This window comes from Lissotriton vulgaris, chromosome 6 (assembly GCF_964263255.1).
Source record: "Lissotriton vulgaris chromosome 6, aLisVul1.2, whole genome shotgun sequence".
In the NCBI taxonomy this organism is placed as follows: Eukaryota; Metazoa; Chordata; class Amphibia; order Caudata; family Salamandridae; genus Lissotriton; species Lissotriton vulgaris.
Genome location: NC_141694.1, coordinates 1,049,984,409 through 1,050,128,587, shown reverse-complemented (window position 1 = coordinate 1,050,128,587; position 144,179 = coordinate 1,049,984,409). Strand labels below are relative to the sequence as shown.

Below are 144,179 nucleotides of genomic sequence, written 5' to 3'. Positions count from 1 at the left end.
CTCTCCTTTCTTCTCCCTCCCTCCCTCTTCCTCCCTCTCTCTTCCCTCCCTCTCCTTCCCTCACTCTCCTTCCCCCTATTCCCCCTCTCCCTCCCATTCCCTCACTCCCTCCCCTTTCCTCACTCCCTCCCGTCCCTTCCCTAAATCCCTCCCTCACTCTTTCCCGTCCCTTTCCTAAATCCCTTCCTCATTCCCCTTCCCTCACTCCCCTTCACTCCTCCCTCCCTCCCTCTGCTTACCTTTCCTCACTCCCTCACTTACTGCCCTTCCCTCACTCACTCCCCTTCTCACTCCCTCCCTCCCCTTCCCTCACCCCCTCCCTCCCTCCCTCACACCCTTCCCTCTCTCTTCCCTCCCTCTGTTGCCCTCCTCCCTGTCTTTCTCCCTTTCTCTGTCTCCATTTCTCGGTCTCCCTTTCCCTCCCTCTCTATCTGTCTCTGTCTTCCCTCCCTTTCCCGCCTTCCCTCTGTCTCTGTCCCTCTACCTCCCTCTGTCATCTCACCCTGCCTGTGTGCCACTGGACTGAGACAGCTTCCCCAGCGCGCACAGACACACAGCCCCCACCTGAGCACTTCACAGGTCTTTAAAAAGACCATTTGCACGTGAATGGGGCTTTGCTGTATTTCACCTCCTCTTAGCGCCCCTGCAGCTCCACTCTGGCCTCCTGGAATGAATCGCCCGGCCCCACAGAGCAGCAGTGTGTTTGCAGACACTCTTTGAAAACACGGGGATGTCTCATGGTCCGCGGGCCACCACGGAAGGCTTGCCGGGCCGCGGGCCGTACTACGAGTACCCGTGGTTTCGACAAATGAATGCTCTCCTGGGCCTGCTCTTGTGGAGGGCAGGGCATCCCAGGTAGCATCACAAGCCTGTTTTCTTTCTACATACTGTGGAGGCATTGTGACTGCTGATGTTCAATCCTATTATGCCGTCTCACACCTCCAGGTGCTGAATGATGGTATGGCTCCAGGGACGATCCCACATACACTTGGAGTATTGGATATTAATTAGGTGACCCTACTCTATACACCTACTTATATGATTCTCCAGATGTACGGGTCCTTCCCCCAGCCACGGGAGCAGTGATCTTAACATGGTGTTAATCTCTTAGTCGGATGGGGTAGTGGAAGTGCCTTATGCGTGAAACCCCGCTGTGGTACATTAGGCTTATCCTTGAGCCAACAGCTCTACTGGGTTTTAGGGGTTGGGACATGATCAGGATCTCTGTTCTCGGTGATGTAATTCTTGGCTGCACTCTTAAGTCGTTTCAAGACCTGCAGGAGGAATACTTCATAGCCCGCAGTCAATTCTACAAGTGCCTCTAGTTTCACCATGCATTGCTACCGCACATATCTGATTGCACTACCCTCCCGGACTTTAACCTACTGGAAGGCACAGTAATGATGGGCGAACCTGGAGCCCATAACATTTCCTAAATATACCAAACACTTATCACTCATAGTGCCTCCACACTGGAGGTCCTTAGGGAGACCTGGCTGCACGACATAGGTCCTCTCGAAAAGGACCATTGGGCAGAAGCCCTGGAATCTCCTAGAGGAGTTGAGATTTCGATGCACCTCCGTCTGATCCAATTTAAGTACCTGCATGGAGCATATTACACATACCAGACTGTGGAGGGCGGGGCCAGTGGCGTCTCCAATGTGGCTACGTTGTGGCGACGAGGAGGGCACCTTTCTACACACAGTATGACATGTACGGCCCTAGATAGGTCCTGGAGGGGGTTATTGGCTTGCCTTAACCAAGTCCTGGGGTGTGAGCTTCTTAGGTACACTAGACTGCCTTTACTGCACAACACAGAAGGGATTTGGGGGAAACCAGTACCAATGTCATCTCCTATTACTGGGTCTCACGCTTGCTAAATGAGACATCACCAGAGTATGGAAGGCAGAGATGCCATGCCGCCCCGGTTCGGTGTTTGAAAGAGGGGAATGGACTTTTGCAGGGGTCTGGAAATGCCAGTCTTTCCAGATAGAGAGTGCCCCCAGAAACATTTCAAAATATGGAAGCGCTGGGCAGGCCACCTAGTGCTCACTCTTTGCTTACTCAATCTTTAGACTAGGAGGTCCGAGCCTATGGTCAGGATACAAGATCAGAGCGGTGGAGTGAGTTGTGGGTGCAGGGCACAGCCGGGGTATGGAGCAAAATACTAATGATAAGTTCCATCGTAGTCTGTTCTTGTTTAGTCTGGTTTAAATCTTTAAGAATATGAAGCTACGCTGACGATTGCTACTACATACATTTGTAAATGCGGCCGTCTAGTTAATGTATTGGCATAAAAATCCATAAAATATGTTCTGGATAAAAAACTAGAGGGCCTGTCAGACTTAAGCAAGCGCTCCCAATGCATGCTCAATTATAAACTCCTATTCTTCCAACAAGCAAAACTACATTTCCTGCACATACCCTATATGGATTAGGGCAAGGCTCATGGCATTAGGACTGGGCGAGTAGAATCTTCATGCTCACTTTCTGGCCTCGTTCCGCTCAGTTCCCTATGACACAAGTTACCACTTATGCAGACAAGGAAAAGAATCCTTAATCCAATCAATTGCTGCAGCAAAGGAGAATTCATTTGGCTAGGAGTGCACACTAGCTGACAGGCAGTCATTGCCAGCCCGACTCCATCTAATCCATTACTAAATGTTAAAACTGTTAGATTTCTTTGGAGGATTGCGACGAAACTGGAATCTCAATTCCACCAGTACCGTGGTAACAAGTTCTTAAAGAACAAGTTACTTACCTTCGGTAACGATATATCTGTAAGAAACATTAGTTAGTATTAGATTCCTTACCATAGAATATCCCCAGGCGTCAGTCTGGATCCGGAAACTTTTGCGTAGCAGTACCCCTGCGCGTCGGGTAGGCGTCGTCTGAAGGCGTCCCCTGCGGCTCCGCGTCCGTCGTCGGCGTTGTGCGCCGTGATGACGTCGCTGGAGTATATAGACGCCGCCTCCGCGCGCTGACGTCAGTTCTTTGCACACAGCTTTTCCGCGCCAGAACACGCAGAGCCATGTGAGAACCAACACTGGTGCCATTTGAAACTAGGGCCCTGAAAGGGATGACCTTAACCCTAGGTATCAGTTCGCAGAACGGGGAGGATGGGTGGGTCGGTAAGGAATCTAATACTAACTAATGTTTCTTACAGATATATCGTTACCGAAGGTAAGTAACTTGTTCATCTGAAAGAAACACGTTAGTATTAGATTCCTTACCTTAGAATAGATACCCCAGCAATACCAACCCCGGTGGTGGGTCTGCGAACCAATACATTCCTACACCAGAAAGTCCTGGAGGACAGAACGGCCAAAGAAGCCATCCCTCCGGACTTGACTATCCAGGCAGTAGTGCCTCGCAAAAGTGTGCAGCGAGGCCCACGTAGCCGCCTGGCAAATGTCCTGCAAAGGGACTCCCCGGCCCAAGGCAGTAGTAGCCGCCGTGGCCCGAGTGGAATGGGCCCTCAGCCCAACCGGAGGCTCCTTCCGAGCCAAAGAGTAGCACGCTTTGATGCACAGAACGACCCACCGAGAGATGGTCCGTTTATGTACCGCCCGTCCCTTCTTCACACCCACGTAGCCAACAAACAGTTGGTCATCCACCCGGAACTGGCGTGTGCGATCCATATAAAATGAAAGCGCACGTTTTGGGTCCAGACGATGGAGCCGTTCTTCATCCTTTGAAGGATGCGGAGGCGGGAAGAAGGAAGGGAGGGTGATGGACTGCCCGATGTGAAAAGCAGAGACAACTTTGGGCAGGAAAGAAGGTCTAGTTCTCAGAACCACCTTATCGGGATGAATGGACATGAAAGGAGGCTTGACAGAAAGAGCCTGGAGCTCACTCACCCTCCTGGCAGAGGTGATGGCAACCAGGAAGGCCGTCTTCAAAGTCAGGAGACGGAGAGGACAAGAATGAAGTGGCTCAAAGGGAGCACACATCAAGAATGTTAGAACCAGGTTCAAGTCCCACTGAGGCATCACAAACGGAACAGGTGGATACATGTGTGTGATGCCCTTCAAGAATCTCGTTACAATGGGGGACTTGAACAAAGAAGGTTGATCAGGCAGCCTCAGAAAGGCCGAAAGGGCAAAAAGGTAGCCCTTGATAGTGCCCAGAGCAGAGCCTTGCTGGGCAAGAGAGAGAAGGAAGAGAAGAACCTCAGAAAGAGGGGCAGAGAGAGGATCCACAGCCTTTGCTGTGCACCATGCCACAAACTTGTTCCACCGACAGGCGTATACCGATTTCGTGGAGGAACGCCTGGCTGCCAGAATCACATCACAAACTTCAGGAGGCAAGTCAAATAGCCTCAACTGCCGCCGCTCAATCTCCACGCATGGAGGTGGAGGCTGGACAGGTTCGGGTGGAGGACCGTCCCCTGCTGCTGCGACAGAAGGTCCTCCTGAAGGGGCAGGCGGATCGGGGGACCGACTGACATGCTGAGTAGCTCGGGATACCAGTACCTTCGAGCCCAGTCCGGAGCCACAAGGATGACTTGGGCCCGGTCGCGCCTGATCTTCTTCAGCACTCTGGGCAGAAGTGGTATAGGCGGAAAGGCGTATAACAGACCGCAACTCCACTCGCGCCGAAAGGCGTCGCCGTGCGAGTGCCGTCTTGGAAACTCCAACGCGCAGAACTGATGACATTGCGCGTTCTCTTCTGTGGCGAATAGATCTAACCAAGGCTCTCCCCATTGCCGAAAGAGGCCTTGCGCCACGTCCGAGTTCAGACGCCATTCGTGATCCATCGAGCACCGACGGCTGAGTTCGTCCACCCTGGCGTTCAGAGAACCTGCCAGGTGTTGAACCGTCAGAGTCACGCCCTGACGTTCCAGCCATTGCCAGAGGCGCAGAGCCTCCTGGCAAAGGGTCCACGACCCCACCCCGCCCTGCTTGTTGCAGTACCACATGGCGGTGGTGTTGTCCGTGAACACCTGCACTACACTCCCTCTGATCTCTGCCTCTCCCAGGTAGCCTCCCCAGCCCTGGAGGGACGCGTCCGTCACAACAACGTGCTCCGGTTGGGGGAAGGGAGAGGGATCTACCTCTGACCCAATCGCGGTCCGTAAGCCACCACTGCAGTTGCCTTGCAGTGCCCTCTGAGATCTAGACATGGTCGGACAAGTTGCCCTGATGCTGGGCCCACTGAAACTTCAGGTCCCACTGCAGAGCCCGCATCCGCCACCGGACGTGATGCACCAGAAGGATGCAGGAAGCCATCAGCCCCAGCAGCCGCAGCGTCAACCTGACCGAAACCCGGGATAACGGCTGAAAGATGGGAATCAAAGCCTGTATATCCTGGACTCGCCGTTCCGGAGGATAGACCCGAAACTGCGCCGAGTCGAGAACCGCTCCGATGAAAAGGAGCTTTTGAGAGGGACACAGGTGTGATTTCGGCACATTGATGGAGAACCCCAGCTCGTGCAGGAGGTCTGCCGTCATCTGAAGGTGGTGGACGACTGTCTGGGGCGAGATCGCCTTCAACAACCAGTCGTCTAGATAGGGGAAGACTGAAACCCCTAATCTGCGCAGATGAGCTGCGACCACCGCCATCACCTTGGTGAACACCCGTGGGGCGCTGGTAAGGCCGAAGGGGAGCACGATAAACTGAAAGTGCTCGTGGCCTACCGTGAACCGCAGGTAACGCCGGTGGGCCGGCAGGACGGGGATGTGAAAATACGCATCCTGCAAGTCCAACGCTACCATCCAGTCTTGCGGGTCTAGAGCAGCCAAGACCTGAGCTAAAGTCAACATCTTGAACTTCTCCTTCCGGAGGAAGCCGTTGACGTTCCTTAGATCCAAGATAGGACGTAGACCCCCTTTGTCCTTCTTGGGTACCAGAAAGTAGTGGGAATAGCAACCACGTCCTACTTCTGGCCAAAGAACGCGCTCGATGGCCCCCTTGGCCAAGAGGGCCGTAACTTCCTCCCTCAGAAGTGCCAAGTGGTCCCCCGACACACGGTGGTTCTGCGGTGGCATGGCTGGAGGAGTGGTATCGAAGGGAAGGGAGTAGCCCCTTCGGACGAGCTACAGCACCCACCTGTCCGATGTTATTGTGCGCCAGTGGGAGAGGTGATGGCGAACCCTGCCTCCCACCGGTGTCACATGGGCCTGAAAGCTCGGACTAGGAGGATTTAGAGGCAGATGCTGCGGGGGGAAGTGTGGCCTGACCTCGCCGCTGTCCCCGACCGCCACCACGGCGGTTTCCACGGCCGCCACCCGTCAATAATTCTGTTGCGGCGCATGGCTGGCAGCACGTGTGGGACCGCCCCTTCCTTGGCCACGAAAGGAGCGAAACGAACCCGTTTGCTGGCGCTGGGTCGAGAGACCTAAGGACTTGGCCGTGACCGTGGAGTCCTTGAAGCGCTCCAGCGCGTGGTCCGCTTTGTCGCCAAACAGGCGACTGCCATCAAACGGCATGTCCATCAAAGCATTCTGGACATCAGCCGAGAAGTTGGCGGATCTCAGCCAGGCGTGGCGACGAATCGCCACCGTCGTGGACATCGCTCTGCCCAGCGAGTCGGTCGTATCAAGACCACACCTGATGGAATATCTTGCTGCGTCTCGGCCTTCAATCATAGCCTTGCCGAGCTTAGCCCGTATCTCCGCGGGGCATTCAGGCAGCAGGTCCGCGACCGTGTCCCACAGAGAGTGGGTGTAACAGCCCAAGAGGCACGCGTGTTGCAGGACCGCAGTCCCAGACTCAGGGACGAAAAGACCTTCTTGCAATACTGGTCATACCTCTTCGATTCCCTGTCGGGCGGGGCCGACGGGAATGCGGTCTGGGAGGTGGAGGCCTGGATCACCAGACTCTCAGGGGTGGGGTGGGTGGACAGAAACTTGGGGTCGTCCGCACACGGACGGTGGCGTCTGGCCACGTTCCTATCAACAGGCGAACTTGAAGCGGGCCTGGACCACGTGCCCAAAAGAACGTCAGTTAAGGCCTCGTTAAACGGCAGCAGTGGATCCTGTGGGCATGACTGCGGTTTGAGGACCTCGGTGAGGATGTTAGTCCTCACGGCCGCGACAAGGAGCTCAAGGTGTAAGGCCTTGGCAGCCCTCATCAACACCACTGAATAGGCAGCCCCCTCCTCCGTAGCCACGGTAGGAGGCGAGACAAAACCAGGGTTGGGGGGAGTCATCCAGACCACTGGCGTCACCCAAGTCACCTGTCCAGTCCATGTCATACTGACACTCGCGTGTCAGAGGGTCCTCGGACCCCTCCCACCCCTCTCCATATTCTACATCCTCACCATACTCGGAGTCAACAATGTAGACCGGCTCCTCGGGGTTCACCGGCCCCATCGGCGTCGATCGACGCCGGTCCGACTCCGCGTCCGGATTCGGAGAGGGAATGGGGACGGCGCCGCCCGGAGCCGGCGAACCGGCGCCGCGCGGGGGCGGCGCCAGGGGTTGCCCCGATGGAATCGGCGTCGGAGAGGCCGGTTGACCAGCCGGCGTCGACCCAGAGGGCCCCTGCAGCGCCGGGATCAGAGCCGTCAGCGGCGCCGGAGCACCCGACGGCGTCGAGGCAGGGTCACCCGAGCCGCTAGGGCCCCCAGACGGGTTCACAGGGCCCGAAGGCGCCGCGGAACCCGCCGGAGGAGAAAGAGCCCTCATGGCCACGAGGAACACCTCTATCTCCTCGGGGGACGCGCCTTGCCCAGGAACCGCAGGGTATGGAGCAGGCCGCATCGGCGACTCACGCGGAGCCGCGGGGGTGGAGCCTTGTGCGAGCGTCAGGGGGGATTTGGAGGTACGATGACGACGCCCCGACTTTTTGTGCTTCCTACCTGAGGAACCAGAAGAATGGTGACGACTCACGGAGCGCCCGTGACGGCTCCGCGACCGCTCCCTCGATCGCTCCCTCGACCTCCGGCCGGACCGGGACCGCTCTCGACGCGGGGCCGACACCCGGAGCTCCAGCAGCTTGCGGGACCGCTCCTGCCTAGCTTTATTAGTCAAGGCCCGGCAGTCGACGCAGGCGTCCACGTCGTGGTCGTGGCCCAGGCACCGGGGGCAGAGTCGGTGATGATCCGTGACCGACATCGTCCGGTCACAGTCGTCACAGTTCTTAAAACCGGGCATCCTACCGGCACCGTAGAAGATTCAGAGATCTAAAAAGATCAAAAAACTTGGTCAAAGACCGGAGTACTGCTCTTCAGATCTGCGCTAACTGGCGCGGAAAAAAGAAGAACTGACGTCAGCGCGCGGAGGCGGCGTCTATATACTCCAGCGACGTCATCACGGCGCACGACGCCGACAACGGACCCGCAGGGGACGCCTGCAGACGACGCCTACCGACGCGCAGGGGTACTGCTACGCAAAAGTTTCCGGATCCAGACTGACGCCTGGGGATATTCTAAGGTAAGGAATCTAATACTAACGTGTTTCTTTCAGATTGCTGTAATTCTTGTTCCATTGCGTCACCCATCACTGCATGCCCAATATCAGACCGGGCAGAGCCAGTTATAACAATGCTATGTCCTTCATACTATAGCTTAAGATAAATTATATAGTGGCTGGTTCAGCTACGTCATCAGTACATTTTGCACAATGCACTGTAGCGTCGATATTTGCTGCTCATAATAGTTTTAAAATGATAAAATCGGCGGCTTTACTCTCTGGGTTTGGGCAAAGCCCAGTGTTTTTACAATATTTCACGGACTATCACTATTCTTTGTATTGGTTTGCTCTAAACGTGCATTGCCTGGAATGTATTAGGTCAGCCTATGAGCAAGACAAGTTTGTGACCTGTTTTCGTTTAGTACTTTGCTTCATAATCTACGAGTAAAAATGTGATCTGTTACTTGCACTACCCTTAAAAAAAATACAAAAAATATGGTTCAGCTGAATCTTCCCTGCATGGATTCTGTTGATCTATCGTTTAACAACAGGTCTGGGTTCTGCGTATTTTGCACACTGTTTTAATTACATGCGCAAAGGTCCATTTTGTTATGTGCTCCGACTGTTTTCTTCCCAACTTCTACAAAAACGGTTCAGCTGACTCCTCTCTGCTTGTATTTAGCTACGCTGGTTTTCATCATATGGGTCCATCATTGTACGTTGTATATTTGTATCTCTTTTAAGACATGTATAAAGATTTTAATTAACCATACAATAAAATGGACTATCGCTATATATTTTTGCAATTTATCGACATGAATAAACGGCCAATGGAACAAGTCACGTACAATACTTTGAGGCAGTTCTGTTATTTAGCAAAAGGAACTAACTGTTCCTTATGGATCTTGAGGTTTTTCATAAGGAATGTGAAAATGCTGGCATGCAACCAAATACCCACGACAAAAATCCTCGCAGCTGCACAGATAACCAGAAACAACTAAAAGGGCCACAAATGACATAAGCAAATCACATCACGCTCCCTTAAAGCAGACAACCAAGCCACTCCTTAAGTGTAGATGATCCAGGGCGCACTTAATGAACGCCCCCGCACCTCATGCTTTTTTGCTAGTTGTATCACTGAGTTTGCCGCAGTGGCTACTACTCAAACACCGCTCATCGCTTTGTCATCCTTGGTGCCCAACATCCTCTACATTATGGATGCATACCACCTAGTGCAGGGCTGCCTGTAGGTCTGTTGGATTTTGTGAAAATAGGCATATATAGGTGTGTGGATTAGTATGCATGCAACATTCAAAGGTCAAATTATTTGTTTATAAACATTTCTTTTGCTTGAACACTACATTTTAAGTTTTAGTTTATTATGAAGTCCTAAAGGTTAAAACACGTGGTCTCACTAAAAAACGTTGGCCTTAGCATGATTGAAAGCTACTCACAACAAGTCACTGAAATATTTAGGTCTTTTATTTGTCTCTTGTGGAACACACGTTTAAAATATAAATTGGCTTGGTTTTGCCTTGAACATGTTTTTTTATATAGGGTATACTACATTTTGACGATTTTGAAATTCTACAATGGGTGTAGAAAGCAGTACTTAATTTGCCAGTAAATGGTAAAAGACCACTCAACAGCTGTACTAAACAGAAAATATAAATTTCACATTTAATATACTAGCACCAATAGAAGTTGGTATATTCTAAATTCAATGTTACCAAAGCCAGCCATATGTTCGTAGTAAGCGCCAGAGGTAAGCATTATACTTTAACTCTGATGCTGTGCTTTCTCACTCACCTCCAAAAACCGTCCCAACCCATCAAAACTTTTCGATTTATCTAAAATAAAGGTTTTGCTGTAGCCAACCTGCAACAAATAAGCATAGCGTGTCTATCACTTCGAATGTGAATATATCAATAATTCTGGTTGTCATACTGCAAATGACATACATATTAACACACTTTAAATCACTGTGGATATTTTTTATTTTAGTATCCAGATAGGACTAACAATATTAGAATGGCTGCATTGAAAACATTTGCATATTTTTAGAGAACTTGCCATTGCTTTAGACATATCTTGTGGGTGGTACAGAAGTTCTATTAAAAATAAAAGTAGTTTTTCAAAGCTAACATGTTTGTTTACCTTTGCTGAATCTTCTCAGGGACGCTCTACATCAATCATATATTTAGCTTCTTTGCTAGAATGCATTACTTAGTCTGTCCCCAAATTTGCAAACTGCCATCAAAAATTGGTAGTATTAGAGACAATAGGTAGGGAATTCATTCTGTAGCCACATTACACCAGTAAAAGGATTGCATTGTCGCATTGATGAAAAGTAAATGAAAATACTAACTTAAACTTTGCACTATTGCTGAACTAACAGCACCAACACCTGCTCTTCCGGATGACCTCCATTGACATTATCATTTTAAAGGTATAAGGCAGTTTGGAAAACAGTGACAACCTAGTTAAGAAAAGTTTCTAAAAGGATTAAAATATATCATTCAACAAAGGCACTATCAGTGAATTGCTTTCTGTGTAGTGCACTGCAATGTACATCACTAATAGGGGTGGAAGTCCAAAGAGAGTAGGGGCCATTTGCAGGTAAACCCCAAATACTGATTCCTAAATACCGATTTTTAACAAATTTTACCGAATCGGTAATTAGAAATCGGTGTTTGGGATGTAGGTAAAAATTCGGTAAAAATTACCGAATCGGTTAAATTCGGTAAAGAAATACCGAATACCCAACACCGATCGGTAATTTCCGAATCGGTAAATTCCGAACCGGAAATTCAAAAACAGAAACAATTAAGCAATCAGCCAATCCGGTGCAACCACCCCTCCTCCCAACCAAGAAGTGGCCGCACCCATGCAGGTGCACTCAATCTGAAACTGCTGGAGAGGCTGGGAGAGCAGAGCAGAGTCCTTGAGCCCCTGGGAAAGGTTTACTCCTGGAAAACTGCAAAATGGCAAGCAAAGATACTGATAGGGAAGGTGGAGAGAGAAAGAGGAAGCTCAAATTTAGCACCATGGAGCTGCAGGTCCTTGTGGAGGAGGAAAGTCAAGAACACCACAAGTTGTTTGGGAAGCAGTCCCTGCAGGTGGCAGAATCTGCCAAAAGGAAGATTTGGCTGGCAATACAGGCTAAGGTCAATGCAATTGGAGTGACCCCACGGGACATTGACGACCTGAAAAAGAGGTGGTATGACCTCCGGAGCGTGACTAAGAGAAAGATGGCTGTGCTCCACAAAGAAGTAAACCTGACAGGAGGAGGGAGGAACAGAGCACCTGCCCTGGCAGAGCTTGAGGAGCTGGTGGAGTCCACCATTGAACCAGACAGCGTCTGTGGGATTGGGGATGCAGACAGCTCGCTCAGCCCGAGCTGCAACCAGAAAAGGTAATAAGCATGCACAGCAATCACCCCGCCCCTTCCGCAATGGGGTAGTGTCAACCCCACTCCAGTACAGGTTTTAGTATATACGAACAATGCATTATGGGAGATGTAGTCATTGAAACACCTACCATGTCATACAGCACACCACACAACAAGGTATGCGACACACATCAGTGATGAGCAAGCTGAGGCAATAGCGACAGTGTTTCAGTGATGAGAATTTAATTGTATAAGCAGGGCTGCAGGAACACAGAGCTAATGTACGATTATCTGTCCACAGGCGAGACATCTCGCAAGCTTCCCAAGGAAGGGAGTGTACCACGGAGGGAAGACACACAGGAGGCGAGCACCAGAGCAGGGCAAACCACCCAGGAAACTGCTGCATCAACAGCACAGCCAGCCTCCCAAGACCTTCCTGCGTCACCACAGCTGCAGGCCTCCCAAGATCTTCCAGCATCACCACAGCTGCAGGCCTCCCCAGTGTTTTGGCTCACCACTACTCCTGTCCTCACCTAAACTGGTAGCGACACCAGCTGCAACAACAGCTGCAGTTCAAAAAGCCAAGAGGCATGTCGTAGCCACACTCCTGGAAATGGAGTCTTCTGCAGGAGACAGTGTGGGGGGGGGGGGGTGATAGTTCAACCATGGCAGTGGAGGACAGTACTGCCAATCAGCAGTCCACCTCCGAGGGGGCCCACAAAGGTGGCAGACGCCGCAGGGCCAGAGACAGCAGTCAATCCCGACATGGCAAGGGTACTGTTGACTTCTGCGGACTGGAGGCCAGTATGGTCAAAGTGCAACAGATGTAGGGGAAGGCCATCCAGTCTGTCCAACGACAGATGCGACACCTAAATGTAAATGTTGAAAACATAAATAAGGGCATCAGCTCAATGGCGGAGGGAATGAGGGAGATGGCTGCGGGCATGCGGGACATGTCCCAGTCTGTGCTGCTCTTGTGCAGTAAGTTGGACGAGGACAGGGCAACAAGGTGGAAGGAGAGGCAGAGGGCAGAACATCACACAAGGGCATGCAATCGCCTAGCCACTGCCACTTCCCTGCTTTGCAGGCGCTGCAGTAACATGCAGGAGGGACTGGAACACAGCAGCGGTGAAGTCTCCAGGGGCCTTGTGACTACTCAGTCAGCAAATACTGTTACTCTGGATGTGGGGGAGAGTGAGGAGAGCACCAGTAGGAGCAGCATAACCCCCCCTATTAATGACACCTGTAGGATCAGCAGGCTCCATGGGGCTGGCACTGCCCACACTGCCAGTGAGGACAGCCAGCCATTGGCGTCCAGGCGTGCCCGCAAACACGGAGGATGCCCAAACTCCCTGACCTGGAATGAGTGACTTAACCCAGGACTTCCATAATTGATGGCTACAATTGGACTGGCACAATTGGGCCTTTGTGTACTGGTGTAGTGCCAAAGAATTACACTACGTCGTGTACATACTACAACTGGCTGTGTCTTACTTAGAAATAGTTGTGTGTGATCTCTACCCGTCTCTGTCTCCCATCTGTTGCTTGCACCACTCCAGCTGTGTTGGGCTCAGGGTGTGCAAGTTCATCATCGTCATCCTCAATATCTGTCAATTCTACTGCTGTTCCTTTCTTAGTGGCAAGGTTGTGCAGCATTGCGCAAGTTGCAATGATTTTACAGCAGATGAGGGGAGAGTACTGACGTGCGCCTCCGCTTTTGTGGAGGCAGCGCAACCCGCTTTTTAACAGCCCAAAGGTGCGCTCAACAACATTGCGGGTAGATTTGTGTGCCACGTTGTATCGTCTCTCACTCGTGGTTAATGGGTTCAGGTAGGGTGTCAGGATGAGCGAGTGGACGGCAGATGCACTATCGCCTATGTGGAAAAGAGAGAGCCATTAGTCACATGCACAACAACACCTACATCTGCAGTATCTATCAGGGTGTGTGAGTTTTTTTTACCTAGCAGGTATCCTTCCCCAAATTCCCCCGCTGTCAGGCGTGTGTAGATCCCACTGTTCTGGAAGATGTAGAAGTCGTGGGTGCTTCCTGGGAATTTGGCCACAATGTCTGGGATTAGGTTGGCAGCATCACAGATTACCTGCACATTTATTGAGTGTGTGGACTTTGTTCCTGTAGATGTATTCTGTGACTGCAGGTGGGCAGATTGGGATGTGTGTGCCATAAATGCAGCCAATCACATGTGGGAACTGTGCCATTTGGTAAAAGTCCGTCTTTGTCTTCAGCAGTTCCGCATGTGTGTCAGGGAAGCTGATGTAATGATGCATTGCTTCTACCCGAACCATGCCCCATCGCGGTTAGTGAGATTGTTTGGTCTTTGCCCAGTCGCATGAGGATAAATGTCCGCGTTGGCACTTTGATCTTTTAGGCACTAGTTTTTACATAAAACTTTTAAAATTCAAGAATCCGGTTCTACTGTTGGATTTGTTGTTTTGATGTCAAATAATTTATTTAAATGGACTATTTTTCAAAATGTGTGTGTTTTTTTTTCTTGTGTTTGGTTTTCACTTTATTACCATTTATGTGGACATAAATAATTTACACATTGCCTCGAAGTTAAGCCTGACTGCTTTTTGTGCAAAGCTACCCAGGGATAAGCACAGGTTAATTTAGTGACTTTTTGTGGTTCACCCTGCAAGGGATTGCAGCTGTGGCTTGACCAGGGGTCACACCCCCAGTCAACTAACAAACCAATTTCTCACCAGGCAATATGGCACATAAAGGTCTTTCCTCAGAACCCTTTAGGCAGTATGTTAAAACAAAAAAAGTATACTTTTTTGAGGTGCTGGCCATGCCCGTTTTCAATGATGATTCAGAAAGGGGGTGGTGATGAACAGAGTGTCTGAATTAAGCAGACCACTCTTACCCAGTCAAGAGATCAGGGCTTGATCCATCACCGTTATTTAGCTCACTGCATCACCCCAGTTCCGAACCTGGCTATATGCAAATTAGCCTGACCCAGTGCCTCATGGGAACAGGGCAGACCAAACTACCAAGCCAATTCTTCACCGGAAAGGAGACAAGCTTCCGGGGACCGGTTTCTGGCATTACAGCCGTCGTCGGCCCGGCTTGCTTGAATCCTGGTGGTGCAGTGAGCAAGGGACTCATGTCTGAGTATACCCCGCCACACCTGTAGTGGCCAGAAACGATTCAGAAAGGGGGTGGTGATGAACAGAGTGTCTGAATTAAGCAGACCACTCTTACCCAGTCAAGAGATCAGGGCTTGATCCATCACCGTTATTTAGCTCACTGCATCACCCCAGTTCAGAACCTGGCTATATGCAAATTAGTCTGACCCAGTGCCTCATGGGAACAGGGCAGACCAAACTAACAAGCCAATTCTTCACCGGAAAGGAGACAAGCTTCCGGGGACAGACTAATTTGCATGTAGCCAGGTTCTGAGCTGGGATGGTGCAGTGAGCTAAAAAACGGTGATGGATCAAGCCCTGATCTTTGGACTGGGTAGGAGTGTTCTGCTTAATTCAGATACTCTGTCCATCACCACCCCCTTTTCTGAATCGTTTTGTCCACCATAAGCGTGGAAGGGTATACTCAGATGTGAGTCCCTTGCTCACTGCACCATCAGGATTCAAGCAAGCCGGGCCGAAGACGGCTGAAATGCCAGAAACCGGTCCCCGGAAGCTTGTTTCCTTCCCAGTATAAGAATTGGCTTGGTAGTTTGGTCTGCCCTGTTCCCATGATGCACTGGGCCAGGGACAGACTAATTTGCATGTAGCCAGGTTCTGAGCTGGGATGGTGCAGTGAGCTCAAAAAACGGTGATGGATCAAGCCCTGATCTTTGGACTGGGTAGGAGTGTTCTGCTTAATTCAGATACTCTGTCCATCACCACCCCCTTTTCTGAATCGTTTTGTCCACCATAAGCGTGGAAGGGTATACTCAGATGTGAGTCCCTTGCTCACTGCACCATCAGGATTCAAGCAAGCCGGGCCGAAGACGGCTGAAATGCCAGAAACCGGTCCCCGGAAGCTTGTTTCCTTCCCAGTATAAGAATTGGCTTGGTAGTTTGGTCTGCCCTGTTCCCATGATGCACTGGGCCAGGGACAGACTAATTTGCACGTAGCCAGGTTCTGAGCTGGGATGGTGCAGTGAGCTAAAAAACGGTGATGGATCAAGCCCTGATCTTTGGACTGGGTAGGAGTGTTCTGCTTAATTGAGATACTCTGTCCATCACCACCCCCTTTTCTGAATCGTTTTCAATGATGCGCAGCAAAATCTCTAATCAGCATAGGTGGCTCCAACCACTCCATGCTTCTTTCTAAAGCGAATAAAATGCAATTCTAAATCATTCGCTTACAAGGAGGGTCTTGCATCGGTCTTTCCGTACTGAAGACAGCCATTGTAGTTTTGCTTCCCAAAACACTTCACAAGAACACAGGTTTGTCTTTTAGAAGACCCAGTTAATTTATTTCATGAAATGACCATTTTTGTCCAAGGGTGGAGTGAGGACTAATGATTAAACAATCATATGTGGTAGAATTAGGAGTGGGTTTAGTATGCAATTCATTCTGGATATTTTGTTATAACAAAATGAAGTGTACAAATTGTGAATGTTATGCATGTGAAATAGCTTTCAACTCCATGGGAATACAAAGGTTTACATATATTTGCAAAAGACCTATTGAGCAGTCAGGAACATTTGATATTTTGAGAGATTTTGTTAGTTATGAATATAGACCTAATATATGATCTGGCTGCAAGGGATCAATCCATTCCTAAGTAGCAGGGCTGGTACTTCTTCCCACCACTCAGAAGCACTGAAAGCAGGGTGCCTCTTTTGAAGTGTGCTCCAAGAGTGTCCACGTATACTACAGGCTTCACTGCAAAAGTAGTTTCTGGCTCTGTAACAGGCCACATCCCAAGAATAGGCGAAGAGGGTAGACCAGACAGCAGGAGTATTCTATAGCAAACTGTTTGCTATGGAACGTGAACTAACCAGTAGAAATTGTGGTCATTCAGAAAGATAGAGTGCAAGTAATGTCGTAATTCTGCTCCTTTTTAAATGCAGTCTATATGTAAATCTCTGTCAACTACAAACCTAGAACGTTCTCCACTGTGACCAGTAAATCTGCCATTTTTAGCATATGGCAGTCAATGAGGAAGAGTTAAAAGGGGCAAGGGGAGAGGTTTGTGAATAAGAAAAAAAAAAAGTAGACAAAACAGTCTCCTAAAAATGTGGACAGTGTTGGCTTCTCGGTGTTCCTACTCTATTGAGGTCAGGAGTGACAAATGACAGATTTAACATTATGCGTGAAAAGTTGCTTGAAACCAAAATTATTAGCCCAAAAGTGGAGAAATATAGCAAATACTGCCATAGTTATAAATAACTCATGTTAAAACTAATTTTCTCTGCATTCTAGGCCAGTACAATATAACAAGCTCCCTCACCCCCATTCTCCCCTCAGAAATACTTTTTGATCCAGTCTCTGCCTTACCCACAAAACTTTCCAGCAGTGCTATAATCAGAAAAATGTAATGGTGCTAAAGCACATGCAGCTATTTACATTAAAAAAATGTGATGTACATGGTTTAGACATTTTCTGTAACACTTGCTATGACAAGCAAAACAAAAAAAAATGTAGGTTTCATAATGAAAAATTTCCTACCAATCGTAACCGAAATGTTCAATTCTATTAAGGACTCGGAGGCAAGGATTATGCAGTTTTCAAACACCCCGGCCCCAGTGCACCCCCTCCCCGCTCCTGCAGATGAGTGCCGGAGGGACACTGATTATGCGGGCCCCTCCCGACTCTTGCTTCCCTCTTCTCAGCCCCCGGCTAACCCACCCCACTACTGACAACCAAGGGCTCTGATCAGATATGTTAGACCCGGATGAGACCCTTTACCGGAGGTCTTCCGAAAGGGCTCCGTCAGAGAAGGTTGCACAGTATGTGGCAGGCTACATTCGGAAGTCCCTGGAGACTCCTAGAACTGCCTTAGGGCTGAATGTACCTGCCTCTCTCTGGAAGGCAAAGTGACGCGGACGCCCGACAGACACCCAGATGGCTACCTTTCTGCAAAAATTAATTCAGGACCCTAAAAGAGGGATAGACCGGTCCTGGCGGGCTTGCTAGGGCAAGCTTCTAGATACCCTGGGCCTATTGATCAAAATCCTGGACAAAGCAGAGGAGGCCAAGATATCGGCTCCTTGATTTTCCCCAATAACCTCTCTGCCTGGGCACAGCGTGCCAATGTATTCTTGGGGAACGTGAACTGCGCGTTGTCTACCGAGAGAAGTCTGTCTCTGCTGATTAAGGTGGACCCCGGACTCAGGGACTTGGCTGACTCAGAGGCAGGCTCCATCGCACAGGGGGGAACTCTTTGGGGACCCCTTAATAAAGGAATTGGGGAGGTTTGCCAATACCTTCACCTCCCTGGATAAAGGGCAGTCCTCCATTAAAAAGGTCTTCCATTCCCAAGTTTTACAGGGGACCGGTCGAGGCAGGGGCTGCTCAGCCGGCCGACCCAATAACCAGCTCAACCCCAGAGGGCAAGGCTAAAACCAAGACCAGGCCAGGATGTTAAATTCTACTCCACCAAAGGGCAACAGGGCAGAGGAGCCAGAGGCACAGGTGCCTCCACCAATGCTATTGAGTGTTTTTCCTTATTCCCTCGTAAAAGTAGGGGGCCAGCTGGTGAATTTTTTCCTGGCCTGGACTTCCATCAAGGGGTAAGCATGGGTTCTTCAGACAATCCAAGGCTTCCATATAGAGTTTTATGGTACTCCCACTTAGGCCGAGCTCCCCCGAGCCATCCAGTTTTAAGTGGCTCTAGTGGATGAGGAGGTTAAGTCCCTCCTGGCCAAAAGCGCTGTCTCGCCATCTATTCTGCACCCCCGGGGGTTTATCAGCAATCTCTTCCTTGTGGAAAAAGCGGGTGGAGGTCAGCACCCGGTCATCAACGAGTGGCTAGTCTATCGCCACTTCAAAATGGAAGGGATCCACTTGCTACAGGATATCCTTAAATCGCAGGACTGGATAGTGTGTCTGGACCTCAAGGATGCCTACCTCTCGATTCTAATCTCAACAGCCCCCTTCCCCTCAGGAGGTTCCTACAATGGCGGGGGATGAGGCTTACAAGTTCGCCACCCTACCCTTTGGCCCATCCTCAGCACCCTGGTGCTGTACGATGATCCTCAGGCCGGTTGTGAAACATCTGCGTCACAGGGGATGAGGCTCATCTGCTACCTCAATGACATCCTGATAATGGCTCAGTTCCCCAACAAGCAGACGCTGTAACTCTGGTTGGCAGTCGACCTCCTGCAGAACCTGGGATTCATAATCAAGAAGTCCAAATCCCTGCTAGTTCCCTCTCCGAAGGGGATTCTTCTAGGTTTTGGCAATTTTGCCACTGGAGGTTTGTGGTCTTTTCTCGAACAACCTTTACACATCAACTGTTTGGAGCTCCTCACAGGCTCCTTTGCGGTCCAATGTTGGACCAAAGATACGATCCAATCTTGTGTTCTCCTCAAGATAGACAATGTGTCGACAGTCCATTACATCCACTATCTAGGGGGCACTCACTCAAATGCCCTTTCCGACCTAGTCTTCAACTTCTGACAATATTGCCTAGATCGCCAGAGCTCGGTTTCAGTGGAATACCTTTCTGGTCAGGACAACCAGGCAGCAGACTTTCAGTCCCACAACTTCCAGGATGTGAGCCTAAGGAACTTTCATGCAGGGGAATTCTTGGACCTCCAGAACACATGGGGTAATTTTTTGAAGGATCTTTTTGTCTCACGCCTGGACCATCAACTGCCTAGGTTCTTCAGCTGGAGACTGGATTCCCCTGGTGGTGGCCTCGGATGAGTTTCTCCAGGATTGAAGGGAGAAGGGTTATGCCTTTCCCCTTTTCCCCCCCATGATCAAGAGGGTCTCAGCTCAGGTCTGGTGACAATCATCTGAGGTGGTGCTGATTACACCGATTTGGAGGTCGCAAGTCTGGTTTCTAATCCTGCTGGAACTTTCTTGGGATTATCCAATCCCTCTCCCCCCGTTTCCAGCACTGCTTCTCAGCATATAAAAACCACCCGCTCATCTTGCAGGGGTCACTGGCACTCATGGCATGGCGGATTACCAGGAGGATGGTCAGGGCTTTTAGACACGGGTAAGACGTTCATGTCTAAGGCCTACTCAGAAGCAGGAACATTAGCAGAGACTAAGAGAACGCAACCTGGGCAAAACTCCTATATGACACAAATTGCAACAACAGTGCCCGCTTCTGGAAAACCCTGAATGGGATAATCCACCCTCATCATGAAGGCATTGAGTTACACTTCTCGGAAGCTAACTGGGTAAAATTCCTTAACACTCACTTTAACAACCATACGGGAAGCGCCAGAGCACAAACTCTTAACTGTTGGACAACAGAAAAACAAGCTGGAGTATGTACCACTGAGACGAGAGGGCAGAAGCTCCCAGCAACAGGAAACATATCACCATGCGCAGCTAGCAGCCCCTTGTCACTCCTAATTAAAAAGCAGATTGCCAAAGGGAGGAAAGAAGGGGCTCCAGTACCAAACGGCATTCCGTCTGCAATGTTCAAAGCAAAGTCAGAGTATTGGGCTGATATCCTGCAACCTCTCTTTTTGGAAGTCAGGCAGTTAAACAGAACACCGGAATCTTGGAAGGGCTAGACAATTGTGCCAAGCTATGAAAAAAGAGATCCGGCCGAGCCTAATAACTACCACCTAGTAGCTCTGATAGATAATGAAGCGAAATACTTTGCAGGCATCATTCTAGAGGAGTTCACATCCTGGGCTGAGGCGAATCAGATAATACCACTGAACAAGACAGGTTTTCGCAAAATTGTCAGTACATCAACAAACATCCTCCATATACTTTACTTGACGCAGCAAAAACCTCAAAAGTACCTTTACACCTATGTTACATTGACTTCAGTGCTGCCTTCGACAATGTAGAGAGGGGCAGATTGTGGGTAAAACTGGCACGATGGGGCATACCACAGCCCAACTTAAAGACGGCTGGACAGCTCCTTGTGCCTGCCCTACTGCAAGTATGGGGTTATAAGGAGAGGTGGGATCCAAGCAGCTAAATATAAAATGAACTCACACATAATTATGTACATTCTACATAAGCGCTGAATCAGTTAAAACGGAGGCTGTGAGGAGGGTAAAGGGTGAAAGACAAGCGGTGGGGCACGGTGGCTGTCGACAGAGGCTGCATACTGACCGCCGATTGCTTAATCACAACATATCACAATACATTACTGAATAATTTGCCTGTCTGAATGGAACTTTGGGCTATTTGGAGTTTTTAAGTGATATGCGAGAGGCTAGCTGAATAACCTCTGCTTCAGGTGCAAACTGTCTGAAGGGTAAAGGCCCATGCGATAAGTCTGCAGGGAAGGAAAAACAACAGCGGTGACAACTGACTATCACAATCAAGAGACTGTTTAGCCAGTGAGCAGGCTTAGGACAGGGCTCTCTGCCCATCAAATCAAAACCAGCTTAAACACAGGTCCAAGCACAGGATGCGATCAGGGAAGCGAAGGAATGTACTCCCTCACAACAAAAAGAAACAGAGGAAAGACCGAGACACCCAGTCCTGCTATCAAATTCTCGACCTGTCACCAAGTGCATTTGGGGACGCGACAGCTAGTTCATCCGATCTACATTCACAGGAAGCTAGTTCTGTCGGACACAAATTAACCGGTTTTCAACCAAAAATAACGACAACATTTTCCTTTTTGAAAGACGCAGGGTCAGCGGTCTTCTCAAACAACATGGAAATTAAGGGGTTACCTGTTCCTCTGAGTCCCATCGTTACCCTGTTCCTCTGAGTCCCATCGCTACCATCTGCAAAGACAGCTTAGGTGAGACTACAGTGTCAAGGATGTCACTCATACACCAAGCAACTGCCATCGGCAAGCTGGATGAGGCGGAACCACAACAGGGGGGAGTAGATCCTAACACAACCACGCCAAGCAGACTAGGGGTCTCATCTTTAGTCCCAGTTGTAGCAACGCTACCAACGTCCATGCAAATTTTCAGAAACCAACGAGCAACTTGGCAGCCAAAAACACATCCGCTCCCCATGTCAGTTCAGGCTTCAAGCCAGATGACGTCACACCACTTACAAAGGGCAGTACAACCGACGAGATGGAACAAGGAGAGGACTGTCATGCAACCACATTGCTGTCACCACAAGAAATGTCACTACTTTGGGGGGGGAGGGCAACATCAATCCAGCCCAGCACTCAAACCTGGGGCTGAGCCGGTCTTTGCCGCCAACAGGTGAGGTAGAGGCTCATGCCGTAGAGAGAGAACTCTCCTTTCTTGAATCAAAAGAATGGGACCATATGCTCACATCATACGGCAGAGACGCTCCTGATCACCCCGGCCAGCATCAGTCCCAAATGAGACAAAAAAAAAAAAAAAAAATGAGTATCTCAAAGAGGAGTCGGCATGGGCCACCGCCTTGGACATTTTACAAAGGTCAGCTGACGCTATGACCTACCAAGCCAATAAAATGGACATACAAATCAGTCTATTAAATACATTGGTGGAATACATCGCTAACATAGACGACAAAATCACAAATTTAAATAACTTGATCAGACGGGTTCATGCGGACGCCGCCCCCCCGTGACAAGGCTGCGATTGCTCACCAATGAGAGAAATTAAGCACGCTGCCAGAGACGATGAGAAAACTGTTGGAGGACATAAAAGAAATCACAAAAGCAAAGTCCCTCCCCTTAACCAAAAGACAAGATGATACTTGCCTCGTAAAAGTGGCCATGGCAGTTGCAAAACTAGGGACAAGAGGGGCAGCTATCAAGGCATCAACACCATCTCTAGAAATGCCGTCCACTGGAAGTAAAATGGCCGACCACCAAAAACTCCTACTCGTAGGCAAAGAAGATACTACCCTACCATCTCATTTAGATCAAGACTCAGATAATCTTAACAGAAAGGGGAAAAGACAAAAGAAGCGGAAAGGCCGTAATAAGAATTGTCGGCCCAGGCAAGAGCGGAACCTCTACCCACTGCTCATCACTCACAAACGAGCAGACTCAATCAGGCAAAACGGCCTAACAAGAACAGACAAAAACAAAAGGAACAGAAACCCTAAAAATCCCACCAAGCAGTATCAGATGGGCTCTCCACCCCCTGAAATGAAAAAAGAAACAGCAGAGGGGACCAGATCCACTCAAGCAAAAGGGGGGGGGGGGGCGGGCGCCTGAGCCTAGTACCACAAATGAAGGCCCATTATTGGACCCTATGCCCTCGACAAGAGATGGGGGTCATAGGCGTAACAGGCCTATAGAGTCGCCAGGCAGCACTAAAGCACATAATCAGGCTCAAGTCAGCAGCCAGCACAAAGTTCATCAGAACAATTCTTCATCATCGGCACTGGACAAAGGAGACAAGGTGCTAGACGGCTGTGACACAATTCAAAAGAGCCCTAGAGCATTGAAAAGGTCCTCTCCCACATCCGATCAGAAAACAATGAAAGGGGGAATACTTGGACCCTGGACAGGATCAGTCCCAACTCACTGTGTGACAAGACCAGAGCCATCAACCGGGGTGGGCAGGGCCCCTTCTCACGGAGCTACAACCGGCACACTCCTATACCCAGAGTATATGTCTAAAGGCAGCTGCGACATACTAAACCGCGGGAACATCATTAAACTGATAGAAGCCATTGGTCTGTCCAACGCAGTCACCGCACATGATATCATCTCAATAGAATTTATAGCACCAGGACAGGGGCAAACAAATGAAACAACGAATGTCACCTGGCGCTCGAGTGAGGTAACGAATAGGATTTTAACCCACACAGAAACCTTCAATCAGTGGGGAATCACAAAACTTCCCAGCAGGGATCCAGGATACCCGTATGTCCTACAGAAAACCCGTGCCATCGAGCCTCCACGAGCTGAACAGAGAAAGGTCTATTCGGTCCTGAGGAGCGCCCGGGACAAGACCCCCATTCCTGACTCGGAAGATCAAAAGGCAAGAGATGACCAGCACAAATCAAAAGGGGGAACAGAACAGACCTGTACATCGTCATGGTTGGCGGGTTCACTAAATTCAACCCGGCTGCTACGCTGACAAATCAGCAGCAGAAAAGAACAAGAAGTCTGCCCTCTAAGGGTCTGTTCGTGGAATATTAAATGGATTATCAAACAAACTGAGAGAAGAATCCATGATCTCTTACCTACGGTCATTCGAGATCATTTTATTACAAGAGACATGGCTGGTAGAGCCGCAGCACTTGGAAGGGTTTAAAACACACCACACACCTGCTACCAAAGAGAAATCATCTGGACCAGGCAGCGGAGGTCTAGCTATTCTCATATCAATAAACAATGCAATCACATCATGGGATCTCGCAAGCCCTTCCCACTCTTTCCAGTCTGTGGGAATCTCCTTTAATACACCCCAAGGCCAGCCGAGGACCATAATCTTATTGAACGTGTACATTCGTCAAAATCCTACGTCCAGGCGAAAACTCAGAAGAGCTGACAGCGACCGTTCTAAGAATGAGATCAGAGCTCCCGAATGCCGATATCGTTCTTCCTGGAGATTTTAATATGTGGCTATTGTCGGACCTCCAACAAAACGAGGTAATTCAATCGCAGGAAAGTGCTTGGGCTATACCACCACAGGATCGGCCTGGATGATGCAAGGAAGACCATAAAGGACGCACCTTACAAGGAAATCTAGAACATCTGGGCCTCAGAGCGCTCAATGGGCGCTTCAAACCAGACAAGCCACCTGGCCTCTCATTCTTATCAAACACCGGGGCATCACTAATAGACTACACCTTTGTTAATCTTTCTCTCCTGGATCAAGTAATTGCCTTCGGGTTTGGCGACAGACCTGAAAGTGATCACAGTCCGCAAGAAATATTGTTTAGAACCAGAATGGAGCAACATGTCGAGGCGGGAGCACTAGCTTTTGAAAGCTTTAAGATCAACTTAAAACGAATAAAGTGTTCAGTCAACAACCTACAGCTAGTATCAAAGGATGCAAAGCACATGCGAGAGATCATCGGGGAGGCAACTGAAGATCAAATTGCCAATTGGATCAGCTTTACAAGTAAGCGGTCAGCCAGATATGCAAAGCCGATACAGCATGGAAAAGCGACGGGGTCCCAACTGCTGATATCATGGGATCCAGTGATACGATCGGCGAAAAAAAGCATGAACCAGCTATGGCGGGAATTAAAAACAAAACCAATGGACATATTAATTATAACCAAATTGAGGGGAGCTCGTAGAGATCTGAAGGCAACAAAAAGAGAATATCGAAGGACACTGGAATGCCTTCTGGGCCAAACTACATCAAGACTTAAGGTCAAACAACTCTGCGAGATTCTGGCGTACTGTAAATAGCCTTGGGGGTCGTGTCCCAAAAGCTGCCTCATCAAACATACTGGAGTCCGAATGGTACTTCTTTCTGCAAAGACATTTCAACGACAGACAAGATCATACCCTGAATCAGGTCACCGGCATAAAGGGCAGCAACACTCCGGCAGAGCCGAATTTAATTTTAAACTGCTTTCAAATAAGGTCAGCAATGGTTGAGCTTTCCCATAAAAGTACAACCACCTAAGAGGGAACAGCGAGACAAACCCAGGATAACTGCACTGAGCTCAGCACAGTTTCGAAGGACCAAATTGAAAGGCAGATAAAAAAGGGTCGGAAGGATGGGGCCCCAGGACCGGGCGGAATTCCCTCGGTTTTGTTCAAGGAGGACCCAGCCTTCTGGGAGTCCAAACTAGCTCCACTCTTCACTTCCGTTATAGCAAAGAACAACATTCCACCCACTTGGCGAGGATCGATCCTTGTTCCAATCTTTAAAGGAGGGGATAAAAAAAACCTTAGCAATTATCGGTTAGTTGCTCTCATTGGTAATGAAGCCAAGTACTTTGCAGGGATCTTGCTGAATTCATTACGGGACTGGGCCGATAAATAAACACTCAATTATCCCTCTAAACCAAACTGGCTTTACAAGCGGAACGGGTACTATGGTCAATCTCATGGCTCTCTTGTGTCTGATAGATCAGGAGGAGTGTAGCTCCAGATCGTTTTACATGGGATTTATAGATTTTAGTTCAGCGTTCGACAAAATCAATAGAGAAAAGTTGTGGCAGAAGCTCTTTGCTCTAAACATCCCAGATGACCTACTAAGAGCTTTACAGCTACTGCATCAGGACACATGGGTCAGGATTAAGATTGGTGACGGCTCCAGACTGTCAAAACCGATTTTCACATCGAAAGGACTGAAACAAGGATGTGTCTTGGCCCCCACATTTTTCAATCTATTTCTACCAGATCTCCCGGCAGCCCTGAACACAGTAAATTCACATGCTCCTAAATTAGTCAGCTTACAGCTGTCAAACCTTTTATATGCAGATGACGTGGTTCTCCTAAGCAGCACAAAGGTGGGCTTACAAAGACTTATGGATGCAACTGCCGCATACTTATGCAAGAACGAGCTTGAGATAAATAACAAGAAAACAAAAATCCTGGCTGTTTGCCCAGGAAGGCCAAAAAAACGGTCATGGGTTTTAAACTCTCAAAGAATTACGGAATCTAAATGTCACAAGTATCTAGGAGTGTTCAACAATAACGGAAGATACAAAAACCACATGGGTGAACAAAAAAAGAAAGGTACAGCGCTAGCATTTGCTCTCAGCTCCATTTATAAGGAATTACTTGGCCCAACATTTGCTCCAACACTACAGGTGGCATAGGCACAAATCATCCCAACCCTAACTTACGGAAGTGAGGCGCTTAAGGGATTGGACAGCGGTCAATTAGATATAATCATAGAAAACATTTTTAGAACAGTATTTCGGTTACCATCCTTCACGTCACCGGCACAAATTAGGCTGGAATTAGGCATCTGCAAGCAAACATTGGGCAGAATGATGAATTTCCTAACATGCTGCCACAAGCGTTATCAAAAGAGGGCAGTTTAGCAGAACACCTATGGTCCAATCTGAATACAAAACGATGGCAAGTTGGGCATCGATACATGTCAGGTGGGTTAAAAACCCTAGGCCTGAGTGACGTATGGGACCTGCACGTCAGCCAAAACGAGTTTAAAAGGCTAGCAAAAATAAGTGCAAAAAAGCTTTCCTCAATGGAAGACAAGGCTAGCCTTGCAAGAAGAAGCCATGGCTGGATGACCCTCACTTCATACGATCAGTTGTCACCTCAGCGTTATTTAGCCTGTACCTTCAATGCACGCACTAAACTCGTTTTTTTAAAATTAAGATTGGGGGCGATTAACTTGTCTTGCCACTTTCCCAAATGGAAAAGAGTACAAGCCCTGGAGACATGTCGATTCTGCGGGAACCATAGGGAAGACATAATTCACGGTGTGTGCCTGTGCCCAAGCCTCTTGAAAGAAAGAAGGATCCTCCTACGGAGGGCCTGGAACAACAAGGAAGTTAGATCATGTAGATCTGCAGTACTGGCCCGCTTCGACCCACGGAACACACATCTAAATTGTGCATTGGTGAGGTTTATGGACTGCGAGGCAAAATAACTAGGGAAAGCAGACGCCGATCGCGACCTCAGTCAGAGGCATAGATCCATGGACCAACATAATAATGAAAATTCTTGCTCTACGGGCACCCTGACATACGAAATCCCGTCGGAATTGCAAAAGTATATTGAACACAAACAAAGGACGGCGTGCACAGGCTGGACACTTAGTCTGCAACAAATAGTTTTGGTCACAATTATCTTGAAGGGATTGTTTTCAAAGGTACCTGTGCAGCAGGGCACAAACAAGAGAACTTGAGCAAGTGGAGGGCTGGGCACTCTTTTATCATTGTTACCAGGGGCTTATTTTTTTATTAATTACAATAAGTCTTACGTTTCTATTTATACTTTTATCAATTTAATAAGTATCAAAACATTTTTTCTTTTGTTCCCTGCAAAGGTTTTTTAAATCATGCAATAACGTTTTTTCTGATTTTCGGACTATGTCGCTTCTACATGGGGATACCTGGGTGCAGGTGAAACAAGGTGGCGGCACACGCCTCTCCTCGAAAGTTCCCACAACAAAAGTACTGAAACAGGGCGTTGCGCTTGCATCAACCCTGTTCAATCTATTCATGGCCGACCTTCCGAAGGCGCTCAATGCCTATAACTCCCATTCACCCAAGATAGGAGGAAAAACATTGACCAATCTTATGTATGTGGAAGACGTAGTTCTGCTTAGTCACACTTACGTTGGCCTTCAACATCTATTGACGGAAATGCAGAATTACACTACAGAAAACAACTTAATAAATCTGAGTAAGACTCAGACAGTGTCAATAAACAACAACAACTGGTTCCTGGTCAGCACTAAACTTGACCCAGCTCAAGAGTACAAGTATCTAGGAATCACAATCAACAAGGAAGGGTCGCTTAAGCGCCAGAAAGAGGAAACAAGAAGGAAAGGACTGCTGATAGCTCTATCGAGGAAAAACCTTGCGAATAAATTGATGGCGCCGACTTTGACCCAGCTGCTGAAGGTAGTCCAGGCTAAACTTCTCCCCTCGATAGCCTATGGCAGCGAGGCAATGCGGGTAATAGATGCTAAGGATTTGGACAACACACAGGTCAAAGCATACAGAACCATGTTCTGCCTTCCGCCATATACATCACCTACTCAAATAAGGTTGGAGTTCGGTCTTCTACAACAAGCCTTAGCCAGGTATGGCTTTTTTTAATCATTTGCTGGCATAAGATCAGAAGCGCCCCTATAAACACTCTAAATTACTTGTTGTGGCAGGACATACACATAGGGAGCACTCCCAAGCTAGAAGCTACCTTCACATTGCCTTGGAATCTACCAAACTCATGGGACTTTGGGACGCGTGACTCTGCAATTTAACCTTTTAAAAACTAGTCTGGAAGTAAATAAAACTAATTTCCTTTGGTGGGGGACAAGGCTAGCTTCTTCAAGAGATCTCATGCCTGGATGACCTTGAATTCCTACAAATCACTTGCCTCACAAACATTCAACCAGGGATATCCTAAAGCCATAAAAATGAACTTTTTGAGGCATAGAATGTGGATTTTTCCGTGTGCACAGCATCTTCCACCATGGCTGGGGACAATAGCACAAAGCACATGTAGGCTGTGTAACATCAAGCAAGGATATATTTTACATCTAATCTGCTCATGCAAGGAACTGCACCAAGAATGGCAACAGCTCCTAAAAGAACATCTCAAGCAGAAAGGCACCCACACCAGGAGACAGGCAGTGCTGGCCTGTTTAAATCTGGAAAACATACAATTGAATTGTAGATTTGTAAAATTCCATACTGTCAGAACAAAAAATACCCAAAACACCAAAACCTTGAAAATCGAGCACAACGCTCTGTAGCCGCAGGTCGTCATTAAGACTTGAAGAGGCCGTTGCCTGACCACACCAAGGACAAACCACCTGCACTAGAATGGAAACCTTGCAAGAAGCCCAGATAATCTGAATATATATAACACAATCTTGATAAATGGGCACGCACGGCTGGAGCAAAAAAAATCTGTGACTGTATCCTATAGTACCCAGGGAACGAAGGACATTCATTAATACCACTATTAATAATTCCGATTTTAACTTGTAATGAACCTTCCCTACCTCTAGGTTTTAACTGATTTTACTTGAAGATTTTCCTTTTATAATTAGAGCGCTTAAAAAGGTAGCAAAGGTGGATTAAATTATATTGAATGTTTGGCTAACTTTGTATTCTTTTAATTTATTTTATGTATTTATTTGACTTAAAGCGCACTATCACCTTGCAGGCATCCTGGCGCTGGTGGCTCAAAGGGGCGGGAGAGTGTAAGACAGGACAGGGTGGAATGCACAGGTTACAGTTGTTTGGGAAACAGCCAAGTTTTGATCTTTTTCCTAAAGGGGAGAAGCTCCCTGGTTTGCCTGATCTCGCATGGGAGCAGATTCCACAGTTTGGCCACGGCCACCTCGAAGGATCTGCCCCCTGATCTGATCTTTTTAAATCTAGGCACCCTCACCAGCCTAGCCGTTGAGGAACGAAGCAACCTGGTTGGCGTGTACCAAGCAAATTTCGATTGTAAGGGAAGAGGGCCTATTCCATGGAGGGCCTTGAAAACGAGACAGAGGGCCTTTTGTACCCTCTGTCTCAAAGGGAGCCAATGCAGTTTTGCCAAAGCAGCCAACCCATGTGCTCTCCTAGGAAGCCCCAAAACCAACCTAGCGGCCGCTGATTGCATTCTTTGGAGTCTATCCAACAAAAAGCCAGGGGACTCCAGCAGTAGGGTGTTACAGTATTCCAACCTACTGAGGATCGTACACCTTGCCACTTGCGCACGTGCCTGGAATGGTAAAAGTGGGAGAATCTTCTGCAAGGACCGCAGAATAGAAAAGCAACAGGTCGTTTTCTTTACATGCGTCTCCATGCTAAGCTTCTGATCAAGCATAACCCCCTAGGTTACGAACTGATTCCACTGGCTGCACTTTAGTCGCTGTCTCAGGAGGCCAGAAATTCTCAGGAAACGAACGGGAGATCTTATTTCCGGCGTTAAAGAGCACCTCAGTCTTCCCCGCGTTAAACTGGAGCGAGTTATTTTTTAGCCAGCGTGACGTATCCCGCAGACAATTGTGGAATACCTCCACAGGTGTTGATTCATCTCCCTCAAAAGAGAGGATCATCTGCGTATCGTCAGCTTAGTTTATTATCTTGATTTTATAGGCTTTAATGAGCGATACCAAAGGTCTTAAGTATAGGTTAAAAAGGATGGGGCTGATAGCTGAACCCTGTGGCACCCCATGTGGGACATGAAAGAACACGGATTGAAAAGGGGGCAAGGACACCACCTGTTGTCTGTCCCGCAAGAATGACCGAAACCACGTCAGAGCACAGCCTCTCACGCCAGCATCACTTAAACGGCCCAATAGGATCTCATGGTTGACCATATCAAAGGCGGCAGACATGTCAAGCAGAATCAAAAACGCTGCCTGTCCCCTGTCTGCACGCCTTTGAAGCTCATCCACGGCGGTGACCAAGGCCGTTTCGGTCCCATGAGCCTGGCGAAAGCCGAATTGATCGTCCTCTAATAAGTGATGCTGTTCCAAATGTTTGGAGAGGGTTGCTCTGACCAAACGCTCGACAATCTTAGCTGGGAAGGGCAGCAGGGAAATGGGTCTGTAGTTCTTGGAACATTCTGGGTCCAAGGAAGGCTTTTTCAGCAGGGGCGATATCACAGCCTGCTTCCACTGGGCAGGAACAGTACCCGTGGCAAGGGATTGGTTACAGATCAGGCGGAGTGGGAAACAATTCCTCCCCATACTCCTTCCAGATCTTATGTGGCCCGGGGTCCAAAGGAGAACTGGAAGAAATCCCCCCTGCCAACCCACTAAAGGCTACTTCCGTGAGAAGTGGGAACTCTAACAAAAGTTCACTCAGCGACCAGGCTGGATCGTTAGTCCCATCCAGCGGAGACCCGTGTTTGGTGGCTGGGGGATAGCCGGTGTCCGGGGAGTCCTCCAAATCCTCAATAATTATCTCAATTTGTTCCTTGAAGAATTTGGCAAGACTCTCGCAAAGTTCCTGGGACGGGACAATGGCGTTCTTAGAGCACTCGGGGCTAGTAAGACTGTTTAGTATATTAAAAATACTTCTAGAACTATAAGTAGCAGTACAGATCAAGGAAGAATAATAATCCGCCTTAGATTTCCTAATCAGGCTCTTATATTCAAAGATTTTTCGCTTCCACTGCACCCTACTAGCTTCCTCGTATTCCCGCCTCCAACTTCTCTCCGCTTGTTTACAACCCCGCTTCAAATTTTTCAGTATATCATTAAACCACGGGGCAGAGTTTCTCTTGCAACTGCGGATTTTAAGGGGGGCATGAGAGTCCAGCACAGTCGTAATCCCTGTGCAAAGTGAGGCATAGTTCTCCTCAACTTGCTTATCCAAAGCAAAACACTCTCCCACCTTAAACACCAAATTGGAGGTCTTTAGTCGTGCCAGAGCCTTCCAATCTCTGCACAAAAACTCCTTGGTGGCCTGTAGATCCTTTGTTTGAGAACCCTTAATATTGACAAAGAATTTGACGAGGAAGTGGTCTGTCCAGTCCATAGGCAGGATTTCCCCCATAACCAACAGGTCAGGAGCAGTGAACACCAGATCGAGGAGGTGCCCCGCCTTACGAGTAGCTTCTGTGACTAGCTGATAAAGACCGAAGCTTTCACAAGAATGAAGCAAATTTAATAAGCCCAAGTCCAGTGAACCATTAAGCCAAAGGTTAAAATCCCCTAGAATTATACGTTTATGTGGGAGGCTGCCATTTTGGCCAGGGTAGCTAATAGCGATTGTTGCTGTTGGATGCTAAAAGCCCCTGGAGGTCTATAACACAGAACACCAGTGAAAGTAGTCCCGGAACAGCTCTGAATAGACAGACCCAACAGCTCCGTCCCATCAGCCGAGTCCATGTCAATGGTACCAATCTTACAAGTTGCTTTATAGATGACCTCAAGCCCCCACCCCTCCAGTTAGACCTAGGGAGATGTAAAAATTTGAACCCAGACGGGTATGCCCAGCCGGGGTCAACTAAGCAATCAAGACGAGTCCATGTTTCCGTCATAAACAGGACCTCAAGCTCATGTGTCTCAATCATCAGCTGGATTTCTGCACTATGCCTTGGTAAAGACCCCACATTCAAAAGCCCGCATTTTACAAGATTATCAGCAAGGAAGTCTGCGCGTGGGTAGGCTGAGTGCAACAGCTTAAATGTACCCTTGTCAGCATGAAACTTACCGATATGTAAGAGCGTCTCTCTAGAATATGGAGGGCCGGATAATTGTGGATGATCCTCCATGTGGCCACAACTGGCAGCGTAACTGGCACTGGGCTGCGCGTTCGCTCCAGTGTTGTTTTTAATGGAGCCCAGAGCGTGCAGCCCCGACCACTAGAGCGTGGCCCAACTACCCACAAGATAGCAGGTCCGCTCGCACGGACTGACCCGACCAGGGGAAGACACCCAGGAGCCTCAGGAGACCACTCCGGTCCACCACAAGGTGAGTCAGTGCAAACAAGCAAATTTAGCAGCAGATAGCAATATTAGCAGCACAAGTAATTTTAAAACACGGCCAACTCAATTTTAAAATCACGATTATTAAAAACAGCAGCAGCTTCTAAAACGCACTACCGTGCTGACAGAGCCCTGCCAAACACGTCTGCCGCCTTAAAAGCCAGGTTAAGTGTTAATCTTGCAAGGGTTTTAGTTAACTATGCAAAAATAAAGAAACAAACTACTCAGAAGCAGTCAAGCGTTATAAGTCTACCTGGGGTAAATGGTCCAGTTGGAGTCTGCGGCGAGGCCTCGATCCCACGGCAGCGGATTCAACCAATGTCTTGAATTGTCTGCCATTTTTGGCGAGGAGGGTTTGGCCTACAGATCCAATAATACCTTCCGATCCGCTATGTCAGTGGGACATGCAGTGATTGATGGGTCCCCAATGGGGGAAAAAAACCTTTGTTTGTAGTCTCTTGCAGGGGATCAGATTGTCCCTTTCCCCAGAGCCTAGGTAGTTGGCGCTCTGGGATGTGAATCAGGTGCTGAACTTTTTTCTCTTGGCAGCTGAATAGATTTCTGTCCAGAAAGGAGCTTTCGGCAAAGCCGACCATGCTACTCTGCCTGATCCCGTGCAGGCGGGTGTCAGACGCCCGAGCTCTGGATATCACCGACTGGATTTTTCCCCTTTGGGGGTAACTTTCACAATCCGCAGAAAAACCAAATGTGGGACCACGTCAATCTCATTCCCAGCCTTTTCGGAGTCTCCAAAGCTGTACGTGGTATCTTGACTTAAGGCCTATGATGAGATGTCAGGATGTTCGCCCCCCCCCCCCCGGTGAACAGCAGCTTCTCCTTGCCCTACGGAAACCACACAGAGCGATATCCTCTCCCGCAATCGCCCATTGGGTGAGGTTGGTGATGCAAGGAGCGGGTATTAACCTGCGGTTGCTCTGGGCTCATTCCACATGTGGGGCAATGGCCTCAAAGGAATTTGCGTTAGGGGCTCGATTGGAAAATATACTTAATGCTGCAGATTGGAATTCGGACTCTACGTTCAAACGGTTTTACTTCAAACCAGTATTGCAGATGCCCGACTTGGTGGTAAGTAAGCTTTAAACTAGCATAATCCTCACCTCCGGTTTTACTTCAAACCAGTACTGCAGATGCCTGACTTGGTGGTAAGTAAGCTTTAAACTAGCATAATCCTCACCTCCGATCCAGACATAGAATGAAAAATGTTCTAGCTATCATAACGGAAAGTTTCAATTCTATTAAGGACTCAAAGGAAAACCTTGTTGAAACCCTCCCTATGCTTAGTTAGTAACAAGATTTTCTGAGGTTACTCGCTGTTAGAACTGGCTATTTCTGGTTGGCTAAGGCTGACGCCAGAGCTAGGCAGAACTCACCATTCTAAGCAAGGGGGTTACCTCTGATTAGACCTATATTACTTTTTCACAGAGATTTATCACAGATATTATAGGAAAGGATGCTATAAGTAAGAGAAAGTCCTGTAATTTCTTCAAAACATTTTATTTTTTTTGTTTTTGTTTTGCAATTTATCTGTTTATACATAAATACAAATTATTTTGTGACACGCAAACATGATCTTAAATAACAAGTTGTCTAAATGAAATATAAACTTCATAAAGTGCAATTGAAGCAAAACACCCCTAACAATTCATCTTATCCTATTATCATTCATTCTATCATACATACCTCTACATTCACTACCCATTCTAAAAAGACAAATATAAACATTATAACAAAACCTCACATCAGACTAACACAAGATGTTCTAAGTAGACCTCTGTAGATGTAAAGGAGAGAAGTCCTACCACTTAGTCATTTACTAATCTATACATTATTTTCAAATTTATAATACATGTCTGGGTCTTTAGTGCGTACGGCCTACGTACGTTCCGGTGACGATTGATATTTAAATCACCTTCAGGGCAAAAACATAAAGAGAACAAATAGGACAAAACAAATACACCAATTAAAAAACGGGGAGTTCTTCAATTTCTGAAAATTAAGAAAAGCATCTGTAAAAATTTAGCATTGCTTGATACAGTCAGAAATATTCCAAGACAATTTTATAATAGTGCATCCTTTTGTCAAGATCGTCTAACTAGATCAATCTGTGTACGTATACAATTAGTATGGCATGCTATAGTATGAGGTCTCAAAGGAAACCTCCCTGAGACAGATTCTGCAAAGTAAAAGGTGACATAGAGCAGGGGCTCAAAGTGTTGAGCAGGAGAGACACCCAGTGTTATATAATTCAGATTAGACTCCGTATGTGTGCCAAGTAAAAAATATAGTGATATTATCAACAGAGAGAGAGTTTAGATAAACAGAATTTTTAGATAAAGACGGTTGATTGCAGTCATTGCATAGTGCATGCAGGCGTTTAGTGCAGGTGTAGGATGTTACCTATTTATAATAACAGGAAAAGTCTGTGGTCTTCTACTTTGTGGACTTTGATAAGGGCCCAGTTTACCCTAGGTGCGACTACATCTGCAAAGGGTATCAACGTTGTTAGAGTTCTGTTTTAAATTTTGCAGAAAGATAAACTTTAGAGTGAGAATTCTCGGAGGATTAGCAGATAAATGATATCACCTGTTTTTGTCTTAAATGCCAGGAGTTAAAGGAAGGCCAAGTTGTGCACAGTTTTTGTAGCAGAATGTTTTTCAGTTTAAAGTGCTTCTGATATTTCTGCATGAAAGATTTGTAATAGCCGATATTAGAGACCGCATATTTTATATAGGTGAGCATTCTAATTGAATGCATGCTGGTTCCTATATTTACCTGGTCGCAATTCTTGTCCTGTTAAGAGTGGCAGGTTTAGAACTCGCCATTCTAGTCAGGGCAAGGGAGTCACACGCCAAGACAACCCCCGCTCACCCCCTTGGTAGCTTGGCACGAGCAGACAGGCTTATCCCGGAGGCAATGTGTAAAGCATTTGCGCACGCACACAACAGCAACAACATCCTAGGCACACCACAAAAGGAACTCCACACAAGGTTATATAAAAATAACTTTTGTATTGTCAAAACACATCAGATAGTAATCACACAATATACATGGTGCCAACTGGCACGGGCAATATTCACAAGGGATTATTTACACAGGACAGGGCCACATGGGCGCCTGTCAGAATCAGCACTTAGTAGAAATAGCACTTCTAGAACATAGAATAATCAGAAGTTTCACACATGATGCATAGAACATTCAGAGGTGTAGGAAAGACACATGATGTATGAACATACATTCAGCAGTGTAAGGAACAAGACACATGACGCATCAAAACACATTCAGAGGTGCCAGAGAAACACATGATGCCTAAAACATTCAGAGGTGTAAGGGAAGGAAAACACATGATGCATGAAAACACATTCAGAGGTGTAAGGAAAGAAAACACATGATGCCTAAAACATTCAGAGGTGTAAGGAACAAGGCACATGACGCATAATCAACACATTCAGAGGTGCAGTATAGGAGAACACATGATGCATAAACTACACATTCAGAGGTATCACAGGCATAATGGCATAGCACATTACGCATAACTCACATTTGGGCCTAACCAGTAAAAATACAGTTGGCAATCTCCTCACTAGTCTAAACACATTAGACTCTGCCTCCGAAGAATAAATCACATTTAGGGGCGTTAAGCACAGAGGGAAATAAACTCTCACTACCATAAACCTACATAGGTCAAATAACCTCATAATCACATTGCGCAAACATCACCTTAGGCAATTACTATCAAAAACATAGTAAAACCACATTGCGCAGAAATCACATGCCAGCCCCCTGGCCAACTGGCCATCCAACAAGGGGACTCAAAAAGCCAGTGTCCAGAATGTCAGGGTGCGCTGCCAATGCAGCGCCAGTCAGGGGTGTGCCACCGGCGCAAACCTAAACGTTGCAGCTTCACACTACTTGCTGGGCAGCTGAGAACAGTCACAAGGCCTAACGTTGCAGCTGGCACTAAGTGCTGCGCAGCTGTAGAGCCTGGCCCCTCTGTCCCACACAGGGACTCTCTCCATTGCGCCTAAACGGTGCAGCTGCCCACTAATTGCTGGGCAACCAGGAGACAATAACTGCCACATGGGCCCTCTGGAACAGAAACTGCGTCCCAAGAACAGCCAAACGCTGGAGCTACACAGGCTCTGGAAATAAAACCTGCCACTAGGAGCACCCCAGCTCCTAGACGTTTGTGCGCCCATAAAAAGACAGACAGAGCCCTGGCCCCCCAGACACTGGTGTCGCAAATAACTGTGCCCCCAGGGAGCCACTCCGGCTCTAAAACAAACATGCCCCCGGAGCCATCTAGGCTCTGCAAACAACTGCGGGGCCCTGGAGCCTATGCCTGGGCTCGAACTACTAATACGGGGAGCCTCGCAGGGCTCAACAAATATGCCCCAGGAGCATCGGGGCTCGAAACAGAATGCAGCCTTGTCGGAGCCTCTCAGGCTCTATACACCGTTGGAGCGGCCCGCTGCCATCTGGAGCCGCTCTAACTTCACTCTGAGCCTCCAACCCTCCCACACTCAGCGGCTGCTTCTTGACTCCTCCGGTGGCGGGGCTCACAGAGGCGGCGCCTTCCCTCAGCGCGGGTCTTCCCTTGACTCCGGGAGCCCCGCCCTGCCGTTGGCGGCCTCCATTTCAGATTCACCCGGGCCTCCTCCTGGGACCCGGGCTTTGGGCCATCACCGCGGGGCTCTCCCCTCGACATGGGAGCCCCCGCGAAAACTCACGTCACTACCTGCTTCCGGCTCCTCCCCCGATGACGCGGCGGGAGGCTTGGCCGGCTGGGCCAATCCCAGTGCGGCCTCCGGGTGATGCCGGCTGCTTCCTCGAGCACCAGCGGCGCTTCGAGCAAATGCCGGGTTGGCACCGGCTTGTTAAAAAATAAACAATAAATCGAGGTGGGCACTATCTGGTCTTTAAAGAAAAATAAATTGAGGTGGGCACTCGATAGGCTCTGCAATCTTGGGCAAAGGCCGGGTGGGCACCGGCTTGGCAACCACAGCGCTTGAAAGCGTAATAAGTCAAATAAAGCGCTCCCAAGCGGTAAAGGCAATTCACAGCGCTCCCCAGCGCTGAAGGTCCAGAAAAAGCACCCTCAAGCGCTAGAAGTAAAACAAAGCGCTCCCAAGCGCTAGAAGAGGAAAATAAAGCGCTCCCAGCGAAGTCTTCCACAAAGTCCTTCAGGGGTCCAGGGGCTGCAGTAGTCCAGGGGCTGGGCAGGGCACAAGGAGGCAAGCCTTCCCCCGGGCCCCAGCAGCAGCATGCCCCTGGTAAGATTCAAGTTGGGAACAAGAACATTTTGTAAGGGGACACAGCCCCTTTTTATACAGAGAAATCCTTTTTCTAGCAGGGTGCAGGCAGTGTGAGAACCAGCTACAACTGGTTATAGGGAACTCCTTTCACAGGCCAGGCTGCGGTGGAGCCAGCATTGTGTGGGGAAAGCCAGCCCTATTCAGGCCCAGGTGCACCCCTCCCCTCACATCAGCATGCTAAACACTCCATTCACCACCGGGGCAAACCCTCCCAGACTCTTGGAGCCAGGCTCACCAGCCAGCTTCAGCCAATCACACGCCAGACACAAATTACACAAATATGCCAACTTCTAAAAGTGGCACTTCTACACTAGATACAATCATGCCGCATATATCATTGCACAGCATTCAATCTCATGAGTTCGCACATACCAAACTCGACCCTGCACTCCCCACACATCAGGATCTACCATGGTCACACATATTCCCAATACATTCCTATGGGAGGGCAGGTCACTCACCACACATACACAGAGAGCTCACGCACTTTACACTGTACCACAGTGAAAAAGTGCGCAGAGGCCTAAGATCACCAACACCAGGTTCCAGAAACAAGCTAGGAAAAAGCAAAAAGTTTCGGGGTGAACCTGCCAAAAGGGCCGGGTCCAACACTCGCTATGCTAATATGCATTGTTGACTGTATTGCTTTGCCTGCAGAGCTGTGGCTTAACCCATTCATTTTCAGGCTTAGACCTTAGCCATGAACATGTTCTAAATAGGTCCTTTGATTGTAGGAATGGATGCGAATGAACAGGATTCGTAAGTGGATGGTGGTGGCTGATCTCGCGCAATGAAAGAGGAGTGGCCTGTGCTGGATTTTGAACTGAGTTGGAGACACCAGATCGGCTGGAAAGAGGGATGGTCATCCTGTTGACTACTGTTTTTTGTTAACATTCCCAAGGTCTAATGGAAATTGCAGTTGTTTAAGTTTGGTTTTAAAATGGCTGCTATTCAATAAAGTGGAGAAAGGATAGTCAAAAGGTTGTAAGGGACAGAATGACTAGTTCAGCAGCACCTGCATCAAACACAATATAATTCAGTGGTAATTGCATTTAAATAGTGCTTAGAACCCCCACGTTGAAGTCTTTAACTACAAGTCGGAACTGCTCAAGAACCCAAGGTTAGTAGTTCAACGGTTACCGGAATTAATCTTATGCTCTCAAGGAAATCATTCCATACATTTACTTGTTTCTTTGTGGTAGACTAAACTAACAGGAGTTAATTGTGATCATTAGTTATAGCTGAGTTTGTGAAAATGGTTGGTGGGATGAATAAATTGGTTAGAAGATATTAGTTATTGTTAGGTTTCTAGGGCATGGTTTCAAAGGAGGAGAGGTTTTCACTCTAGCACCCCAGTGCTTCACTGATAAAACAATAGTGTTCACTTAAAAATGGCAGATACCTTCCATCCCTGCAACTAGGAGGGATGCATTCTAATCAATCTTCAAATCCTCGGAGAGCAGTAAACAGCGAGGTGATCATCATGGGCAGACATAAATTACATGAGGTCAGAAGCAGGGAGCAGCCAGAGAATGGCAGGGATTCGGGAGAAGAGGGTAAGGTATACGTCCGCCAGTTCGTCCGCCCTCCCTCAAATATAAGTCGGCAACAGTCAATTCAAAGAGGAGATTCTCAGTTTTAATTATCTGAGGGCAACATCTGCAGAGGGTCTATGATCGGGGTCCTCAAATGGACTTAGATGGAGGCTTTCTAGCTAGAATTTCAACAGTGAAAGCGACAATAGACCAGATCTCTCAAAAGGCAACCACAAAGCAAACAAAAGGAATTAATTTATACCTTAGCTAAAGCATTATAGGCACAGAACCTTCTCAGAGGTGAGCATTATAGCCAAAAGTGAGATGAAAGAAGATGTGGATGCCTTTGGTTAAAGGACTGACTAGGTGTACATCATCATGAAAAATGTACCAGAAAGTCACCTGTACCCAGCCAAACATCTTGAACATTTAATAAAGTAGTCCTGCACTCCATAACCAAATATGAGGATTGGCAAATTGGACTCCAAAACAACAAAATCATTAAATTAAAAGGTCCCAGCTATGGCAAACATGAGACAACAAAATAACTTGAAAAACAAAAAAATCAAAAACAAAAAATCAGGTATTCACATTCTGGAAGGGACCGGTACATAATTAGTTTTTTTTATGGGTGAGGTCTCATCTTACTTGAGTTCCGAGCCCTCCTCAGGCCTTCTCTGATGCAGTCTCAGAATTTTAAGTTAACTAAATTAATCAGGGACACTGAGCCTAACACAATCTTAGTGTGCGCGTATGAACTAGCCCACAAGACGCCTCTTTAAATAAATTGAGAAAATCAGACTTCCTGTGACTACAAAAAAGTCAAAATCATCAGCTACATGAATCTAACTAGCGGGGTGCCGCTCGCAGCCTTAGGTCTTTGCGGGGGAAATTGCCTGTTGCTGGGTCACAAACTGCAACGACCAGGAGCCCCTGCAACATCCTCACCTGGGCTTCCTATGCTCCGCCTCCCTGCACGTCAAAGCGGTTCCCGCTTTGCGGGGGCCGCTCGCAGCCTTAGATCTTTGCGGGGGAAATTGCCTGTTGCTGGGTCACACACTGCAACGATCAGGAGCCCCTGCAACATCCTCACCTGGGCTTCCTTTGCTCCACCTCCCTGCACTTCAAAGCGGATCGCAGCCCCCGCTTCGCGGGAGCCGCTCGCGGCCTTAGATCTTTGCCGGGGAAATTGCCTGTTGCTGGGTCACAAACTGCAACGACCAGGAGCCCCTGCAACATCCTCACCTGGGCTCCCTTTGCTCCGCCTATCTGTACTTCAAAGCGGCTCGCAGCCCTCGCTTCGCGGGCGCGCGCCGGCGAAGCCCGGACCAAGGGTGGGCCCGTTTGAGCCCTTTCGAGGCTGGGCTGGGCCTACCTCCCAATGTTTGGCTCGAGACACTGGTGTATGATACTGTCTGGCAAGATTTGTTGACCTGGCCCAAGTTAGTCATTCGGGGGGCTTCATTTTTACGAGTTGTTCACCCAGTTGTGATGGCGAGTGGTACTGACAAGGAAATGATGGGCCTGAAAGGGGGGGCATGCTGGGAACACTGGACTACTTTTTCACGAAAGCGTCGAATGTGCTTGCACAAGAGATAGCCGTAACAGAACGAAGGCTTTCACTTGACCCAATTGTTTGCCAGCGTGTGGGAGAACCCAGCTCACTCTCCAGTCCAGGATGCCACCACCAGTAACGCTCATTTTTCTGGGATGGTCAATCTATTAACATCTTTACCGACAGCCATTCAGACAGAGAAAAGGGCACTAGACCAGCCAGCATGTGCCATAACAAGGTCAATGACTGCCCCTGTAATGAGAAGAAAGGAACCCATAGTGGCTACACAAGGAGCCAATAAAAATAAACGGGAGGGGAGCCTCTTGAAGAAAAGTTGTCCCAGTAAATCGAAGCTTAAAAGGTTGGGTGTGGATGAGCAGAAAAACCTGGGGCAGTACGAGGAGTCGGAGCCAGAGTCATCAATTGTAGCACTGACTGCTTCGGATACAGCAATGGTCCCTGTGTCTTCTATGAACAATGCTTTTTGGGACAAAGTGGGGGCTATAATTGCCGAACATTTACTACCTCTTAACAACAGATTGGCTGCTATTGAAGCTAACATACTATCTCTTACTAGTGCTTCCAACCAGTTTTCTGGGGCTATAACCAAACTAAGCAGTGATGTTGAGAAGCATTTACTTCCAGTTCCACCTGAAGTAAATCCCCTGGGTTCAGTCAAGTCAGTTGTAGCGGACTTGGGCGTACAGGGTGTGGGGAGAATGGAATTGGGCAGAACAGGGCGAGCAGCGAATGTTGCAAAGGGTGGTCTTGAACAGACTCCACAAAATAAATTGACCCGAGACACGACCTCACTGTACCCATACAGAAACACTGTAATAAGAAATCACGGCCCTTACAAATTGATTTACCACCCGATTGTAGTCCATATGTAGTGGTCCCAGCTGGGGTACCAGAGTTGAAGAACGACAGCGAAGAATCACACACTACACTCAAGAATAAAGTCACTGATTGGCTTAATAAAAATAGACCACTCCCGGTAAATGTAATCAGTTAAATTTTGACTGTCCGTAGGGTGACTTAGGTTGGGCAAAGGACATATTGGGAGACTGTGTTTTGGTAAACTTCAGAGACCCATGGACAGTGGCTCACATCTGCGAGTGGAGCCAGGTCAACTCCGCGTCAGTCATTCAGTCCCTGCCCCGATTGTATTTCTATCCCCCTGGCCAACTACACACCAGGCCAGGTTCTGAACAACCCTGGAACTTGGTAGGGCGCCCAATTGCGGGTAATACTAGCCATGGTAGGCCCGGACAGTCCTCAGCACCCGTGGCTGTCCGTCTTCAATACCGATATAGTGGTCTGGAGATGGTGGATTGACTGTGGCCCACGCGGGGGTACCTCCGGGGTAGACAGGGAGAAAGACTGGATAGAGAGGGCAGATGCTGGAAGCAAAAAAGCAAGGAAAATGGACAGTCCCACACGGGCCAAGAATGCTAAAAGAAGTACGGTAAATATACCGACCCCAGTCACGTTAAGTAATAGCCCACTCCCCGTTGGCAGTAGCGAGGAACTACAGACAACTTATCGATCTCCCCACAAAGTAAAGCGCCCCCGACTGAGATGGGAAATTTGAAGTCACCTAAGGGCAGGGCAACAGGCCCAAGGATAGATTCACTTACAATACTATCCTGGAATTTAGCAGGCCTGCCCAATAAATTGAGCTGTCCTGAATGGGGATCCTTTGTAGATGAAGCGGATGTGTGCCTTTTCCAGGAGACGTGGGCTCGAACAGAGCATTATCGGTCAGGCTTTGCATAATTTTTTGTCCCGGCAGTATGGGGAGGGAGAGGTTGCCAGTCTGGTGGTCTCACTATCTGGGTTGGTTCCCATTTGTGCTGTACTGCCAAGTCAATAAATACACACTCCAAAGACATACAATGCGTAGTTCTGGTCTGGCCCAATGCTTTCAAACTCGCACTGGTTAATGTCTATTCACGCCCAGTAAGCATAACTAGCGAGTCCAGGACCATTGAGGACCTGTCCCTTTTTATTTTAACAATCCCTAGTGATACTCACCTTTTGGTGGGGGGCGACCTGAACTGCCATTTTTAACCTCTAGAAGGCTTAAATGATGAAGTCCAACTGGCAGAGGACGACTTTTGGTCCATTCCCTCGACTCAGGCTCCATCTCCAAGGGCTTGGTCGCCGTTAGCAATACAGATTACGGCATTCACTTTAAAGCACTCCCTACGTGCATGCAATTGCCGCACCCTTTCCGACATCCCTGCCAAATGTACTTTTAATAAACCAGGACAAATGTCTCGTCTCGACTACATTTTGTAGTAAACAAGGATATGGCCAATAGTCATTGATTTTATGGTTGTTGCAAGAATGGATAGTGATCATAACGCCCTATTGTTAGAAATGGGCCTGCCGCACATCAGTGCGAGTGGTGCTTTAGCGACTGGGGGCACGGTTGGCGATCTTGCCCTGTCTAATGACAGGCGGAGTGTAAGATGGCATAAACTACGGGAACACCCGGAACTACTAAGAAAATTATACTGTTCGATAATCCCCTTGTTTGTGGAGGTTCCAAAGCTAACTGACCAACCGCAACCCCCTGATTATTTAACTAAGCTGGAGGCTCTCCATGAGGGCCTAGTATCTACTCTGGCAGATTTGCTTAATCCCCGGGTGTCGAAGAAGGTAAAAAGGGTGTCCCAACCCTCGTGGTATAATTCAGCGTGCAGGAAGGCCAAAACAGAGCTAGTGCAGGCCTTAAAAGATAGTGATAGATTAGCAATTAAGGTAAAGAGGGCACAATATAAATCGCTGACCAAGTGTACAAAGGAAGAATGGGACCATGATAAGTGGTCTAGCTTAGCACTGGCCCTTGCTACTAAAGACTCCCGGAAATTTTGGTCTATAATTAACAATGGCTGCAGTGAGCCGAAAGCAGCCATTGAATCTAACATAGCGGCGGAAGTCTGTGAAGGCCAATACCGGGCTCTGTATTCTACAGAGGGCTTCCCTGATGACCCCGAAAACTTAACCAACCAGTTTGCACCTATTCCGCACTCGGAGGTGATTAAGTTTACAGTGCCAGAAGTTTGTAACGCTATTTCTAAACTCGCCACTAACAAAGTGCCCGGCTTGGGCAAACTTCCGGGTGATCTTCCGGGTGATCTTTTTAAGCAAGAGACGAAAATCTGGGGCCCATATTTTCAGATTCTGTTTAATGCGGCCCTGAGACGCATGAAGGTTCCCTGTACTTGGCTGGGTGCGGAGATAGTCCCCATTTTTAAAAAGGGTTCTCCTCTGCTCCCATCCAACTATAGACCCATAAGCCTTATTGATGTCCCCCAGAGGATCTTTGCGAGACTCATCCTGGACCGGTTACAGGACTGGATAGATGAGCATGCAATCCTCAGCCCCTACCAGGCCGGGTTTAGGAAGAATACCTCCACCGGGGACCACATTTTTCGTTTACAACTGTTATATTGGAAAACGGTGAGAATAGAGGGTGGCAGCCTCTATATGGTATTCGTAGACCTTCGCTCTGCCTTTGATCTTGTCCCCCGGGGGAAACCTTTGACTGTCCTTCTTGAGATGAGCATTCCTACCCATCTCTTATCTGTCCTGATGAGGCTACATGAGGCTAATTACGGACAAGTTAGATGCGGGAAAAACAGTGCATTGTCTTCTCTATTCCCCGTTGCCCGGCAATAGGGTCCCTGCAATTATGTGCGCCGACAATACCCTTTTGCTTTCTAAAACCTCAATGGGTATACAGAGAACATTGGATGGCTATCAGGAATTTTGTACCGCACGGAGTTTGGAGATCAATTCTCTTAAAACAAAATTTATGATCTTCAACCCCCCGAGACTCACACAGCCAAATCCAAGTCTAGGGACAACAAGACTTGAAAGGGTAACTAACTTTGACTATCTGGGGGTCACCATTAATGAGAACTGGACGTGGGGTCCGCAGCAGACTAAGGCACAACTAAAATTGGCTCAACTCTCGGGCGGAATCCTCAAACTATCCAACAAGTCCACCTTAAACCTGTTGGACCACCGTTGGAGGTTTACAAAATACAAGCCAGGGGTGCCATTATGTACGGTGGTGAACTCTGGGGTCACTGCAATAAGACCGAAATCACCGGGACGGAAAATAAATTCATAAGACAGTTGCCAGCACTACCGTCTAGTACCCCACTCCTTCCTCTCAGGCTCGACTTGGGTATCAGACCTATCGACGAAGAGCTAGCGCTAAAACCACTCAGTTTTTGGCACCGGCTCTGGGTAACTCCAGAGCTCACAAACGATAGACAGGAACTCAAGGAAATATTGACCCTTCCGTGTGCAGGAAATATTCCCTGGCTTTTTTACATAAAAAAAGAATTTACAAGGCTAGACCTTGACCTAGAGAGGGGCTGTAAAACGCCCTCACATACCCAGCTCACAAATATATTTTGTGCTGATAGACTTAATGCTACATTATCCAATCACCAACTTGGCTCTACAACGGTTTCCTTCCTGTTACTCAAAGACTGCTATTTATTGGAGCGATTTCTTGCTGACATATATCCTCTGTTAGCAAAAAACTATGTTCAGTGGAGGCATGGTGTTCTACCTTTGCGAGCTCCAACTAGTAGGTGGTCACCCTCTGCCCCAAAAAACTGTCCAGCATGCAAATGTGATACTGAAACCGAGCTTCGCATTTTATTTTTCTGTCCGGAGTATCACAAGGCTAGGAAGTACTGGCTTGTCCCTTTATGTACTAATTTGGGCTTCCGAAAATGCATTCCAGCATTCAGACTATTGAAATCAGACACAACTGGTCCTATTGTATTTGCCGTATCACAACTTTTGGCAGCTATGTGGCACAAGAGCAGATTTTTAATTCCTCGAACTGAAGCCTGGATTGGCTGCTTATGGCCGCATATTGTGTTTTTATAATTCTTAAACTGTTTCTAGAACTTACTTTTTTTTAATACTTACTGTGTTTTATATTCATGAATTTTGATCAATTGTGTCCATCTGAAAAATGAGCTTGAAATAATTTTTGCTATAAGTAATTAATATGGTCATCCTTTTGTACCGTTTCTTATATGTTATTTATTTACTTATTTATTTTTGCGATTTGTACAGCGCGAACAATTGCCCGTAGGCGTCTCGGCGCTAGAAACTGTGCATGTATTCCCAAGGCTAAACCAGTAGTTATACTTGATCGAACAACCAGGTCTTTATTTCTCTGCGGAAATGCTTCAAGGACGGGCTGTCTTTGATGGAAGCTGGCAGGGAATTCCATAATCTGGGAGCTGCCACTAGGAAGCGTCTATCGCCCCAGTTAACTGTTTTTGTTCGGGGTATATACAAGAGTTTGAGGTTGTCAGATCGGAGCGATCTTGTGGAGGACAGGAACCCGAGTTGGGTTTTCAGGAAGTGCGGACCATAGTTGTGCAGTGCTTTATAAAGTATGCACAGCGCTTTAAACTTAATCCCGTTCCGAATCTTGAGCCAGTGCAGGTTCCTTATTGTCTCAGAGATTGGAGAGAACTTTGGGGTGCCAGATAGAAGACGGGCTGCAGCATTCTGGATGGTCTGCATTTTGTTGGTCACTCTTGCTTGGGCGTTGTTAGACGGGGACCCGGAGGGTCGGCCGAGTAAAGGGGGAGAGGCCTCCTGGCGAGGGTCCTCTCCGGTAATCGTACAGACAAGTAACTTCCCCCCCCCCACAGACGGACACCACACCAAGATAGATTACATATACTTTTATAGGTATTCTGAAGCAGGTTAACTTGACGATACAGGGGGGACCAGGATTCGAGGATCCCGTCAATTCTAGTCTCTTTGGGAAAAGGGGTAGCGGGACAGTGAGTACTGGTTCGGTACAGGAGTAGCAGGGGTGGAGCTCACAATCCTCGAGCTGGAAGGTTCGCAAGGAGGGGCCGCGGCAGCGCCAGCAGGCCTTGAAGATGGTTCACGACGAGGAGGGGCCGCGGCAGCGCCAGCAGGCCTTGAAGATGGTTCACGATGAGGAGGGGCCGCGGCAGCGCCAGCAGGCCTTGAAGATGGTTCACGACGAGGAGGGGCCGCGGCAGCGCCAGCAGGCCTTGAAGATGGTTCACGATGAGGAGGGGCCGCGGCAGCGCCAGCAGGCCTTGAAGGTGGTTCACGACGAGGATGAGCCGCGGCAGCGCCAGCAGGCCTTCAAAGGTAGTTCACGAAGAGGAGCCGGGGCAGCGCCAGCAGGCCTCCAAGATGGTTCACGACGAGGATGAGCCGCGCCAGCAGGCCTTCAAAGGTAGTTCACGAAGAGGAGCCGCGCCAGTGCCAGCAGGCCTTCAAGGATGAGTTCGTCTCGGTGTCTCTCGACTCCAGGATACAACTGCCTTCCTGCTCTGGAGCTGCCCTAGTTATAGGTCTGGCGCCCTTTGATGTCCGGACCCTCGCACTTGGAGGTCGGGAGGTCCGGGATGAGGGAGTCCAGACACCCAGCAGGGGGGTGGAGCCAGCGCCCCGGGAGGCTGGGGGGCGATCGAAACCTGGCGGAGGGGAGCCATCAACACTCCTTCTCCCATTGACCTGCCAAGTGGTCTCTTCACCCCCTGGGTGGATGGTGGTGCCTCGATGTCGGGGCCTGGCTGGGCCCGAGGCCGAGGTCGACTGGCTGGGCCTGAGGCCGAGGTCGACCTGAGGCCACGAGGCCTGGTCGTGTAGTGTCCAAAAATGGCAGCTGGGCCGGAGACAGGGGTTCTGGAAGGGACCCGGGCCAGCCGAGACTGGTGTTCAGGAGCCAGGGTTCCCTCGGGGAAGGTCCGTGGGTTGCAGGGGTTGTTCTTGTCCGGGGAACAGGAGGAGCGGGGGTCCGCGACCCGCCATGCGGGGGGGGGGGGGGGGGGGGGGGGGGGGGGTCGGGCCGGCCACGAGGCCTGTCCAACAGGCGTTAAGGAATAGACCATTACAATAGTCAAGAGATGACAACACGAGGGCGCTTACCAGCGTCTTACCGGACGTGGGTGGTAGGAACGGCATGATTTTCTGGATAAGCCTAAGTTTGTGGTGGGCGGTTGCTGCTATTTTATTTGAGTGGGCCATAAAATTAAGTTTGTCATCAAAAGTGACCCCTAGATTTCTGACGGTGAGGACTGGTGTAGGTGGAGTTCCGTGTGAAGGGGGCCACCAAGTAGTTGACGTAGTAGGGAGAGGTGTCCAAATATGACGACCTCCGTTTTTTCAGAGTTTAGCTTCAGGCAATTGGAGGCCATCCAATCACCGATCGCCTGCATGCCTTCTTGAAAGTTTTCTGCTACCTTATCTCCATTACCGTTGATGGCTAACACAAGCTGTGTATCATGTGCGTATGAGGTAAGGCTCATCCCATGGGCCTTGATGACAGAGGCCAGGTCCGACACATAGATATTGAATAGTGTCGGACTGAGGGATGAGCCCTGGGGAACCCCACACGGTAGTGACAGCTTGTGTGATTGAAAGGGACCCAGTGTGACCACCTGTGATCTTCCCGCAAGAAAGGAGGAGGGTAGATTTTTGGCCATGCGGCGGATGCCCAGGATTTCGGCACGGTCGACCAAGATCTTGTGGTCGACCGCGTCGAAGGCTGCAGACAGATCAAGCAATACGAGTATTGCTGTACCTCCCTAGTCCCGGATCACTCGTATGTCCTCTGTTGCTTTTATTAAGGCAGTTTCGGTTCCATGGTATTTGCGGAAACCAAATTGGGTATTGTCCAGTAGTTGGTGTTTTTCTATGAACTCCGAGAGTATGTTAATAGCCTTTGCTAGAAAGGGAAGACTGGCTATGGGACGGTAGTTTTTTAGTTGGTCCTTATCCAGATTGGCTTTCTTTAATAGTGGTTTGACCAAGGTGTTTTTCAGGGAGTCCAGGTATATCCCTGTTCTGAACATTGTGTTGCAGATTAAGACAATGTCAGGGGCAAGATAGTCCATGATCGGACGAATGACTTTAGGAGGGCAGGGATCTAGTGCTGATCCTGATTTAATAGTGGACGTTATTTCCATGATTTGTGTTTCTTCAAGGTCTTTGAACTGGGATAGTTCGATATTATTAATTCGGTTATTGGAAGTGGGTGAATGGATTATAGTTTTTGTTGAGAACGCTTGATATATATCATTCACCTTTGTGAAGAAGAAATCGGCCAGTGAGTCACAAAAGACTTGGGATTGTGGTGGATTCAGGTCCGGTGCGTTTCCTGCTAAGACCTTAGTTATCTCAAAGAGTTTTTTACTTGAGTTTTTAGCAGTATTTATCTGTTCGGTGAAGTAGGTTTTCTTTGTCTCGACAATAAGGGATTTGTAGTGTCCAAGTGCTTCCTTGTAGATAGCCTTGCTTTCTGCGCTATATGATCTGCGCCAATGTCTCTCCCTATTTCTGCAGAATTGTCTCTTAGTACGTAGTTCCTCAGTGAACCACGGGGTTGATGGCGTTGTTGTTTCTTGAAAGTTTTTTAGTTGGGGCTAGGGAGTTGGTAGCGATGCCTATCCACTCCTGAAAATGTCGGGTAGCCAAGTTAGAATCAGAGGTTGGCTTGGGGCGGGTTCTATCAAGTAAGGTTGTTAGTTCCGCTTGATCGACATCTTTCCATACCTTAATGGCTTGTGGTTTCCATACGGGGTGGGGTTTAATTCTATTTAATTTAACTGATATTTTTATTAGAATGGTGAAGTGGTCGGTCCATGGCATAGGTAAGGTATCAGTTATATTTACGCCTTGTAAGTTAGTAAAAATGCTGTCTAGAGTGTGGCCGGCTATATGGGTGGGGGTGGTGACCAGTTGCCGAAGGCTCATAGTGTGCATGTCTGAAATCAAGGTACGGGTGTCTTTGTCAGATACGTTCTCAAGATGGAAGTTCAAGTCACCCAGTTGTGTGAATGAGTCTTCCAGCGATGGAGCTTCTAGTAATGCGCCTAGGTTAGCTAGGAAATTGGTGCGGGAGCCTGGGGGTCGATATAGAAGGATACCTTTAAAGAGGAACGACGAAGTGAGTTTAAGATCGAAGAGGAGGGCTTCACAGGAGGTGGAGGGGATGTGGGAAGTTCTTACCGTTATATGGTCGCGGGCGATGATGGCTAGTCCTCCTCCGCGCTGCCCTGCTCTATCTAAGCGATAGGCGGTGTAGGCTGGGGGGGGGGGGGGGGGGGTGGTCGGTCGCAACTGCCATGTCAGGATCGGATGCTCCATCCGTCCATGTCTCGGTAAGAAAGAGGCAATCAAGATTGTAGTTGAAGATGAAGTCATGAATTTCTTGCCGGTGCTTAACAAGGGATCGTGCATTGATGAGTGCAGCGGAAATGTCGGTAGATTTAGATGCAGTAGCAGCCTGAGATTTAACCATGTCATTGGCTATCTGTAGTTTAGCGTTGCACTGAGGGCATGTGAATTTTATGGTGTCCAGACATGTGTGTGGATTATATTGAGCGCAGTCAGTATTTGTCGTGCGCAGTGCCAGAGTAGATTTGGGGTAGGTGTGGGGAACCTGTCGAGGAGGTTGATCAGGGGTTCTGGCCCATGGCCCGGTCTCGTGCGCAGTGCCATCAGAGTAGATTTGGGGTAGGTGTGGGGAACCTGTCGAGGAGGTTGATCAGGGGTTCTGGCCCATGGCCCGGTCTCGGCACGGACGGGCACAGACGGGCTTGCCTTAGGAGCGCCTTCGGCGCGCAAACGGCGCGCCCACTGCGCCCGTCCGCTGCGCGTACCGTAGATGCACATAATATAAAGGGGGAAGGGAGGGCAGGGGGCGTGGCTTCCAAGGGGGCGTGGCCTCGCAGCTCACCTGCAATGGCGGCGGGATTTGTTTGTTGTTCCAAGTCCGCAGACAGCGCAAGATCAGCTGAGCGGTGATCTCAGGAGCAGAGTCCAGAGGTGTCAGGGAAGGGTGAGTGCTTTTAAAATCAGCAGAGTACAGTGACACACAATTTTTAAAAAATACAGATAACTCCCGGCTTCCGCCTCAGGAGGATACAAGTTTCTGTATACTTTTATGGTATATTGCCGAAATAAAGATTTCTTGATGATGATGAATCTAACTTCCACCCCGTTATCAGGAAGTAAGGCAAAACATGGAAAGCTGAAAAATATCTATTCATATTCTTACTAGGAAGGGAGTCTGCAGTCAAGAACAATATCCTTTACTCAACATATACATTCCATCCTTAAAAAAGTTCAAGTCTTCAACAAAAAACTATAAACCTGCAACTGCATCTGGAAATGAGACAGTTAAAATATATAAATATATATTTGAATCCACCTGAACAGTAAATAAGAAGAGGTTAATAGGGTGAGCCTGGCTTGTCTGAATGTATTCAGATATTTCCAGGATGAACAGTACTGGGCTGGTATTTAAAAGGCGTATGTAATTACTCCTGAATAGGAATCTGCATTGAAGCCGAAACACTGAAAGTCATAATTAGTTTATTTAAACTCTAATAACGCTGAACATGGTCCTATTATTCAATTCAATTCAATTAATTTATATAGCGCGCTACATACCCAGAGGGTCTCAAGGCGCTTGGGAAAGGGTGGGGAATTACTTGTCGAATATCCAGGTTTTAAGTTGCTTTCTGAATGCTAGGTGGTTCTGAGTGAGGCGAAGGTGTGTGGGAAGTGAGTTCCAGGTTTTGGCTGCCAGGTAGGAGAAGGATCTACCTCCCATGGTGGTTTTGTTGATGCGGGGTATAGCAGCAAGGGCTTGGTGGCAGGAGCGTAGATGGCGGGTGGGGTGTAGAAGGAAAGTCGTGTGTTGAGGCATTCGGGTCCGAGTTCGTAAAGTGCTTTTTGTGCGTGGGTTAGGATGCGGAATGTTATCCTCTTATTGACGGGGAGCCAGTGGAGGTTTTTCAGGTGATTAGAAATGTGGTCTTTCCGCAGAATGTCTAGTATGAGTCTGGCTGATGCGTTCTGGATGCGTTGAAGTTTTTTCTGAAGTTTTGCGGTTGTGCCGGCGTATAGGGTGTTTCCGTAGTCCAGGCGACTTGTAACCAGTGCGTGGGTGACCGTTTTTCTAGTTTCGGTGGGGATCCAGTGAAATGTTTTTTTTAGCATGCGAAGGATGTTGAAGCAAGATGATGAAACGGCGTTGACCTGTTTGGTCATCGAGAGTGAGGAGTCCAGAATGACGCCCAGGTTCCGTGCGTGGTCCGTCGGGATGGGTGCTTTTCCAAGGGACTCTGGCCACCAGGAGTCGTCCCAGGCGGAGGGGGAGGTGCCTAGGATAAGGACTTCAGTTTTGTCGGAATTCAGTTTCAGGCGGCTGTGCTTCATCCACTCGGCTACTTCTTTCATTCCTTTATGTAAGTTTGTTTTGGCGGTGTTAGGGTCTTTGGTGAGTGAGAGGATCAGTTGAGTGTCATCAGCGTAGGAGATGATGTTGAGGTTGTGTTGGCGAGCGATGGCCGCGAGGGGGCTCATGTATACGTTGAAGAGGGTGGGGCTGAGTGACGATCCTTGTGGCACGCCGCAGATGACTTCGGTGGCCTCTGACTTGAATGGTGGGAGGCGGACTCTCTGGGTTCTTCCGGCGAGGAACGAGGTGATCCATTCCAGTGCTTTTCCTTGGATTCCGATGTTTGAGGCGCTGTAACAGGGTGCTATGACAGACAGTGTCGAAGGCTGCGGAGAGGTCGAGGAGGATGAGGGCGACTGTCTCCATTGTCCAGTAGAGTTCGAATGTCGTCTGTAGCAGCGATGAGTGCGGTCTCAGTACTGTGTTTTGCTCGGAAGCCAGATTGTGAGGAGTCTAGGGATTTGTTGGTTTCGAGGAAGGCGGCGAGCTGGATGTTGACCACCTTCTCTATGACTTTGGCTGGGAATGGTAGGAGCGAGATGGGGCGGTAGTTTTTGAGTTCGGTGGGGTCAGCTGTGGGTTTTTTCAGAAGGGCGCTGAGTTCGGCGTGCTTCCAGATTTCCGGGAAGGTGGCGGAGTTAAAGGAGCAGTTGATGACATCTCGGAGGTGGGGTGCGATGATGGAGTCAGCTTTGTTGAAGATGTGGTGAGGACATGGGTCTGTGGGGGATCCTGAGTGGATGGAGTTCAGGCAAATGGTGTCCTCGGTGGAGATTGGGTTCCAGTCATTAAGGATGTTCAAGGGGGGTGAGGGTACGGCAGAAGTTAGGGTGGGCTGGTCTCCGGGTTGGTTGTCGAAACTGTTGTGGATGTCTGCGATTTTGTCGTGGAAGAACGAAGCTAGGGAGTCGCAAAGGGCTTGAGAGGGAGTGATGTCGTTGGAGTTGGCAGTGGGGTTGGTAAACTCTTTGACGATGTTGAATAATTCCTTGCTGTTGTGGGCGTTGTTGTCAAGTCGGTCTTTGAAAGCGGCTTTCTTGGCAGTCCGGATCAGTTGGTGGTGTATGCGGGTGGCGTTTTTGAAGGCGTCCCTGGTGCTGGTGTTAGGGTCTTTTTTCCAGGTCTTCGAGGGAGCGACAGAGTTTCTTGGATTTCTTAAGATCATCGTTGAACCAGGGAGCGTTTTTTCTGCCTGGTTTAATTTGACGTTTTTTCAGGGGTGCTAGGTTGTCGGCGCTGTTGGTTAGCCATTGAGTGAGGTTAATGGCTGCTGGGTTGGGGTTCGAAGATTGGGCAGGGGGGTTTTGAAGAAGCGATGAAGAGATTTGGTCGATGGTGATTTTGTTCCAGTTTCTTCGCAGAGTAGGTTGAGGATGGTTGTGGGTTGTGGTCTTATTGTAGATAAAGTGAACGCAGCTGTGGTCCGTCCAATGGAGAGCTGTGGTGTGGCTGAAGGAGATATGTTTGCTGGAGGTGAAGATAGGGTCGAGTGTGTGACCTGCGTAGTGAGTGGGGGTATTGACAAGTTGTTGGAGTCCGAGGTTGGCGAGATTGTCCAGGAGGGAGGTGGTGTTGATGTCGTTGCTTTTTTCCAGGTGAAAATTGAGGTCTCCCAGTAGAATGTAGTCCTCTGAGGGGAGGGCGTGTGGGGTGATAAAATCAGTGATTTCTTCACTGAATTGTGCACGCGATCCTGGTGGTCTGTAGAGGAGGGTGCCTCTGAGTGTGGTATTGGGGTCGGTGTGGATCTGGAAATGAAGGTGTTCGGCGCTAGCGAGGTTGACGTCTGAGTTGGTTGAGATGCGGATGGAATTCTTATGGACGATAGCGATTCCTCCTCCTGTTTGCTTGGTGCGGTCTTTTCGGATGATCTTGTAGCCTTCCGGGATGGCAATGGTGATGTCTGGGGCAGAGGAGGCGTTCATCCAGGTTTCTGTTAGGAAGGCGACGTCCGGAGAGATGGTGTCTAGTAGATTCCAAAGGTCGATGGCGTGTCTGTGGATCGAGCGGGTGTTGAGCAGGATGCATTGTAGGTGGTTGGTGTTAGAGCTCTGTTTGGTGTTCGTGGATGAGGAGTTGGTCTTGGTGCCGTCAAACTTGCAAGAGTTGTATGTGAAGGGTCCATGGGTGTGTCCAGGAGCGGCTTGGGCGCAGTAGGGGAGTCGGCCAGGGTTAAGGGCTAGGAGGGTGGAAGCGGCGTATGTAATGCAGGAGGGACGGGGGCCAGGGGGTCTGGCGCTGGGCGCGGGCTTGGCGTAGAGGCGCTTACGTTTGGCGCACCTTCGGCGCGAATTGGGCGCGACCGCTTGCCTTGACCGCTGCGCGAGAATGCTTCTGTCATATATGGATGGTGGAGGGGGAGGGGCGAGGGAGGGTCAGCAGGGAGGCGGGGCGGGCTGTGGGGGCCGGTCTCTGGGGCACTAACAACAACAACAACAAGCGTAAGATGGCGGCAGCTATGTATAAAGCGCTACTTTCGTTATGCTGAGGCTCATGTAACTGACTACGCTTGCAGCTGAAGCGTCCTGTTTAAATAAGTGTACAAAGAGAGAGCGCCGATAGTACAATGCCCCCAAGCGTTCCGAAGTCTATTTAAAAGGTCAATGAGCGCCGAGTCAGCACTCCCCTGAAGTAATTTAAAAGTCCCAAATGCGTGTGGCAGCACTCGCGCTGCAGCGCTATGCAAGCAGATCAAGTTAATGCAGTCAAAATATTAATCAATGCACATCCAGATAACGATACCATACAGGAGCAGGCAGCAGGGCAAAGGGAGCAGCCGCTTCTGAACTGGTCAGGTTTCCCAGCTCGTCAAGCAGGGAAACCTTTATGAACAGTCATGATGACCAATATACGTGCATAGAGAATAAAGCCCAATAAAATACAGAGCAAACAAGAATTGGAAGGGCTGATATCAGAAATATATCAACGTGTCGTCACCTGCAAAAACCTGTTTGTGTGTAACAGTGTTGAAAAGGGAGCACTCGCAACCTGTAATGCCAACTCTTTTGTCCTACTCGCAGGGGATTTTAACTGTTCCTTCGAGCCTCTCTCCAGTGAAGACATTCTAGACACCTGGGAGGAAGACACTAGGAGAGGTATCCCCCTATTAACACTTAACCCTATCAAAAAATGGTCACAAGGGGCCTTAGATCTTATTGCCCTCTGCATGGAATTCGGATTAAGGGCGACCAATGGCAGATCCAAATCTGATCTCAATGGGGCACACACCTACAATAGGGTTGGTCACACTTCTCAGATCGACTATATCCTTCTCAACTACAAGCTTTGGGCCCACTTGCTCGATATGGAGGTCCTACCAACCACTGATAGTGATCACAACCTTCTAGCATTGACATTGTCTCCCCCTTGGAGGGGTTCGAAGCTAAACCCTCCCCCTCACTTATGGAAGTCAACTCACGAGGTGTGCCCTGCAAACTGTGGAAGGAGGCTTAAATGGAAAAAAGTTGCCGCGGACGAAGGGAAGATGACCGCAGTAAATTCCATAATGTCCAACGCCAAAGCAAGCCTAGACGCCAAGAACCCTGGTAGTGTGGATGTTCCACTCCTTTTCGCTGATACAATCAAAGCTCTGGGAGATCTTTTTACTATCGCTCCAGCAGATGGGAGACGGAAGGCAAAAAGAACTACAAAAGGTGAAGCATCCTGGTTCACCCCTGCCTGTCGCTCCGCAAAATGTGAACTTATCAAAGCAGTGAAATCCAAGGATGTCAATCTTATAAAACTTGCCAGGAAAAGTTACCGGAAGACACTACTTACGGCTAGGGTTGACCACGAAACTCAATTCTGGATCGACCTAAAAGTGGCGAGCTCCAAGAAAGACTCGAAGGGTTTTTGGGACCTGGTGAGATTGAAAAACAAACCCGATGACTCTCTTATGACTTGTAACATCACTGGGGAGGTATGGTTTGCTCATTTCTCCCAGCTCTATTCCCAAACTGGGGGCCTTACACCCAGCCCCACGAGCCAAGTGTCCGGCGTGAGCTCTTATTCAAATAACACAGTTCACATCGGGGATGATCACTTCACCACCAAAGAAGTTGAGGGGGCAATTAAATGTCTGGTCCCAAACAAGGCTGCGGGGCCCGACGGAATCCCAGGTGATCTTTTAAGGGTCAACACACGTGTATGGAGCAGTCTGCTCGCCGAACTTCTGAATGCTGCGCTGATTGGTGGGTCCCTCCCGGACTCATGGAAGGGAGCGGAGGTCGTCCCTATCTTTAAAAAAGGGGCCCGGGACGACCCCGCAAACTATTGCCCAATCAGTTTGCTGGATTCCACGCAGAAGATAGCTGGCAAAGTAGTACTAGGAAGGATACAACAGTGGATTGAGGAGGAAAATATCCTCTCGAACTATCAGGCGGGGTTTAGATCAGGTACTGGCACCATCGAGCAAACATTTCGCCTCTTAATGATAGTCTGGAAAGTGGTAGTCCTGGGTAAGGGCAGCCTGTACCTTGCCTTTATAGATCTACGCATCGCGTTTGACTTAGTTCCACGAGACCAACTGTGGCGCGTATTGGACACTATGGGCATTCCCCAATATTTATTAAACATGCTCATAAAACTACATGAGGACAATTTTGCTCAGATCAGGTGGGGAGATCAGGGCCAAAAAACATCTCGAATCCCTGTGAAAAGGGGAGTCCGCCAGGGTTGCGTGCTTGCCCCCACACTATTTTCCCTATACGTTAATGGTGTGGTGGAGCATCGTCTTAAACATCCTGCTGACGCACCTTCCCTGGCCGGTAGGAAAAGCCCTACTCTCCTCTTCGCAGACGACACCCTCCTGATCTCAAAAACACCAGCAGGTCTGCAACGCCTACTCTCCGGCTTTAAGGACTTTTGTGACGCAAGGGGTCGCTCAATAAACGTGAACAAAACCAAGTTCCTGGACTTGAACGCCCGCAAGAAATCTGTCATTCCACCGTCTCTGGATTCTGTCCCACTTGAAAGGGTGAAGGAGTTTGACTATTTGGATATTCGCCTCAGCGATTCTATGAGCTGGCAACCCCACCAACAAAAGGCATCGCTGGCCCATAAGAAGGTGGTAGGGGCACTTTTGAAGGAACAACGTGCCTCTGTCCTCAAACCCATCGGTCCGGTGTTGGACATTTACAGGGCAAGGGGGGTGAGTGCAGCCCTTTACGGATCCGAACTATGGGGCACTCAGAACACTGACCTTTTGACCAGAGTGGAAAACAAATTTCACAGAGACCTTCTGGGACTGCCGTATAGCACTCCTGCCCTTCCAATCCTTCTAGACGCAGGTACTCGACCCATAGGGGATCAGGCGAGGTTGCGCCCTCTTCTCCTCTGGGCTCGAATCTGGAGAGTACCAGAATTGTCTAGTTATGCTGATGGGCTAAAGGAACTGCTTTTAACACCAGGTTGGTCCATAATCCGTTGGCTTAAGGAAGTCAAGCGCCTTCTCATCGAACTGGGCCTTGAGGATGCGTGGCTCAATAGATCTGCCCCGCCCAAACAGACATTAAAGTCGTTATACTGGTCTTGGGTGTCGGCCACCAGAAATTGTAATCCCATTCTCTGTAGAACCTCTGCCGAATTTCTTATGTTCAAGGATGTCCCTTACTGTGAACCATATTTAGACCTGATTAGCAAATCTTGGGACCGGGCACTCTACATTAAATTCAGGTTGGGGTTACTACCAGTGGGTAGATTGATAGTCAGTTGGAGGGCATCGTCGCATTCATCCCTGTTTTGTCCTTTTTGTAATAGTAGGCCAGAGTCAGTGCCCCACTTACTTTTTGAGTGCCCAGCCTATCTCGCCCCGCGCCGCACCTGGCTAAAGCCTTTGTGTAGGAGTCTCGGAACCAGATCCCATCTTGAGGCTCTGCGTATTTTAAGATCGAACCCCCGCCCCCTGGTTGCTTTCTGCCTAGCCAAATTCTTGGCATGGGCATGGCGGATCCGATCTCTCAGGCTACCAGCATTACCCCAATAGCCAGCTGTATACCCCGTATTATTGCTAATTTTTGGCTGCATGTAATCTTTGTAAAGTTTTTAACATTGTTGAGTTTTTTAATCTATATATGTATTTTTTGTAATGCTTTTCAAGATATGTGCAAAATATCGAAATAAAGCTTGTTTCAATCAATCAATCACGATAAGGGAGCAGGCGACAAAATGAGAATGAAGCAATATACAATGCAGAATATCAACTGCCTCGGTCAGTGTCCATCTAACAAAGTAGGCAAGGTACCAATGATACATCTGTCAAGATGAAGTCTATAATTGAGATGCGGTCACACTGATTGACTGATTAAGGGCAGTGCATGAAGAGGGTTCTTCGCGCACATATTAAGTATTTTAGACGTTGCAAAGGTATGGCAAGCATTCTATAATTAGCAATACAATGTAGTACAAAGTAATGAGTCTGCCGAGAGATGGATTGGTAATTGCTTTATGTGATGGAGATGTTTACCCAGACTTCCTAACAACGAATTGCTCCATTACAAGTTATATTGAAATGCAAACAAAAATACTGACAACATTTTGAACATTGGAATGTTTACAGTTGAGACACTGGAGCAGCATCTAGCTATAAACAGCGCAACGGGTCTGCTGCAGTCAACTTTCCAACGTCCTAATCCACAACTTCTTACTCACCCTTCCCGTCTCTCCACAGGCTACATGGATTGTTCAGGGGATTTATAGAATTCGACAGAGGAGAGGAATTCTTGAATTATTCACAGCCACTATCATTCTTGATGGATTCCCTCCTGTCCCTCTCCCCCGCTTACATTGTCGCTGGAGCCCTGAGAAAAAGAAAAAAAAAGACACAGACACAAAGAGTTGTGAAAAGCACTCCAGCTTCTGAGCTGGGAGAAGTTGAAAATCCCCTGCATCACCCAGGAGACTTTTTTTTTTTTTTTAATTAGGACATTCCACCATCATGGGGCAGAAATTTCTAATAGCCTTATAAATCTCATGGTAGTTGGCTATGCCACCCATTCAAAGATCACTCCCATCATATAGGCCCTTCGCCTAGAACGATGGGAAGGGCCTTCAATGGTTGTATAGTACGCTAAAGCCTATATTACACCCAAACCATAACTGTTGTACACAGTATTCCATGGAGTCCTGATAAAATATGTTGCTCGATTTGGCACTATAAGGAAATGTGTGTCTTGTCATTTTCAATAAGAAAATTGAGAGAAAAAGGCGATGGGTAGAACTCGAGTAACTGAGAATTATTCAGCGCTGCATTCGTCCATCATTTTCTTGCCCACAGTGCCACATTACACAGAGACCCCCCCATATCCAAATCAGCTTTGTTCCTGTCCAATAGAAACAGTCCAGTCTGAACTGCCTGGCCAGGTTCCGTTTAGACAATAAAACAAGCAACCCCATCCCGGTTTCAGCCTATAGTTAATGAAAAACAATGCACCGAAGTGAATGCCAGTGACTGATTAATTCAAGAATACCTTCCATTACTTTGAGTCGACGAAAATAGAAAAGCAACCATTAGCTAAATGAAAACCATGATGGATAATTTAATTCCCCACCTGCCTGCTGAAAATAAATGGTATACATTAAATGCCTTGCATTAACAAAAGTCTCTTGAACCAGCTTTTAGCACTATGAAACAACTGTATTCCTGCTCTTTAATTTGATGCAAGTTTATTTCACAACCACACCATCAGCAAATAACTAATAGTGCATATTTGTTATGCACTCACAAAACAGTTTTGTACCTGTTCCAAGAAGCCCACACACTGAGAACCCAATGGAGAATGACAGTTCAAATTACTGTCTAGTCCCCACCCTCGTTTCCCAAACTTCTTTTTTGGATGCACTGAGGTATCATCATAAAACGTTTAAAACTGATCAAAAAACAAATTCACAGCCAACATCTTTAAGACTGCATTTTGTGTAATGCGTTCCTGTGCATGCTCCTAATGTAAGAAACCTGCCAACAATGGCCTTATTAACGGTGATCCTTGAGCTACACATATTAGGTCATGAGTCTATGTTAGTGGCCAACAACTGCCTGATAGATGTTTTAACTACTATTTTCTGCTCCGACCAAAAAGCAAAAATGGTACTGGTACAGCAAAAGAAGATTTTTAAAAAAGTGTTGCAGGTGCACTCATTTAAGTAGAGAGCAGGATCCTACAGCCCTACCAGAGTCAGAGGGCCTGAGCAAAAAAACATGCTTAGCCCATTAGCAGTACACCATGACAATTTTAACAGAGGCCCGATGACCTAAGGTGCCAAGCATTGGCAACGTCTGCTATTTAGTTATAGGCTTAAAAATATTCCTATGTGTTGTGCTTTTACAGACAAGCTGGGAGAAGGGGGGCCAACACAGAGCATGGGGTGCTTATTTGGGAAGGTGGGGGGCATCACAGAAAGGAAACAAGAAAACCCATGCACTTGTGTAGTACTGCATGAAAAATAAAAAAGTATCTCCCTGAATGTGAGCCGGTGAAGGACACAAGTAAGCCAGTAAAAAAAAAACGTGAAAAAGGAGGCTATGAACCAGGGGTGGGATAAACACAAGAAAAGGAAGGAAGTCCAGCAAACAAATTAGTGTGACGCTAAACCCAACCAATGGTAAACAATGCAAGTCTTTGGTATGGTCCAAAAGAGGCTAGTACCTCTTTTTAGGCGAGGCCTAACAGCTTCCTATCTAGCAACATGATCAAAGTTTGGTGTAGGGTGCATGATTAAACTAAATCAGTAAATGACCTGTGGTTCATGACTGAAGGCACCCAGGTCAGATTCTGGAGCTAGTTTCTCAATCCGGATATGGTAGCACCAGGAATCCTTAAGCATCAAGTTAAAAAAAATGGGTTCTTTGAGGCAACCAAGTTGTTGTGGATTCAAAGTGCACCAATAGGATTAAGAAGAAATGGAGGTAATAAAAGCACAAGATAGCAGGTATTAACTAGCCAAATACAAACATATCAAAATTTACTACCAATATTCCTTATTTAAAAATATTATTTACTTCACATTTCAAACCACACTCACCTCATTATAAACAAATCAACCACAATAACTAGTGGTGCACATCAAGAATTATAAAAAATTGTAAAACAAACAGCTCCCAGGGATCGATTGTCTGAAATATGGAACTGTGAAAGTACATTTGGAACTGTGACATCAGTTTCCCTATTGCATAATCGAGAAAAACTTTGAAAGTCACTTTTACTAACTTCATTCAAATAATTGAAGAGAAAGAAAACCAGCCAACAATGGACTGGTTTGTGCAAACCCAGATCCCATACCTTACTGAAAGCTGTTAAATGAAAAAAGTCATATTACATTCTTTATACATGAAAAAAGTGAATCACTGTTTTCGTATAAATGGAAAAATCGGAAAGCCACTATCAAACAAGTTCTCAAGTGTGTGGTCCACAATACACCAATACAGGTACACTCTTCTCACATAAATATCACAAATTTACTGGCAAACCGGATACAAGAATCTGGATTTTGCGATTCTTTTTCTTGCATAATGCGAGTTGTTGACATCATCTTTCAGCGAGTCCGAGCCGAGTAGCATCTCATGTATTCTGTCAACCAGGGATTTTCAGGTTGGGAAGTTGCTCTCATTAGGTGTCTTTCCGCATCTGCAGTTTGCGAACGTTGCTTCTGAAGCAGCTGCTTCCTTTTTTCTTTCTGCCTTCTGTTTTTCGCCCTTAAAGCGGAATCATGAATCTACAAAGAATAAAAAAAATATTTCATAAGCGCAGAACTATGGCAGTGTACTTAAATTAAAATAGGGAGGCCTCAATTTGGTTTTGTGGGGGCCTCGTGCCACAACCAGTTCCGCTCTACTTGTTTGAAAGAATACTACTCACGTTTCTGATCTACGCATTACTGAAGTAATAGACTGCCACGCTGATCCCTCGTCTCAATTAAGAGGGTAAGCCAGGTTCACTGTTATTTGGGATACAGTGCGTGTAGCAGAACACAGTAGGCATTATCTAGTTCTACCATTTATGTATAAATATGGGGGTAAAGAACTGAGAGCCCAATACTTTGATCTTGTTCAGGAACACTTAATTATATGAGCAAATTACTCTCAAAACTGTCATTCTGAGGTCCAGTGCAGTATCTCTTACTAAATACTGATAACTATGATCCTAAAGAGGATACGCATTTTCCCAATCATTAAGACAATGCCTGAAAGCTACATGTGATAAAATAAGGGCCTACCAATTTCCAGTCATTGAAACATTTTATTTTTACATTTTTATTTATATAGTGCTTGTGAAACAGTACAATTACCCCTTCTCCGCTGACTCCTACAGATCTCAAAAAGAAAAATCATTCACTGCACTTATTTGATACGACGTCTAAAAACGATCAATATCTTCACATACAATTTCCAGCAATGATTAACGTGGCTGTGGCAACACAATACGATGATATATCCTGCATGAAAGAAAGTGACAATATGAGGCTGAACTTGACCCCGCTTTTCGAACACTTAAAACCAAAACCAGATCCAGGGAGGACAACATAATAAAGTGATAGTGCAAGTACAGTACATTTAGCTATGTAATAGCAGTAGGGCTTAGGCACAGAAAAGGACAAAAATAAGAATAATTGGTAATATAAGTGACAGTGCAAGAGGCAGATAGAGAAACTCCCTCCCTTCCGTCCAGAACCGATCTGGAAATAGAAAAAATGCTTTGAGTAACAATGCAAATTTTATACTGAATACACTTAACTTCCAAACTGGACGGCTAAAGTGGCAAGATAAAATCTATAGTAAATTTTGTTCTACCACCTTCCCCTCAAAAATGCCCCTATATCTTTTTATGACGTTGTATAATATTCATTCGAGCATGGTACCACAGGCCTCAAGCAATCTAGCTGCCAACTTGCAATGGCAAGTCAGATTTTTTCAGGGTAAACTATTTTTAGAGCCTACTGGCCTGTTAGGCGAGCTGATAAAGAACAAGGGTTCTGTTCACTCAAAAAGTCCATGAGCAATAAAGAGGCCTTTAAATCTTGTATTGATCTAGTCATATTTGCTCTGCGTTCAAAGACAGGTCAAATGTCAGCTTATGTCTTACCATTTGAAGTAACAGAAAGAAAAGAAAAGCACAACCTCCATGATAAAATTAGCAGCAAAGTTAGAGGATATTGTAAAGTGAATTGTCTGACAACTGTACAAAGAGTGTAAAATGAAAGGTTGTAGGATTTCGGAATTTGTTTATAAAACACATTTAAATAAATAGTTTGCAAATACACTGTTCAAACATTTCAAAATATATTTTAGTAGTTATGAAAGCACTTTTTCGTAATTGTGTGATTGAAAAAAGTATAACAGATTGAAAAAAATATCATACAGGGGATGTGCAAATGATAAACATTACTGCTGAAACCCAATTTCCAAAGATGGTTTTATATGCTATACTGTTTTATCAGTAAAACTGCATGTTAATGGGAATGTTTGTGGCCATTTCAATGGAAAATATGCGGTTTGTAAAGGATTGCGCCATATTAAACAAGGCTTTAATAATTCATTTATTAAAAGTGAGTTTTCCAACATGAACTGAGAAACATTCCTGCCCCCAACCTAATGACAATGCTATTAGTGAACTAAAAAGCTGGTCCGGTGTTATTTGTACCCTATTTGCAGGCTAGATTCTTATTGTACATGGAGCAAATGTTTATCCTATATAATCAAACAAAATAGTTTTTTTTAACAAATGCGGAACTTTCATATATGAAGGTACTCCAATATGCAAAAAAAAAAAAGGTGGCTCTGTAAATAAAATAATTTTTTTTTATATATTTATATATTTGTATACACACATGTACACATATTCAAAACCAAACGCCCTTGCGCTCAAGTGGGGCCCTCGACGCGGTCCTCACAGTGTTTACCTCATGCAGCCCGCTCTCTGTCAGCCCAAAACTGCATTCATGCTCGACGCGTTTCGAGGCACCACGCCTCTTAGTCATGAGCCTAGGTACAGAGGCACAGATAACATCACCTGTTTGCTACTTAATTTATTTAGTGAAGCCGCCTTTAGTGGGCGTGGCTTACAGTAGTTTCCAACCTTGCCCGCCTCAGACTTGCTAGGTCGTCATACAAAAAACAAATCTTGAGACAAAAAGCTTCCTTCTTCAGGACTCAACTAGATCGAGCTAACAGGCCTAAAGAACTTTTCAACATCGTACGCAATCAAACTGCTTCTGTTCCCCCTGTCCCACCTGCCTCGACAACTAGATGTGAGGAAATCGCTCTCTTTTTCTCTGACAAAAAAAAAAAAAGATTAAGCAATCCTTCCTCCCTACTGTGATCCCTACCACCACTCCTGACCTCTCTTATTACCCCCCCTCCATCATAACTCCCCTTACTACCCACCGTACTCTGATCTCCCTCTCCCTGCCCCACATTCTCCGGGACCCTAAGCTACCTAACTCTCTCCTTAAAAACAATGCCGAATGGCTTAATTTCCATCCAGTCACCGAAAGAGACGTCTTCATCATCATCACCAACCTTAAGCCTTCCTCCCACACCAAAGACCCACTCCCCTCCAAACTTGTCCAAAACCTCAAACATATCATCACCCCTCCCTGGACCGCTATTATCAACACCTCCCTTGCCACAGGGTGTGTCCCCTCTTCCTTGCAACTTGGACAAATCACCCCCATTATCAAAAATCCACTGGCGGACCCAAATGACCTCAACAATCTCCGTCCCATCTCCAACCTTCTCCTCTCTAAAGCCCTGGAAAAATGTGTCCTTCTCCAACTAGACAGACACAACACTTAAACTTACTTGACCCCTTCCAATCTGACTTTAGGAGAGGATGCAGTACGGAAACCGCCATGCTCAACATAGTAGACGACATCCACCACTCCCTCGACAATGGCAAATCTAGCCTTCTGATCCTCCTAGATCTCTCCGCAGAGTTTCATACTGTTAATCACTCTGCTCTACTTAATGTTCTTAGAGATAGAATCGGCCTAAATGGTATGACACACAAATGGTTTGTCTTTTACCTTCAACACAGCATTCAACAAATCAAAGTCCATTACTGCCTATCTAACCCTACCCCCACCTCCTTAGGAGTTCCGCAAGGATCTATTCTCTCTCCCGCTCTCTTTAACCTCTTCATGGAACCCCTTACACTCATTCTCAAACAAGCCGGGATCAATTACCATCTCTACGCCGACGACACCAAACTCTACTATAAGATTAAAACTCATGCCGACATCATTCACCTCAACAACACCCTCATCAAGATTCAAGCCTGGTTCCACATGAACCACCTCAAACTTAACCCCAACAAAAACGAAATTATTCTTTTTCCCCCTAAAAACAACCAGCTCCCCATTCAGAACTGGATCACAGACACCTTAATGCTCTCGGCTGCTCCTTATCCCTGTCCGCCTCAGTCAAATCACTAGGGATCTCCCTTGACAGCCTCCTCACCCTCAAGGTCCACATCAACAATTCTGCCAAAGGGGCCCTCTTCACTCTCCGCCACCTTAAGAAAATCAAGACCTTCATCACAAGAGATGACTTCAAACTAGCAGTCCAATCCCTTGTCCTCTTTCGAATTGACTACAGCAATGCCATTCTTACTGGAATTCCCAAGATCCACCCAGCACCTCTAAAATCTGTTCTCTACCTTGCAGCGAGGCTTATCACAGACTGCAAACGATTCAACCACATCTCCCCTGCCCTCAAAACCCTCAAATGGCTCCCCATTGAAGGTAGGTCCACTTACAAAACGGCCTGCATTACACACAAAACTCTCCATCAGAACACACCATCCTACCTCACTAACAAACTTAGTAAAGCCGGCTGCTCCCGATCCCTGAGAAGCACTAACTCCTTCCTTCTTATTCCCCCTTCTGAAAAAGAAAACCACTCAGTCTCGATCCTTTTCCGGCAATGCTCTCTGCATATGGAATGCCCTTCCCACTAACCTTCGATGCAATCCTTCCTATTCTAGCTTCAAAAAAGAACTCAAACTACATCTCCTCAATAAATACTGGGGACCCTAACCCCCATCAGGTCCTCTACACCGGCCACTTCTGTCCGACCGTAGATGCTTCCGCCCCCCTCGCGACCACGCTACCTTCCTCTCATCACATCCCCCTCCCTGTCTACCACTCTCGCATTCCCTTGCACCCCCCCTCTGTCGTCAACGCACAGCCCTCATCATCCCTCCCCAACCCCCTCCACTTACTGCCCTGCCTTTCCTTATCAACGTAACTGACCACTATCTTCCCTTTCCTGACTGCCCTATTTTCCCAGCGCTCTTCTTAATCTGGTGCCTTATGTAATTATAATTATCACTTTCTCCACAGTATGGTGTTTTTTTGTCTTCCCATATTTATCTTCCTGAAGTCCCCCATATGTTGACATATGTTGTGTATATACTATACTGTTATGGGGTCCCTGTTTTTTGACCGTCTGGCTCACAAAATTTAAAGCGCTCCGATGCCCCTGGGTCCAGCCAGCGCTATATAAAACCTCTAAAATAAATAAAATAAAATTAGTGATTGCCTATAGTAGGCTCCGTTCCTCTGTATCAATATTAAAAGCATTAATGTCCTTTAGTAGGTAAGGGCTTCCTCTGTGCGGGCTTGTTTTTCGCATCTGGACAGCGTGCTTCACACGGAGGGAACATTACCCTCCACAGCCTTTCCAAACTCCAGAAATGATGCTCCTCTTGTTAATCGCAGCTCGGGCAGCCGCGTTCCAATGTTCCAAACCAAATGCCCTTGCGCTCAAGTGGGGCACTCGACGCTGTCCTCACAGTGTTTACTTCATGCAGCCCACTCTCGGTCAGCCCAAAACTGCATTCATGCTCGACTCGACTAAGAGGCGTGGTGCCTCGAAACGCGTCGAGCATGAATGCAGTTTTGGGCTGACAGAGAGCTGTCGTGTTGCGGCGTTTTGCCAGTCATTGGAGGCTGCTGGGAACATACGCTGGACCGGGATACTCACTTCCGCCCGGTCCAGTCTTTCACTCACAGACCAGGCAAGCGCTTCCGGGGGAAAACGCTTAATACCGCGTTCTCCCGCCGGAGCAGCGCTTTGGATTCTGGCGAGTTTAAACAAACATTTCCCCGGCTGCTGTCTCGTGCAGCATCAGAGCGCAGGAGCACTCAACTTGGGCGCTTAACTTGGTTCAGTATTTCGCCACGTTTCTGCCGCGCAGGAGCGCTGCAGTTATCCCTTGCCTCGGACTCTACGCGGCGCAGGAGCGCTGCAGTTATCCACGCATTCCCTTGCTGGGAGTGCCATTGCCTCGGACTCTACGCCGCGCAGGAGTGCTTCTGTTTAATCCTAGTTTGCCGCAGTGAGGGAGCGGCTGTCCCCTTCTGGTGTCCCGCGCTGCAGCGCAATTAACTTCTTTCCTTTGTTTCACCTGTAAACGTTTGCCAGCGCAGGAGCGCTTTACCTGAGTCTCTTTGCCAGTTGTGACGCCAGGGATGAACTAACGCGCAGGAAGCGCCATCCTTGGGTTTTGGACACATGCAGGAGCACATTGCTTAGGGTTTATTCAGTGCGCAGGAGCGCAGGACAAATTTTGTATATTACGCACAGGAGAGCTATTCATTGGTTTTCTTTCCTTTCGAGCAACAAGCCATTCATTTGGGTACGGCAGCCTGCATTACACTGGTGAGTTTGTGGGTGAAAGGGCCTTCTGTGTGTGCCTAGAGGTCTGTAATTAAAGGGGGGGGGGGGAGGTGAGGTCTTTCCTTAATGTAATCTCCTTTGTCTTGCAGCCGATTACCAGTTGATGTCATATCCCTGCCCGAACTCCACACAACCCAGGCCTGCTGCTCCTTTATGTCTCCCTTCCCTGTTCCCATCTCATCCTTACTGTGTTTTACATTCTGTGCGGGTAAGCTGGGTACAGGGGCGGTGGCTCCTGTCATCTCTGCGGAATCGCTTCACAAGCAGAGGTAAGACTTGTGGGGCTCTGACAGAGCAGGCTGCATGAGGTAAACACTGTGAGGACAGCGTCGAGTGCCCCACTTGAGCGCAAGGGCGTTTGGTTTTATATATATATATATATATATATATATATATATATATATATATACACACACACACACACACACACACACACACACACACACATACACACTTCACAGGGGACTACCAATGACTAGTAATAATGGAACGCGCGCCACTGAGGTCGAGATATACATAAATTGAGCACATTGCTTCTCGAACTGTGATGGGTTGGTGAGGCTGAACAGAATAGCACTGGGAAGGGGTTTGACCTAACGTCCTACCTTTATTAGGATATACTGTAAGATCTTGGACCAAAACTCCAAGACGGCCCCACATGACATGAACACATGTCCCCAATCTCCCATGTCCTTGCACATAGGCCATGTTCTAGCCGAAATATGAAAGATTTTGTTAAGCCTCTCTGGCGTACAGTAATGCATCTAGGCATTAAAGATCATATGAAAATGCCCCCTCAACAGCAAGATGTCATATTCCAAATACTTCGTCCACATGTCCCTCACTGATCTCTGTCCGTTCCTTTAATTTTGCCCAGATATTGATGGTAGTGATGGAGTTGTGCGGCCAAAGTTCCTTGTACCAGACACACAAAGACTTGTTCACCTTTTCTAGACAAAAAAAATTTCTCAACCAGCCTGGAAGAACAGTGAACTTCAGGTAGAGAAACTAAAGCTTCAGCCAGAATCTTGCACGTACCCAAGATCCATAAAGCTTCTTGAGGTGATAGAAGATTTATTCATTTCACAGCTTTGCTGTCAAATCAAATGCCCCTGCACCTTTAGGTCTCAGTCCAACTTAAGGCGTTTTAGGAAAGGATTAAAAACCCGGCTCTTCGCTTTCAGTTAACTACTCTTTTGCAGCTTTGGTCCCTTCTAAGGCCTGGCATACAGTCGTTGGCACCAAGACACCTTCAAGTATTTGTCGGGCTCCACAAATACGAATCTACTCTATTAAGACATGTGATAAGTTGGCCTGGTATATACGGTCCACTAATTAAAGTGGGGACCTTGTACCAGTCCAAACAACCCATATGGTGATTTAAGAGGTCAAAGATAACCTTAGAAAGCTATCCAAGTGGTAGCTGTGGAGAGCACCCTTCAGGCATAGTCTTGAAGGAATGTTAAGCAGCTTGTTTTACCAGAGTGCAACCTCATAGTACAGATTAAATGAAAGGAGAACCCCATAGTAGTTATACAAATATGTATTTATTAATATAACACATTCCAAGTATGACATAGTATCTTCTACACAAAGATACTCACAAAGCACACACTACTGTAACACAGGAACAATAGCAAATAGCACTACCACACAGTGGGCTCCAGGGGAGACCAAACATATACTAAAATAGAGGTATGAGAACCACGACTTGAGTCAAGACAGTGTCTAGAGGATGTAGAATCGCTGGGACCCCCAAGGAACCACCCAAGGTGAATAAGTAGGGACCCCACGGAGGAAGGGTGCAGTGTGGGAACACTACCACGTGATGCGAACATTTCTATAGAAGAGTCGTGGTTGAAGTTTTAAAGATTAACAGCTAGATTCATCAAAATCCCGATTTGCGAGTCCTTAATAGCGATTATTAAGGAATCGCTATTAAGGACTTGCAAATCGGGATTCATGTAGAAATAGCATAATCAATTGTGATTCCTACAGCCTCCTTATTTGCGATTATCAAATTGCTAATCGCAAATAAGGAATAACTCCCCATTCATTCCTATGGGCCTAAAGGCCCATAGGAATGAATGGAGAGTCAATCCTTATTTGCGATTAACAATTTGCTAATCGCAAATAAGGATGAGATTTCAAGGGTGCCCAAAGGACACCCTGAAGCACCCCTGAAATGTGAATTTACACTGATGTTGTGCACACACATGTCCAAAGGACTTGTGTGTGTAACATGCAACTTAGAAAAATGCATTTACATGCATTTTTCTAAGTTTGCTATTCACCACAAGGTTTAACTTCGTGGTAAATAGCGCTCCTAAATTGCGAATTCGCAATTTTTTAAATGTTTCATGAATAGCATTCAAGGAATCTCTAATAGAGATTCCTTAAATGCTAATCCTCGCAAATTTGCGAATTCTATATTAGCGATTTTTGCATTTGGGATGATGAATCCCAAATGCAAAAATTGCACTCGCAAAGGGCCAGATTCTCAGAATCTGGCCCTTTTGCGAGCGCATTTCGCTTGATGAATCTGTCTGTAAGACCCTTCCCAGTGGACTTCGAAGAAACCCTGTGGAACTTAGGAGGTTGGAGAGCCACCCCACCCGTGGTACCATACCATAGTATTAGAGTTACCTATCTCGGGGAAGCCGGGTGCATAGGGCTGAAGTGGCATCGGAAACAGATGTCGAACTCCATGGAGGACTTTGAAGAGCTGCTGCTGGAAGGATCAAGAGTGTCCGTTGGAATCCAAAGGTGGATTCATGTTGAATAGTACCTGAAAGCAGAGGGGCCAGTCTGGGTAACTCAGAATCTGCAGTCACCAGGAGACGTAGAGGACGACCAGGAGCCGGATACGAGCTGTCCCACGAAGGATGTAGAGTCCGGAGGGAGTCAGTGTCTGGCTGGAGCACCACCAAGCCTTGGCAATGGCAGCCCACGCAGAAGGTAAAGGAAGGTTACGGCTCAGAAGCAGCAGTCTGGTGAATTGTAATGTGGTGCCTGCGGTTGCAGGGGAGTGACTCCTTCACTCCAAGGGAAATATCTTCAGTTGTCCTTGATGCTTCACAGGTCCTGCACGGAGCCTCTAAGGTGCACGGGCACAGTTGATGCTTTGGACTGAGAGAAGGACGAAGTCGGGCCCAAACGAAGTCCAGCGTGTCCAGCCGTTTGAAGTTCATTAGTTTCTGGTTCAGAATCCGGTCCACTGCGAATCTAGGGTCCTACAGCAGGTAAGCCCTTTTGTACCCATGGTAGAGGGTTGGACAGATTCAGGGGGCCCTCCCAGGGGAGGGTCTGGACAGTAGGGAGGTTACTCGCATGTCCTTTGACCAGTTTTGCACCAGTCCTGGGAGCCAACGGCTCCCAGGACTGGTTTGAACTGACTATGCACAGGGACACTAAATGTGCCCCTCATGCAGATTTTCGGCCGCTGGCAAGTGCACCCGCCTAGGCCTAATACATCAAATCCTGGCTGGGAGATTGTCACACCTCCCTGTGACAGGATGCCTATTGTTCTGCCTTCCCCTGCTTGAGCATGGCTCAGCAGCAGGAGGGCAGAAATGTGTCTCTGGCCGGCAGCAACCGTTTTGGGCTGCCCTGGACTAGAAGGTTGGTACTGGGAACACCAGGGGCCTCACAAAGCTCGGTTGAGGGGTGGAATCATACCTCCCACACCGGTTATCGGTGTGGGGGTACGATTCCACAATGTTTGACACCAAACACAATAGGGTTACTTTCAGCCATTTTAGAGTTGGTCATCACGTTGTTGCACTATGCCACTATATTTCGTAAATGGCTGCAGTACTAACAACCCGGGAGAATGGACTCCAAAGGCTGCAGGGGTTTCCTGCACATGCAGAGACACCCTCTCACTTAGAATCAGGCACCCTGCCTTCAGGATTGTAAAGACATGCTAGAGGGGTGACTTATAGGTTTTAAATGTAGTGACCTTTAGACATAGTAATCCTATATCTAAAGTAAGTGGTGCATGCACCATCTTACACAGGCTGCAATGGCAGGCCTGTAGTTCCATTTTGCATGGCCTTTCATGGGTGGCATAGTAAATGCTTCCGCCCTTGGGAGACCTCTGTGGTACCTATGCCATGGGTACCATATACTAGGGGTCCGCCATTTTGGACATCAAGTTCTAGAAGATTATCCCATTGAATGCATTCTCTGCCGACTATTGAGAATTAACTTCCCCTGTACGAACTCGCAGGGCTTCTCGCTTTTCCTGCCATATGCATCGGGATCTAGATGACTGCTGAACTACAGCTTTACGGTAGGCTTCATCAGCCACTCTCTGCAAACAATTCTGCTTATCCATCTTAGTCTTCCTTTAGAAGGCTGAAATGGATATCATAGACCTCCGAATTGAGGCTGGAAATGCCTAACAGATAGTGAAGCCTTCCACTGTATGGGCCTTAATTGAGAAAACATTCGATGTCTGGACAAGGTACGAACATAAGATTCCTGAACTAACAATGTCTTGTCCATAACCCGGAACTGAATGATCCTAGAAGGCCCCTGGCATAATATTGGGAGAATGTACCAGGAATAGTCAAGGGGGCTAAAAAAAATGGTCAATCACAAAGGCGGACCCATATTTCCTAGAATAGCAAAAGTAGACTCTAGCTGTGGGATTCAGCTCCCGCCATGAGTCTTGAATCCCCATTCTAGTACAAAGATTGTTAAAAACCCTTTTGACATTTCTTTTATGATACTCTATTTGGGTTAGAGGAATCAAACCTCTGTAAGGGAAGGAAGTTAAATTACCCCCCCCCCCCGCCCCCAGTATGGTATCCCAGGGAAATTAAAAAACTTCCATAACAATTCTTTAAGAGGCATGGTATTACCATGAAACGGGTCATAAAATGAGACAATGTTATAGCTCACATTGGAAACTACAAGGGAGACTGATTATAACCCAGAAACCCCGTTATCAGAAACAGGGGGAAGGCATCTAACCTGAGCTTTACGACTAATCACCACTGCAGTCCCTCTAAGTCTAAGGGATGATTCTGCATAAGAAAGAGAAGAAAAAAACACTGCTTGACCCAGGGATAGCAGAGTTTATTGCCGTCCTTCACCTGAACAAGATGCATCTCTAGTACGAGGATAATGGAGGGCTCAGGCTGCAACAAGCTAAAAAAAAAAAAAAAAAAATAAAAAAAATAAATAAATAAACACATCCCATCTACATTTGTTGTTTAACCCATTCACATTATGGGAAACTACAGTAAAATCAATGTTCATTATCCATAGGTGTTTTTATCACACACAAAACCAATTTCTCTAATCACCTCTATTAGTCTTTCTAAATCACACTTGTTCCAAAGCAATCCTTTCCAGCTCCAAGCAGTGACCCCCACCACAAAGTCCACCCTCAGAACCCCGACCAGAGCATCTGCCCATTGATCCACTCATTTAGCCCCAGAAGCTGGAAACTAACCAAGCAATTGACATGTGTTGTGTCTCTACCGGCACTTACTGGTGGCCCAAGGCTCATCCAACTTACATCTAGGGATTCCTCCCCATTAGAGACTAGAATCCCTAAATGTCACCCGGGTTAGAGAGCATGTGGAACCGGTCACCCCATATAACCTTTAATTTGTCAGAATGTAGCAAATGTGTCTGGGCTCCCTGGCCAGCAGCGTGTGGCAAGCATTTCAGTTCCCAGCGCTTCGTGGAGGTATCGTAGGCTATATACAGAAAGATCTCGAAAGAGAAATCATCCACCACTTTCACAGTCGTTAAGAAAAATAAAACTAACAACTTTTTAAAGATATCAATTTGTTCCAGGCATGGCTCCCTGTGATTACTGCCTTAAAGATTGAAGAATTTTCTGGAATTGTATTCTGGGTATGTTCTCTGAAGTCTTTTTCTCGTTTTGGGCATGAGTGTCGCCGAGCACCATTTGGTGCATTTCCTTCCTATTGTGAGGTCAGAAAAATACACTAAAGTTCTTGTGCACTGACATGATTGGAGGGGGGAGGAGGGGGGGGGGTTGCATAGCAGACACCAATCTAAGTGGTCAATCCAATCATTTATTGTTGGTTATTGGGTAAGTCGTGTGCTTTAAATAAATTACTATTGCCCCCATTTTCAGCTGGTGATGATTAAGTTAACTGGGAGTTAGATGTAATAGAGTGAGCCATTGGGAATGGAAACAAGCATTTGCAATGCAATTGTCTCGCATTAGGAAAGTTTGAGCTATTGGTATTGCAAATGACACATTTTTTATTTATGTGTTGGTTTTGAAAATAGCGAAATTAATAGCTTTGTCATTTACAATGCCAATAGTTATAACGTTCGCATATGTGACACCTATAGCATTTGTAATGCAACATGTTTTGTATTTACGTGACGTAGATATATGGATATTACAAATAAGAATGGCTTTTAATTTTTTAAAATAATTAACTTAAATAAAAGTGTCAGGCTTGTACTTGTCCTTTAGTGACGTAGGATAACCAATCTAGCAATGCCCAATGCAATTGCCAATCATCTTACATGTCTTGTTAGTGCAGGTAAAAATGAAACATCATGCAGCAGCGCCATGCAGGCAGGGGGCATACAAAGTCAGTATTCGTCAAGTTTCGTGCCGTCCCACAGATGTGCACCATATTACTGTTGTGTTCTGCGCCTCTCCAATGTCTGAAATCATTACAAAGTTTAGTCCTGCATAGTTTCTCTGGTGACCAGTTCCAGCGGCGGACAGTCTTCAAAAAGCTATATTTTAGCAAGCTACACTGAACCCTTTGATGTAATCTGCTAGTCTTGTTTCCCACCCTCCTTCACACAGTGTTTCCCCCCATGTGAACGGCGTGTAGGTTGGGCTGGGGAAAACACAGTGATTAATCAGGGTGGCAGATAACCTCCACAATCTGTCACCTCGCCCTTTGATTGTGTTAGCCACGAAAGACAACAAGAACAAGCCTGTTGGCTTTGCCAATGCAAGTTGGGCCCGTTCATTCCTACGGGATGTTCAAAGCCACAGTATTTTTCGATCATGCTGTTGACTGTGACTGCAATTATGTGGCTGTTTTCAATCATTCCAAACAAAAGTAAGCTAATGCACATAAACAGACTACGCAGGTGTGTATGCACAATTCCGATATTTCATATGCACTACGTCTCGCTCCTCGCACAGGTGACGCTTGCTTAGGAAGTACTCGACCCAAGCCCGACAAACAGTGGTCTGTCAACAAGACACCTGAATAAGAGCACTTGAAGATACGTTCAGCGCCTCCCACTAAAGGCAGAACCCATGACAAGTGGAGCAATGGCGCGCGCTCTGGGGGGTGTTTTAAGAGCGGCTGAGAGCAAGCCTTCATTTACCCAATTAATCTTCATCTTAGTCACGTTATGGACAAACATGGCGCTGCAGTGTGAGAACAAATACTTCACTGACTGTACGGCGATGGTTGCAAAGATAGGGAAACATTGTTAGGTTATAGAAAACTGCAGACTTCATTTATGATAATCTACGTTGAAAAAAACTGTCATATCGGTGTGGGCTCAACATCCTGTGATTGTGATCAAATCCCTTATCTCCTCGTGTCTAACCCCAAACAAGTTAAACTAGCACTGTGAAGCATGCACCAATCAATCTGAATAGTCTTACCTCATTTAAATCCTTCAAAGACATTGCTCTCAATTTATCTTACTCGTCTGCCTACTAGACGATCCCTATAAAAAACGAGTTTGCCGTTTTAACAAATAAAACAAAGGTAATTTTACCTCGTATGCTCAGAACACAAGACACTTATCACTAGAACAGACTCAGAGACAGCGCGCAACCAAGCTTGCTCCCCGAAGAGATACTAATCACTCAGACATGCTCAGAGTACGACAAGCCCAACAAACCAAAAGAAATTCTTTTTAACTAAGAACGAGCTCAAAATTAAAGCTCAACATGCAACGTGATGTATTGGCAAAACCAGGATTGTCCGAAAGCCACGCATAACAGGAAATTAATTGGTAGCTACGCCATTTATTAACATTCATAATTCAACGGAACGCCATCTGCATTGTGGACATCGGCAGGGAAAGCAGAAACAAAGAAACTAGCATGGCGTCAGTGTTGCCAGATTTTTAGACGCGTCCCAAGCCCAAAGCCGCTCAAATATAAGCCCAAAATAAGCCCAATCAGACCACTTTCAGCCCAAAAAACAGCCTAAACTCGCAACTCTCAAATAATGCAGAAATAGTCAGACACCACTTAAAAGATGAATATAAATTCTATTCAATAGACAGATAGTGTAAAGGGATTACCTGGGCACCTGTGTTAAAGCTACTCATTTTCATGACCTGTCACCACTGTGACAGTGCATAGCTACCAAGGTTTCAGATTGCTTATATGTGATATTTTCATAATTTCAGTGTAATTATGAGTGACAGTCAAAAACTACGAGTGACTCTCTCGAGCGCAAAAATCAAGCAACGAAGATGAGGGAAATATATATATAACAAATTACAGCCATTTCAGCAGCGAGAAACTCTACGAAGATCATAAACGATTGCAAAGCACCAGAAATGGAAGGGGACTATTCAACATGAAAACAGACTGCAAGTTGCCACGTTTTGAAGAGTGCTTATGCGTGACATTTTCAAGGTTTCAGAGAACTTATGAATGAGATTCAACTGTTAAATGTATGACACGAAGAGTGACACTTTTTAGCGAGCAAAATCAAGAAAATAAGTTCATGTAAACAGATAAACATAAGAAATTAAACTCATTTAACACCTTGGCTGCTAGGTGTTTTCCCCCCCGGTGCTGGATCCTTTGCTTTCCCATTGTTCATGACTAGCTCAGCTCGTCATCAGCACAGCTCAACCGTGCATCATGACGAGCTGAGCTCGTCATGAGCATCGAAAGGGTTAAGCAAGGACAAGCTATGAAAAGAAAATGAAACTGATGCAAATCACATGATCCTACTGACAAACGATTGTATACCCACAATCTAATCCTACATGATTTTACACTTGTGGTCACCACTGCTGCTTTCAGAACCACTGAGAAATTGCACTGACTGTAAAATTGTCAGACCATGACTGGGTCACAAAGGGCAAATGCTAGCAGCAGTAGAACTTAAGTTTACACAGTGTGCTATAATAATAATAAAACAGCTTATAAAGCGCCTGGTAACACCTTCACGGCGTGCCCCCGCGCTAGTCAGGAAAAAAACTAGCCAACAATAACAGAGACTGCCCACCCTTCCGTGAACACTACATCCTATACAAATGAGTTTTTAACAATGCTCTAAATTGGACTTCAGCGCCTTCTAGTCTCATCTCCAAAGGGAGATTGTTCCAGCTCCGTGCCGCAATCACATTAAAACAGCGCCCCCCCCATTCTTGCTTTCTTCACTCAAGGAACCACCAGCAAGCCCGTTCCTCCCGAGCGAAGAGCTCTCGAGGGTTCATATTTATGCACCAAGTTTTGCAGATAAGAAGGAGCCCTATTCCATACAATGCGATGGCAGATCAGGAGGCATTTATAAAGCACTCTTCTTGACCGGCAGCCAGTGCAGAGTATCCAGGGCCAGACTGGAGGCTGCTCTCCTAGGCCGCCGCAGAACTAACCGTGCAGCAGAATTTTGCAGAACTTGCAGCCGCCCCAAACTTTTCTCGGTGGCCCCCAGGAATAGAACATTCCCATAGTCCATCCGGGAGGTCACCAGGGCCTGAGTCATGGTCCGTCTGGCTGACAAGGGCAGGAGGTCAAGCGTTTTATTTAAGGTCTTCAAGACTCCAAAACACTTCCCAACTAACCGGCGGATATGCCCTTCATAAGAAAGGGTAGGATTGACCCATACCCCCAAGTTTTTAGCCTCCTCACAGGGTACCGGGGTGGGACCCAAACATGGCGGCCACCACTCGGCTGACCAGCTGCTGGTCTCCCCGCCCACTACCATCACCTCAGTTTTAGAGCCATTCAATTTTAGGCAATGGGAGTCCATCCAATTCGCCAGAGCCTGCATACAGGCCTTAAAATTGGACGCTGTCATTGCGGGGCCTTGAGATAGGGAGAACAGCAGTTGGGTGTCGTCGGCGTAGGATACCAACTCCACTCCATACGCCTGGACGACCCGGGCCAGGGCGGCCATATATAAATTAAATAGAGTGGGGCTCAGAGCAGAGCCCTGAGGCACCCCCTGGTCAAGTGCCAGCTCAGTAGAGCGGGCAAGTCCCTGCTGGACCTGGAAGTAGCGGCCCGTGAGGAAGGACTTTAGCCAACCCCAAGCAGACCCGGTGACACCACCATCGCTAAGACACTGTAGCAAGATAGAATGCGCTACAGTGTCAAAAGCGGCACTAAGATCTAGCATCACCAGTGCCATGGTGTGCCCCGCATCTGCTCCCTGTCTCAACGTTTCAGTGGCTCTCAGAAGGGCAGTCTCAGTCGAAAACCCCGACCGGAATCCCAACAGAGCGATGTAAAATCTCAGCCTTCTCCAGGTGCTCCACCAGCTGACGGTCTACAACCTTCTCAGCCACTTTGGCCAAATAAGGGAGAAGAGCTATAGGTCTTAGATTTTCAAGAACCTCCATACCCACATTAGGCTTTTTCCTAATGGGCAGGACTATAGCCTTCTTCCAGTCTGCTGGGAGCTGCTGGGAGGTAAAGGAGACCTGAAGTACATATCTGAACAGGGGTTCAAGTACATCCAAGCCCTCAGCAAGCACCCTAGGGGGCGCGGGAGCCTGATTTTACACTACGACAGATGCTGCGCAGTTCTTCAGATGGAGGAATGCAGAAGTGCTCCAACCTCTCCGCCGATCCTCTCCATCCCAGTGATTCCATGAACTGAAGGCTACTAACCGGCTGTTTGGAGAAAGAGGCATAAATACTCTTTACTTTACCAGCAAAGAATTCAGCCACTCGATTACATTCCCCCACAGAATCGGTAGACTGGGAATTCACGCCAGGTACCAGGGATATTTCTTTAAAAATTTTAAACAGCTCCTTCGAGGAGTTCTCCGCCTCCTCTATCCAGATGTGATAGTAGGCAGCTTTGGCCCCTCGCACTTGCTTTTGATATTTCCTCATAGCTAATTTGTAGCGGACCTTACTCCCAGAACAGGATGTCAACCTCCAACTGCGCTCCAGCCGTTTACATTCCGATTTTACCAGCTGTAAATCTGGTGTGAACCATAGAGCAGTCCTAGCTCTTCTACCACAAGTCTTGGAACTGCTCGTTCACGGCGTCTAGGATGCGCTCATCAAGCTTAGAGTTAACACACTCAACATCAGTACCATCCAGCGGACCCCCTATTTGTATCAGCCAGTTAAAGCTATTTTGGGAGAACTGCTTCCATTTACGGTGCGGAAAGTTTTTGATGTCCGCTGCGCGATTCTCACAGCCAGAGCTACTGATCTGAACGGGAACCAAGTAATGATCTGACCATGGGATAGGAATAGGGGTGTCCACAGTCACCCCCTCCCAGCTCGCAAACACAGGATCCAGTAAGTGACCCATAACATGCGTAGGAGTGGTATTTTTCAGCTCAAGCTGTAGTTCCTGAATTTCCTGACGAAGGTCCGTAACATCTTTCAGATGAGCGTTTTTAAAATGCATGTTAATGTCCTGTAAAACTAAGATTTTACTCCGTCTAATGGTTAGGTGGGCAATGCTCTCCACAATACTAGACCTAAAGTTTCCAAGGCTTCCTGGAGGTCTATATACTAGGATCCCAGATATAGAGTCCTGCGGACTAAGCTTCAAGTTGAACGTTCCAGCTTCGCATCTGTCTATAGGGATCGGGAGTAGGGTACATTCTAATGGGGACTTTACAATAATTGCAATCCCCCCGCCTCTTCCTCGTTCCCTATCAACTCTGGCTATGGAATACCCTGGTGGAACAGCACTAACGATATTGGGATCAGAGTGCTCGTCCAGCCAGATCTCCGTTAGGAAGAGAAAATCAAGCTTCTCATCCAGCAGGAGATCCCTTATTTGAGTCGAGTGCTTACTTAAAGATCTACAATTGAGTAAGCCTCCCTGGGCTCTCAGTCCTCCATGAGAGCTAGCGAGCTCTCTGATACCTTTGAAAGGGCAGTAGGGGCAACTATGTATCGCATGTGCCTCCATAGAATTCCTGCAGGATACATTTATTGATGGACACAAACGCACAAGTTCCTGGCCATCATAGTGGATAGGTACTTGCACTAAATGGGCAGGGGTTGTGGCCCCACGCCCCGGCCGGCCGCGGAAGGGCTTGACTTAGGTGCCACTTCGGCGCGTCTGCTGCACGGTCGCGGACCCACACACATAAGTAGAGGATAGGGAGGGGCAACTAGAGCGCTGACCTCGCTGCCTAGAGACCGGAAGTGCTGGGCTCCTCCTCACCCTCCGCAGCAAACGCCCACACTCGACGCGGCGGAAACGGGGCGGGAGTGCAGGAGGTGGAGCGACCCCCGGGACTAATAATCAGCCCCGGAGAATCAAATACAAGTGAGTCAAGCCCCCCACAATGTCACCATAACATTAGGAACAAACCCGATCGTATGGGTCAATATTTAAAAGCGCTTTAGATCAGCGCGCAGTGCAATAAGTGATAAAATACACATGCAATCGGATCAGCAGTTTTTAAGCTCTTAATCAGCGTGATATACAATAAGTATTTTAAAATGCTCGAACAGCTATGGCGCACAAGCGGATGAAGCCTGCCACTGCCACCGGCTAGCTCTTACCCACCATGTGTGTCTTTTAAAAACAGCATCACTGTGATTGAAAACAAATCGATTAGTTTATTTTGCCTATGCTCTCCCTAAAAGGATCGCAGCAATGACATCCTAGGATCCGGCAGGACTTGTAAAAATAAAAAAAGTGTAGATGGCGCTGCTGGCCGACCACCTGCTGGCGCTGGAGCCGCCCTGTGCGGGCGACTTCCTTCTACCTCCAGGGATATGTGTGTACTGCCGGTCGGAAGAGGGAAGACGCTACTGTGCTCCTGGCACTTGCATGTGTGATTGCTGGCATATTGAACAGCGCGTAGCACCGGAGATCTCACTTAATATTGGCAAGGCCCATTGAAGCTCTACGCTTTTTACCCGCTGCTTTCCCCACTCAGGAATCAGGTCAGGATTCAGAACAGTCATCGCAGCGCAGGGCTGTCAATCATTGGTAGCGCTTTTGTGCGCTACAAGATGGACAGCCCTGGGGACTCACATCGGCCCGCACACACTACCACCATGCTAGGTGGTGGTTGTCTGGTGCAGCGCTGCGCATGTGCAGGTGTGCTTGGCTACACTTCACAATTTCACGCGCAGGCTGCCGCTGCACTCCGTGATATGAGGGTGGTGGGTGTGTTCATGTGAGCACAGGCAAACCTTGGGGGGTCCTCCTCCAATGATTTGCACTGTCCTGCCTTCACTGAGGTTAGCCCGCGCTGCACACTCATTTGTCAATTGACCTCCTGTGCCATTGTGTAAGGCGCACGCCACGGGCGCCCGCCCCAGCCCGGAAAATCCACACACAGGCTAACAACCAGCCCAAAAAGTAGCCCCCCGCCAGGCATGGGTTTTTCACGGACAATTGGGAAAAATGTCGCCCAATTGTGCGGGAAATAGCCCAACCTGGCAACACTGCGTGGCGTGCACAATCCCGGGCGGAAGTCAGGCAGGCCGGGGGCGGGACGCCAAGACACACCGGAAGCCCAGGCGGGAGCCTACCCAGCACTGGGACGTGTGGGCAGGAGGAGAAGAGCGGCTGGCGCTAGCGGGGCTCCCGTGAGGTGAGAGCCCCGCACCGAAGGAAGAGACCGTCGCCGCCTGCAACGAGCCCTCGCATGGAGAGCTGGAGACGAGTACCGGTGAGTGGGGGCCTTTGCTGAGCTGCGAGGGCGGGGGCATGTCTGTGTGCGTGTGCGGCGGCGGGGTGGGGCTCTGTATGTGTGTGAGCGTGCATGTGTGTATGTGTCTTGGAGTCTGTGTGTATGCGTGTGTGTGTATGTGTTTAAAAGAGGCCGATGACTGGGGGGGGGGGGGGGGGAGGGGGTGTGTGAGCGAGTGTCTGTGTGTGCACGGCGCGGGAATTGCTGAGAAGGTGGACGGAGCCGACGTGCGCGTTCACGCAGGCAAATCCAGCAGCAGGAGCGCGTGCCACCCTCCTGTCCCTAATTCCCCCGAGACGGACGGCTATACGTCTCTAGCTGGACGCATCTACGGATGCTACTCCAGCAAGACCTAAAAAGGGGTGTGGTGGCTAGATATTGTGAGATAGCAGAGACGTTAAATAGAATGAGAGATTGTGATTGCTGGGAGTGGGATGGGTCAGAAATGTTTTGATATTGCAAGAAAGGTTTACCAAGAACGAGAGTTAATGATTTGTAAGGAGGGATATGGTTAGTTTACTGAATTACAGTAGAGTAAGGAAGCAGGAATGTTCAAAAGTGTGGTAAACGCAGAGGCTCTAAGGCATGTAGAGTATCTATTTTAAGAAGGGTATTATTCAAATAAAAAGGCAGAGGCTCTAAACCCCAGCTATAATTCAGTTTTTTTATTTAACTTGCAGGAATTTTGTAAAGTTGAGGTAGGATGCAATCTGAGAACCTATTAAGATTATGAAAGGCTGAAAATTGATTGCCTATGGGCAGATAATTTAAGTAGGCTCCATCTTTGGTTGTTCTGTTTGTCTGTTAATGGTGTTGATACGGTCTGTTCAACTTTGCTCTGGCGAACTCCAGGTGGCAGACAGGTTTATCCTGCATGGTCAGGATGTCTTGAGGTTTTTAGCTTCATTATTGCCCCTACAACAGCTCTACTAAGTCTGAGAACCACATTGGTCTTGCCCTTTGTAGTGCTATCAAGATCAGAGACATGGGCAATTGCTTGTACTTATCACCAGTGGTATTAAAGGCATGGGTAAAAGGGTCAAATCTCTTCCGCCAGTCTGTTGACAGGGCAATCTCCAGACATGTGGTCTGTGTACCTAAATGTAAAGTCTTGGCATATTGCATTTCCTGGTATTGTACGCAGGTCTGTCTGTTGTATCCCATATACGAAATACCCTTTGCAGTCATTTCTATTTCAGTTCCCATTCGAGTGAAATTCTTTGCCTGCTCAGGTGGTTTACCTCTACGTTTTCTACATATGGCAGATGTGCAGCTATCAGGCATATATGTCTATGTACGGCCCACCTGAAGATGTCCTTGACCAGTCTGGACAATAAATAATTCTGTACCTCCGTGTTGGCTGAGGCAGAACATTGTACCTCGTCTGTTTTTTGATATTGTAAGAATTTGGGTTATTAGTTGAAGAGGGTAAGTACCCACCCAAGTAATAATTACAATCCTGGTCAGGGTGAACCACTAAAGTCACTGAATAAACCTAAGCTCAGTCCCCAGGTTGCTACGGCACAGAACAGACAGAATTAACTTGGAGGCAACATGTAAAGTATTTATGCAGCACAAAAACAGTCATAAAATCGAAATGCAAATCAATAAAAATCCAAAAACAAAAATTAGAAGACTAGGATTAATCTTTAATAATTAAAATCGCAAAATGACAAAACTTTAATATGGGGAAGCAGAGATGTAAAATTAGTTTTGTATAGAAATATCGTCAAATAGCACACTTTGCCAATGACAATGAATGGTCGCTGTAGAAGAGGACCTAGGCTCAATTTGACACTGATCACGATGGAGCACGATACACTAACATTTTCATTGTAGACAAAGATTTTACCTTCGGTCTTTAGTTCTTAAAGTACCAACCCACTACAGGAGTACACTTCTAAATCCCCTCAGAAGAGAAACTTGAGACTCACAGGGTGGCAGTCAGAGGCCAACAGGAGGGTCCAGTGGACAGAAAAAGGCCTTCTGTAGCATTAACAGAAAGTAGGTCTTCTGACCCCTCGAAGTCCACTTCTTTGTCCTAGGTACAAGAGGGAGAGAAGGTCCAGTCTTCTAGGATCTTTTCAGGTCGCAGACAACAAGTACAGCCCTCTTTTAAGCCTCCACAAGTGCAGCAGTGTTCAGATGTGGGTGCCTGTACATGCCACATTTATGCCTGGGTGGGAAAGACCCCTAGGGATGCCCTAACCAATGAAGGTTCCTGGGGCTATCAGGCATTCAAGATGATGAAAGACTACGGCCTCACTAACCTTGGACTCTGAAAGGAGGTGTGTGCATACGTGTGAGTGCATGCATATACACGTTTGTGTATATGTGCGCACGCATGTATGTGCGTGCATGTGCCCCATGCGCCGACACGTGTCCCCATGCGCCGACACGTGTCCATGTGGACAAGTGCCAACATGTAGGCACGCACTGACACACGTGCAAACATGTGTAGGTGCATGTGCCCGCACACGTGTAGGAGCTCACCCGCACACGTGTAGGAGCTCGCATGTGCACTCTGGTACGTGTGTACATGTGTGTATGTACATGTGTGTGCATGTGTACTATGATAATCCTAGTGTCCAGTTGTATGCAGTCCCTGTACCCCAAAAACACTTAGGGAAAGAAGTCTTGTAGAACAAAGTTAAATCAGAAACTTGGAGCCAGACATGCTGCCACAATGTTGTACCCGTGTGCAGCTGCCTGCATTCAGGGCGGATTTGGGGCATGGGTTTGAAATGATCTTACTCTTCTGGAGGATTGTCATCACCGTCTTTGTTTTATACCGGGCGTGCTATACATTCATTCTTGCATCTTCTCACGGTTGATAACCACAGCGTTTAGGAGTGCACTTGAGTTTGCAGTTCTCAATTGAGTGTCTGCCGCCCTCTCTATTTTTCTGCTCACCATTTCTACCCCTTTGCTGTCACTGACCAGAGGTGTACCTGTTGATGTAGGGTTGTTACCTCTCTTCCTGGCTACAGCCACAGTGATGGAGAAAGCCACTGATTTGCCCCCGATAAGCACAGAATCCTGAGAGGACGGGAAACATCCTAAACAACTGCGTTTTTATAACGAGTTACCTGAACAACGAATTCTCAACACTGAGGAATTCTAAACCACGACTACCTAAACCACGACTTCTAAAACAACGACTTACCTAAACCACGAGTCTCTACTCGGCACCAGGAGAGGTGAGAAGCAGTGTCTCTCTCCTCAGCCCCCACTGACCATACACGCTCGTGGCCACCTATGACTTACTTGGCACCTGGAAAGCGGGCACTGATGAGGGCGGAATTGCCGACAGCCTTCATCCTGCCAGGATGGTAAAATGTTGTGGGAACCAAAAACCACAAGTCTCTTCTCCCCCCCCCCCCGTCCACATAAAAGATCTCACTATTCCCAGTCATGTGGATCAGAAGTAGGTGGAGACTTGAACTGCATTTGCTCTTCCTTGAAGGTTTCTACCCTGCTGGTCGTGTTGGATTAAAAAACCTTCAACAACTCTCCTACTTATTTTTGCTTCTGTAATAGAGTCATATTTTGGTTTCTTGTCACAATTGCTTTCGCTCGACCTACAGTGTCCATTATGGAGTTTCTCCTTCCTCTTTGATGACAGTGGCCCCCTATCCTTCGCCTCCTTGACCTGTTCAGATTGCCTTTTGGTGTCAAAGCTGGGTCGGAGGGTTTCCCTCTTGCAATGTTCTTAATGTTGTAGTACCCTTGGGGCTCTATTAGATTCCGCTACCCTTCGATCGAGTACTTTGACGCAGGGGGGCATGGAGTCCAGTGTTGATTGCTCCTGTTTCGTGGGGTTTGCCCCCTTTTGATTTCTTCCTTGCCGCTTTCGGCCTCTTCAAGTCAATGGCTATTCAGTATCAGACCCCCCCCCCCCCCAAGAGTTCTGTTTCTGCATTATCGTGTAGTGTGTCCAACTCCATTTTGCCACAACTTCTATTGTTTTGGGCTTCAACTGTGAGCTTGTGAACCTATGACTCGCTTGTGTGTTTTCAGGGGGCATGTCAGCATGTTACAATAAGTATTAGTATTCTGTATTCTTCAATGTTCTGGGAGATCTTGCTTGGTTTTTCAAACTTGCCCTCAACGACCCTTCGATCAAACTTTAGGATCCTCCTGGGCCACCTCTTTTTTGATTCAAGACCCATCGGCGGGAGAACAAACCTATAGATAGTAACCTGGAACAGGGGCTTTCGGGCATATGTCTGGTATCGCAAGAGGAATAACATGCCACCAAATGCTGCTAGACAATGCAACCCCCAAAAAAACCTAGATTCTGGACACAACCACTGTTTGGAAGAATAATTAACAGTATTTAAAACCAGGAAACATTCCTACTGCAAAAATAACTTTGTCCTCATTCATAGAGGAGGCTATTAATTATATTTTGGACTTCAGAATGGAAAACTGCAGGAAGCTGGCTCTTTATGTGATAGATCAGGAATATGATACCGTGTAAGGGGTGCAAGGACTCCCTTACTGAAGGACAGTGGCTTGTTTTTCAATCCCAAAGTGCTCTATTCGGGGGTAGTGCGGTCGAGCAGCCTTGGGTTTAACACAGAGGACATTCAGTACAATTTCTGAGTTCTGCAATGTTATTCTATGGAAGGAATAACAAGTTTTGTAAACAGGTACAGTACATCGACTTACAGGACCAATCTCCAGGAGTTAAGGTGAGTGGGGAGCAAGGCTTCCTCTTCTTTGAGGGGAGCCAGATTCATACTCTAAAGGCAGCAGCTTCTGAAGCTCACTGACCCAAGGAGGCTACTCAGCAGGTCATCCTGTAGTAGGAGATGTTACACCCTCTTCCCAGACAAGCTTTTGTTCTGCGTCTCCTGAGAATAAAGGCTCTAACTCTAGGAGGCCAGTACTCAGGTGGCAGGCTGGCAGAAACCTGTCAGCAGGTACAACAGAAGCTGGTAAGTTTTCCAGAGGCACCACTAAGGTGCTCTCTGGGTGCAGGTATTGGTAAATCTGACACGTGTAGGTTTACCAATTTGAGATGTTTGATATAAAAACATCCCTCTTTCAGTGAAGCCATCATGTAGTTGGGCAACTCATTTTCACCAGTGTCCAGCACATGTTTTGAAAATGCTTCCCTGGTCACCTGTACTGGCAGTAATAGGACTGACCAGCACAGGGGCACATCTGCTCATGCAAGTATGCCCTCACATGTAATATTCAGCACTCTGTCTTAGGACTGTTAGGCCTGCTGTAGGGGTGACGTACAAATATTATGTGCTGTTGCAGGGTAGATGGCACACAGGGTTGTGTGACATGTTAGGTTTTCACTTTTGTCTGCACCAAGGCACGCAGCCTGTAATGGCAGTCTTGCATCTGCTTGGTGAGGGGTCCCTTTGTCGTGTTTATATCTAGGACCCTAATTCGATATTCCGGATTTATGCCCTTGTGAGGTTATAATGAATAATATCCTGATAAAGGCATAAGAATCAGATCCATATTCAGCAATAGCCCGTGCAGTCCAAAGCACAGAACGGCTACTCCCATCAACTCCTAGAAAGCACAACACGTTCTTTAAACAAACCAAGCCTCCAGCAGCCTGGGAAATCCCCCCTGTTTTTGTTGGGATTTGAACAAGAACTCCTGAAGTCCAGAAAGAACTGTTAGTTCTTAGTGACGTCTTATGTCCAACCTTACGTCAAATCCGGCACCTTCCAGGTATAAAATACCAACAGTTGCCTTAAGCAAACACACGGCGGTTTGGAGCAGAGCGGCCATCTACTTGCCCGAGAGCCCAGCTGATGCAAGAGGCCCACGGAAGCCGCCCCTCCCGTTTGACGCACAGAGAGACGCTGTCTTTTTCTCCAGCCGAGAAAATCCAGCTCCGGTGTTTCCAGCCTACCCTTGCGGGTTGCTGGGATAATATCGAGTCCTGAGGAAAGAGATACCAGACCTCCCACAATCTATTACCAAGGTACGGAGCTGACTAAACCCTTAAGAGAATTCTTGATGCAGATTCTTGTCAAAACAAATCTTAACCAACTTAACTTAAACTGCTACTTACTCATCCCTTCCCAAGTATTAGGCTTAGGTCAGGTACACAGGGGTAGGCTTAGTTGGAAGCACCAGTTGAGTACATTAGTCAATGTATTTATGTATGTATATATTTTATCCATTTCAAAGTATCATATGGCTAAGAAACCATATCAATGCTTTTACAGTATTATTTCATAATACTACTTTTACTGTACGCACTTTACTTTACGTATTGCAATTGTGGCAATTCATTTCTTTTGCATGAGGAAGAAGACTGCTCAATAAATAACACCTTTTATTGAAAACGCCTGTCTCTCTATTTCTCTGCATTCTGGTGAAACTAAGTATGCACTGCTGACTGAGTGAAATAGCTGTCTATTGTTTTCACATGACTCTAGAGATACTCTTATTCTGAGGGAGCAAAGTTGTCATGTTTATGCGGTTGTCGGAAACTGAATCCCTTCTTGTCTGAGCCAGGGAAGTTCATCCCTCCCTATTCATTCGAGAAAGTCTCCAGTGACCTCTGAGCTAGCTGGCGCAAACCCAATTAAGTTTAACATAGTCAGTAGAGACCTAGATGACCTTAGTCCTACGTCAACACTGCTGTTTATGTTATTCCAATGCGCAGAGCCTATTGGGAAAATAGGAACTACAATACACCTTAGGGACCCTCTGCAGTACCTCAGGCCCTAGATACTAGGGGTACCATTTACTAGGGACTTCGAGGGTGCTAAAGGTTTGCCAATTTGGGTGTGTGGGGGATTTTACAGCTTTTAGGGAAAGAACGTGGTGGGGGGTAGAGAAGGAGGTGGATTCCTACAACAGAGTATAAAGAAAAAAAAGCCAATTAAGATTTCACAAAACAAATCTTGCGCCAACCAATTAGGTGTCTCACCTCATTGTTTGGCACATATTCACCTCCCAGTAACACAATATATTTTAAAGTTTTACTAAGTTGGTGTTACTGCACAAGTGACTTAACGTAACATCAAAAGATGTGGAGACGGTCAGCTCTTTAATATAGTACACCAAGTCCTTCCCCATCGAAGATGCGATTGGTTTCACTAATCATCCCATAAGACAAAACCTGTACAGCCTAATATTGAATTATCCAAATGCACGAAATGGACAGTCATTTTTTACTCAATGTATTGTACTAATGATCATTAGCCTTTCCATTTCGAAGTCATTTTTTATTTACTCTACCAAAAGAAATGCAATTTGCAATTCATCCCACTAGAACTGCATGTAGTACAGAAGAGTTTTCTGAATAACAAGCTTACCACATGAACTTTCGAATATCACCACATTAGTTGGCATACAGCAAAGGAGCACATTTTCTACCATACAGATAACGTGTAAAACAACAACATAATAAATGTTGATCTACAATATTTTTACTCATTTAACCTGGAAACAATTCATGGTACAAGAGACTTTAAACAAAAATAAGATGGCACAAAACACCAGAGAATAGGCAAAACCGCTGACTAACGTTTATTGCTCCTGAAAAGAGTTTTATTATACTTACTTCGTTGGCAGATGTTGGTGCACATACATTGTGAGTTTTCTGACTTCCAGTGTCTTTCTTTTTTTCCCCAGCTGCATACAGAGCGAACGGATGTCGAATTTCCCTTGATGGCACAGTCCTTTCTGGACTTCCAACAAATTTACGGCTGCCATCTCGACGGGACAAGGCTTTGTGACCATGAGGTGGTCTTAAACGATCTACAGTCTTCTTTTCATTTACGTCACAAGGTTTGCTCCCTTTCTCCTTAAGTTCCACTCCTAGCTTGCAATCTATAGAGAGAAAAAAACATTTGTAAGACGTTTCCGCTGATGTCGTAAAGGGCACTAGGCTGGTTAAGGTGTACACGCACTTCCAAAAAATAATCTGCAATTTGAAACTAGGCGAAAGAGCAAGATCTTAAAACCAGAGTATGTCAAACATGTACCTCTAAGGCTGCAAATTTATACAGAATGAGCATGTTATGGCCAACATTCCTAATCCCTACATTAGGAGACAAGAAAAAAGTTGAACCACTAATATTAGTGTTCTTTGGACATTTAGTTTATTTTTTGTAGGCCTCTGCTTGCCATATTAAAATTTGAACAGCTCATTTTGAACCTTCAAAACAAAACACTGCTGCTGACCTTCACATCATACAACCACTAAAGAACTTTCGATTTCCTTTACAACTGGTAATTTTTAGATCAAGCCTAACAGACCGGTGCTAAAAGACCTATTGTGGGGTTACGTAGAACTCAAATGGGCTTACATCTCACCCATGTGTACCATTGAATGATTTTATTGACACTCGAGTAAAGCAACGCTTTATTAGATTACTGTCATAAATAAACATAAAAGCACATACAATACACAATAAACATAAGATCTAATATAAAAAATAATTCATTTAATTGATATCTCATATTTCATAATAGGACCAGACTTTCACAATACAGTACGTTTCCTGCAATTAAGTACACTTTTTAGAGACATTACAACTCTGCAAACTAGATGTTTCATAGTCCTACTGCGATTGTGTAGTATGGGGTCTCTAGGATTGCTAAGACCTCTATACAAACTGATTTATGGGTCCATAGTGAAGAGGTCAGGGAAAGCCTGTGGAAAATCTAGGATCTACAAGCTGTCTAAATCCAGCTTATATGCCAGTCTTTCTGGTGTCTTCAACTCTTTAACACTGGGATCCATTGGCCTGTGGGGGCGTAGATGCGTTTCGACCTTCGTTTGGGGGACCGGGAGGATTTTCAGAAGGTCTTCCTCAGGGCTAAGTGTTTCTATGTAGGACTCTGTGCTGGAGGGGAAAAAAAGAAAAACGATTTCGTATAGCAGTGAGTGGTGAAAGTTAAAAAGGACTTTGAGTCACATGTTGTGGAGTGAATTAACAGGGTTACCCATACATGAAGTGTGTCATCAGTTCATCTGGAACTTTGGTCTTGGATGTATGGAACGTCTTGGTGAAAAAAAGTCTGCTTCTCTTGCCTGGTTGTGAATCTTCTCAAAAATTAAGGGAAGGGGGGCCTGGGGAGGCAGGTCAGGAATGGCAAAATTTGAGTCATTTATCGTGGTCTTTGTTTTATTGTGTTATCGTTCTGAACGTGCACCGAGGCGATCAATCTGCACGTTGGTGTGAAATTCATGCAGGGAGGAATATTTAGAGTGAAGCGAGTACTTTTGATGGCATGTTACGGTTGCCGGCATGATTTGTGAGGTTGGCATAATTGTCTTTAAAGTGATTTGTGGTGTCACTCCCCCGTTGGAGTCTATATCATTTACGGGTGTTAGTTGGCACCGGTTGTGTCCATTAAGCATGCGAGGGCGTGTTCCCTAAACACCCTTAACTGGTAGGAGTGGCGCTTTACCTTGGAGCATACGAATCCGGTATCTTGTTCTGGGTTCTTCAGTTTTGCTCTGCTTCCTCACGTTGTCAACAGCGGTGTTGGTTCAGCGGTCGCTTACGGATACGTGTCTTGAATGCGGTCATCTTCTGACGTCGTCATGTGTTGATCTGTCAGATGTCTTTGTTATTGCCAGCCTTCCGGGCTTCCATGTCTTAGTTCCTTTCATGCTATTGTTACCACATTGCCGGTAGTCTAGGCAATGACGACGCTGCATCTACTCGTTGCCAGATGTTCTAATATACTTTGTTACACTTCTTGAATTTTGTGGCAATACTATGGCCCCATCTGTTCAGTTGCCGTTGATGGTAGAACATGAATTTTATAATAAGGGCGACTGAGTTACCCTATTGCGGGTTACAGGGTGGGATTGAGCTTCTGCTGAGTTCATGCATTCGGTTTATTTTGGAGTGGGGCACTGTAGGAGGGTGGATACCAGACTATGGTTACCCCAGATTTTTTGCCTAGTGTTTAGCTGGTTTTCGACTTAGTTGGCCTGGGATCCTGCTAATCAGGGTCCCAGGCTATCTGCTCTCTCTAGGTGCATAACCAATCTGGTACTGGACACCTTGTCAGCCCCTATACAGTGCACTATAGGTGCCCAGGGCATAGGTGCATCCAAGGCCTACCAGGGACTGCAGCATATCTTGCCACCCCTGGCAGGTCCTTAAATTGACACAACTGGCTGATCACTCAGCTGGGGCAAGGTGGTGTAATCACCCCTTGCTTAGATATAGTATACCTATATCTAAACCTATATCTGGACACATATATACCTATAAGTCACTCCTATGGCAGGCCTTAACAATCCTGGAGGCAGAGTGCTTGGTTTTGTGTGAGATGGTGCTCTAGCATGAGCTGAGCCTGTCTGCAGCTGTCGGGACCAACTCACTTAGCTGTTCCGGGATATTGCCATACCATATACTCTTAAGAGCATTATAATCCTCGCGGTTATGTTTGTTTGTAAAAGCTTTTATTCGACACTTTGTCATAAAGCCAACACACATAAAATACATACAACATAATCATCATTAAAAATTTGGTTGAAATTAATACGACAATGATAAACATTCATAGTGTGCGAATACAATAGTGCAAGGTGCATACGGTACAGGTCCAGGACCATCATTACAAAAGCTGTGAAGTGATTTGCTACTCAAACATTAATACAGAATCTACAATCCGGCTATCTTTCAGAACCAAGTATTTAAAAACAAATGAATACAATTATAAATAGTTAAAAATGCCAGCATTAAAAACTATTTTATCTTACATTAGCATTCCAAGTTTCTTTCTAGATATACAAACACCATGGAGATACCTGCTCAAACCAAATGTTATTAGCTTGGTAGTTGAAGATCTAAGTATACGCTCTGCCTCTTTGAATGATCGTGTGCCCAAGTTTTTACAAAGGGGTATGATCCATTTCTTACGCAAAGATACATATGACGGGCAGAAAAAGAGGATATGTGCCTCATCTTCTTTAAGTTTTAGGTCACATGATTTACATAATTTACAATTTGGGTCTTTGTATGCCCCACCCCACCGGCAGGTATTAGCATTTATCTGTAAAACCCCATATCTAAATTGGAGGTAAACAGATTTGGCCAGTGGTGGCTCAATTTCGTCCATGAAATGTTCAAACGAGGGATGATCCTTAAATTGCAGAAATTTATGCGTTAAGGTACCAGTAGCACGTTCATATGCATTAATATTCACATAGTTCCAATAGGCAGATTTTACTTGTTCCTTACAAATGTTTGGCGAGGTAATTGACAATGCTGGTGTTTCCCAGAAGTGTGTTAAGCCTATTTTTTTTAAACCATTGGGATACATGCCTCAGCCACTTGATTGAATTAAAAGAGTCCAGCTCCCTAACTTCCAATAATCCTGCTCTATAATCAGCAAGTTCCGGGGTTGACCATAATCTCACCCAATAAAGCAAGGGCCTCAACCAACACAAATAATCTGTACGTTTTAGATTAATGTCTAGAAAGACCGGCACTAAAGGTGTTCTTACTGGCAGTCTTAATAGGCGTCTAAAAAACATATTTTCACCGGTGTCAAATGATTTTTTTGTGTAGGGCCCCCAGATTTCAGCCCCATACAGGGTGGCAGATTGAGCTTTGGCTTTGAACACCTCAATCGCAGGGGTTATTGCTTTTGATGTACTCCCACCATGAATTTTTAAAATAGGAAGGGAGTTCTGTTTTAGTATTAACCTACTTTTCTCTAATTGATTTGTCCAAGACATTCTGCTGTCCAGCCTGATGCCAAGATAGTCAAAGGAGTCCACATAGTCAAGTTTTGTATTATTTAAGGCCAAGTTCTTCTTAAATGTTTTAGGGGGATTAATGGCCATATACTTGGTTTTAGATGAATTAATTTCTAACCCCTTTGACTCGCAATAACTGTTGAATTTATTTATTAGGTTTTGCAAGCCTTTTGGTGTTTGGGATATTAGGATGGTGTCATCCGCAAATAACAATGCTGTGACTGCCTCATTGCACAATTTAGGAGAATTGTGATTACATTGTGCTAGGTAATGGGGAATATCGTTTACAAATAGGGAAAAAAGGGTTGGGGCCAGTACACACCCTTGTCTTACCCCCCTTTTTACAGGAATGGCTCGGGTAAGTTCACCGTTTCTTCCCCACCTTACCATGGCAAAGTTATCAGTATGGAGTCTTATAAGGTTGACCAGCAGTTCATTCGGGACGCCCATCTTCCTCAAACATTCCCATAACAAATGGCGGGGAACAAGATCAAACGCTGAGCGTAAGTCCACAAATGCAACATATATACTACACTTCTTTATCTTAATGTATTTCCAGCATATACACATAAATCTATACACCTGGTCCACAGTGCTTGTCTTAATTCTAAAACCTGCTTGGAATTTAGAGAGGATTTCGGATTCCTCAATCCAATTTAAAAGCCGATTTAAAATATGTCTGGCAAAGATTTTTTGTAAAATATCTATTAAACTAATTGGTCTGTAATTACCTGGATTGTAACGGTCCCCTTTTTTATAGATGGTTACTATTTCTGCCCCTTTCCAAGTTTCTGGAATCGGGGTACCCAACAGAATGGAGTTACACAAATAGTTTATATAGGGGCACCATACATCAATGTTATGAGTAAATAGATCACCAGGTAGTTTATCCGGGCCTGGGTCCTTCCCTGCCTTTATTGCTTTTATTGCACACAAAGTTTCTTTAGTACTGAATTGCACTATGTTAGTGCACTGAGTTAAAAAAAATCGAGGTCATTGTACTCAGAGACTGACCCTTCCTGATCAGGGGATGACTCTGCCTGGTCAAACAAAACCACAAAGTGATCAAACCAGACATTTTCATCCAAAAAGAAGTCCCTGTTGGAGCTGCCTGTTTTATTATTTTTGGCTATCAGGTTCCAAAAGGTGCATTGGTCGTGCCTCCTAGCGGCACTCAAAAGATCCTCCCAGATTGAGTCATCCCATTCCCTTTTTGCATTATGCAGGAGTCTTTTGTATTCTTGTCTACATTCTCTAACCCTCAACTGGTCTTTAGATTTCACGGCAGTGATTAAATTAGTTTTAGCTAGATGACACTGTTTGTTGTACCAAGGTGTCTCTAGTTTCAATTGCCTCCTTATGTTATCTTTTTTGTTTGTACAACTTTTGCTCAGGAGGGGAGTTAGTGATTCCACTAAGTGATAATGCATTTTCAGGACCTCAGAGGATCCCAGCCTTAGGTTTTCATATAAGGGGATGATATCTGAGAAGGTATTATAAATTCCCAATAGCGTCTCCTCTTTTGCTAGAATATGAGGCCATTTAATTGCTTTTCTGTTGTTGGAGACAACAACCTCGGCCACCTCCCTCTCACTTTCCTCCATACTGTCATGTGACAAGAAAGAATCAGATAGTAGCCCTAGTTGTAGTGGAAAGTGGTCACTTTCTGGTCTGTTCACGACCTTAAGGGCCGGCAATAAGTACCAGAGGTTGGTTGAGATCAACATAAAATCAATCAGTGATTTAGACAACCCCTTACTAAATGTGTTGTTCGCTGGTCTATCCGGATCTAGTCGCCCGTTGCATGCCCTCAAACCATGGGATACAGTCAATTCATATATCTGCATAGCAGCCACAGTGCATTTTACTGGCTTTACATTATATAGGGGAGGGATGTCAAGCACCCTGTCTTCATTTTCCAATAGATTTTCGAGCCCTATTATGGGCTCGAACTGGCAATTGAAATCCCCGCCTATGAATATTTTAGAATCGGGCTCTAGATTACACAAATAAGAGCTAAGTTGTTCTATAAGCATCGATTCCTTGTTTTGCGGGGAAGGTCTATTATAGACATTTATCATATAGACATCACCCAGATCTTTCGTAGCTAACTTAACACCAAGTAAATCATTAGAAGCAAGATACAGAGGCGATACAACAACATCCAGGGATATACTTATCCAAATTATTAGACCCCCTGAGGGTCTACCTCTCACTGATGCAATTGCCCCACAGTAAAATGATTTATAGCCAAGTCTATGTACGATATTAATAGCCCATGTTTCCTGCAGGAATATAATGTCATGCTCCTCCATGAAGGAGCTCCAATTTCTATCACAGAGATTTCTAGATAATCCTGCGATGTTCCATGACATTATTTTTAAATCTCGATTGGGCTTACGAAGAACTTGGTTAGCTGGGTGGCTATTGCTTGTGATCAATGTTTCCCCCTCATATGGTGAATCCTTGGGTTCTTTTCCACATACCTGGTCCCGGACTGCTCTATTAGACAATAGTGATAAGTCGTGGGTCTGGACGCTACTCTCAACAATTGAGACCAGCTCTTGGTCGCCTACCAGTTTTCTTCCGGACAGTTTCCCAGTCTGTTTTGTCTTGATCATTTCTATTTCAGAGGTCATTACCCCAATACATGACTTTGATGTTTTGCTTAGTTCATGCTGGTGCGCACTAAAATTAAGCAAGGACAATCCATTGAGTTCATAGTCTTCATTTGTTTGTCAGTGACCCCACCATGACCAGTTATTATCCAAACCCTGGTTTATCGAGTGTATTCTTTCAATTGGGGTTGGGGGATCAAAAAAAGAATATCTATTGGCCATCGAACCTGGCTGTTGAAGAACTCTGCTATCTTGCTTCCATTGCATTGGGTAGAAGTAGCTGAGATCGCAGGTTCCAATTCCACGGTTACCTCTTCGTGGTTGTTGGCTGTATACAAGTTGTGCTACCGAGGGATCTTTGAAGTTGACCAAAATACAATCCCCTTCAATATCTTTAATCCAGGTGCCCAGCCAACTGACTCTTCGGACTTGAATAACTTGACAATTGATAGTATAGGGTAGGGGTCTGTTTTCCCTTAGCCAGTACAAGGTCTTGTTTTTTAATTCATCATAAGACTCCCTTTTGTTGGATTTCAGTGGAGGAACCCCGGTGAGAACTACCACATATGGTTGGCACCCTGGCGGAAGATGAGCATTTGGGGTCTTCCTTTGCACCTGTGATCCTGTGCTACAGTCAGATGTTTGAGCATTGATGTTATTATTATTGGCTGTAGGTCCCATTCCATCAGTTGGTTTTGTGGGTACCGAAGTTTGAGGAATGGTGGTATTTGATGGTTGTTTTGTTTTACGTGGTGCAGGCTTTGGAGGGGCAACCAGTTGTATTCCGCCGTTAGGCGGTGGATCTTTCGGAGGCTCCGTACTTCATCCTCCCGATACGGCGTTGGTCCTGCTTAGATCTGCTACCCTATCATTCCTGGGTGGACAAGATGGTTGCGCTAGTTTGGGGGTCATTGAACTCTTCTCCATCCTTGCAGTGTCTTGGCCAATCTTTGAGTGGAGTTTTACCAGTGTTTTTAGGGCAAAAAAATTGTCCAAGGATGTTTGCTCGAATTTGTCCAAGCAGTCTAGTAGCCCTTTCAGTTTTTCGGTTACTGGCAGCAATAAGGATGTCATAAGGGATTGGATCCGTTCCATCAGCAATTCTGATGCTGGTAATTCTTCAGTATAATTTGCTAAATCAATGGCCATAGCGGTACCAACGGAGACATGCGGTTGGTCACACTCCGGAGGTTCACTACGATTTATCCCATTGTTCGTGGAGTCATTAACTACTGCTTTGCAGGGTACTCCCACATTCATGTAACTTTTTGCGAATTCTTTTTAGGGCCTTTAGTCTGTAGGCTTTGCGTGGGGTAACTAATCTTTTCCGTTTTATGGCAGCCCTACCTGTTTTCTGTGGTGGTGATTGAACAATGCAATCTGTGGGGATGTCGTGTATCGTTATTAGAGGCAAGACTGTTGATGAGAGCACTGGAAGGTTTGCAACGTTTCTAGTTCCAGCATTAGTTGATATTTTATTTAAAGGTGCTGGATCAGGTGCGATTTCAAAGAGATCACTATCCGGTCTCAAATCGACGACACATGGTTGCTGGTCGCTATGGGTATGGGGGGTATTTGGTCCAGCTTGAATGATGTTAGAAGGAGATTTGGCCTGCGCAAGAGACCCCATGGAGGATCGCTTGTGCGCCAAGTATTCACGTGATAGTCTACGTTCTGCTAGAATAATCTCCTTTTCTACAACAGAAACAGCACGGGTAATAAAATTATCCATGGTCCCCAGCGTCGAGTTTCCCCCTCTCCGTGAGCTTCTACCTGAACGGGTAGCCATTGGGGAATATGTAGACATATAAAAATGCTTTAGCACAGTTAGTAATGTTACTATGTGCCCCTGCTCAGTAGTCCTTTGGTTTACCTGTGGTGTTAGAGGGGTGGCCCGTCCCGGCCCCTGCTGGCCCCGGACAGCCACAGACGGCCCGCCCTTTGCCCGGGCTTCGCCCGGCGTCCCGCTTGCGTCCCGCAAGACGGACTCTCCTCTGTTGTTATAGGATAGCGATGGGGCGGGGCACGCAGGGGGGCGCTGACCGATGTCACGTGGTCATGCAGGGACTCCTGGGATAGTGAGTCCCTGCCGCGCTTACCCCGGCAGCCTCCTCTGGTGTTAGTCTCCCTCGGCAACCAGGCAGGTGCAAACCGCGTTGGTGGGTCGATTGTTCCTCCCACAGGCGAAGCGGCTCCCGCACAGCGGGAGCGGCGAGCAGTCGTCAACAAGGGAAACGGACAGGCAAGCTCCCACGTCGTTCACAGTTACGCCAAGAAAAGGGTCTCGCGGTTATGTGCTAACTTTGGTTTGGCTTTATCAAAACATGTCGTGTACGGTGTCATACGATTTGGAATACTACCCCCTCGCCAGTCCTGGAGACGGGGGTAGCATTCCACCCTTCTAGAGGGAGAAGACATGTTACTTTACTGAAACGCGGTTAATCCTAACCAGAGCCTCAGCATCCCAAAATGGATGCTGCTGCCACAGACACAAGTCGGACCTCCTACTGCTGACCGAAACTTGGCAGGGGAGGCCTGGACAAAAGGTTTCCTGTCGCAGGGAGGTGCTACACCTCCCCAGACAGGAGATAGTGGATTGGGGCAGGGTGGGCTGAAAGAAACTAGACACTGCATGGGGAGCACAAGGCTGCCCCTTGCATAATCCAGTCAAACCGGTTCTGGGGCACACCAGCCCCAGTCCTGGCGCGAAACTGGTCAAAGGGAAAGGGGTGTAACCACCCCCTTTCCTGGTCCCACCCATAGGAGGGACCTAGCAGGTAATCCAGCCCACAGATTTGGAATAAAGGTGGGAGCCGTGCCAGCGCACAGCAGATTATCCTGACTGAAACTTATGAAATGAAACTCTGGACCCTTCGACATCCCACTCGACGTGGAAGACTGAAGAATCTCCCTTGTGGTCAAGGAGTGACCACCCTGTGCAGCAAACCGGCACCATCCAGCGCCTCACCGTTTGCTTTGTTGCAGTTCCCGCCGGAACTCGAGCGACAGATCGACAAGACACAGCTTTCCTGCCTTCCGACAGCCCGATCCACAGTCCCAGCGAATCTGAGACCCGTGGAGGCGACCTGAAGCGTGGGGCCGGCCATCTTGGAAAAACCACGAAGTGCTGACCATGCAGCTCCCGAGGCTCCCTCGACGCTGTGCATTGTGGTTGGAGAAGCCCCAGGCCCGAGCAGCTTTAGCACCAAAGCTCACCCCTCTACACTCACAGAGTGCTGCGTGGGGCCCTTTTGCATTTTCCTGCTCGACGCGTTGGTCCGGTCACTTGTCCGTTGGCTAGTGGCCCCAGTACCAACAAACCTTTGAATTTGCTCTGCCAGTCCGGTTGCTCTGGACTGGCCCTCGCTCCCCTGAAAAGGAGCACCCGCTCTGACCTTGCTGGTCCGAGTAAGAAGCAATCTTCGAATCCTGCATGGGTTGCGCTTGCCAAGGTTTGTTTGCTCCAATCCGGAAGCCGACACCGCCAACCTATGTTGGCTAGAAATCAAGAAACAATATGATCAACAAGAACCAAACTCTTGGGGTGATCTGTGCACAACCTTAGAAACCCTTAAAATAGAGGAACTCTGGAACAGCCAACTGGAAGAAGCGTCCTACAAAAAGATTTGTAAACTAAACGCAAAAGCTCTCTCTGATAGAAGACAAAAAGACTTTGTCCAAACGTCGACACGCATGGACTGTATTAAATTCATATAAACTACTAAAACCGCAACCTTACCTCGTGGCACACTTTCGGCTATCTTTAAAAATGAAATTTATGGCTTTTAGGCTGGGCGACCATTCTTCTAAAGATTTGATTCCATCTTGGAAAAACGCAGAACAAAAGTCAAGATGTAGACTATGCGGGTACCATACGGAAACCTTATGCCATCTATTGTGTACGTGCGAGTCAATAAAAGACGAGAGAAGAACTTTGCTGAAATCAATTCTAAACGCCCTTTAGATCCGCACCTGCAGGCAGGCTGTCACCAGCTGGATGGAGCGGGTTTGAACATTTTAATATGCCGCGGGGTGAAATTTATGAAGAAAGTAGAGTCTTTGCTCTCAAAAACCGAATTAACTTAAGAGTGGGGACTGTAAAATAATGTTTTATCTTTTTAAGAACTGAAAAAATAGAAATATATTATAAGAAAATGAATTCTATCTTTTTTCTACCAAATTCAATTTTGTATATGTATACTTTATGGTTGTGACAAACCAAATAAAGTTAATTTTTGACTGACTGACGGATGAAATGAATAATCGAGTAAGAAAGAAAAAGACTGATGATTGGAGGGACAGGGTAACAAGGAGACAGGAGAGATCGCTGTGAAATACCGGTGGGGTGTGCCACAAGGAGAGACTGTAAGACTGATATGAGTGAGGGGGTGAGAAACAGAGAGCCTCTGATTAAAGATGGGACAGGGTGTCAAGGATAGGGGGAGAGAGGCTTTAAGTACTGGTGGGGTGTGTCAGGAGAGACTGAATGCTTGAGATACAAGAATTTGCAATGCAATCAGTGTTGTATTTGTGAAAGTTAGAGGTACTCGTGTTTTAAATGGTAATGTTTTTACATATGATATTTTGTTTGCAGTTTGGATTTTTATTTATTTTTCCGAGGAAATTAGAGTTATACTTATTGTGGTTGTAAATCAAGCGATCAGCGCTCCGGAGACTGCGGCAAGGGAAGTCGTTTGGGGGGTGGACATGAGAGGCTGGGACTGGAGAGACAAGTTGGATTAACAGTGAACAGCGGGAGGGGGGTAATTTGGGTACGGGAGAACTGGCTGTTGGTTCAACACCTTTGGAAAAGCAAATCAATTGGTTTGTGAAATAAAGAAATGCAAATATGTAGTGAAAGCGACTCCGATCTTAAACAATTAAAGGCACTCTAAAAGTCAAAGCGTTGCCGTTTAGAATTAAAATAAGAAGTGAGCAAACGTGGGCTTGCTTTGTGAAGTAAATAATTACAAGAGAGGAAGGGTGACGAGACGCACGGGGAGCAGCAGGCCGTGCAGTGAATAATTAGGGAAGGAGAAATGCCGGCCTGAGGCAGAGCGCACGCTGAGAAGCTTGTGGGAGGGGAGGCTGGGCTGCCTTTGATGTGGTAATGCGAGGCAGGCGGCATTGTGCACGCGCTTTTTAGGGCTTGCGCAATGAACTAAAAAGCACATGCACTGCAAGGAATCGCCAGTGGTGGTTAAACTCTGGATAAGCCACAATAGAGCTTCGCCAGCTATGAGCAGAAGCACATCAGCAGGCGAGCCTTAAAAAACACTAAAAAATACACACACAAAAAAACATATATGTTGCTCAGTTGATGTCACTAATTTAAAATTGCTACAGAAACATAAAAAATTAGATATGGTGTGCAAGTTAACCAGATAGATTTCTAGGGTTGGTAGCACCATGAGGGGGATAAACATGTTTCTCATAAATAGTGAGCATAGGCAGGTTATGTGGATTTTGTTGCACAGCTCAGACCAACGTTCTCCAACAAATCCAACAGTTCATGAGTAAACTCGCTCACTAACCCCTTTGCCTCAAACTCCCAACTCACTGCTAATTACCAAGTTAAAAACATAAAACAGAGCAACGGAGAAAACCCTGCTCTTCTTCTCTGGTCCAAACTCATTCCCTACAACATATGCAAGCTCAAATTCTAACAGCTAATGATATCCATATTAACCCAAGCGTAACCTCAGCCATTGTATCCTATTGCTTATATTGAAAGCTTGCCCCAGTTTTACCTTGGTCTCACAGTTTACCTGAAGCCATTTTAGGTTAATTTGCAATTGCAATAATGAAAAAAAATACATTGCAAAGTAGTTTTTGGTTATTGCAGTCCCAAAATAACATTGGTAAAGTAGCAGATTTCCTTGGTAACCGATGGAAAAAAAGAATTTTCATTTTATTAGGAGGCAGGATATTACACTCTGCGTCGTTTTTTCATTCAATAAAACAGGTGTATACTAGTAGTTTAACCTGGAAAACAAAAGAGGTGCAAAGACCCCACCACAGAGACCAACAAGAGCCATAGACTAGCCAGATGTATGTTCACAGATTAGTAGCAGAAGTTTAGCTGCTCTGGTGAAGTCCACGCTTGCTCAGTTTCTCATTGATTTTCTGGCAATACGAAAACCATAAGTCCATACTTATACAAAAGGCTCTGAAATGTATTTAGAAGCATGACATATACCTGGTGGCCAGTGTGGACCTTTTTAATATCAAAGTTGCAACAACATTGTGGTAGAGGGATAGCAAGCTAAGAAAACTAGAAGCTTATACTGGAGTGCAGCTGTAGTTTATTTACAGAAAGCAATCCACGACTAAGGAGAGCAGTAGTCACATCAGGAGCAAGAACATCTCCTTCTAGAAAACTCTGAAATGACCAGAGCACCCCATATTCCAAAATGACAAACAACTTTAAAATTAAGAAATAAAGGGGACCCTTTTGTTGCCAGTGTTGGCATTTTACTGGGACAGAGCCTATTATTCCGATCTTTTGTGCCTTAACCTAGGCCTCGAAAATCCACTCACTCACTTGCAATGGCAAGTGAGATTTTATCAGGTCGAGCTATATTTAGCACCTACTTGTCTGTGAACATAAGCTTAAAGGAACGGGTCTTTCCAAAGGAAATGTTCTAGTCGAGGGCTTTAACAGAGTGCTCAAGGATTGTATACAATTGTCAAAGAACAGCAACGTGAACTGGGAACTAGAGACTCAAATTGATTTGGGCTTACAAAATAACTCCCAGTTTAATCACTGGCAACAGTCCTTTTGTTATGAGGAGGGGTAGAGAAGCTTTGAGCACAGATCTTAGTTGGATGTCAGTTTGCAAACAAGTTGAATTGGTAATCAAAATTGGCAACCAGGCCAGAGGTCAGGCGCACAGCTATAGGTAAAGGAATGTATCAAATGAGAATCAAATAAAACGTGAACTCTAAGAGAGAAAGGGACTGGTTACCAAACAAGCCCCTGAAACCCCAGAATTTCCAGGGTCGATCGAATTCAAAAACAATATCTCTCTGAGCTCCACAATGATTAATAAGGCATAAATCCGCCAACCAGGTATAATGTACAGTTCTGCTCAAGTGCAGGAGTAATGTCTTTCTTGCAACAGGAATATCCGTTAATCAGAAATAATCCACCAATCTGGTATTCCAATCTCTTTAATGGTATTCTTCAATCCAGTTCTTAATTGTCATTCAGCCAACACGTGTTTCGTCTGATGCTAATCTCTGCATCAACAGACTTCATCAGGGCTGAAACCCAAACAAATTGACAATATTATATGTATCAACCAGTCCAATTACTAGTTGTTAAATTACCTGTTACCGAAATCACCGAAAGGGTATGTGTTGCTTATAAGGTCAAATAAGGAGGCTACCAAAATGCCCATAAAAATGGAAAAGATCAAAAAATCACCCAGGTGAGAAATGAGTGTATACCATAAATGATAGTTGAATTGGTAACTTGATTCTGTAAGAAGAAAAATTGCCTTAACGCTAGAATTTTTTTTTTTTTTAAATGGCGAGACAGGAAACATGGTGCTAAATGTTTGCGCTACAAATGTCGAAAACATGGTGCTAAATGTTTGCGCTACAAATGTCGTAAGATGGTCAAAGTTGGTTTGGTAAAAAAAAAAAAAAAAAAAAAAAAAAAAAAAGGGTGCGAGGAGTCACTTTTTTTTTTTTTTTACACATTTGGGCAATTTATCGTAATTCTGTCAAATTCCGTGATGGAAAGGTCTGGCACTTGAGTAGACTCGCCAGATGTACATCCAAAGTTAAACCACCAAGCAATGAACTCTTGGATTTTTGTGAAAGAAACAGGGAAGTGTAGTTAGACTTTGGTTATGGTAAAAATTAATTGGACGTTATGCATGACGATACTGGAAATGTAAAAGGGGAGAGTAATGTTGAGGTTGGAGACCCTACGGGGCATATCAATAAACTGCGATAAAATTGCAGAGCGTGCTTAGCGTGTTATTTTCTATTGCGGGATTTAATCACGGAGTTAGTGCGGTATTATCAATGCTTACCTCAAAGGCGATAAGAAATCCAGCAATATCAGCAAAACGCAGGAATAGAGCGGTAAATGCTGCGATATTTTTTGAGCGATAATGTGACCTCGCTGATACACCCCTGTGGCCTTAGCCTTGCAATCCACCTCCCATTATTAAAGATGGCTAAGTCAACTTTATAGCAGGACTTAAATTCCTGCGATAAAGGGGGCTTAGCGCAAGTATCATCATCGCTTAACGGGTCTGCTGCCGGCTTGATAATATCGCGAAGCCGTGTTAGCCAGTTCTCCCATGTTGTTTTACTCAGGGACACCTACTTTGCATTTCATTACGATGGCATGTAGGGCGATAAAAAAAAAAAACAGCAGCCATTGCGCAAAAACAAGCGCTAACAAGGGTTAGCGTGAGCTTCTTAATAGTGCGATGAATATCTAGCCGCTTTTAAAAGCCAAAAAAAGCTGCGATATGGCCCTTGATAATATGCCCCTACATCTTTAACTGACTTGTTCTCCAATTATATGCCTGTTCACAGAAGTAATTCCATGCCAAGTTGCCAGAAAACTCTGGACAATCAAGGCATCACTGGCAGGTTTGGTAGACCCATTAGCAAGCACACAAAAAAAATCAAGACTTTATAACAGTTGTATAGGAAAACATCTTTCTTCTCTGTTTACTGTATCCCCTTTTCATCCACCAATGTGAAGGAGGAAGATGTGTTGTAATGATGTAATGTGGCGTGAGCCTCGCACAGCTTTATGATGTAATGCGTTTCATTCCACCCCTCCGTATTGGCACCCCTTGTCACCCCATACATACTGTTTTGTATGACAGTTGCCCGTTAGCCAGCAACTCACTAGGACATGCCTGGTGCTTTATAGCAATACACTTACCTTTACTTACTCCTGCCTAAGCGTCATCTCTCTACAGAGATCGCGTTTGTTTTTCCATTTCAAACCTAGGCGCACGTCATATCATGGATTCGCTTGCTTACCTGAGCCGCAAATGTGTGGCTCTAAGCTGCTTCGGTTGGGTATTGCGACCTCGGCGGAGGGTTGGTTTGGGACGTCGACCTCGTTGTTCTGCGGTGGATCTTCTTGTTGAGGGCTGCGGCGATCGCTACTACAGTCGGATGAAGCTTCCTCACTCGGCCAAAGCCAGGGATTGTGAGATTGTTCCAACAGACGACGGCTTAGGCGATATCGCAGTAGCTCCTGGTAGCACTGCCCGAACTGCGACCACTGAGGGTCTCGGAAACGCTTCATGTACTCCGTGCGGATCTTCTTGCAGTGCATAGCGGTGCTGGGTCAACCTGAACAGAGGGTAACAGAAGCAAGCACGTTACCTGCCGCGTCTGTGGCACACTAGGCAACCAGCCGGAAAAAAATGCACAATACTCAAAACAGATGCAACTCCCGCTGGTGAACCCGCCATGACATTCAAACCTAAATATAGTAGTGCTGAGAAAACCCCACCCACCACACAATATACCAATCAACAAGCACCGTAGAATGACAGACCAATCATTGCTCATCGTCTGGAGACTAATCACTGCTCTCCGTACAAGAACGAATCAGTGACTATCCACAGCCAGATTATACGACTGGTGAGTTTTCATATCAACATTGCTCTGGTGTTTTTCATGGTCAATCAATTTCAGAGATACAGGAATGAAGTCGTAGTCCCGAGAAAGGTAAGAAATTAAATTGGATGCAGAGCTGCTGCTGCATTTGAATTAGGGGCATCACATATAATAGGGATATGGCAATGCTGGTAAAGGCAGATGGTATGCCGCTCTACTTTTTTATTTTATTTAAGAAATAACCCATTATTTTTCAATCCAAATCCTTGGTGCAATCACCACTTCAACATGGCCTCTCCCGGTTTGCCTTTCTCTGCGTCCTCTAGTGTTCATGTTCGTAGCAGTCCGCCTTCCGGCGACGTACGCACCTTCTTTTGAAATGGCGCTTGCTGGGCGTGGCTTGTGGCCAGATGCAAATACACAGGGTTGACCTAACCTCAGCTGCTCACCGCGGCGCCTCAAGGTTGGTTAGTGGATTTCTGTCTCATGAGTATGCGTGTGACTCCCAAACATCAATTTACGCAACTCTGATCCAAAGGCGAAAATTCCGCGCAACGGTGAGCGTGCACCTGCTCAATCCAGAAGGTAGTTGTTTACACGCAGAAATCCCACGGAACAACATTGCTCTCAGTTTCTCTCCATGAAAAAACACGTAGTTACCGTTTTAATGGTGATGGCAATGATTAGGCATAGGTATGTCGAAACAAAAATGTCTATTCGGGTTCCTTCGCGCTGCAAATTCTAAAACCTCATTCTCTTACCCGTGTTTTTAATCCGTCTGTGCAGTCCTGCTCTTTCCTCCTGGGCTCGTTTTCAGTGCTTCAAAAGAACTAGCTCATCGGCTTTCTTTTCTGCGTGATACAACAACCTACTCAGATTCGCCGCGTGTAAAGAAGGAAGTAATCCCACCGACCCCGAGAGGCAGTTTTCAGGGATTCACATTGAAAACAAATCCTATAGAGCTCCGCCTCACTCTCCACCTCCTGGATAAACCATTGGGCCCCATACAAATGTGATAGGGGTATAAATACAAACGCTATCCTTGGTTTTCTAATGCCTGCAACGTCTGTTGAGCATTGATACCTTTGCCTTATTAACTTAAAAAGATAAAGCCCATAGTTTTTTTCTTTTTTTTTTTTTAATCGCTCCTTTTATGAAAATAGACTGACTCCTTGGGAGGCAAGACTTCACATTGGTAGAAGGGTACACCTTAGATAACTGTGAAACTACACCCAAGGACAACGCTGCTATCCCAACTCAGGTTAATTTAACAGCAGTGCATGATTTGCCCGATGATGGTAGGATGGCCTTGATTGAGAGGGCATATAATCAGGAGATAGACACATTAAATGTTGTACTAGTAAACTGAAACTAGGGAAGGGACAAACAACTACATGGTTTTGACTGATACTAGTGGTTTGGAGAGTGGCAATAGGAAACTGCCAGCAAATGATGGGGTTTTAGATGGTTGTATAAAAATTCTGTCATGGAATGTGGCCGGTTTGAAAAACAAGCTGCTTTTGCCTGAGTGGAGCTCCTTTATGGCAAATCACAACATCTGCATGATGCAAGAAACCTGGGCACTGGAGGCTAGCGTAAGTCCCGGTTATTCAACATTTGATATTTTAGCTACGACTAGGGGTAGGGGTCGACCATCGGGAGGCCTATCAATATGGGTGGGTACACATTTAGGTATTCAGGCTGTTCAAATAACCCATTCCCTTGATGTCCAGTGTGTTCTCTTAACCCCTTCCATGCTCATGATGAGCTGAGCTCGTCATGTACAATGGGAATTCAAAAAGTCCAGCAGCCATGTGGTTAACCCCCCAAAATATGCCTCAGGTGGCCATAATAAATATTTATTCACGGCCAGTTAAATATGGGCAGGAATCTGTTACAATTGATGTATTAAAGGATTTTATCCAGGTTCTTGACCCCTCAACAGTTGTAGTGCTTGGTGGTAACTTTAATTGCCAGTTTGAGCCCCTTGGTTTTTTTTTTATTTATAAACTTTTATTTATCAAATGCACAATACACAGCGTCTGCCTACAACCCCATCGGGCCGGCCGCTATGACAAACATTAAAAGAATAAAGAAAGACAATATGCAATAGAGGTGGCCACTTAGCGTCCGTTATGGTGTGGTGCACAATACAATAATCAACAGGATAACGAAGGTTTAATTTTATAGTTTTGTCGAAGTGGAAAACGAACAAAAACAAACACATGGTATTATACTGGCCAGGCTCACAGGAGGGGGGGGGAAAGGGAAGGAGTATACAGAAACAGGAGCAAGTCTAACATGGGAGGGGGTTCATGGAGGGAATATAGGATGTGAGTAGAGAAAGGAACGCCATTCATGGGGAGGAGGGAATAGTCTCGGCTTAATCAAGTGGAGGAGTACAGATATCGCCTCGGTAAGCATTCCATTGTGCCCAGACCCTGTTCCACTTTCTAGGATGACCCCGTGCCTCGTACACCGTTTTCTCTCGAAACATGCACCAGTCCATGTTGTCTTTCCAGGCACTGAGCCTCGGTGGTCTATTGGAGCCCCAGAGCTGAGCTATGTCTCTTTTGGCAACCATGTTGCCCAGAGTGACCCAGAATGTCTGGGCAGCCGTACAATCTGTAGGCTCCCACACATTGAGTAGACAGCGTCGTGCCTCGGGAAGGAGGGGGGCTCCAGTAACACGTCCCATCACATCATGCACCCTGGACCAGAAAGTTGAGACAACCGGGCATTCCCACAAGACATGAAGAAAAGTACCATCCATACCACAACCACGTCTACACAGTCCATCCGTCGCAAGCCCCATTCGCACCAGACGCATACCAGTCACATACACACGGTGGAGGATCTTTAGTTGGACAAAACGAAGCCGAGCCGTAATAGCCACCTCTTTACGGGAGGAAACAGCCATCTGCCAGTCCTCGTCGTCTAATTCGAGCCCATCTGCCGTCCAGGAGGCACGAAGCTTCCCCAACAGGTCAGCCCTGTTGTTAATACGTTTCTTATATATTAACGAAATCGTGCTATCGGGGACGTGGCCATCAAGGATACGGTCCTCCAGTGGGGATGACTGGGGAATATCAGTCCCAGGGGGAAAGGCGGAAGATAAGGCATGCCGCACCTGCATATACCGAAAGTACTCCTTATCATCAAGCTGATATTCCACTTTCAGGGCTTTGAAGGACTTAACAGTGCCCCTGGCCCAGAGATCCTCCACCTTACTAATCCCAATCATATCCCACCTATCAAACCCTTTCGTCCGCCACAGGTTGCCCAGCCGCTCAGAATCATACAGCGGAGTCATACGCGTCAATTTGCCACTCCAGCCCGTAGCCACAGTCGCATCCTTCCAGGCACGCACCGCACACTTCGTAGGACCAGTCAGGAGACGGAGTGGTGACTTCGAGTACAAAGCTCTATTGAAGTTGCCACCGGGCAGTAGGAATTTGTCCAGGGCAAAAGCAGGAGCGGGTTCCGAAGAATATGTTACGTGGTTAATTGCGCTTAAATGCGAGGCCCAGTAATATCGTTTGATATCTGGTAAAGCGATACCGCCATCGTACCAGGGGAGTGTGAGTTTAGACAATGCGATACGGGCACGTCCGTCCCAAATCAATTGCCGCTGTAGGCTTTCGATTTCACGAAAATAGCGAGCGGGGACTGGGTCGAAGAAATTCTGCAAGGCATAAAGAAATCTAGGGAGCGACATCATTTTAAAAAGTGCCGCCCGCCCCAGCGGGGACAAGGGCAGTTCACGCCACCGCCTCACATCCTGCTTGAGGCGACGGAGGGGAGCATAGAGATTCCGATCGTATCGCACCACGGAAACCATGGAGACATAGATCCCCAAATATTTGAAACCATCGTTTGCCACCTGAATTGGAAACCTACGGGGCAGCGGTGGCAACATCCCCGCTATGACATAAACACAGGACTTGGTCCAATTGATAACCAGTCCAGAATTCTTACCAAAAGATGTGAGAACGTCAAAGAGCACGTTCAAAGACTTCTGGGGGGAAGTGAAATAAAGAAGGATGTCGTCGGCGTAGAGCGAGACGCGATCTTCCAAATCCGGCGCCCACCGGATCCCTTTAATCGAGGGTTCCCACCGGAGCCATGCCGCAAGGGGCTCGAGCGCCAGTGCAAACAGAAGTGGGGAAAGCGGACACCACTGACGGGTGCCGCGTCCCAGTGGAAATGGGTCGGAGCTTCTGCCATTCACTACAACTTGAGCCAGCGGTTGCTCGTACAGGAGCCTCACCCACGCAATAAAGTTAGGGCCAAAGCCAAATTTGGAAAGGGTCGCCCACAGATATGGCCATTCAATGGTGTCAAAAGCCATTGTAGCGTCCAGGGAGGCCACCACCGCTGGCTCAGCGAGAGTTGCAGCTCTTGCGAGAACACCATGGAGTCTACGCAGATTAAGGTCCGTGTTCCGATGGGGTATGAAGCCGGATTGATCCGGATGTATCAAGTCACAGATCACAGTCAACATCTGATTGGCCAGGACCTTGGCAAGGATTTTGGGTTCCGCGTTCAGTAAGGAAATGGGGCGGTAGGAGGTGCAGCGGTCACGAGGCCTGCCGTCCTTATGAATGACCACTATGGTGGCCAGGCGCTGTTCGGGCGGAAGGACTCCAGCCTCAAATGCGTCCAGAAACATGGTCCGCAAGTGGGCGGCCATCTTGTCTGGACGAAGTTTATAGAGCTCGATAGGCAAACCATTAGGCCCCATCGCCTTACCCGAACGCAAGGATCTGATGGCGAGGGCGATCTCGTCCACCGTAAAGGGAGCTTCCAGAGCCAATCCCTCCTCTTCCGAGACACAAGGAAGAGCAATATCGCGCAACAGTAAACAGGAGTCGGCCTCATCACGATCACTCACTGGGGTATAAACCTTTCGGAAATGGTCCACGAAACAGTCAACAATCTCACCGGGGTCAGACACAAATTCACCAGACTCACGGGTAATAATGGGTACCACACGATTCATTCTTTCAGCCTTATCCAGCCACGCAAGGAGTTTGCTAGCCTTGTCACCCACATCATACAAACGGCCCAGCTGATTCGCACGCATCACCTTAGCAGCATCAGTCACGCAAGCTTTATAATCCGCCTGCTTCAGTTCCAGAGTGTGTAGGAGCGCAGGCGTGTCATCCCCACCCAGCTCACTTTCGAGTGCAGTTATTTCGGTCTCAAGGGCCAGCACGGCCTCCCTCCTAGCTTTCCTTTCAGCTGCAATAAGAGACAGTGCGGATACCCGTATGACAGTTTTAAAGGCCTCCCAAAGAGTCGTAGGGGAAGTCACCGAACCCACATTCTCATCGAAATAGAAATCGATAGCCTTCACCAAATCTGAGCGGAGCCGGGGGTTCCGAAAGTGCCAGGGCGGGACAGGGGGAACTCTGTTACCAGGAAGACCACCCACAGAGACCTCAAGCAGCAAAGGGGAATGGTCTGAAATACCCCGGGGGAGATGACGAACTTCCCGCACCAAGGATAGGGTAGAGGTCAGCATGAAAAAGTAGTCTATCCTCGAGAGGCTGCCATGCGCACCAGAGTGGAAAGTGTATTGCGTCTGGGTGGGGTGCAGCGAACGCCAGACGTCCACCAGACCAAAAGTTTCGGCCATATCAGTTAGCCACATCTGGGACTGCGGCACAACTCTAGGGGGCAGTCGATCACAATCACCAGACATCACAGAATTAAAATCCCCACCCATAATCAGTAGACCATCAGGGAGTCCAAGAAGAGTCTTGCCGAGATCAGCATATGTAGTTGCCTGCAGCCCCGGGGGAATATATACAGCCACTATCACAATTAGCTTCCCCTCCCATCTCCCCGAGACAGCAGCATAGCGTCCCCGATCATCAAGGGTGACATCATCAATCTCAAGGGCCAAGGAGGATTTAACCATTATACCCACTCCTCGGGAGCCGGACGTAAAACCAGCATGGGCGACCAACCGGTAGCCTCGACGGTCAAGAGCTTTACAGGCATTACCAATCAAATGGGTTTCTTGAAGTAACACAACATCAGGGGCATGACGCCTTATAAATTGCAACACAATGCCACGTTTAATTCTGTCTCCCAAACCATTGACGTTCCAAGAAAGAACCTTTATCTCCCCCCCCCCCCCCCCCCTCCATCCCAAGAAGAGCGACCCAACCCAACACCCTCCCGGAACCTCAGATCAAGGATGTACGCAATCAATAATGTACCATGTGAAAAGAAGAACAAGAAACACGCAACACAACCAAGTCCCCGCCAACCACCCCCCAACCATGAACCCGTTACAACGCCCCCCACCCTGCACCCCTGCTGACTAAAGAGCCACCCCAAACTGCAGTGTGCCTGTCGCCCCATATGATCTACACAAAGAAACCCCCGAGGAGGAAGGGAGTAACTACCCCAACCCGCCCCACCACCGGCATAAACATAGAGCATACGATAAAAGTTACTCTGTAGAGTTCATGATCCAAAACCGGACCTCGGGGTCCCAAATTCAGTCCTGGGCCGTTGCACCGCCGTCCGCGCCTCCGGGGCCTCCGCTCTCGGTGTCATCCTTTGGCAGCGAGTCCAACCAGTCACTGGCACTATCTGGTTGATCGAAGAAGTAAGCACGTTCCCTGTATTCGATCCGTAGGCGAGCGGGAAACAACATAGCATATTTTAGTCCCAAATCCCTCAAGCGACGCTTCACTCCAAGGAAACCAGAACGTTGCCGTTGCACTTGAGGAGTGAAGTCAGGATAGATCGAGACAGAGTTATTATCGAACTTCAACGGGCCGTGCTTGCGGGCGGCCTGAAGAATGGCGTCTCTGTCTCGAAAGTGAAACAGCCTAGCAATGATAGGCCTCGGGGGTCCCCCCGGCTTTACCTGTCCACCCGGGAAGCGATAAGCACGCTCGACTGCAAAAAACTTGCTGAGGCCTGCGGGAGCGAGTTTAGCGACAATTAGCTCCTCAACCAGTAGATCGATCGAGGCAACACCATTGTCCTCCGGCACTCCGACTAGGCGAATGTTGTTCCGCCGGGCCCTATTGTCGTATTCCTCCATGCGTTTGGCCAACAGGTCTTGTGATGAACGCAAATTCCCAATCTCCGACTGCGCTTCCGCCATGTCTGTCACCAAACTGGATGCCTTTAGGTCCAGTGCCCTGACCCTCTCGTTCGTCTTGGCCAGGTCGGCACGAATAAGAGTAACATCAATCGCCACCGTGTCTATCTTCGACACGATGGCCTCATACTGCTGACTCATATCGGCCTTGAGTCCCGCAATGGCGGCCAGTAGGCCCTGAAGGGACACTTCCGAGGAGGTCGCCATGTCCGTCTTCGGGTCTTCCAAGCCACGGCTGGCAGCACTGGGGGAACCTCTCGGTTGCGTATAGCGGTCGATCACGTTGGACTGGATCGACCCCCCACGAGTAGTAACCTTCCTGCGCTTCTCCATCTCGGGTTTCGTCGCCATGTTGACTTCAGCACCCCACGGGGACAACCCGGGTGCGACAGGATGTCGGCGATTCTCGACCTCAAAAGTCTGGTTGTGCAAGAAATTGTCGCGGGCCACTGAGCCGGCACTGCGAAAAAGCGTGCTGCCAGTGAGAACAGCAAACCAGGATTAAAGAGCAGGTCACAGAGAGTCAGGACACGAGAGGACCAGAAACCGAAAGTGAAAGTGGCACATCATCGGTGAAGCAAATGCCAGGCAGCCGTTGTTGTTGCATTACTGCTCGGCCATCCAAGGCAACAGAGTCCCCGGTCCCGTCCGGGGCTAGGCCAGGAAGTTAGAGACGATGTAAAAATGGTCCCCGAAGTCCGATCTCGGCCCAAAAAAGATCGACAGCATCAGTAAGAGTAGCACTTCAAAAGCCCGTCGAAGTGACCAGGATAACTGAAGGATAAATCAAGAAGAGCGGTGCGGGTCTCGGGAGCTCTCTGCTCACGCGACCATCTTGGATGCCCGCGTAGCTCCTCCCCCCTGAGCCCCTTGTTAATGCTGAGTTGGGTGAACAGGAAGATGAGGACCTTTTTTGGCATGTTCTTTACCCACAGATTCCACCTGTCAGGGCATGGACCCCGCTGGTTCTCCGAATAAAATCATTGTCCCTTGCAACGTCCTTGCGGGCGTGCAATGGGAGGCTGGATCCTGATAGACCGGGGTCTGCTACATTCAACAGAATGGAGCAAAACTCAATCATCGACTATATAATGATGGAGCTTAAATACTGGGATAGACTGAAGGAATTTAAAATCTTCCCTAGGCATGACAGCGACCACAATGCCCTTGTTCTAACACTTAAACCCGGGAGTTTTGGGTTGACAAACCCTAGACCCGAAAATAATTCTAATTTGTTGCCTCTTATGGTAGCAAATAACAGGCGCAGGGTTAAATGGCCTCATTTCCAGAACTCCCCTACCAAACTCGCTGAAATTTATAAGCTAGTTATACCTCTGATTTCTGCGATGGAGGACTTGGGCCCTCATGGTAGAGCTGTGGAAACCCATGAGCAACTGGCTGCCGCCCTAGCGGATGTGTTTAGCCCTGTGAGTGGGAATAAACCCGACCGGGCCAAGACACACCCTGGTATGGCAACGCCTGTAGGAAGGTAAAAAAAGAACTCCTCTTGGCAATTAAAAACAAAGATAGAGCCGGAATTAGAACTTTACGACTGCTCTATAAAAAGGCTACCACTATGGGAAAAAGGGATTGGGAGGAAAAAAGGTGGGAAGAGCTTAGACTAGCGCTCTCATCTAAGGACTCTAAATTCTTTTGGACCATCGTCACAGCAGGGGTGGGTGGGGGCACTCTCGCCATACCCCTGAACATAGCATCTTCTGCCTGGGAGGCTCACTTTGGCGCATTATATGCCATTTCTGAGCCAGAATCTGTGCCCCTCTCTGGTTTTGAACTATGTCAGGACAGGAGTACGGTGAGTGCGATAGATCAGGTCCTGGGCAAAGCTAGGGTGCCTCCCATCGCTCGCCGTGCCGGACCCCCGACATGAGTATTGATTTAGTGGGCCCTGGCTGGCGAGCGGCGACAGGGCACTTGTGAGGCAGAGGATGAGTGTCATTCTGCAATGCCCGAGAACATTACTCTGAAGGCGGTCGAGTTTGCACTACTCAGGTTACTCCCAAATAAAGCCCCCGGTCTTGATAAATTACCTGGGGATTTATTTCGCTCCCAACCCAAAATATGGGCACCATACCTGGTTGTCCTATTTAATGCTATCCTCTCTGGGAACGATCTACCGGGCACTTGGTTGGGAGCTGAGATCGTCCCCATCTATAAGAAAGGCTGCCCGCTAATTCCTTCTAACTATAGGCCCATTAGTCTTATTGATACAACTCAAAAACTAATGGGCAGGATTATCCTGGACAGGATCCTTGGGTGGGTGGAAGAAAACGAAATATTGTCCATACTCCAGGCAGGGTTTAGGACAGGTATCTCAACCCTGGACCAAATATTCCAGCTTCAGACCCTATCCTGGAAAACGGCAAAAGTGGAGGGAGATAGCCTCTACGTTGTCTTTGTTGATCTACGGGCCGCTTTCGACCTTGTCCCTATGGAAAAGCCATGGCAAATCTTAGCATCCTTAGGCCTCCCGCCCTATCTATTGGACATCGTGAATAGATTACATACTGGCAATTATGCCCGAGTCCGATGTGGGAGGTATGGAGAACTTTCACCACCTTTTCCAGTCTTAAAGGGTGTACGCCAGGGTTGCGTCCTGGCCCCCACGCTGTTCTGCCTTTATATAAATGGGCTTGTGGAACATCTAAATGGGGTACTAGACAATGACGCACCAAGGTTGGCTACTGGGAGGGTGCCCGCTCTGATGTTTGCGGATGACACTCTGTTGTTATCCAAAACATAATCGGGCATCCAGCGAATCTTGGACGGTTTTGCAACGTTCCGTACTCTGTGTGGATTGGAGGTCAACTTGGAGAAGACCAAGTATATGATATTTAATCCACCGAGACAGACCCGCCCAAACCCTGTCCTCAATTGTAAACCTTTGGAACGTGTTAAAACCTTTGTCTATTTGGGTATCACCTTGATGGAAGATTTTGATTTGGGTTGTCAGATCTCTAAGTCAGCTCTTAGGCTAACACAAATAGTAGGGAGTATCAGTAAGCTCCATAGAACATCTTATTTCAAACCGGCTGGTCCGGTGCTTGAAATTTATCGACTCCAGGTGAGAACAGCCTCAAAGTATGGTGCCGAACTTTGGCGACATAAGAACATAACAAATCTTTTGAGGGTGGAACATTGTTTTATGAGGAACTTGGTGGGTCTACCACAAAGTACACCTCTCATCCCTCTAAGATTTGATTTGGGCCTGGAATCAATGGAGGACCTGGTAGTTGCACAGCCTTTGCTATACTGGAAGAGGCTCTGGTCGGTGCCGCTCGCAGTCGGTTTTGGACTCTGCTGCCTTGCTAATCTCTATCGTGTCGGAGGAAACCTGCCTTTACCGGGACTGTGATTGGGAGTTGGAACTTTGGTGACCAGCAGGAGACCGGGACTGCGAGGCCCACCAGGCAGTACGTTTTCCACATCTCGCACACCTGCCGCCTCTTCCCGTGTCTCCTCCCCTTCAGCCTGTTTCCTGTATTTTAGGTGGTCTCATCGCGCGTTAGCGGAACGCATGTGCGGGACGCAGCCCGGGACGAAGCCCGGACAAAGGGCGGGCCCTCTGAGGCCTGTAGAGCCTGGACTGGGCCCGGACCCCTGTTCTTTTTCTTCTGCCTCCTCATCCCGCTGTTGTGCTAGTTTATTGCTATCGATCTCTACTGGCACTATCTTTTCTACCATCATCCCTTTTGCGCATTAAGTCTAGACTATCTAGTGATATCTACTAATGCTAGGTACTGTTAATTGTAACTGTATTTGATACCAATTCGATTCTATTTTTTGCCGTCATCTGCCATACTTGTTAAAAATCATGTCTGCCAGTGAAACTCGAAGTCAGACTGCGGCAAGTGCAAAAACCAAAAAATTAACAGGCACTTTGGATAATTTCATTATTCGCACCAATTCTTTAATTGATCAGGGAATAATCCTCATGGAAAGGAGGGTTTTGTTGGACCTCGCTCAAGCCAAAAGGTCCTCATTAGGCAATATAGCCCTAGCGCGCTCCCGACCAAAGTTCTAAGTAGCTCTGACCCCCATCCTATACAGTCAGATGCCAGGCCCCACACTCCAATTAGCACCCAATTATCCTCCGTTGACCCCCTACCCAAGACTGCACCAATCTCGACTCCACCTTTGGTTAACAATCTGTTATCGATACCAGTTGTAGTTCATTGTGAGAACAATCGATCCCAAAGGGGCAGTTTGGAAGGTGCAATCCCCAAAACAAACCAAACAACTCACAAGGCCAATACTGTCAACCCAGTCTCCCAAGAGATGTTGGGACATAACGATGTTAAGGCAGGTGCAAGTGGCACCATCGAAGAAGGGAGGGACCAATTGGGTACCAACGACAACGCAGGGAGTGATAAGGCTGAACGTGTATCTCATCCCCTACCAATGGGTATTCCAGATGATACAATATCCAACAGTAGTTTGGTTAGCATCGCTGATGACAGTAGTTGTGACGAATCCTCAGTGGATTTAGAGGATAGGAATGCCTCTTTTTTGAACTCCTTATCTGACCTTATCAAGTCCCTACTTTTGCCCCTGGAAACTAGACTGCAGGGCATTGAACACCAGCTTGAGACCCTTCTTCTGGTACAACAACCCAAGGAAACTAATCATGTCCATAAGGCCTCCACTGCACCACTTCCTGCTCGTAGCCTTCCGACCAACTCAAAGAAGCATTCTGCAGGGGATAATCCCACCCCCAAGACCCGCCCGCCCAAAATACCTATCCCTATGGGCAATAAAGTTTGTACTAATCAGCCAACTACTGTTGCTCCCATTAACTCTGAGTGCAACTGACCCTATTACCCCAGCCCCCAAATCCTCCTTATCCCACCCTGAGAAGCCAAACCCACGCCGGAACATCAGTCTACCAACAGACGCCTGTCCATATGTGATAGTCTTGAACTTGCCCCTGCCACCTCTGAACCATTCTGGGCACTCAAAAATAAAATTTGCCATTGGTTAGACAGAAACTATCCTCCACCTCCCGGAATAAACAATAAAATGCTCATGGTGGAGAGAGCCCCCTGGGTAGGTGAGAAAAAGAAAAGCCTAAAGGGAGATTGTGGTGTTGTCACATTTGAGGACCCGCGATTGGTGGAGTACATTTGTCCTGGTCCCCCATGTGACAACAACACCACGATTATGGCTAAACCCCTGTCACACTTTTATATGTCTACGGAACATCACGACAACAGGTGGAGCTGGTTGAGGTCCTCCATTACTGGGAGAGGGAGGAATAGGCGGGAGCATCCAAACTATCAGATTTCCACCAAGTGGGGTGGGAATGACGAGGAAGGTTGGAACCTAGTACGAAGAAGAGCAGGGAGACCCATTTTGGGTGGTCAACAGTTCAATGGGGACTGGTTGGGCCCTCAGCTCAACTATCCTTTATTCCCCTGCTACAATCGTTACAGTGGACTGGAAGGAGTGGACTGACTCCCAATCCAGTCCCCTGGACAATCTGGTAAGACAGTGGTGCCGGTTTCCACGGGGGTACGTATTAATATTAGTAGGGATGGCTTAACTAGTATGGCTACCACCAGCCCAGGCAGAGTAGAAAAGGAATCTAGTATACCAAATACATCGAAGGAACTATCTGCAGCCCCTACCTCTATTAATATCTTGTCTTGGAACATAGCAGGTTTAAAAAAAACCCTTGATAATCCCGATTGGAATGACTTTATAAATACTTTCCATATATGCATGTTCCAAGAAACTTGGTGACCCCTGCCACAATATAAAAATGGGTACTCAACCTTCTTTATTCCCGCAGTTACGACTGGGAAAGGTCGTCCCTCTGGTGGCCTGCATATCTGGGTAAAGATAAATTTGAACTGTGTTGTTACTATTCATAATATAAATTCTAATGACACTCTGCATATCTCCATAAAAAGCCCATCCGGGAGTATTATACTAGAACTCTTTTGTGTATACGCTAGAGGTTTACCGGGTGGTCAAATTTCGTCCACACTAGAGTTGTTAGATAGGAAGTTATCAGCCCTCCCTCCAAGATCCAAAATATTAGTGGGGGGGGGGCTTTAACTGTACCTTTGAACCCCTGGACGATGAAGAGTCATTGGGTTTTAATTCCGAGGATTGGAGACAGATTATACCACCCCTAGCCCTTATCCCCATTAAGAAATGGACTGCCAGAGCAATCCAGTTATATGCTCTGGTTTTAGAACATAACCTACGGGCCTTGAATGTGCGAACTGTCTCTGATCGCGATGGAGCAATGACCTTTAATAGGCTAGGCTGCCCATCCCGGATTGACTACATCCTTTTGGACATTCAGTCATGGGTTAATCTAGTGGATATGAAGTTCAGGCAATCAACAGATAGTGACCATAACCCACTATTAATGGAAATCCATTGGGTAAACGGGATCAGCAAAAGTGGAAATCCAGAGATGATCACTAAAGAGGTCTTCCCCTCAAACTGCAATCGTAAGCTTAAGTGGAATGTAGTTAGGTGCGAAGAGGGGAAACTTAATAGTATTAAAGAGCTAGTTATGGCTGAAACTCGTGGCTTGGCATCTGTTGCTTTAGCAGCCCCTCATCCTTCGGGATTAAATTATCCAGCTGTGTATAAAAACTTAACAGATAAAATAGGAAAGTTCTTCACCAAAAAACCTCAGGGGACGTCCTCGTCACATCAAAAATCTAATAAGGGCAACCCCTGGTACACGGCAAACTGCAGGAATAAGAGGAAAGCTATCACGCTGGCCATAAAAAGTAAGGACCCCATAGCAGTGAGAATAGCTAGACAAGACTATCATAAAAGCATAACAGCAGCTAAGAAGGATTGGGAGGAGAAGCACTGGCAGGAGCTTATGGTTGCAGCCTGTGGAAAAAATTCCATTCTTTTTTGGAAATTGATTAACACTCTTGATAGAAGAGGGGCAGAGCAGATTTTAAATCACATAACTGAGCACCAATGGTACTCCCACTTTTAAAATTTGTATTGCGAGGTTAGTGCTGAGGCCCAGCCAAAATCCCCAGTCACGGCTATTGAGAGTGAGTCTAGCATAGATCTCGGTACTAATGAAGAGTCTTTTTCACCTCGAGAAGTTCAGGACGCCCTCCTTAAAATAATCCCGGGAAAGGCGCTGGCCCAGATGGCCTGCCGGGGGACCTACTATTGCATGACCCCAAATTATGGGCTGACCTCATAGCCAGTTTAATGAATCTAATTCAGTTTGGTCACCCTGTACCGGAATCCTGGAAAGGCGCAGAGGTCATTACCATATTTAAGAAAGGTGATAGAGACCAATAAGTCTAATTGATACCATCCAAAAAGTAGTTGGCAGGGTCATCATAAACCGGACAGAGATGTGGCTAATGGAAGATGACATCTTGACCCACTTCCAGGCGGGGTTTAGGCGTAATGTAGGCGCCATCGACCAGGTTTTTCGGTTCTGTGCAGTCTATTGGAAGTCAGTGTCTATTACCAGGGGTAGTTTATACCTGGCTTTCATAGACTTGAAAACAGCTTTCGACATCATCCCACGTGTTAAACTCCGGGAGGTCCTCATGGATATGGGGTTCCCTAGTTATCTGTTGCAGTTCATTATTAAACTCCATGAGGAAAATTATGCAAGGATTCGATGGGGGAATCAGGGCCAATTGGCCAGGAGGGTCCCAGTCAGTAGAGGGGTGCGGCAGGGATGTGTGATGGCCCGACCTTGTTCTCCCTCTTTATAAACGGGGTGGTGGATCACTTGAGGGAATACCCAGCGGATGCCCCTGTCCTTGCCGGGGAGAAAACACCCACGCTCCTCTTTGCTGACGACACCCTCCTGATGTCCAAAACCCCCAAGGGCCTACAAAAACTGCTTGATCGTTTTAATGTTTTTTGCAAAGACCGTGGGCTAACGGTGAACACTGCGAAAACGAAGCTGATGGTTATGTCTGCCAAAAGAAACCATAGGAAGGCTTATCTCTCTTTGAATGGGTCCCCTCTAGAGGTAGTGGAGGAATTTGATTATCTTGGGGTTAGGCTCAGTAACAACATGAACTGGGAATCCCATTTGTGCAAAATGGTTTTAAATCTTAAAAGGGTCTCTGGTGCAATACTAAAGAATCGGCGACTTTCAATCAGTAGACCAATAGCCCCTGCCCTAGCAGTCTATGAGGGGAAAGCGTTAGCTTCTGCAGTCTACGGATCCGAATTATGGGGCGCTGAGAACACCAAAGCACTGGTAGTGGCCGAGAATAAGTTTATGAGAGACATAGTCTCGCTCCCTCTCTCGACCCCTCTGAAACCATTATTCTTTGACATGGGCAAAAGATCGATCTCTGAAATAGTTCAACTCCGACCACTGCTATTCTGGGTGCGCCTTAGAAGGACCTCGGAACTAGCAAAATATGCTTTAGTGTTGGACGAGCTAATTAGTCTCAATGTTTCAAACAAAATAAAGTGGCTAAACAATTTAAAGAAGCTTGTGGTATCTATAGGCCTGAGTGAAACCTGGGCCTCCCAATCCCCCCCACCCAAACAAACAGTAAAAAAATTATATTGGGAGTGGGTAGAGGCCAAGGTTTTGCATAACCCAAACTGGGGTCCCTTAACAAACAAATTTTTTTAACACAAGCTCCTTGTAAAGTTAGAGCCATTTCTGGATTTTATACAGACTCCTCGAGACAGAACTTTGTTTCTGAAATTAAGATATGGCATCCTTTCTCTCAAAAATTTTACGGAGCGGTGGAAGGATAGGAGGGAAGAGGATTTAACACCTTGGCTGCTTTGAGTTTTCCCCTCCTATGCTGAGCTTTGAATTTTCCCCATTGTTCATGACGAGCTCAGCTCGTCATAAGCACAGCTCAACCGTGCCTCATGACGAGCTGAGCTCGTCATGAGCAGCAAAGGGGTTAAAATGCCTAGGTTGCCCATGTCCGGAAGAATCTCTTGGCCACTTTTTTTTTGCATGTAAAGCATACAAGCAGTCTAGAGTTAAATGGTTGAAGCCAGTCTGTAGAACGCTAGGAGTTAGGGACCATAGATAGAGTGCTTTGGTGTAGAGTAAAATAGAGTGGTGGAGATTGCAGTGGTTTAGAGTAGAGTGGAGTAGTGCTCAGTGCTGTAGCGTAGAGTGGAGCAGCATAGAGGGGAATGGCAGAGAGTGGGTTTATGGTGTAGAGTGGTACAGAGTAGAGTGCAGTGACTCAATTCAATCCAATTTTATTAAGAATTCAAATTAGCCCACCATCAAAGAAGCGTGCCCCTTAATAGCCAGTTCTCAAATCGCCATAACACAGGAAAAATAGAGGATCTACGAGCAAATGAAACAAGGATTGGCATAGCCAATAGGTCCTGCTTTTGGGACCTTATAAGTATTTAGTTATGCAGCACAATATCCTTAGTGCAACAACATCAACTGTTGTGTAGCTAAATACTTATAAGGTCCCAAAGGCGAGACCTATTGGCTATGCCAATGCTTGTTTGTTTAGGTGCTAACAAATTCTTGGGAGACATTTTAAAGATTGTTTTGTGTTTGTGTGCTAACAAATTCTTGGGAGACGTTTTAAAGATTGTTTTATGTTGAAGTGCTAAGCAAATGAACAGCCTGTTTGGGTATATTTCTTTTGGAGGTGTAAGTTTTAGTAAACAGAGCGTTCACCTTTCTTTTTTATGTTTTTGAATCATTACAGTGCAGTAAATCCCTGTTTTTGACTCAATTCTGTCCTTGATAAAAAGACAGCTTTTGAATTTTTAAGCTGCCATCAATTGGTCCACCTGAAAAAATGTCTTGAACGCTTTAGATAGCATGTTAACTATGGGTAATATGAATTTTTATATAAACCGCATTATCAATCTATAAGAAGTGATGCAAACATAAGAAAGGCAATTGCAATACAGCAGAAAGATTTATGTGATTGCATAAGTAAGTAACACCATTTTAAATCACAATGTGTGGTATGCCATCTTTAGTCGCTGGTCTAATTGTTACCTGTCGCTCATTCATGATGTGGTTTAGAAAATATTTTATATTTTTTTATGGTTATGGTGAAACTTTACTAAAGGATAGGTATTGGTGTGATTCACATTGCATAACGTCAGTGATACATTACCAAATGCAGATATTGTTACATATTGCAATGTGACATCATAAACTGCATCACCAAAATAAAGCAATTATATATATCCCTGATGACATCACTAAGATAAATCCCCGATAAACGTTTCTCTTGAACTCATTAATGATATTACATTAAAAATGTTGTTACTTTGACCGAATGTAATGGAACCGATGATGTGATTCAAAAATTAGCGCAGGGGAAACACAGATCTATTTTTTACTTATAACCTCACTAAAATGAACATTAACATATTTCACTGTGGCACCACTGATGACATCACTAAAATGATAACCATCCTATCTGCTCCACTGTGACATCACGTATCACAACACTACAGAGTTAATGTCCGTGTCTATGTGACATCACTGATGACTCACCAACTTGGAAGTAGATGTCACGTGACTCACTGGCGATGTCAGTGAAAGCATCAAAACCTGTATTATCGTTACAGCCCGATTAAATAAAAAAAAAGTATTTACATAATTAATAGCGATTCCGTGATGACCTCTTATAAGTGAAAATATTGCTGCACACAGTACTTAATTGTAAAATATTAAGTGCCAGGACTCTGACCAGGCCACTGCAGCCTGCACCACCCATCACCCCTGTCATCACTGCCAAAACAACTACTAACCCTCTCTCTCGCATGTAAATGCGACAGTAAAGATTATTCCAGGTTCCCAAAGCTAAAGGAATGGCTGGGGTTGCAGATATTAGTAATGTTTTAATGTATGTTGTTTCCCTAAACAGCTGTTATACTACTCCTCTCTAACTTACATTTGCAGAGCCACCTTGTGGCAGACTGCCCTAAGTGTGGTGTTGACAATTAGATGCCGGTGCCCAGCACCGGAAATCAATTAAGTGGCGGTGCTCAGCACCAGAAAGCTCCGGCTCAAATTAAGCACTGGCTGCACATTTCACTGAGGCATAACTAATTACGTAATCATAGTGAAAGCCTGGATACATGTAGTATGTATGTCCCTTTCTGTAACACTGGAGTGAGCCAATGAGACGACAAACGACATCGCTGCAAAAGCATGAACAGCTGGGGATACAAAGGGCGCTGGTTGTTGACCAGAGACAGATCCAGAGTGGTGCAGACAGGTGTGGTGCAAGATCCTCTTCACCACACACACAACAGACCAGCTCCACCAATACACAGAACAGAAACAGCTCTGGTGTCTGTAGTGCGTGTGAAGCACGCCTGCATGCACATTAGATGCATTCCATGCTGCAGCAGAGCAAGCTCTATGTACACCAAAGTTCCAGCATAAGTAGCTGCAGCACATGCAACATACACAGACACAGCTGATGCATGACATGCAACATCAGTGCAAGCTCTCTGCACACAGAACAGTTACAGCTAAGGTTTCTGCAGTACATGCAACATACACAGCAGAGGCATGACATGCAACACCAGTGCAAGCTTTCTGCACACAGAACAGTTACAGCTTCAGTATCTACAGTACATGCAACATACACAGACACAGCCAATATATTATATGCAACACCAGTGCAAGCTTACTTCACACAGAATAGTTAAGGCTTAGGTACCTGAAGTGCATACTGCATGCAAACATTACGTACATCAGATACATTATATATGCAACACCAGTGCAAGCTCTCTGCATACACAACAGTCACAGCGTAGGTATCTTTAGTATTTGCAACATACACAGCAGATACATTATGTGCAACTGCAGTGCGCACGTTCTGCACACACAAAGCTGAGGTAGCTTTTGAAACATCCAAGCCTGTAAAGTGTCATGGACATAAAATCCAGGATTGACTAAAGGTGCAACAGGTAAGATGATGTTCCTGCAGCTGTGTTTTGAAGTGAGGTATTATCGACCTCTGGTCGTGCCTCACACAAGGGGTTGTGGGGTCTTTTATTTGTTAAGGGCAGATGAGGATGACTAAAAGCTTATAGGTTGAGGGGGAAGGGTGCAGACACATGAACCCGGAAGTAAATTCCTCCCCTAATAATTGCAAGAGCTCGTGCCCGAAGGCTATAGGATTTTGCTCTTATCTGTGATGGATGCCATGTATTAATTATTCTGTGACGTCACATGCGCCGCCGCCTCGGCCACAGCGGGCTCATCTGTTCAGTTCTGAGCGATGGCCGTCCTCCTGCCATCCCCTCTGTGATCACCAGGCCTGTCCCTCAAGTCGAGTGTAGGCTTCACTTCTCATTCCAGGGGAGCTGAGGCCTTCTGATTAAACCAAATAGGAGGGACCTGCTATTTCTGTTGGGAGAGGGCGGTGAGGTGAAGTAAATACCCACCTCGGCAAGCCCACCTGTCTCCTGAGTAAATGTACCGTCACCAGGAGATACGTCATCAGGATGTGTAGGACAGCGAGGCGCGTGAACCAAAATGAGACTCACGTCAGTTTTAGACTCGGGCCGGGAATCCAGATCTGTACCTACAGTCTTACCTCTGTTAAAATGCCTCTTTCTTACAAAATGACACAGTAAGGTGCTCGGTGTGTGCGTAAGCGCAGCAATTATTTAGCATCGTGACGGAGAGGACACAGAGCATGCTTCATGTGTGCAGGTGGTGATGGACAGCGCCACTCATTTTTGTGTTTGAATGCAGCAGAGCAAGAGAGCGAAAAAACAGAAAGTCAGGAGAACAGCAACAAAAGCTGTAAAGAAGCAGGGTCCGAAAGTGGCAGGCTTGGTGGGAGGCCTTGCACAGGAAAGGCGGGGTGGCAGGGCCAGGGATCACCTTCTTAAATCACTGGTCAATGCCATGGCCACCATAGGTCTGGGAGAGGGAAGAGATCCGAGGGAGGCGGGCAGGACTGTGAGAGGAAGGAGTCAGGGCTCAGCAAGCAGGGAAGTGAGTGGCGGGGGGAAAGGCAGCAATGCTTCAGAGCGAATAAAGGGGGTAAAAAGAAAGAAAGAGACGGAAAAAGATGAAAAGGTCGCAAAGGGTAAAGGTGAAAAAGAGATGGAAAACTTGCAGGAGAAGGAAAATGGGTAAAAAAAAGAGACAAACTGGCAAAAAGGGGGCAAAAAGCAGGAAAGAATGCAAGAGATAGTGTGAAATAGGCAGAGGAAGAAGCTGGAAATGGAATGGAAGTGTGCAGGAGGGAATAGAAAGCGGTCAAAATGGTAAAAGCTGTGGAAACAAGAGTGACAGGGCAAGAGTGATATGAGACAACAGCAAAAGTCAAGGAAACACGAAGCAAATGACTACAAGCATTGGCCGCGCGGCCGTAAAAGTAATGCCGCACAGCAGTGAAAGTCACCTCGATCGCAAAAATGAAATAAAAAAACCCGCGAGTGGTGCGCACACGCTTCACCGCAAGTGCTACCTTGCCGGCCACCAGTATGCTATTACGCTCGTGCGCTCTGGCGCACGTAATAGCAAGCTGGTGGCCGGCAAGGTAGCACTTTTAAAAGCAGCTACTAAATGTTTTGGCCAGACCAGCGCATGCACTGGATCAGGCAAGACCTAAAAATAAATAACACAGAATAAGCGAAAGAGGATAAAAGTGTTCATTAACCCCTTTCCCTGCTAGGCCTTTCCCTCCCATGTGCTAAGCCTATTTTTGGGCTATTTGGGGTGGTTCGAGCTTAGGCCCCTGGAACATTTTAACCGCCTAAGGTATCCATGCTAGATTTGCGTCCTTTTCTTCCAACATCATGGGAAATCTAAAGGTACCTAGCGTTTGTGGATTCCCTTGGAGAGTACCCAAAAAGCAGCCAAAATACTGATACATTTTTTGATTTTGTTTTTGTTTAAATCTGTTTTTATTTTCATATAGAGAACAAAGGGGGGGTCTAAGTACACACAGCACAGGGCCCACAACCCTATATAGGGCCGGCCGCGCAATTCAGAAGAGTATCGAGGGGTTTCGAGGAGGCTTATCAGAACAGCTTGTACACAGCATGTCACCTACAACCCTTGTTGGGCCGGCCTCGTGATGCATGTAGCGTAGCATTAGATTTATAATTGTGGGTGAGTTTCAAGACCCATAGTTAACCTGGACAATAACCTAACAAAAAGAAGGGCAGAAGGTGTAGGCAAGAGGCCTACGGAAAGAAAGTGGTAAGGAGTAGACAGGGAGGTAGCGGCAAAGGAGTAACCAAATCAAGAAAGGGAAAGGCCCCTACAGCAAGGGAGCTATGTTGAAAAGATGATGATGGGGAAAGGGCAGGCGAGCGGGAGGGGGAGCAAGGGGAGCTAGTGTTGTATACTAGCCAGACCATGGGCCGATATACGGGTCATGCAGGGCTATGAGCAGGGCCATTATGGTTGTGTAGGCTATCTGTCAGGTTCAGGTGGAGTTACAGCATCTTCAAATTGGCGTATCACCCGCAGTTTCGGGGGCAAGAGACGCTCATGTTCTATTTTACAGAGATATGTAACTAATGGGTTCGAGATTTTGGTGAAGTGGGCGTCGCAGGACTCTAGTCACGCTGTGAAGAGTTCCATAGTCACTACGTGCCATAGGTGCACCAACCAGGCAGCAATTGGGGGATCTCCGCTTTTTTTCCAGTATAGCGCTATGAGTTGCTTAGCGGCTCCTAGCATGCCGAGAGCTATGTGCCAGTCACTACGAGTAAGCGCTTTTAAATTGTCAGGCTTAAGGCCTAAAAGGACCATGGCTGTGGATTCAGGCAGAGGGAAGCCCAGTATCTCCTTAATATAACTAAGATGTTCCTTCCAGAACAGGGTCAGGATAGGACACGCCCACCAAATGTGAATGAAGTCCCCAGAAGCATTCAAACATCACCAGCACAACATTGAGGATGTGGGAAACATCCTGTGCAATCGAGAGGGTGTATAGTACTACTGCATCATGATCTTATACTCAGTTTCTCGTTGCGATATACTGCGATAGACCTTTGTATGTCTCCCCACAGGCGGCTCCACTGAGCAGGCGTAATTTCAGTGGGGGACATTGATTGCCATTGGCGCTGGTATGGGTGAATGGTTACTAGCGGGGGTTTTGCAGGATCTGGTACGTCCGAGAGATAAGACCCTTTGACTCATCAAAGGAGCGTACCAAACGCTCAAAGGTAGTGAATGGATGGTGGCAGCCTGCTGCATCTCAGGTGAGGACAACCATTGTAGCAGCTGTACATATTGGAGCCTTACTCCCACCGGGAGTTGGAACTCATCTCTCCATTGAGCAAATGTTTTGAGTGTGCCCCCAGCGCATAGGTTGCTGATCGTTCTGAATCCACCATTCAGCCATTGTGAAAACGCCTGCGGGTTAAGGGCCAGAGGGAATAGCGGGTTACCTGCAATGGGAGTGTGAGGGGAGGGGAAGGTCGTGAGCCCCTGATCTTCTCGCTCTCAGTCGTTGTCCATTCCGAAATGATACGAAGATGGGAGGCCCATTAGTATCTCAGTAAATTGGGGCACGCTAGTCCTCCTCTATCCCGCGGGAGCATGAGAATTTTGTGGGAAAAGCGTGGCTTATGCCCGCCCCATATGAAACCGGTGAGATCCCGCTGAAGGCTCTGGATCTGGTGTTGCGGGATGGGGGTGGGTAGGCATTGGAACAAATACAGTATTTTGGGGAGTATCGACATTTTTATAGCGTTTAGACGGCCCAGCCAGAAGAGGGTCAGGGATTTCCAAACCCTCAGGTCTTCCAAGACAGCTTGCCTACATTCCTGCCAATTCGTTTGAGTCCATGTGGCAAGCGAAGGGCCGGGCTGGAGCCCTAAATATCGAATGGAGTTAGTGGCCCACTGGTATGGGACGAGTGCTTGCAGGGTCGGTATCTCCTCCTCAGGGGTCGTAAGGTTCAGGGCTCAAGACTTCCCATGGTTAATTTTAAGACCAGAGGCCCGCTCAAAGGACTGCAGCAATGAGTGTAACGCCGGGAGGGATGTATGCGGGTGAGATAGCATAAGGATGAGATCATTGGCAAAGATTGCAACTTTGTTCTGCCGACCTGCGAGGAAGAGGCCATGTATGTTCGCAGCTTGCCTAATCATTACAGCTAGGGGCTCTACCACGAGGGCATACAGCAGAGGGGACAGGGGACAGGGGGCAGCCCTGCCGCGTTCCCCTGTGCATGGAAATAGGGTCCGTAAGCTGACCATTGACTCGCACCCGAGCCTGCGGGGAGAGATAAGGGGCCATGTTCTTTGCTATCATGTTCTGGCCCAGTCCGATTTTCTTCAGTAGCGCTCGTAGGAATGCCCAATCAACCCAATCAAACGCCTTCTCCGTGTCTAGCGATAGAAGGCATGCTGGCATGTTCCAGTGCTGTGCCTTCCCCACAAGATGGGCAATTCTGCGTACATTGTCTGCTCCCTGTTGATTCCGGATGAAGCCGACCTGATCCGGGTCTACAAGGCCAGGCATGTGGGGATCAAGGCGCTTGGCCTATATTTTGGTATAGATTTAAAGGTCTGTGTTCAGGAGGGCTATAGGACGGAAGGATGAGCACAACGTGGGGTCCGTCTCCGGCTTGGGAATAAGAGCTATTTCTGCCATTCCCATGGAGGGCGTTGGTCCCTCTGTGTCAGAGAAAGAATTAAACAGCCGCAGGAGATAGGGTTGGAGTTGTGTTAGGAACAGGCGATAGAAGGCCAATGGAAGGCCATTCAGGCCCGGTGATTTTCCAAGAGGGAGGTCCTTTAGTGCAGTCGCCAACTCCTCTGTTGTGAGGGGTTCCTCCAACTGTTTGGCGTGATGGGGGCTAAGTAGGGTCCAGGGGCATTGACTTTGATCTGAACCCGGGACGGCTCGTCCGTCGCTATAAAGGGCTGAATAATATGCCTGGGATGCCTCACGTTTGGCACTTTCTGCGGTGGCCCTCTCACTGTCAGGGAGTTGGATGTTAGCTATGTGTGCCCTCGCAGTGCGCGCTCGAGACGTTTTGCCAGCAACCTACCCACCTTGTCCCCCCCTCATAGTGTCGCAGCTTTAACGCTAATGGGGCACTCTCAGCCTTGTTGGCGCAGAGAGACCGGGGTTGCCCCCTAAGGTTTGCATGGCGTCGTTTACGTGCTCCCCACATCCACTGGGTTCCGTAGAATGTGCGGCAGCAGACGACATCGTGGGGCATGGGATAGACAAGCGTCCGGGTCCTGCAGGAGAAGGTCAACATGAGCGTGTTTGGAGTGCGAGATTGCGGACATAGATGCTGAAATCGTGTTGCTAATCAGGGCGTGAGAGATAAAAATATAATCTATGCGCGAATACGAACAATGGACGTGTGAGTAATATGAAAAATCGCGTGTCTCAGGAGAGTGGTAGCGCCAGGAGCCCAGCAAACCAAGGGCTGCTATTTACAGGGAGGCTTCACTGTGGTCTATTTTAGTGTGCCACGCCAAATTGAAGTCCCCTCCTAAGATTAGCGAGGGATCGTCCTGTGGTACGTGTTTTCTCAAGGTCGTCCGGAGATAGGAGTCCTGCATCTGGTTAGGCGCATACACATTACACAACATAAAGAGGCGTTGTCCAATCCGAACCCCAGCCCTGATGAAGCGGCCATCCGTGCTACGGAAGACCCTGGATTCCCCCTTCCTGATGCCAGCTCTGCAAAGGATTGGCACCCCAGCCGTTTTAGTGGTCGCAGTAGCCCAGAATTAGAGGGGATATTTAGGGTGCCATGCAAGGGGCATCAGCTTTTAAAAGGTGAGTTTCTTGTAGAAAGATAATGCCTGGATTGTGTTGTAGAAGGTAGAGCCATGTTAGTTGCCATTTGTGGGGGGAATTAAGTCCCTTAACATTAAGGGATAAAATCTTTAGGGGGCAAGGTATAGTCATAGTTGGGTCAAGACCCGGATTAGTCCGTCATGCCACCGTAGAGAGCAAGATGGGATAGTGGGGGGAAGGTGTAGGAGTTTGTCACTCTTGTCAAAAGGAGGGCACAGTCGGAAGGGAGTTCCCAGCTCGCCATAGCCAGTGGAAGAAAGAAAGTGGGAAAAGAGGGAAAGAGGATCATAGATATGTAAAGACAAAAAGTAGATAACCAACATTGGCCAACCTTGCCACAGTGTCCTGTTCCAGTTGTGGGTCAGCCTAGACCTCAAGGCTTGGGTGATCCCAGAAATGTCACTCTCTCAAGAACAGATAGGGGGTGGGTCGTCAGCCGCTCACGGGGTTATCTGGGCGGGTAGTCCAGTACCATTAACACTGCCGGTAGGGAACTGGGGTATGGACGATTCCTGAGATTGATCACCAACCCCAAGGGGGTCAGGGACACTTCAAGGTGATGGAGAATGGGAGTTTGTTGTAGACTTTTCCCCCTCCAGGGATCTGATATGTTGGATAATGTCATTCTTAGCTTGCGAGGATGAGTTTTCACCAGGAGGCGGCTAGCATCTATGACGGCGCATGGGGGACCATGAAGGCTTGGCAGGTGCCCACGTGAGGGGCGAGAGACGCGCATGGCTGACGGGGCGTTGAGGAGAGGTGAAGAAGTTGCGCCGCTTCTTTATAGGACCTTATCCTCCAGCCTTGGATTCCCATTGAAAAATGAGAGCGTACCGGTGGCCCCACTGATATGAAATGTCCATGCTTTGCAGTTTGTCTGTAACCGGTTTAAAATCTCGGAGTCTTCGAAGGGTGGTAGGTGCGAGGTCTTGAAAGATCTGGATCTTGAGCCCGTTGTAGGTGAGGTCCAGCTTGGCCTGTGCAACCCTGAGAATAGCCTCTTTTTCTGTAAAAAAGTGGACCCGGGTCAGGATGTCCGGTAGAACATACGGCCTGCCAGTGGGGCCAGAGACTCGGAGTGCCCGGTCCAGGGCTGGCAGAGAGGCATCCTGGTCTCTCCAGACCTCGTGCAGGAGCTGCGCCATGTAGGACATGATGTCGTTCCCCTCAGCCCCGAGGGGAACCCCCCTGGATGTGGAGGTTGTTCCGGCGATTCCGATTTTCCAGGTCATCCTGCTTCAGTTGCAATTCAATATGCTGCTCCTCCAGTGTGGCCAGGTGCTGCCAGAGTTGCTCCTTGTCCTCGGTTCGGGCATCTACGGTCCTCTCCAGCCCATCCACTCTTTCTCCGAGGTCTGTGACCTCCTTCTTGAGCTCCCCGACACAGGAGTGGACCTCAGTACGCAGAGAGCCTATTTCATTTTTAAGCTCTGACATAAAGGTGGCCATAAAAGCTTGCATGACAGGCGGCGAATCCCCTCCAGTCTGTGAAGCCATCTCCGCAGGAGCCCGCGTGCCCGCCTTGCCCCACATCGCGGCGACCAGATTGTCTTTGGGGGCCGCCGCTGAGTCCTTCCCCACTTTGGTGCGTGTCATCTCTTTTATATGTGTGGTCCTCAGCAGTGCCAAGCGTAGGAACCAGTGGGTGGTCGAGGGGTGGTTTGGGATCGAGCTTGGATGTCAGGTGCGCTTGCCTCGTGTCGGTTGATGGAGATTGGAATGTGTCACATCAGGCCCTGCAGTGAATAGAGCGACGTGTACCAGATGTGGGGGTAGGCCCACCGTTCACCTGAACGTTCTTGCCTCAGGTCTCCGTCTGCTCAAGAGGTGCGCTATCCAGAGGGCTAGTAGGGGGCAAGTCAACCAGGGCAGGGATATATGCAAGGTTGCGCTCAGCCGCTCCCTCACCCAGCCAGGAGGTGACAAACCAGAGGCTGGGGCCACGCAGACCAGCCCAGCCCCACCAAAGGCCGACAGCTTGCAGTCGCCTCCGCTAGTCCGCTGTACCTGCCCATGCTAAGGGGCGTGGGTTACGCTGTCAAGGCGCTACCAGGGCAGGCTGCATAGGAGTCGCAGTGTCCAGGCAGGGGAGGCAGTCCGCCGGGGTCAGTTCAGAGGAGGCCCCAATATTCGTAGATCCTGTACCCGCGTCCTAAGGATGGCACTAAGCGTGTGGTGTGCTGCCCTGAATGCGCCTGCCCTCCAAGGTCCACAAGATAATGGTTGGAGCAGATAACTCGGGCAAGGCTGTGTGGGTCCAGCCCCACCAGCTCCCTCAGGGAAGCCACCAATAGCAGGAAGGCCGGTCGTCAGGGGCCCCCGCTGTTGGGTCGATTGCGCTCTCAGTAGGCCAAGCCAGGCCCGAAGCAGGTGTAGGGTGATAGGGCCACGTGGGGCAGCAAGGCGCGGGGAACAAGGGGGGGACGTGGAGAGGCGAGTCAGAAAGATGCGTCCCAACACCTTACTCCTCACCTGCGCCACTTGTCCGTGTTGCCGGATCCAGCATCTGGCCAGTTGAGGAAGTCGCCACCGCCATTCCAGTCTACTGCCAGATCCTTTAGGCATCCACACTAGCCTCTTCCTATCTCACGCCGGTGCCAGAGGAGCGGATGAGGCCCAAGATGGTGTTCCAGCCACTCAGGAGGACGGGCGTATCACAGGGCAGCTGAAGCGTCCACTCAGGGAGCCACCCACAGGGCCCACACCATTTCCCCAGGCCCGTGTGCCATGCCGCGCAGCACCCACTCACAGCATCGGGCACTTCAGGGCTGACTCAGGCAAGATGGCGGCCACCACCGCGATAAGCCCCTGAAAGCAAGGGGCCCATGCACACTGCAAAGGCTGCCTCCGTCATCGCCTACCAAGATTCGGGCACCGCCGTCACTCCGCAGCTCCCCCAATGTGTCTGCCGGGCTGGGGAAGGCAGTCAACGACGAACCGTGCCGGGAATGTCTCTGGCACAGTATTTAAAATGGAGTCAGAAGTCTGTGCGGCCACTCCGGGCCAATCCCAATCACCATCCGCTCCTGCGTAGGCGCCCCAGCCGCTCAACCGTCCGCCCCAAGGCTGTGCAGGTCCAGGGAGGCCCCGGAGTGCCCAGGAGCAGCTCTCGTCCGCCGTCAGGGGGATCCAGGTCCGGGCCAAAGTGCTGCAGTTTTTTCACCGCTGCCGCTGCCCCCGAACAGTCCTCCTCTCTGCAACAGGTGCTTCTCACCTTTTGCTGAGTTAGCACCCCCAGGAGCGACGTCAATGAGCCTCCAGCTCGGCTATAATTGCTTTAGAATGCAGCGGCTGGCCAGAGCTCCCACGGCGTTCCCAGCAAGCCCACACCCCTAATTATTTTATTTTTGAATGGGGGAAAAATGTGCTGCAAATGAAAGCGTCTGGTTTTTCCCCCTGCAAATGGTATCAACAAAGGGTTTGTGAGGGAGCGTGGCCAAGCCGAGCGGCAAGATGGCTGCTTACTCTGTCAGTTCCGCCCACCGACCATACAAATCCATCTACTATCCGATAAAAAGTGCCTACCCTGGGGCCTTTACACCTGAATCTTTAATTGGAAGGGCCGAGGACTCGATTGATATCTCCTGTGGCTGGAAAGGATATACAGAACCCAGACGACTCGACCTGCGTCATCAGGCCGGACTTGTGTGGAGGAGAGGCCGCGCATCAGGCTGGCCGGGCTTATCACCGGCAGTGAACTTCCCCAGGGTGTGCTACTTTGAGTAGCGGACTGTCGCCCACTTGCTGGCGGCACCCCATCAAGACAGGTAGCAAGACCTGAACTGCTGCCGCTGTAGGTGAGTAGGGTCTGCTTCCTATGGTTACCCCCACTTTTTGCTGTGATTCTAAGGTTTTTCGACTTTAGTGTGACCGGGGACCTGCTAATCAGGCCCACAGCCCAGCTGTTCACTCTCTAAATTGATACCATGTACTTTAGGTACATACCAGATTGGTTACTGGGTCACCCTTGTGAGCTCCTGTATAGTGTACCATAGGTACCCAGGGCATAGGTACACCGTAGGCCTACCAGGGGCTGCAGCATGTATTGTGCCACCCCTGGTTTTCCTTCCAAACTGACACCACAGGTCTGTTCACACAGCCTGGGTAAAGTGGTGTAATCACCCCTTACTTAGATATAGTATACCTATATCTATTTACATATATAGACACATATACACCCATAAGCCACTCCTAAGGCAGATGTTGACAATCCTGGAGGTAGAGTGCTTGGTTTTATGTGAGGAGGGTGCCCTAGCATGAGCTGAGCCCCTCTGCAGCTTTCTGAACCATCTCCTTATAGCTGTTCTATGATATATCCATACCATATACACTCAGGTGCATTATAATCCTCGCGGTTAATGCTAACTTTGGATTGGCTTTATCAAAACATGTCGTGTAAGGTGTCAAACACTTTGGAATACTACCGCCCCCCCCCCCCGCCAGCCCTGGCGGCGGGGTAGCATTTCACCCTTCTAGAGGGAGAAGACATGTAGTTACTGGTTTACCCGGTTAAAGTTAAACAGAGCCTCAGTATCACAAAATGGAGGATGCTGCCACAGACAGGAGTCTGCCCTCCTTCTGCTGGACGAAACTCCGACAGGGGAGGCCTGGACAATAGGTTTCCTGTCCAGGGAGGTGCTGACAAGCTCTTAGTGTATTGGGGCAGGGAGGGCTGCATTCAGTGAATGCTTTCCAGTCACTGCCTGGGGCACACAAGGTGCTCCATGCATTTCCCAGTTCAAACCTGTTGCTGGGGCACTCAGCCCCAGCTCTTGCGCGAAGACTGGACAATGGGGAAGGGGTGTAACCACCCCCACCCAGGTCCACCCATAGGAGTAATCTTAGAGTTAGTCCAACCCCTAAACATACTATAAGTACAGAACCCCAGTCCCTAGGACGTTAGATTACCCTGGACGAAACTCTGCAACATATATCCTGGACCTTCGACATTCCATTTCGACTGGAAGACCGAAGAAATCTCCCTTGTGGTCAAGGAGTGACCGCCCTGTTCAAAAAGGCACCCTCTTTCCCGGTCTGCATTTCCAAGGCTCCCGCCGGATCCCGAAGAATCTGCGACACAGGACACGGACCTCCAGGCATCTCTGACCCCGACCTTCGCTCACCGCAAAGCTCAGACCTGTGGCGGACTCGAGAGACGTGGGACCAGAACTCCTGGACATCCTGCATTTTGCTACCTGCACTGACTTCCCGAGGTATCCCGAAGTTGTGCATTGGAGTGCTTGAAGCCCCAGCCCGAGCACCTTTTGCACTGAAGTTCAGAGGCCCACACTCCACGAGTGTCCCGTGGGCCCGCTTTGTGCATTTCAGTTCGGCGGGTCTTCACGGTTCCTAGTCCGTTGGATAGTGAGCCCCCAAGAAGACCAACCTTTGTTTCAAATTGCTTTCCTGGTTGCTCCAGGCTTGCGCCAACTTCCCTGCAAAGGAGAAGTTCCACAGACCTTGCTGGTCTGCACCAAAGCCAATCTCGACATCCTATGTGTGTTGCATTTGCCAAAGCTTGTTGGGTCCAATCCGGATACCGACACCGCAATCAACTAGATCCTTCGTGGGACAGCTCGAATCCAGCTCCTGGTCGTCGTCGACGCCTCCTGGACCTAGTGGCTGAAGAGACAAACTTCACCTTTTCACCTGAAATCTTCCGACATCTGTTGGCATCTTTCTATCGTCGCCCTGGTCACTGGCTATTGGCCCAGACTGTCTCCTCTGCTTTCAGGTTCTTCACATCTCTGATCCATCCTTGGATCCACCCGGACACTTTTCCTGTGGTCGCCTGCAGCACTTCTTCGCAGCTCTCCATTGGAATCGACGACGAAACCCGACACGAAAAGACACCTATGCACCCGGCTTCCCTGGGGGAGGTAACACAAGTACTCCAGTGCTCCCGTGGGTATTGACTCTCCAAGTGTCCTAGTCTAAAAGGGTTTCATCTCAGTTCACCTCCTTGTGCCCTTTGTCTTTAAAATTGTAACTTGTTTGTTCCCCATAGAAAGTCAATGGTAATCCGCTGCTGTGTTTAGACACTGGACGCGTCTCCCGTGGGCCTCCTACATCCTAACCTTTGGTTGTCCTGAGTAGCCCCAGTGATTCCACAGGCCCTAGGCCTGATTTCTATTCCTCACATGGTTCTTATACCACTATTTTAGTATATGGTTTGTGAGGCCCCTAGGGCAAAACGTATACTGAGCAACTTATCTTATGCTAATTAAGTTCCTTGTATTGTACTTTTACCTCTGACCTCATAAAGAGTCCAGAGGGGTTGTGTTTAGAATAAATACATATATATTTGATATATACCTTGTGTGGTGTGCTTTCATTTAGTACTCAAGAGATTATAAATGGTAAAACAACTTGCTTAACTCGTCTCCAAGTCTTAGCCTGAAGGCTGCTCGCCACAGCTACCGCTAGGATAGCTTTCTAGAAGGTTGACTTTATAACCTACCATCAATAAGGGTCGATTAGACTGGTGCAAGGTGCCCACTAGAACTAGTGGACATCATATACCAGGCTAACTTCTCACATTGGTGTGCAGCGGATGGGATAAGAGCTTGCACTTGTTTTACCAAATAATCTTGAGAATATCAATTGAAAAATCACATTAAGGTACCTGTAGGTACATATGAATCAAGACTTATAATACATACGTTCTACTGAACTTAGCAGTTGTAGGTGGTAAGGGCTTAGCACACCCTGACTACAACTTCTAGAGGTTCTAGTAGGAAATAAGTAGTGTAGGTAGCTGCACACACCACACCTCACTAGTCATGGCTTTGTCAGCAAAGAGCAGACATCTAAATATGACACATTCACTTTCCAAGATTTAAGAGGATTGTGTGTCACAAGAAAATTAAAGCAAGGACAGAGTCCCACCACCCAACATCTGATAGATATCTTAGTGGCAGATGACTTAGCAAAAGCATCAGATCTAGATACCCAGAGTAATAGGGATGGGGCCATCCATCATCAGAAGAAAATCCTAGTGGGGTTCCTCAACAGGATTCTGAAGATAATGAGGATGCAGGCCAGGAGGAGGTTGATGAACCTATCCTGGAAGAGACAGGAATACCTGAGGGTGGTGAGGGCCTAGGAAGGCCTCCCTCTATCCCTCCACTTAGGCCTGCAGGTTTACCCAGGAGGCCCAGATCACTCTCAGGAGAATCTGGACATTCTGATTCATCAGTAGGGTCCTCTGCCTCAGCTCACAGGAGGAGAACATCCCCTGAGAGAAGAGAGCATGAAGCTAGAATGAGAGAAGTCAAGCTTAGGATCAAGAGGCAAGAAGTTGCCTTTGAGAAAGAGACCGTAGCTCTTGAAAGAGAGAGAAAATTGTGTAGGCTAGAGCCCACTGGTGGCAGCAAAATCCCTAGTGGTGGGGATAGGTCTTGTAACCATAAAAACCTAAGCAAGATTGTCCCTCCCTATCAGAGTGGGGATGGCATCCACAAATGGATAACTGCTTTGGAGAGGGCCTGCAAAGTACAGCAGGTACCCCAGAGTCAGTGGGCAGTAATCTCGTGGCTCTTCTTTACAGACAAAGTAGAAACAAGCTCCTCCCTGTCAGAGAAGTGGATGCTGACAACTACAATGTCCTGAAGAGTCCTTTAATAGATTGGTTTGGCTTAACCACTGAACAGTATAGGTTGCTGTTCAGAGATACCCAGGAGACACAGACTCAGGACTGGACTGACTTTGTAGATTGTGCTACTAAGGCTCTGGAGGGCTCGTTACTGGGCAGTAAAGTAAGTGACTATACAGGATTGTATAACCTTATAATGAGAGAACAGATTCTTAATTGTCAGAACCAGTTATTGCATCAACACCTGGTTGACTTTGATTTGACCTCTCCACAAGAATTGGGTAAGAGGGCAGACAAATGGGTCCAAACCAGGATGAAGCAGAAGGTACAGCACCAAGGTGGTGACCAGAAGAAGCCAGACCAAAAGGGTGGTGAGAAAGCAAAAGACCAGAAGTCTTCTCAAGGTCCCCAAAAAGCTTCTAATGGTGGGGGTCCCCAACAATCCAAAAAGAAAGAAGGTCTAAAGAAACCCTGGTGCAAAATGTGTAAAAGTAATTCTCACTGGACCAGTGATTGCACCAAGAAGGAGACAGCTCCAACCACCGTTGCCCCTAAGGCAACTGTTCCCCCTAGTTCCCCTCCAAGTGGTGGTTCTCAACAGAAGGGTGTAGTAGGTTTAACCCTGGGAACTGAGATGGACTCTGGACTAGTCAGAGTGCCAACTCAAGCTGTTTTGATCTGTGATGGAGGCATGGATATGTCCTTCCCTGCGAGTCCCAATAACTTGGGCAAGTACAGACAAACTCCTTTAGACAATAAAAAAAGAGGCTCAGGCCTACAGGGACACAGAGGCTAGTGTCACAATGGTGATACCTGACTTTGTGGACCCTGGACCTGCTATGGGAGGTTAAGCCCCCGCAGTGCCACGCAAAAACGTACATTGTGTTGGTTTGACTGTGGAATTGGGCATCCTGATATGAAACTGTAATATTGGGCCTCGCAGCTTGGTGCAATCAATCAATGTAGATATAGGCAACACAATGACCCGGCCTTTAGGATAGACTGATGGCTCCTCCCGGGCGGCGGTTTCGAGGGGGCGTTGTATAGTACATCTCCAACATCCGCCCTGTCCGGTCTGACTAAACACGCCGTGCAAGTGTGGAAGGACGCTACCAGAAGCCTGAGTTGGGAGGGCAAACTCACCAGGGCCACGCCGCTCTGGCACAGTGACCGGTTGGGTCGACTGCATGTTCCTGAGGGTTCGATAAATGGGAGATCATCGGTATTTCCAGAATTGGGGACCTATGGAAATCATGCGAGGTAATACCACTCTCCCGATTACAGCAAGAATACGAATTGGCCAGTTCTGCACAGTTTCGATATCTCCAAATCCAGCACGATTTGATTGCAGTTCTCCCTAAAGGGGCTGACCTCCCCGAGTCCTCTCCGCTAGAGGACAGAATACTTGATGGCGACTTGCCTTAAAAGGCTATATCTCTCAAATATAGGAAGCTCATTAATAACATGCCCGATCCCCTGACCCGCCTTAGAAGTAAATGGGACCATTAATCAATCAACCAATCAATCAATCATATCATTTGTAAAGCGCACTACTCACCCGTAAGGGTCTCAAGGCGCTGGGGTGGGGGATGCTGCTACTGCTTGAAAAGCCAGGTCTTGAGTTTTCTGAAGGTCAGCAGGAGTTTGGCAGAGGCTCCTGCGTAGAGGGCGTTTCTGTAGTCCAACCTGCTGCTGACGAGGGTTTGGTGACCGTTCTTCTCGTTTCAGTGTGGATCCACTTGTAGATCCTGCGGATCATGCGGAGGGTGTTGAAGCAGGAGGAGGAGACGGCGTTGACCTGTTTAGTCATGGAGAGGGTGGAGTCGAGATGACCCCTAGGTTGCGTGCGTGGTTGGTGGGTATTGGGGCGGTTCCCAGTGCGGTCAGCCACCAGGAGTCGTGCCAGGCCGAAGGGGTGGCTCCGAGGATGAGCACCTCCGTCTTGTCCGAGTTCAGCTTCAGTCGGCTGTTCCTCATCCATTCAGCGACGGCCTTCATTCCTTCGTGAAGGTTGGTTTTGGCGATGTGGGGGTCCTTGGTGAGGGAGAGGATCAGCTGGGTGTCATCGGCGTAGGAGATGATGTTCAGGCCGTGCCGACGGGCGACGTGGGTGAGCGGTGCCATGTTGATGTTAAACAGAGTTGGGCTGAGGGATGAGCCCTGGGGTACGCCGCAGATGATCTCGGTGGCTTCGGAGCAGAAGGGGGAAAGGCGGACGCTCTGTGTTCTGCCGGAGAGGAAGGAGGTCCTGGGCCTTCTCTTGGATCCCGGCGTTGTGGAGGCATGTTCGTAGTGTGTGGTGGCAGACTGCGTCGAAGGCGGCTGACAGGTCCGCTAGGATGAGGGCCACCATTTCGCCGTTGTCCAGCAGGGACTTGATGTCATCTCTGGCGGCGATGAGGGCAATCTTGGTGCTGTGGTTGCTGCGGAACCCGGACTGGGAAGGTCCAGGATGTTGTTCTCCTCGAGGTAGCGGGTCAGTTGTTAGTTGACGGTCTTCTCAATGACCTTTGCCAGGAGCAGGGAGATGTGCCGGAACTTCTTTGGGTCCGCCTTGGGTTTCTTGAGTAAAGCGTTGATCTTGGCGTGCTTCCAGCTCTCCGGGAAGGTTGCTGTCTCGAAGGAGGTGTTGATGACTTTCCGGAGATGGGGTGCGATGGCTGTGCTGGCTTTGTTGAAGATGTGGTGTGGGCATGGGTCTGACGGAGATCCGGATTGGATGGTGTTCATAACCTTGATGTTGTCGTCGTCGTTGATGTTGGTCCAGGAGAGCAGGCGGTTGGTGCGGATGGTGGTCGTGGGGGCGGAGGTCTCAGTGGTTGTCGGGCCGGTCGTGGCTTTGAAGCTGTCGTGGATGTCTGCAATCTTGCGGTGAATGAAGGTGGCCAGCGAGTCGCACAGGTCATGCGAGGGTAGGACGTCATTGGTGTTGGAGCTGGGGTTGGAAAGTTCCTTCACGATGCTGAAGAGCTGTTTGCTGTTGTGCACGTTGTGGTCTAGGCGGTCTTTGAAGGAGGCCCTTTTGGCGGATCTGATGAGGTGATGGTGTCTGCGGGTGGCGTTCTTGTCGGCTGCGTGACATTCCGGTGTTCGTTCACGGAGCCAGATCTTCTCCATCATTCGGCAGGTTTGCTTGGAGGCCCGAAGGTTTTCAGTGAACCAGCTGGCTGGTTGTGTTGTTGTGACTATTGGAGTGTTTCTTAATCGGGCAAGGGTATTGGCCCAGTTGTTAATCCACTGTCTGAGGTTGTGGGCGGTGGGGTTGGCGGGTGGGCTCTGGGCGAGGGTGGTGGTCAGCTGGTCTTCGGTGACTTTGGTCCAGCAGCGGCGAGGCATCTGTTGGGTGCGTGATGGGTTTCTTGAACGTGAAGTGGATGCAGTGATGGGCGGTCCAGTGGAGTTCGGTGGTGTCGTTGAAGGAGACATGAGGGCTTGCGGAGAAGATGGGGTCAAGCGCGTGACCGGCGGAGTGGGTGGGTGTTGTGACGAGTTGTCTGAGTCCGAGGTTGGCTAGGTTGTGAATCAGGGTGGTGGAGTTGGTGTGGTTGTTATCTCGAGGTGGAAGTTCAGGTCCCCGAGGAGGATGTAGTCCATGGAGGCGAGTGCGTGTGTGCTGACAAGGTCGGCGATGGAGTCGCTGAACTGTGGTCGGGGTCCTTGGGGGTCGGTGTGGATCTGGAAGTGCAGGTGTTCGGCAGTGCTGAGGGTGTCGTCGGAGAGTGTTCCTGTGGACGATGGCGATTCCTCCTCCTGCTCTGTTGGTGCGGTCCCTGCGGGTGAGCTTGCAACCTTCCGGAATAGCTATGGCTATGTCGGGTGCCGGTGCAGGGTTCAGCCAGGTCTCCGTCAGGAAGGCGACGTATGGGGATGTTGAGTCGAGTAGGTCCCAGAGTTCAACAGCGTGTTTGCGGGCGGAGCGTGTGTTGAGAAGGATGCATCTGAGGTGGTTGGTTCTTTCCTGGTCTGCAGCATGGTGGGGCGGATGCTTGTGAAGCTGCAGTTCCGGCAGGTGAAAGCTCTGTGAGTGCGCTTCGGGGCGGCCAGGAAGCAGGTGTGTGATCGTCCAGTGGTGAGTCCGTGGAGGGTTCTGGCATCGTTGCGGTGTCGGGCGTCGTGGCGTTCGCGGGGTCCTGGCGCTGGGCGCGGTCCAGGCGCGGACGGGTCGAGACGGGCTTGCCCATGACATGGCCGGGCTGGATGACGAGGAGTGGCGGGCTGCAGTAGCGTCTCCACGTGAAGTAGCCATTTCCTGCAGACTCCGATTGGTTCAACTGAACATATTTGTCCAGACCCTCATTGGTTCATATGGGCTACGCCCCAGACAGTAGCTGTGCATGACACTGTGGGCAAGAGGGCACCTTTGTTCATAGTCTGTGGGAATGTACTAAAATACAGAAATACTGGGAGGGGGTGGTGCATATGATGGAGGAGGCGTTCGGACAACAGGTACAATGTAACATTAAATTGCTTTTATTGAACATTTGGGAACCCACGGACCTCAGTGCCAAGCAGAGAATTTGAGTTACTATGGGCTTCAGCAAAATATTGCACGTCTATGGAGGGCCCCAAACCCACCCAGCATTGCGGATTGGGCTAAGGACATGGACTGATGTATGGTGACGGAAGTTCTTATTTATGCTGCTAGGGGGTGTCCGACGAAATGGTCACAAATATGGGGGTCTTGGAACTCTTTTCGAGGTAATATTTGTGAACCACCTGGGAGCGGGAATGAGGGTGCTGCTGAAGTTGTATAGTATGTGACTCCTGACGACAACCTTGGTGTACTGTGCAATGAGCTACTATTGTTGTATCAATGTGCTCTACGGATCTTCTTAGCAATGCCGTGCTTTGATTGTTTACATGCCTTTTTTCAATAAAAATATAATTATAAAAATTAAAAACTAGGGGTTGTGGGGATGAAATCACAATTTTGCCAGCTTTCAGAGACTGACAGACTTTTGTCAGAAAACCAACATTTTTTACACAGTTTTGGCATTTTACTGGGACATATCCTATTTTTGCAAATTTTTGTGCTTTCAACCTTCTTTCAGTTAATGGTAGGAATGGGTATGAATGCAAAAATGGATCCTGGAAAGCTATACATTTTAGAAAAGTAGACAACATTCTGAATTCAGCAAGGGGTCATTTGTGTAGATCCTTCAAGGTTTCTTTATAGAAACTAACAGTTGAAAATAGGAAAAATTGAAAATTATTTGAAAAAACATCCATTTGTGCCAACGTTTTCACCTGTAACTTCTTATTATGACAGATGTTTGAAAGCAATATACCGTTACATCCGCTGGACCTTTCTGGTTGTGGGGTTATATAGGACACCAAGAACCTGACGTACTCAGAGCCAGTAACCGAGCAGCGTCTTGCAATGGTTTATTATTATGTACCCGGTATATAGCAATTTATTTGGGAAAATATAAAGAGTAAAAAATCAGGATGGAAGGCAACTGTGTATTTCTGAATTTGGAACAAAATATAGAGTTAAGAAACAGTAGCATTTACGAAATTGTGAGTACCCATACTAGCAGGAGAATTATAGGAAATTTTTCAAAGTGACTTCTTTTTAGGTTTCGTCTAGGCAGCGCATGCGCTGTCTCGGCGAGAGATGCTGTATACAGCATAGCGGGGGAAGCTCCGCCCCCTTTCCGGCCATAAATTTGATTGGCTGCAATGAAAAGTCCTGC

General features: G+C 47.5%; 1 protein-coding gene across 4 annotated transcripts; it reads right to left on the bottom strand.

Moving 5' to 3' along the window:
• Window positions 1-60,181: 60,181 nt before the first annotated feature.
• Window positions 60,182-106,954, bottom strand: CCSAP (centriole, cilia and spindle associated protein). Of its 4 annotated transcripts, none has more exons than XR_015296642.1 (4): window positions 105,424-105,888; window positions 89,621-89,889; window positions 60,728-62,249; window positions 60,182-60,573 (listed from the first exon to the last, which is right to left on the bottom strand). XR_015296642.1 is itself a non-coding variant. In XM_086927110.1 (4 exons), exons 2-4 carry the CDS (start codon window positions 105,722-105,724, stop codon window positions 62,070-62,072), a joined length of 750 nt encoding a protein of 249 aa, XP_086783236.1. In that variant the 5' UTR covers window positions 105,725-105,741; window positions 106,773-106,954; the 3' UTR covers window positions 60,182-62,069. The 4 variants fall into 4 exon arrangements, 3 of the variants coding, with proteins under 3 accessions (XP_086783236.1, XP_086783237.1, XP_086783235.1); XM_086927110.1 differs by adding an exon at window positions 106,773-106,954 and having other exon boundaries at window positions 60,182-62,249; window positions 105,424-105,741; XM_086927111.1 differs by adding an exon at window positions 105,950-105,966 and having other exon boundaries at window positions 60,182-62,249; window positions 105,424-105,741.
• Window positions 106,955-144,179: the final 37,225 nt, after the last annotated feature.

Excerpts from the sequence above, each read along its gene's own strand:
- CCSAP (XM_086927110.1), bottom strand. The coding sequence starts at position 105,724 with ATGCACTGCAAGAAGATCCGCACGGAGTACATGAAGCGTTTCCGAGAC. Across the intron at positions 89,890-105,423 it reads GCCACACATTTGCGGCTCAG|ATTGCAAGCTAGGAGTGGAA; the intron begins GTAAGCAAGCGA and ends TTCTCTCTATAG. Across the intron at positions 62,250-89,620 it reads CACCAACATCTGCCAACGAA|ATTCATGATTCCGCTTTAAG; the intron begins GTAAGTATAATA and ends TATTCTTTGTAG.